This window comes from Lynx rufus, unplaced genomic scaffold (genome assembly GCF_022079265.1).
Source record: "Lynx rufus isolate CCGP_SWC_20201006 ecotype Redwood Valley unplaced genomic scaffold, mLynRuf1.p SCAF_4, whole genome shotgun sequence".
NCBI lineage: Eukaryota > Metazoa > Chordata > Mammalia > Carnivora > Felidae > Lynx > Lynx rufus.
The window spans coordinates 122,452,016-122,596,194 of NW_025814856.1; the positions used below are offsets into that span (position 1 = coordinate 122,452,016).

General features: G+C 44.3%; 2 protein-coding genes, 1 long non-coding RNA gene and 1 other non-coding gene across 6 annotated transcripts; 2 read left to right on the top strand and 2 right to left on the bottom strand.

Moving 5' to 3' along the window:
* Positions 1-26,347: 26,347 nt before the first annotated feature.
* On the top strand, positions 26,348-26,416 carry LOC124525268 (small nucleolar RNA SNORD2). Its single transcript, XR_006965475.1, has one exon. It is a non-coding gene; the product is annotated as a small nucleolar RNA SNORD2 (small nucleolar RNA).
* A 4,415-nt stretch (positions 26,417-30,831) lies between these two features.
* LOC124523935 (uncharacterized) lies at positions 30,832-37,883 on the top strand. Of its 3 annotated transcripts, none has more exons than XR_006965137.1 (6): positions 30,832-32,485; positions 33,605-33,968; positions 34,611-34,736; positions 35,835-36,627; positions 36,888-37,067; positions 37,620-37,883. It is a non-coding gene; the product is annotated as an uncharacterized LOC124523935 (long non-coding RNA). The 3 variants fall into 3 exon arrangements; XR_006965138.1 differs by having other exon boundaries at positions 33,605-33,729; positions 33,803-33,968; positions 35,835-37,067; XR_006965136.1 differs by having other exon boundaries at positions 35,835-37,067.
* On the bottom strand, positions 36,406-113,249 carry NOD1 (nucleotide binding oligomerization domain containing 1). The gene is made up of 13 exons (XM_047095876.1): positions 113,035-113,249; positions 77,605-77,701; positions 75,462-75,773; positions 74,383-74,557; positions 68,964-70,788; positions 66,180-66,263; positions 64,935-65,018; positions 64,041-64,124; positions 59,885-59,968; positions 58,901-58,984; positions 56,458-56,541; positions 48,525-48,608; positions 36,406-36,494 (listed from the first exon to the last, which is right to left on the bottom strand). Exons 3-13 carry the CDS (start codon positions 75,660-75,662, stop codon positions 36,422-36,424), a joined length of 2,862 nt encoding a protein of 953 aa, XP_046951832.1. The 5' UTR covers positions 75,663-75,773; positions 77,605-77,701; positions 113,035-113,249; the 3' UTR covers positions 36,406-36,421.
* A 17,852-nt stretch (positions 113,250-131,101) lies between these two features.
* GGCT (gamma-glutamylcyclotransferase) lies at positions 131,102-141,618 on the bottom strand. Its single transcript, XM_047097407.1, has 4 exons — positions 141,402-141,618; positions 137,093-137,238; positions 135,561-135,696; positions 131,102-133,004 (listed from the first exon to the last, which is right to left on the bottom strand). The coding sequence occupies exons 1-4, from the start codon at positions 141,540-141,542 to the stop codon at positions 132,861-132,863; spliced, it is 567 nt and encodes a 188-aa protein (XP_046953363.1). The 5' UTR covers positions 141,543-141,618; the 3' UTR covers positions 131,102-132,860.
* Positions 141,619-144,179: the final 2,561 nt, after the last annotated feature.

The following is a 144,179-nucleotide window of genomic DNA, read 5'->3' on the forward strand; positions in this document are numbered from 1 at the left end:
TGGACATCAAAATTGAGCCTTGATGTCTTTGTCTTATGCTTATCGTCTCTCCCTACTGAAGCAGCAGCTCCCAGTGATTCACTAAGTTGCCATAAACAGCCAGAAATGCAAGGCATGAAAAATGTGGCAGTTAACAGTTCAGAAATCACGTTCTGCTGCGCTGCCATCGATCACTAGAGAGCGCCTGTAGGTCACTGCATGTGAGCATGTGAGTAGCTGTAGTCTGATTTTCGTTCTTAGAGTTCTGTTGATAATCTTGAAGTCTTCTCGGCCTGAAGAATACGCGGGGTGAGTGAAGTGTTGGTTCATTCATTTAGCCTTTGTTTTTTGAACACTTGATAGATGCAAGATACTGTGTGAGACACTGCATGTACATTGACGGGGAAAAGCGAGTTTCTGCCCTTAGGGAGCTTATGGTTCCGTAGTTTTAGCAAAAGCTGGTGATCAGGCGTGACATAGCAAGTATGTAAATAACACAGCTGTGTGAAACCTCGTTCTTGAATAAGCATTTATTGTCCTATCTCTCAAGGAGTACGATTATTAAAGTCACTGGAAAATACTTTATCTGTGCATCTGTTAACAGTTTTACGCTTGTGCCAGACCCTGGTCCGTGTCAGTGCTGCTAAAACAGGTGAAAACAGATGAAAGTACTAAACACACTAGGATTGCAGTGGAGACAGCCAGACAGATGAGTTTGCGCATTTCTGTTTTTTTAGAGGCCTGTTTTCTCAGTAAGAGTGGGGATCTATTTATTCCTAATCAGATTTTTTTTCTTCACGGCGTTTTAAAAGCAACTCCAGGGGCGCCTGGGTGGCGCAGTCGGTTAAGCGTCCGACTTCAGCCAGGTCACGATCTCGCGGTCCCTGAGTTCGAGCCCCGCGTCAGGCTCTGGGCTGATGGCTCAGAGCCTGGAGCCTGCTTCCGATTCTGTGTCTCCCTCTCTCTCTGCCCCTCCCCCGTTCATGCTCTGTCTCTCTCTGTCCCAAAAATAAATAAACGTTGAAAAAAAAAAATTTAAAAAAAAAAAAAAAAGCAACTCCAGTAAGTGATAATTTACGTACAACAAAACACTCTTTGTAAGTGTCCAGTCTGATGGGCTTGGACACATACATACACCTGTGCTGTCACCATAGCCAGGATAGAGAACATTTCCATCACCCCTCAGAAGGTACCATAGGCCCCTTTACACCTTGTTCCCACCCATCCACCCTCAGCCCCTAGGCAGCCATTGATCCGCTGTGTCGCCGTAGAGCAGATGAAAACATTATTTGTGTAAGGCTTGCGTTGCTCAGTGTATCTGTGAAAGGCATCAGCGTTACTGCTTGAGTTGGTTCCTTTTTATTGCTGAGTATTGTATGAATATACTACATTCATTGTATGAATATACTCCAGTTTGTCAACCACCAACCCATGGGTGGACACCTCGGCTATTTCTAGTTTGGGCTGTTATGAATGAAGGGACTGTGAACATTGATCTATAAATCTTGATGGGAACATGTGATTTCATTTATCTTGAATAAATAGGAATGGAATAGCGGAGTCACAAGGTAAATATTTGTTTCCGTTTCTAAGATAACTGCCAAACTGTTTTCCAAAGTGGCTGTACCATTTTACATTCTCACGAGTACCGTATGTGGTTTCCCCTACATTATTGCCAACATTTGATATTGTCAGTGTTTTGAATTTTGGCCATTCTAGTGGATACATAGTGGTATCTCACAATTTAATTTGAATTTACGTAACCACTAATAATATTCCCAGCTTAACACCTGTTGCTCCTGTGTATTTTCTTTGGCGAAAGGTCTAATCAGATCTTTATCCCATTACTTTTAACAGTTTGGTTGAGGTATAATTTACATACCACAGAATCCAATCATTTAATGTGTTCTCAGGTTCATCCGTGTCTAGCGTGTGTTAGTAATTTTAAGTTTTTATTTAAATTCTAGTTAGTTAACATACAGTATAACATTAGGTTCAGGTGTACAATGTAGTGATTCAACACTTGCATATATCCCTGCTGCACATCACATCAGATGCTCTCCTTAATCCTCCTCGCCTGTTTCACCCATCTGCCCACCTACCTCCCCTCTGGTAACCATCAGTTCTCAACAGTTAAGAGTCTGTTTCTTGGTTTGCCTCTCTCTTTTTCTCTTCCCGACTCCCCCCCCCCCCCCGCCTCCCCGCTTTTCCCCTTTGCTTTTTGTGTTGTTGTTTCTTGAATTCCACATATGAGTGAAATCCCATGGTATTTGTCTTTCTCTGACCAACTTACTTCACTTAGCATTATACCCTCCAGCTCTGTCCATGTCGTTGCAAATGACGTGTTAGTAATTCTTATTTTTGCTGAACAGTATTCTGTTGTATGGATATACCACTTTGGTTCATTCACCAGCTGATGGAAATTTGGATTGTTTCCACTTTTTTGGCTATTATGAATGATGCCACTATGAACATTCACCTTCAAGTCTTTGTGTGGACATGTTTTTCATTTGTCTTGGGTAAGTACCTAGAAGGAGTATTGCTAGGTTATATGCATGCATCCGTACATACCTTCCCATCCTGGGATATGGTGGAGGCTTACTCACTCTTATCCCCAGATCACTGTGTTAAATTTCCACGGTTCTGCTTATCTGTTGCTTGCTGCCATCAGTATCTTAACCTCAGGCTAGCTACCATGTTGGCCTTCCCTGACTGCCACTAGCATTGATGTTTCCAGCAATACCTCTGACCGTGAGTTTTTCCCACATTTTGCTCCAAAAGCAGTTGAGCCCCCGCTCCAGCAAGGAGGCTGCAGGTTCTCACAGCCTGCCCCTCTCCAGTGGAACTATAACGCCCCAGAACTTGGGAGGCTGTGGGGGGATTATGTGTGGGGCAGAAGGGCGGGGAAACTGCTCTGGGCTAAAATGCCAGATTCACACTGTTTTTACTAAGGATCGGTAGCTCTTTTGGAGTAAACGTTTCTGTTTGTTGCGTGCCTTTGGTCATTTTCCAAAGTTCTAAAATCATTGTTTGAACAGTTTTCTCAATGTTTTTCACTACTTTCTGGGGAGAAAATGTGCCATACTCGTTTCCCAGTTATTCCCAAAGTCTCATGGGGCTCCTTATTTTTAAATTGGGTTGTAAGAGTTCTTTATATGCTCTGCATGCAAATATTTTTATCAGACGTATGATTTGCAAATACCTTCGGTCTATGGCTTGCCTTTTCAATTTCTTAACAGTGGTTTTGAAAGAGCAAAAGTTTTAAATTTTGCTGAAGTCTAGTTTAATAGTTTTTTGTTTTCCTTTTTATGCTTTTAGTCCTGTTTGAGAAATTTTTGCTAAATACAAAGTCAGAGATTTTCTCTGTCACTCTTACATTTGGATCTGTGATACAACTCAAGTTAATTTTTGTGTATATTGTGTGAAGGTATATACTGATGTTCATGGTTATCCATATGACTCTCCAGTTTGTTCCAGATTGTTTGTTCTAATGACCATTGAATTAACTTGGTATCTTTGTTGAAAATCAAAAAGCTTTATATGTGTGGGTCCGTTTCTGGGCTCATTTTTGTTCCATCGACCTATATATATTACATTATCTTGATTACTGTGTATTTATAAAAGTTTTGAAAGCATTGTTTTCAGTTTTAAAACAAACTTTCTCTGGGCCTAGAATTCTAGATCATCATTTTTTTTTGTTGTTTTTATTGTCTTTTAGTACTTTAAAGATGCTCTCCCATTATCTTCTATCATACAGTAGCTTCAGGCAAGAAGTTTGCCATCATTCTTTGTAAAAAAATTTTTATGTTTTATGTGTTTGTTTTGTTTTCGGTTTTTTGGTTTTTTTTTTTTTTGAGAGAGAGCATGAGCAGGGGAGGAGCAGAGGAAGAGGGAGAGAGAGAATCTTAAGCAGGCTTTTCAGTGAACATGGTGCTTCATGCGGGGCTCCATCTTACAACCCTGGGATCATGACCTGAGCCGAAATTAAGAGTTGGGCACTTAACCAACTGAGCCACCCAGGTGCCCTTATAAGATTTTTTTTCTTTTCTTTTTTTTTTTTTTTTGAAAGTTTATTTTGAGAGAGTGGGGGAGGGGCAGGGTGAGAGGGAGAGAGAGAATCCCAAACAGGTTCCATGCTGTCACCATGGAGCCCATTGTGGGGCTCAGACCCACAAACCATGAGATCATGACCTGAGCTGAAATCAAGAGTCAGACGCTTAACCAACTGAGCCACCCAGGAGCCCTCCCCGCCCCATGTAAAAACTTTATAGTTGAGACTGTTTACATACTATAAAATCCACCATTTTGAAAGGTACAATTCAGTGCTTTTAGAATATTCACAAGGTCACCACTGTTTAATTTGAGAACATATACAGCAGTCCAAAAAGAAATCCCTGCCCATCAGTAGTCATGCTCCATTCTTCCCTTCCTTCCCATCGCCTTTCTCTTGGTAATCGCTATTCTACTTGTCTCTCTTTAAATCTGCGTATTCTGGATACTTCATTAAATGGAATCATACAATACGTGTCCTATTGTGTCTGGTTTCTTTCCCTTAGTGCAATATTCTCAAGGTTTACCCATGCTGTAATAGGTATCAGTGCTTAATTTTTTTAGATACCTAAATAGTATTGTATGGATACATCACATTTTCTTGATGGATATTTGGGTGGTTTCCACTTTTTGGCTATCCTGAATACTGCTGCTATGAGCCTTTATTTGAGCACACATCTTTTTGTGAACATGTCTTCAGTTACCGTGGGCATAAACCCACTAGTAGAATTGTTGGGTCATATGTATGGCAGCTTTGTGTTTAACTTTGTGAAAACTGCCAAACTTTTTCCAAAGTGGTTTCATCATTTTACATTCCCACCACAAATATGTAAATGTTTAAATTTCTCCCCATCCTCACTGACACTGGTATTTGCCCATCTTTTTTAACATAGCTAACCTAGTGGCTATGAAGTGATATCTCGTGGCTTTGATTTGCATTTCCATGACTAATTATGTTCGGTGTCTTTTCATTTGCTTATTGGCCATTTGTGGATCTTTGGAGAAACGCCTGTTCAGATTCTTTCCCCACTTTAAAATTATTTGTCTTTTTATTACTGCGTTTTAAGAATTTTTTTAATATGTTCTTGATTCTAGACCTTTGTCAGATATGATTTGCAAATATTTTCTCCCATTCTGTGCATTGTCTTTCACTTTTTTTTGGTAGTGACCTTTGCAAGCACAAAAGTTTTTAATTTTGATGAAGTCCAGTTTATCTCAATTTTTGTCTTTGGCTGCTCATGTTTTAGGTGGCATCTAAGAAACCATTGCCTAATCCAAAGTTACAAAGATTTACGCTAATATAAAAGTTTTCTTCTAAGAGTTTCATAATTTTAGCCCTTACATTAGGTCTTTGATCCATTTGGAATTAATTTTGTGTATAATATGAGGTGTAACTGTCCAACTTCATTCTTTTACATGTGGATGTCGTTGTTCCAACACCATTTGTTGAAAAGACCATTATTCTTCACCCCATTGAACTATCTTGCCTCCCTTGTGGAAATTCAATTGAAGATAAATGTATGGGTTTGTTTCACAACTCTTAATTTTATTCCATTGATCTATGTCTGTCCTTATGCCAGTACCAAACTATAATCTTGATAACTGTATTTTTGTAGTATGTTTTAGAACGGGGAAGTGTTTTTGGCTTGGAAGTGGAAGTTTTCCTTGTCACCTGAACTAAAGATTAGGTAATGCCAGTTTGTAAAATATTAGGCAGCTTTAGCATTTTTGCATACAAGGAAATGATGCCATCATACAAATGATAGGAAAGCTCTCGACTGGGCATTTTTCCCTTATTAGAGTTGACCATAATGGGCTTGGGAGATCTTTACACCCACTCCCCTTTCCTTTGTGTGGCAGGGTGAAAACTCAAAAAGCATATTGATGATTGCTGGGAAATATGTGAATTGTTAGCTAACTGTCCAGTTAGTATAGCTTTCTACAATTCCTTCTTTGGGACAGCTCCAAAAGTAAATATGTAAGTACTTACACAAAGAAAAAGTAATATTACTTCAAATCCCATTGTGCATAATCACCATTAGTCTTCGGTGACTATACCCCCACTTACCAATCTGTATAAACCTAATTTAACATATGTAATGTCACACCACACATGCTCTCTTTCGGGCACGTTCAACAGTATATCATAAATACTTTTGTCATTAAGTACAAATCTTCACAATATTGATGATATAGTACTATTAGGATATTTATGATTTCCTTTACACTTTTATTATTAAAATTTAAGCTGTTTCTATGTTACACTCTTGACATGGGAGTTCAAGTTTCTCTGTACTTTGAGCAAAACTGAATTTTATTGCTGTGTTTCCACCTCTGCTATTCTGATAAGCACAAACTCAGTTTTTGTTGCATTTCTTTCATTATGACTGTAGTTAAACATCTTTTCATTAGCGTACTGGCCATTTGTGTTTCCTTGCAAATTATTTGTTTATGACTATTGCTGGTTGTTTTGGGTTTTTTTCCTTAGTGGTTTAAGATATTTTTAAGTGTTAAGACTATTAGTTTTTTAATATACATTACAAATGTGTTTATTAGCTTTTCATTTCACTTTGAATCTAATTTATGGTAGTATTTTTTCTTAGGGTTGTTTTGCTTTCCTTCTGTTCAACATTTTTAAAATAGTCACATTTATTAATTTTGGCCTTTGTTTATTTTGTTGTTGTTTATTTACTTATTTTGAGAAAGAGAGTAGGGGAGGGGCAGAGAGAGAGGGAGAGAGAGAGAGAATCCCAAGCAGGCTCCACACTGTTGGTGCAGAGCCTGATGCGGGACTTGAGCCCACAAACCATGAGATGGTGACCTGAGCCAAAGTCTGACATTTAACCAACAGAGCCACCCGGTGCCCCCTTTTATGTTTTTGACTTTCATGGTCATGTTTAAAAGGATTTTACTCATCCACCCTCCCCAGCTCGTGCTCTGTCTCTCTCTCAAAAATAAACATTAAATTTTTTTTTTAAAAAAAGGGGGCGCCTGGGTTTCTCGGTTAAGCATCCAACTTCGGCCTAGGTTGTGATCCTTGCAGTTCATGAGTCGGAACCCCAAATTGGGCTCTGTGCTGACAGCTCAGAGCCTGGAACCTGCTTCAGATTCTCTGTCTGTCTGTCTGTCTGTCTCTCTCTCTCTCTGCCCCTCCCCCACTCATGCTGTGTGTCTCTCCTCTCAAAAATAAACATTAAAATTTTGTTTTAAATAAAGGGATTTTACCCATCTTAAGTTTATATAAGTATTTGCTTGTATTTTCTCCTGGTGCTTTTATATATAATTTCCTTTCTAAATATATTTAAATATTTAATCCATCTCTTAAAATGCATCTTTAAAAAATTATAGAGCTTTTTGTTTGGCACAGTATGTTTGAGTAATAAGTGTCTTAGTAGGTGGATTTTTGCATTATTTTTTGCAGAAGCATCTACTTAAGCTTTTAAAGTCTCATTGTGCCAGTCGATGCTGGAATACAAAATAATGGTGAGATAACAGTTTTTTATATATAATATTTACGCTCTTCTCAATGTTCTGATCTTTGCATAAACGTCACTTCCTCAGATAGGCTGTCTCTGACTACCCTGTCTTCATAAAGTATAATCCGTGATCACTCCATCTCATGAAGAACACACTCCTCTTAATTTTCTTCATAGCACTTAGTACTATGTGATCTCATCGTGTTTGTTTGCTCATTATCTCTCCCATTGGAATGCGGATTCCATAAAAGCAGGGATCTCTTCTGTTTTGTTCATTGCTATATCCCCAGAACCTAGAGCTGATTCTGGTGCATAGTAGCCACTCCATAAATATTTGACAGTGACCGTGACTTAAAGTATATCCTTGTGGTAATTTTTGGATGTGTCAACTTTTGTTGAAATATATGAAAGAGGGGTGCCTGGGTGGTTCAGTCGGTTAAGCGTCTGACTTCAGCTCAGGTCATGATCTCACAGTTTGTGGGTTCCAGCCATTGGGGCTCTGTGCTGACAGCTCAGAGCCTGGAGCCTGCTTCAGATTCTGTGTCTCCCTCTCTCTCTGCTCCTCCCCCTGCTTGTGCTCTGTAGCTCAAAAATAAATAAACGGGGTGCCTGGGTAGCTCAGTCAGTTAAGCTTCAGACTTTCTCAGGACATGATCTCATGGTTCCTGGGGTTGAGCCCCATGTCGGACTCTGTGCTGACAGTTCAGAGCCTGGAGCCTGCTTCGGATTGTGTGTCTTCTTCTCTCTCTGCCCCTCCCTCGCTCATGCTCTGTCTCAAAAGTAAACATTAAAAAAATAAAAATAAAAAACACTAAAAAACATGTGAAAGTTATCCACCAGTATCTCTGAAATTAGAAATCACGAGGCAATAGAAGAATAGAATTCAATATAAAATAAAACTGCAGTCATCTAATGCTGGGGCATAGTGACCACACCTAATAATGATAAAAATAAAACTAAGCTGTTCACATAGGCCTTTTGATTGTTCTTTTTTCAGGGTTTTGTGTTGTGTCATTGTGCTAATAAAAATGATAAGTCATATTTCGGTGCATTCACTGAGTGCCAGCCATTGTGCTCAGCACAATTATCTCAATCCTTACAACAGCCCTATCAGGAAGGTATTTTCATCCTCATTCATAGATGAGGAAACTTGAGGTTAAGTGATTTGCCCAAGAGCAAACCAGTGGTAGGTGACTGAACTTGAAATTGCAAATATGACTATCAGGATTCCTGGCTCCAGAAGTTTGTAGAGAAGTTAGAAAGGCCAAGCTCACTGATCTGCCCTTGCCCCCGTATTCCCTATTTTCCTTACCCTGCTTTTTATTCTTTTTCTAGAATACCCGTCCGACAGATTTTGTGTTTGTTTATTGTCGCTCTTTGTCCTTTTAGAATTGAAGTGCTGTGAAGTCAGATTAGTCCATGAGTTTTGTTCACTATCGCATGTATGGGTCTACAACACCACCTGGCATGTAGTGGGCTCTCAGAAGGCTAAATAATAAGACTAACATACTGGACGTGTGACAAGGAGGCAAATCTAGTGTAAGGGCTATTATCTTTTTACACCGGAGTTTATAAACCAAGAAGCAGAGAGAGAAGGATCTTCATTGGAGAGTTGGAGGTTGTGACTATCAGAAGAACTAAAACCAGACTCAAACCCAGAGTATTAGGACTTCTAAGGAGTAGGTTTGGGTGGGACTAGCGTCAGGTGCGTGGGGCCAGTGAGGAGGCTTTTTTCTTGTACGCTTCTGTAAGATTTGAATTTTTACCATATACACCCGTTACTTAATAAAAACAGTTTTGGACTTCAGTTTCTGGTGATGACTGACTAAACATAGTAATAAAATGTTGGATTTAAGAAAGAAGGAAGAAAGGAAACAATAGGAACTGCCAGGTCAGTTTTTGGATGAAAGTCTGTAACAAAGGAGGAAAATGGAACATTAGAACAACGACAAAGCTACAGCGTTGTGAGTTGTCAAGAGGACTGTCTTGCTGCTCTTGGAGCAGGTGAGGAAAAGAAATAGAAAAAGCAATTTCCCTGGGCGGTTTGGGCAGATGCGCTTTCCCGAAGTTCAGCTCTTCAAGTACGCATAGCTGGATGGACCAGGATTCTCCGAATCTGAACTTAACAGCAGCACAAGATCTCTGGAAGAAGACTCATCCCAAGCCATTGCTTTTTCAAGGTTAATATCCAGCAAGCAATAAAGATTATTGCAAGCTACGCAAACAACCTGATGGTGAACGAGAATCAACTTTGGAAAACACAGAGTGCATGGACCAGTTATTGTAATGGTCATATTGTAATGGTCATTTTTTTTTTAAGGTTAATGAGATAATTTACATAAAGTCAAGTTCACCCTTTTCAGTGTGCAGTTGTATGAATTTTGACAAATGGATGTTCTCACGTACCCATCCACACAAGGTATAAAACCGTTCCATTACCCCAAAAAGTACCCTGTGCTCCCCAAGCCCCTGGCAACTGCTGGTCTGGTTTCTTCCCTAGGGATGTGTTTTAAACAATGGCCTATAACTGAAATCACCTATGATATGTAGGTTTTGAGCCCACTTCTTTCACTTAGCATAATCATTTGAGATTTCTCCATGTTGTTGTATGTATCCGTAGTTTGATCCTTTTAATTGGTGAGTAGTAATCCATTGTATGAATGTATCACGTTTTGTTCATCCATTTACTAGGTGAAGGAGATTTGAGTTGTTTCCGATTTTTACTGATGACAAATAAAGCTGCTGTTAACTTCCACCAAAAGGTTTTTGTGTGTGAACAGATTTCATTTCTCTTGGGCGTATTTCTAGGAGTAGGATTGCTGGGTTGTATGATAATCATATGTTCACTTTATAAGAAACCGCCAAACAGTTTTTCAAAGTGGCAGTTTTCATCCCTACCGCAATGTACAGGCATTCCAGGTGGTTCACAGCCTCACCAGAACTCAGTGTTGTTAGGGGGGTTGATTGTTGATATGTTTTTGCTTTGCCTTTTTGTTTTGTTTTTGTTTTTGTTGTTACTGGGTGTATGGTGTGTATCCTTGTTTTCTTTATTTCCATTTCCCTAATGATAAATGATGTTGAGCATTTTCATATTCTTGTTTGCTGTCTATATAGCATCTTCAAAAATGAAGTGGGAAACTCCTACATTTTTAAAAGACTGGTGTTTTTTTTTTTTAATTAGTGAATCTTGAGAATTATTTTTTCAATATTTATTTTTGAGACACACACACACACACACACACACACACACACACACACACACACACTGGGAGCGGGGGAGGGGTAGAGAGAGAGGGAGACACAGAATCTGAAACAGGCTCCAGGCTCTGACCTGTCAACATAGAGCCCAACGCATGGCTCGAACCCATGAACCATGAGATCACGACCTGAGCCAAAGTCAGATGCTTACCCGACTGGGCCACCCAGGCATGAACCATGAGATCACGACCTGAGCCAAAGTCGGATGCTTAACCAACTGCCACTCAGGCACCCCTCTATAGAAATTTTAAAATCAGCCTGTCAGTTACTTACTGGGATTTTCACTGGGATTCCATTGAATCTATAAGTCAGTTGTTACAGTCTTAATAGTATTGACTCTTCTAGCGAATGAACACAGTATCTCCATTTAGTTTAGTTTTTTAAGATGTCTTCAGTAATTTATACTTTTCCACATATAAATCTTGCATATAATTTGATAGATTTTTACCTATGTATTTCATGGTTCTTAGTGTTACTAAAAATGTTACTGTTCTCCGGTTTACTGCTATTAAATAAAAATTAATTTTTGTGCATCGACTTTGCATCCTGTGATCTTAAACTCACTGGTAGCTTTTTTGTAGATTCTTTATCGTTTTCTGTATACCCAATCATACTGTCCACAAATAGAAATTACTTCTTCCTTTCTAAACTGTGTTTTATTTACTTCCTGTTTTCTTTATTGTTTGCTCCTCCCTCCCTTCCTCCTCCCTTCTTTCCTTTTCTCTTATTACATTGCCCAGAGTCTCCAGTACGATTTGAATAGAAGCCCAAAAAGCTGAGAACCTTGCTTGTTCTTGAACTTAAAGGGAAAGCATTCAGCCTTTCACTATTAGGTTTGTTGTGGATGCCCTTTGTAATATTGAGGAAGTTGCCTTCTGTTCCTCTTTCCCAAAAAGATTTATCACAAATGGATATTGAATTTTATCAAATGCTTCTTATCTACTGAAATGATCATGTAGGTTTTTTTAATCTGATATAATGAATTTCATGGATTTTTTAATGTTGGGCTACACTTTTATATCTGGGTTCAATTTGCTAATACTTCATTAAGGGTTTGTTTGCATCTATGTCCATGAGAGATATTAGTCTGTAGTTTTCTTGCAGTATCTTTGGTTTTGGTACCAGAGTAATGGAGAGCTCATTAAAAGAGTTGGGAAGTATTTCCTCCTCTTTTATTTTCTGAAAGAGTTTGTATAAAAGGCTATAAATATTCCTCTCTGCCCTGCTATAGCTGTATCCAACAAACTGATAACACTGGCTGAAAAGAATGGTGAAAATGAGATTGGTTTAAAACAAAGATGAGGATAGACTATACTGGGAGTGTAAATAAAATTGACCACATTACATAAATAAGATTTATCATGTTAGGGGCAACTGCGTGTCCCTTGAGGCAGGCAGATTCTTGCAAATCAAGCTGGAGAGTCTCTGAGGAGAACACACTGAGCATCGCCACAAGGATAGCCCCAGAATTCGTTCCCACTTCAAATGAGCTTATAAGGCCTGTACTATAATGAGTTCTGCAGAAGTATTTTTTTGAAGTCGTGTTCCCGTTTTTCAAGGACTGGAAGTTGGGGTTAATAAATACGAGGACACTTCAAATATCAGAAGGAACCTGAGGTATATAAAAAGTCAAGTGTTCAATTTTTTTGTCACTGAGTTCAGGTCAGGGATGAAAATAATCTGGAAGTCCGTTAGATTTAGAGCAGTAGCTATGGACAGAAGTACACAAGAGTGTTGCCTTTTCTTAGGTCACAAGGAAGATGGGGAGAATGAAAGTACAACAGTGAGAATGTATGAAAGCATTCTGTGAAACCATTAGGTGACTGCTAGAGGGCACCCAAGGACAGTAGTAAGTATGACTTGAAGGAAAGCAAAAAAAAAAAAAAACAAAACAAAAGTTGAGCCATGAAAATCCATTTTGTTCTGCCATGCTGGGTGGAAGTTGCCTGCTTTGTGTCGTCATGTCTTGGATCGGAAGGTCTTGAGGTAGCAGACCTCATCTGAAGATCATCTGCTCCTAGCGGATTTTTAGCATTCAAGAGCTCAAGATCTCCTGGGAGGGCTTATTTCATCAAAATTTGAAGGTACTTTTTCTCTGATGTTACATCACTTGAAAAAATTTCTCTTAGGATTTTTCAGGTTTTGTTCTTCTAGCCTATGTCTGGAAAACTAAAAAGAGCTCTCCTAATAGTTCCAAATGAGTTAAAATCTGAAGCACCAAACAAATCCAGTTCATTCTAGTATTCTTCCTTCTAAAGATGAAGAAGCAAATCACTGGTTACCTTGTAGCAATCCCAGGATATCCAAAGAACATGTAGTTTTAAAAGACACATGGGCAGTTTTATTCTCAAATTGGGGAAGGCAAAAAGTTGACCAGGAGACAAAACATAAACCTAATTTAGGAAGTACCTAAATGCAGGAATTTTTTTTTTCTTACAAGTTTTTATTTAAATTCCAGCTAGTTAACATACAGTGTAATGTTGGTTTCAGGTGTAGAATTCAGTGATTCACCACTTAGGTCCAACACCAGTGTTCATCATAAGTGCACTCCTTAGTCCCCGTCACCCATTTCACCCATCCCCTTGCCCCCCTCCCCTCCAGTGACCATCAGTTTGTTGTCTGTAGTTAAAAGTTTGTTTCTTGGTTTGCATCTTTTCCCCCACTGTGTTCATTTGTTTCTTAAATTCCACATAGGAGTGAAATATGGCATTTTTCTCTCACTGACTTATTTTGCTTAGAATAATACTCTGTAGGTCCATCCACATCATTGCAAATGGCGAGATTTCATTCTTTTTGATGGCTGAGTAATATTCCATCACACACACACACACACACACACACACACACACACACACACACACACACACATCTTTATCCACTCATCAGTTGATGGGCACTTGGTCTCTTTCCGCAGTTTAGCTGTTGTTAATGTTGCTATGAACATTGGGGTGCATGTCTCCCATTGAATTACCTTTTAGTATCTTTTGGGTACATACCTAAATAGTGCAATTGCTGGATTGTAAGGTAGTTCTATTTTTAACATTTTGGGGAACCGCCATCCTGTTTTCCACCAGTGGCTGCATCAGTTTAAATGCAGGACATTTTAATAAGTTGCTAATGTAAGAGCAGCAATAAGTGATGATAATTACAAGAAGTTTCATTTTTTCAAAAATAAGGTACTTTGTGTTAAAACAATTTATGAGTATGCCACAAGTATAGATATCTCACAGTGTGTTTAAATTTCTTTTTAATGTTTGCCTATGGGGGGAGGGGTAGAGAGAGACTAATGGGGGAGGGGTAGGCAGAGAGAGAGGGAGACACAGAATCCGAAGCAGGCTCCAGGCTCTGAGCTTCAGCACAGAGCCTGACATGGGGCTTGAACCCATAAGCTGTGAGATCATGACCTGAACCAAAGTCGGATGCTTAACTGATAGCCATCTGGGCGCCCCTGTATGCCTTTCATTAATGCACCTTTCTCAAGCCCTCCCAGATATTTGTTTAGATGCATGTAAACATGTTTTACAGTTTTAATTCAGCTCTAAAATAGTTACCTTGATGAGCATGTTAAATGAACATGTAATATATTGAATTTACCATTCTCATAAAATTGGCAGTTCCCCTAACAAGTAGATAAGCCAAAACAATTATCCCATATGTATAAGATATGTCACTTTATAACTGTGCTATAGTATAGTCTCAAACATTTTATTAGTTACTACCTTAACCAAAATAACACATTTTGTTTCCTCCAAACACAGAACTAGAAAACCTATAACCAAAGGCTTAATTTCTTTTTACTCCATAGCTATATATACATTTTGCATCTTTTATTGATTTTCTGATATACAATGAACCTCTGTATTCATAAGCCAAAAATTTACATCATGTCAAAAGTTTTAACTTTCCTGCTTTGTGGGTCTGATAACCTAATAACCAAGGTCATTATTCAAACAGCTTTTTCTTCTGTATTGGTTTTAGCAAGAAAATTTGAAGAACCAATATGTGTAAAGCTTGAGACTTAAAAAAAAAATTGGGGGGGGGGGGCGTGGGGAGTACCAGGGTGGCTCGGTTGGTTAAGCATCTGGCTCTTGGTTTTAGCTCAGGTCATGATCTCACGGTCATGAGATCAAGGCCTGTGTCTGGCTCCAGCATGGAGTCTGTTTGGGATTCTCTCCCTCTCTCTCTCTGTCTCTCTCTCTCTCTCTCTCTCTCTCTCTCAAATAAACAAAAAAAAAATACTTAAAAATTTTTATTTGAATCTTATCTGGACTGCATGAATATGTGAATAACAACAGAATATTTTTGATCCATTTTTAACTTTTTTATTCCTAAAGTCTTTCCAAGGAGACGGGAAGGTGGAGAGGAAATGAGAGAGGGCCAGCCCAGGCAGATAAGACAAGGACAAAGTTAGCCTACCACTGATAATTTTATAACTCTGAAAAATATGCTTTTATAATTATAGAAGCAGTTGTAGGATGTATAGTATAACCTGTGCCCCCTTGAAAGGTTTCTTTCTATGCTTCCATCAGAAATAATTCACCTTAGGGGCATCTGGATGGCTCAGTCAGTTAAGGGTCCGACTTCAGCTCAGGTCATGATCTCATGGTTTGTGAGTTCGAGCCCTGCATCCGGCTCCGTGCTGACAGCTCAGAGCCTGCTTCGGATCCTCTGTGTCCCTCTCTCTCTGCCCCTCCCCCACTCATATGGTCTCATTCTCTCCCTCTCCCTCCCTCCCTCTCTCTCTCTCTGAAAAATAAACATTAAAAAAAATAACAATTCACCTTAGGGCTCCTGGCTGGTTCAATCATTACAGCATGGGACTTTTTTCTTTTTTCAATATATGAAATTTATTGTCAAATTGGTTTCCATACAACACCCAGTGCTCATCCCAAAAGGTGCCCTCCTCAATACCCATCACCCACCCTCCCCTCCCTCCCACCCCCCATCAACCCTCAGTTCTCAGTTTTTAAGAGTCTCTTATGCTTTGGCTCTCTCCCACTCTAACCTTTTTTTTTTTTTCCTTCCCTTCCCCCATGGTCTTCTGTTAAGTTTCTCAGGATCCACATAAGAGAGAAACCATATGGTATCTGTCTTTCTCTGTATGACTTACTTCACTTAGCATAACATTCTCCAGTTCCATCCACGTTGCTACAAAGGGCCATATTTCATTCTCATTGCCACATAGTACTCCATTGTGTATATAAACCACAATTTCTTTATCCATTCGTCAGTTGATGGACATTAAGGTTCTTTCCATAATTTGGCTATTGTTGAGAGTGCTGCTATAAACATTGGGGTACAGGTGCCCCTATGCATCAGCACTCCTGTATCCCTTGGGTAAATTCCTAGCAGTGCTGCTGCTGGGTCATAGGGTAGGTCTATTTTTAATTTTTTGAGGAACCTCCACGCTGTTTTCCAGAGTGGCTGCACCCAGGAATTTGCATTCCCACCAACAGTGCAAGAGGGTTCCCATTTCTCCACATCCTCTCCAGCATCTATAGTCTCCTGATTTGTTCATTTTGGCCACTCTGACTGGCGTGAGGTGATATCTGAGTGTGGTTTTGATTTGTATTTCCCTGATGAGGAGAGACGTTGAGCATCTTTTCCATGTGCCTGTTGGCCATCCGGATGTCTTCTTTAGAGAAGTGTCTATTCATGTTTTCTGCCCATTTCTTCACTGGGTTATTTGTTTTTCGGGTGTGGAGTTTGGTGAGCTCTTTATAGATTTTGGATACTAGCGCTTTGTCCGATATGTCGTTTGCAAATATCTTTTCCCATTCCGTTGGTTGTCTTTTAGTTTTGTTGGTTGTTTCCTTTGCTGTGCAGAAGCTTTTTATCTTCATAAGGTCCCAGTAGTTCATTTTTGCTTTTAATTCCCTACAGCATGGGACATTTAATCTCAGGATTGTGTGTTCAAGCCTCATGTTGGGTGTGGAGTCTACTTAAAAAAATTTTTTTCCCCCTTGTTAGGCGAAGGGAACCTTTAGGATTTGGATGCTACAGTTTCTCTTGGATCTCCTTTGTAATCACTCAAAAGTTTCTGGTTCTTGGCTAGAAGGGGACAATTTTCCAGAGAACTTTTTGTTTACATTATCAAGTTTCTGCATCTCCTGGCTCCACCAAAAGAAGGACAGCTTGATAGTGGTCAAGAAGGTTTGGAGTATATGGACCAAGACAGGGTTTGGGAAGTCCTTAACAATGGCACAAGGATCAGAAGTTGACATGAGGAAATATCAGAGACCTCTTCATCTGGAGGTTGTAATTTTAAGGGACTTCGAGTATGGATAGTTCTGAAGATGGAAGAGGAGGGAAGAGAAAGGAAAGATAAATAGGAAAGTGTGGAACGGAGTTTTAGATGGACGCACAAAACTGAGGCAGATTAAAAATTTTTCACATCTCATTGGTCTAGGCAAAGAGTTTTAGGGAACCTTAAGAATCTGGATTATATCTCTCTCAGTTTCTTAGCCATATTTTAAATTTAAACTCACAAGGAATTACAAAAAATAAAACCAAGCATTCCTGTGTCCTTCATGCAACTTTCCTGAGGTGCCTCAGTGGTGATATCTTGTATAAGCATATTTCGTTATCAAAACCAAGAGATTGACATTAGTACAATACTTTTAACGACAGACCTTATTTGAATTTTTGTATAGTTTTATGAAATTTTATCACATAGGTACTTTTTTAAAGTGTTTTTTTTTTAATGTTTTTAGTTTTTTTGAGAGAGAGAGTGCAAGCAGGGGAGGGGCAGAGAGAGGGAGACACAGAAGCCGAAGCAGGCTCCAGGCTCTGAGCTGTCAGCACAGAGCCTGATGTGGGGTTCAAGCCCACGAACGCGAGATCATGACCTGAGCTGAAGCCATACGCTCAACCGACTGAGCCCATAAAGATTTTTTTTTTAACGTTTGTTTAGAAAGAGAGAGTGCAAGCATACGCAAGTTGGGAAGGGGCAGAGAAAGAGGGAGAGAGAGAATCCCAAGCAGGCTCTGTGCTGTCAGGGTGAAGCCTGACCTCAATTCAACAAACTCTGAGACCATGACCTAAGCTGAAATCAAGAGTCGGACATTTAACCGACTGAACCACCCTGGCATCCTGTAAGATTTTTATTTTTGAGTAATTTCTGTACCCAGTGTCGGGCTCCTACTCACAACCCTGAGATCAAGAGTCCCACACTTCATTGACTGAGCCAGCCAGGTGCCCCCATTCACATATGTAGATTCTGCTAACTACAATCATCAGGGTACAGAACTTTTCTATCTTCACAAAGAAACTCTTATGCTAACCTTTCTATAACATTCTCCGTATTTCTAACCACTGGCAACCACTGGGGCAACCACTGACCTATTCTTCATCTGTATAATTCTGTCATTTCAAGAATGTTATAGAAGTGGAGTTATAAAGTATACAACCTTTCGAAATTGGCTTTTTTTACTCAGCATAATGGCCGCGAGATCCCTTCATGCATCCACAGTTTGTTGCATGTATTGTGTTGTTCCTTTTCATTGTTGAGTAGTAGTCCATAGTATGGGTGCGCCACAGTATATCCATTCACTTTTCATAGGACATTTGGATTGTTTCCACTTGTCAGCTATACAAATAGAGCTACTACTATAAACATTCATGTACGGATTTCTGATGTGGATGTGTGTTTTCATTTCTCTAGGATAAATACCCAGGAGTATCATTGCCAAGTCTTAAGGTAAGTCTGTGTTTAACTTAATAAGGAACTGCCAAACTTCTCTTCAGAATAGCTGTACCATTTTATATTCCTACCAACGATGTATGAGAGATCTAATTGCTCTATATCCTTGCCAGTGGTTGGTATTGTGGAATTTTTTTTTTTTTGCCATTTTAATAGAGGTATAGTGGTGTATCATCGTGCTTTGATTTGTATTTTTCCAGTGGGTAATGATGTTGAATATCTTTTCATATGCTTATATATGCCATTAAATACTATTTGCCATTCAAATATCTTCTGTAGGGAAATGTGTAAGTCTTTTGCACATTTTCTAATTGAATTTTGTGTTTTTACTGTTGCATTTAGAGCATTCTTTATATATTCTGAATGCAGATCTCTTACCAGAACTGTGCATTGCAAATATTTCTCCCAGTCTGTATCTTTCTCTTAACAGGGTCTTGCTCAGAGCAAAAGGATTTGGTTTTGATAAAGTCCAATTTATTGGTATTTTCTTTTATGGATCATGATTTTAGAGTCATGTCTAAGAATTCTGCATAACTCAGAAGATTCCCTCCTATGTTGTCTTCTAAAAGATTTATGGTTTCACGTTACATGTGGATTTATGATCCATTTGGGGTTAATTTTTATATCAGGTGTGAGGTCTAAGTCAAGGTTCATATTTATGCCTAGGGATGTACAGTTATTCTAACACCATTTGTTGGAAAAAAAAAAAAACATCCTTTTTCCTTTGAATTGCTTTTGCCTTTTTGTCCATATCCGTTGACTGTGTTGTGTGGGTTATTACTGGCACTTGTTTCCATCGATCTGTGGAATCCACGTGGCCACATTGTCATGATGACTGTGGCTGTATAACTGTTTGAAAATGAGGATAGTGTGAGTCTAGCAACTTTTCTTTTTTTTTCCTTTTCGTTTCATTTTCTGTTCGTGTATTTCCCTATAAATTGAGAAACTGTTTCTCTAGATCTACAAAAAATTTTTTTTCATAAATTTCATAACATTTCAATAAACATATAATTCAGTTTGGGGAAAACTGATATCTTTAGTATGTTGAATCAGTTTTTCAGTCCATAAACCTAGTAAGTTTGTCTATTTAGGTCTTTTAAAAACGTTTGTATCAAAAACAAAAGTTTTTATCAGAGTTTTGTAGTGTTTGCATACAGATCCCCTATGTTTTGTTAGGTTTAGACTGCAGTATTTTTCTTTTGAGGAGAAATTATAAGTGGTATTGTGTTTTTAATTTCAGTTTTGACATGTTCGTTGCTGATAGAAGAAACACAGTTGATTTTTGTATATGACTCTTGTACTTGTGACCCTGCAAAATTCAATTATAAGTGTTTCCTTTTCTTCTGTTTCCTGGAAGAAATGGTGTAAATTCCTGTTATTTGTTCTTTTAATATTTGGTACAATTCAGCAGTGAAATCATCTGGCCTACACACAGCTTTATCAAAAAGTTCTAAAATGTTGATTCAATTCCTTTAGTAGTTACGAGACTATTCAGTGTATCTATTTTATTTGGGTAAGTTTTGATAGTTTGTTGCTTTTGGGGAATTGGTCAGTTTCATCTAAGTTGTTGAATGTATGTGCATAGAGTTGTTTGTAGTAAGTATTATCCTTTTACTGTCTGCTGGGTCTGTAATGTCTGCTGACATCTCCTTTTTCATTCCGGATGTTGGTAATTTCTCTTATCTCTTTCTGGTAGACATGAAAATGCTTTGTTATCCATTGTGCCCATCTCTTTTAATTCATGTATATAAACTGTTTACATTTAATGTAATTATTGGTATGTTAGGATTTAAGTCTGCTATTTTATTTTTCTGTTTCTTTCTTCTGTTCTTCATTGATCTTTGCTGTCTTTCTGTGAGTCACCTGAAGACTTTTTAGTATTCCAATTAGATTGATGTATACTGTTGATAAGTCTATTTCTTTGTATAATTTTGTTAGCAGTTACTCTACATTTGCATATGTAACTTATCACAGTCCAGCAATATCAACCTTACGCCACTTCAGATGAAATGTAGAAGCATACCACTGGATAGCTGGGATTTTTGTTTCCTTTTTGTGGTAAGGTACCTGTCAAATGAGCAATTTGCCCATGTCAGATTTCCCCAAAGTGACCACTGCTATAATACCTAATTGTCCTTGATGCAATTGTGCAACTTAGGAAGTTGTATGCAGGATTTAGCAGTATAACAGTATATCATGAAGGAAAAATTATTTGGTCTGACATTGAATGCAGACTTAGACTAAAAAGACCTCATGAGCATCATTGCACTGATAATATGTTGTGCAGGTACATAACCTCCAAGAATCTGGCCAAGGACCAGCTGTAGCCAACTGAGAACTCATTTAAAAACAAAACAAGAACAGTTCTAGGAAGATGAAACTAAAAGGAGTAATTCTTTTTTTTTTTTTAATTTTTAAATTTAAGTTTTAGTCAACATACAGTGCAATGGTGGTTTGGTTTTAGGAGTACAATTCAGTGATTCATCACTTACATACAACACCCAGAGCTCATCACAACAAGTAGTGTCCTTAGTATCTATCACCCATCTAGCCCATCCCCCACCCACCTCCCTCCATCAACCCTCAGTTTGTTCTCTATGGTTAAGAGTCTCTTGTGGTTTGTTTCCCTCTCTCCTCTTCCCCCACCCCATATGTTCCTCTGTTTTTGTTCCTTAAATTCCACATATGATTGAAATCATATGGTATTTGTCTTTCTCTGATTGACTTATTTCACTTAGCCTAATACATTCTAGCTCCGTCCATGTCGCAAATGGCAAGATTTATTTATTTGTTTGTTTGTTTATTGACAAGTTAGCTAACATATAGTGTATATGGTATGCTCTCGGCTTCAGGAGTAGATTCCCATGATTCATTCTTCTTGATGGCTGAGTAATATCCCATTGTGTATATATACACCACATCTTCTGTATCCATTCATCAGTCAACGGACATTTGGGCTCTCTCCATAGTTTGGCTATTGTTGACAATGCTGTTGTCAACATTGGGATGCGTGTACCCTTCCGAATCTGTGTTTTTGTATCCTTTGGGTAAAAACCTAATAGTGCAATTGCTGGATCGTAGGGTAGTTCTATTTTTAATTTTTTGAGGAACCTCCATACTGTTCTCCAGAGTGGCTGCACCAATTTGCATTCCCACCAACAGTGCAAGAGGTTTCCCCATTTTCCACATCCTCATCAACACCTGTTGTCTTATGTTGTTAATTTTAGCTATTCTGACGGATGTGAGGTGGTATCTCATCATGGTTTTTATTTGCATTTCCCTGGTGATTAGTGATGTTGAGCATCTTTTCATGTATCTGTTAGCCATCTGGATGTCTTCTTTGGAAAAGTATCTATTCATGTCTTCTGCCCATTTCTTAACTGGGTAATTTGTATTTTGGATGTTGACTGTGATAAGCTCTGTATAGGTTTTGGATACTAACCCTTTATCAGATATGTTTGCAGGTGTCTTCTCCCATTATGTAGGCTGCCTTTTAGTTTGGTTTTTGCTTTGCTGTGGAGAAGCTTTTTATCTTGATGAGATCCCAGTAGTTCATGTTGGCTTCTGTTTCCCTTGCCTTCGGCAATGTGTTTAGTAAGAAGTTGCTGCGGCTGAGGTCAAAGAGGTTGCTGCCTATGTTCTCCTCTAGGATTTTGATGGTTTCCTGTCTCACATTTAGGTCTTTCACCCATTTGGAGTTTATTTTTGTGTATGGCGTAAGAAAGTGGTCCAGGTTTATTCTTCTGCTTGTCACCATCCAGTTTTCCCAACACCATTTGTTGAAGAGACTTTTTTCCATTGGATATTCTTTCCTGCTTTGTTGGATATTCATTTCTGGGTTTTCTGTTCTCTTTCATTGATCTGTGTCTGTTTTTGTGCCAGTACCATACTGTTTTGATGACTACAGCTTTGTAATGTAACTTGAAATCTGGAATCATGATGCCTCCAGTTTTGCTTCTCTTTTTCGGGATTGTTTTTGCTATTAAGGGTCTTTTGTAGTTGCATACAAATTTTATGATTGTTTGTTCTAGCTCTATGAAAAATGCTGGTGGTATCTTGATAGGGATTGCATTCAATGTGTAGATTGCTTTGGGTAGTATAGACATTTTAACAATGTTTGTTCTTCCACGGACATGGAATACTTTTCATTTCCTTCTGTCCTCTTCAGTTTCTTTCATGAGTGTTCTATAGTTTTCAGAGTGTTAGATCTTTTACCTAGGTTAATTCCTAGGTATCTTACTGGTGTTGGTGCAATCGCAGATGGAATCAATTCCTTCATTTCTTTTTCTGCCGCTTCATCATTGGTGTATAGAAATCCAACAGATTTCTGCATGTTGATTTTATATGCTGCAACTTTGCTGAATTCATGTATCAGTTTACACTTTTGTGGTGGAGTCTTTTGGGTTTTCTACATAGAGTACCAGGTCATCTGCAAATAGTGACAGTTTGACATCTTCCTTGCTGATTCAGATGCCTTTTATTTCATTTTGTTGTCTGATTGCTGAGGCTAAAACTTTCAGTACTATGTTAAATAGTAAGGGCGAGAGTGGACATCCTTGTCTCGATCCTAACTGTAAGGGAAAGGCTCTCAGTTTTTCCCCATTGAGGGTGATATTAGCAATGGGTCTTTCATATATGACCTTTATGATGTTGAGGTATGTTCCATCCATCCCTACTTTGTTGAGGGTTTTTATCAAGAATGGATGCGTCTATTGAGAGGATGGTATGGTTCTTATCCTTTCTTTTATTAATGTGGTGTATCATGTTGATTGATTTGCGAATATTGAACCAGCCCTCTAGCCCAGGAATAAATCCCATTTGATCATGGTGAATAATTTTTTTTTAATTTTTTTTCAACGTTTATTTATTTTTGGGACAGAGAGAGACAGAGCATGAATGGGGGAGGGGCGGAGAGAGAGGGAGACACAGAATCGGAAACAGGCTCCAGGCTCTGAGCCATCAGCCCAGAGTCCGACGCGGGGCTCGAACTCACGGACCGCGAGATCGTGACCTGGCTGAAGTCGGACGCTTAACCGACTGCGCCACCCAGGCGCCCCTGAATAATTTTTTTAATATAATAAAGAGTAATTTTTAAAATACCTTGAAAGGTGATTGTTGTGGGTTGAATTGTTTTTCCAAAATGTTATGTTGAAGTCCAAACCCCAGGTACCTGTGAACGTCACATTATTTGGAAATAGGGTCAAGTTAAGATGAGGTCATATTGGATCGTGGTGGGCCCTAAATCCAATGACTGGTGTCTTTATTAGGAGAAGGAGGTTTGGAGATGCAGAGACCACAAAGAGGGAAGTAGGCCATGTAATGACAGCAGCAGAGATTGGAGCACTTGCTGGTACAAGCCAAGGAGCACCAAGGATTAAAGCAACTACCAGAAGCTGGGAAGGATTTTCCCTTACAGCCTCCAAAGTGGGTATGGCCCTGTTGCCACCTTAATTTGAGACTTCTTGACTTCAGAATTACGAGAGAATCAGAATCTATGGTATTAAGCGACCTAGTTTGTGGTAATTTGTTGTGGCAACCCTAGCAAACTAAGAGCGACCCAAGGCAAAGTCTACTGTGAAGATGCAGGGCTGATGAGATGTCCTGAGCACCTTGGCCATCAGGACCGGCCTCACTGACAGTTTATCTGGCCTGTATCCCTCACTATAGGCGTTTCTCTTACAGACGAGTGACAGTTAGGACAACAGACAACCAGACAGATAATAGGAATGCTGAGTTAAATGCTTAGAAGCAAAATTTCACCAAAGAACAGTGCAAACTGATCAGAATTCAAAAGCCCTAGGAACGAAATAGAGACCAAACAGTGAAGGGCTCAACAGATTATTTGGAGTTCATACTCAGCTGCTGTCAAACAAGGTGAGGTTTCTTGGGCTAGCTGAGGAACCAAGGGGGCGTCCCTGTAAGAAAATTGGACAGGCCTGCAGGTTTGGACTCGTCCTAGGTGATCCAAAGAAGGGTTAACGGGAGTGGAGACCAGTCGTGATTTGGGGCTATTTGATTGTGTACCTTGGTAATTTTATCTCAGAGGCCGTACCTTTAAAGCCCAGCTAGAATCCTCACTGGCAAAAAACTGTGTTAGAAGAGTGGGGGGTATAATTACATTTGGAGCGGCAGTTCCGTTGGTTCAGATGTGCTCACAGAGTGGTTGTGCTCTATCTTGGTTCATTAGAGCCGGGTGGAAATGTTACAGTCTTCCTATTAGCTGCCAAGGCCATTTTTCACTTTCTGAGGGCCCGGCCTGGAGAGAGCCCATAGCACTTTCGCCTACAGTCCCTTAGTTAAAATGCAGTCGTGTGGCCACATTAAATGCACAAGAGGCTGGAAAGTAGACTTTGGCTGTGTGCTCAGAAAGAAATGTGAATCAAGTTTTACAATTACATAACCATACTCTTCGTTTTGGGTTTTTCATGGTGGTTGTCCCTTTTAAATTATGTTTTGCCTTTGTCCCCATTCCCACTCCCGCAGACCTACACCCTCGTGTATTTAACATATGCCCTTCTGATTGACCTTCTGTATATTAATTTGAAGTTATGAATCTCTGAAAAATATATGATTGCTTTGAATACGTTTCTAATGTATATAAATGTTTGTTGTCTGTATGTCATTCTGATTATTCATTTTTTCACTATATGTTTTTGAGATCTATCCACGCTGACACCTGTAAACCGAATTCTTCCCTCCTGATTGCTTCAAAATACTCCATTTATTCATATTATTTCAACATTTTATTCTGCCATGTACAAAAGACAAAAATGTTTTAGTAACTTAATAATGTCATATTTACTTTTTTTTATTGTTTTTAAAATTTTTAAATTTTTTTTTTTTTTTTGAGAGAGGGAGACAGAGTGCGAGCAGGGGAGGGGCAGAGCGAGAGGGAGACACAGAATCCGAAGAGGCTCCAGGCTCTGAGCTGTCAGCACAGAGCCTGACATGGGACACGGACTGATGAACTGCAAGATCATGACCTGAGCCGAAGTCGGACGCTTAACCGGCTGAGCTACCCAGGCGCCCCTAATAATGTCATATTTATTCTTTACTTTATTCTCAAATGCACAATTTGGGCTGGGATTGCAGGGGCAGCTCATCTCTGCTCCATGCATTATCAGCTGGAGCTGGCAATGACTCAATGGGTTGGGGTCAGAATTAGCTGAAGGCTCGCTCTCTCACACGTAGTGGTCAGTGTTGGCTATTGGTTGGGACCTCAGCTGGGGTTGTTTGGTGGCACACCTATACATGACATGTCCGTGTAGCTGCACGGCTTCCCCGTAGTGCAGTGGCTCAGTTCCAAGAACTGTTGTCCCAAGAGGGCAATGCAGAAGTGCGTGAGTTTCTTGCGACCTTGTCTTGAAGTCACGTGGAGTCACTTCCATTGTACCCTGTTGGTTAAGGGGGACACAGGGTCTTCCCAGGTTCACAGGGAGAAGACATAAAGCCGACCCCCCAATGGAAGGAATGTCAGTGTTACGTGGTTAAAAAAAACCCAAACAAACATGTGGGAATGTGGGATGGAGTATGTTGTGGCATCTATCTTTGGATAGGACAGTCTGCCACATTTGTGAAAATAAAAAATCTGATTTGGATATGACGACATGATTTGGATACCAAGGCTGGTTAGCAAAGCTTTTTAATTATAAAAGTTATATTCCAGTATGCTCTTTCTTTTTGGACAGAGTATTAGACTGTAGTCAATAATTGCTTGCTTCCTGTATTCTTAGACTTTTGTTCTAAGATTATCAATACCTTTCCCCTCAGTCCTTGTTTTTTATGTGATCGATATAATGAGATCAACCAGTTCATAGGACATGATGATGAAGAATGTAATACAGAGAAATTGATTTTTGTTTTCTTTAAAAAATACATCCTATAGTGAAATGATGGCAATCATCTTTCAGGACTGACCTGCGATGAAGAGAGTACCCATTGCCCACCACTTGGTTTATTTGGGGGGAAAAAACTTAGAAGAAAGAGTAATAGCTAGTTCTCAACCTCTTTTTTTTTTTTTTTTTTTTTTTCCTGGAGCTGCCCAGAGAATCTCTTAGGTACTGGATATTCTGATTAGATACCCTTAATGCACATGTGACTATTCTGAGCTGATGGTCTCCATCACTAGAAAGTAGGTCTGTAATTTTTGTAGTTCTCATGCTTGCTTTCTCCGATCTGTTCTCTCCTGAGACTCTGTTAAATATGATGATGCTTAAGGACAACACTGCCAAGATCGCTCTACCTTTCTTAAAGAGATACAATGTGAGAAGAGTGGGGAAGCGTTCTCGCAATCAGCAAGGCCAAGAAAAGGTTGTAGTTGAAATCATCCAACCCTGTGCTGATGTCTGTGTATCACTTTAGCCATTTCTCTCAATCCAGAAAAACCATGGCCAATCAGATGGCAGTGGTGATCATGGCAGCATTTCCCTTTGGGTACATAGAGTTTTCACCAAGGCAGAAAGTCACTGCTTAAAAAATGTGACGTATGGTGGGCCAGTCAAGTCTGTCCCTCCTCCTCCTTGATTCTCTAGGTCAAGATGAGATTGATTCTCCTCCTCCTGATTGTCCCTCCTCCTCCTTGATTCTCTAGGTCAAGTCTTGGGCTTTTGTTTTATTTTGTTTGTTTGTTTGGTGGAAATTTCCAAATGTATACAAAAGTAGAGAGAACAGTATAGAGAACTCCCATGTACCCATCCCCTAACTTCAGCAGTTACCAACTCAAGGCCACTAGGACACGCTTTAAAAATATAACCATAATATCCTACATTTGAAAGTTAGCGATTTTTGAGGCTGTTGAAACATGCAAAGGTGTGCCATTGGAGAGAATGAAGCAAAGATACAGATAAGTGGCATATAGCATGACAAAGGAAAAGAGCTCCAATCGCTAAAGTCTTGGAGAAGGCTCCAGTTTGGCAGGTCTCCCCTTGATGTGAAGAGCTATGCCCCGTTATTCTATCCTAATAAATCCCCTCCTCCTTTTTTTTTTTTTATAACATTGGTTTGAGTTAGACTTTCGTGACTAATGTTACTGCTATCTAGATAGCTTAGTGTTACTCCTCTCCGTGTTCTTTGATTTTTCGCACCACTCAACTTAGTTTAGCAATGGTAATGCTAACAGCTACCATTTATTGAATGCCTACCGTGTGCCAGACCCTCTTACCAAGTACTTAACCTTCATTCCTTATAAGGACCCAGCGAAAACAATTATTTCCCTGTGTTGTTGATGAAGAAAAGAAGATTTACATGGCTTAGGTAGTCTGTGCTCAGGTTACACAGTTAGTAAGCACGGAACCAAAATCCTGCTCAGATCTTTCTAACCCTCAACCTCTGTTCTCACTGTGCCATGCTGCACGTGACGGACATGATTTTTATTTTCTAAAAAGCTAACCTAAGTCTGTAGCATTAAACCATCAGGTCGGCAGACCGTTGCCTCGCCTTTCTAGGCACACAACTAGACTCCTTTGCATTTAGGGTTGGCCTTGTGGTTGGGCTCTACCTTTGAAATGTGAATAGAAGAGACGTGCCCTGTTTCATGACTGGGCCCATAAAGCTTCCCATTGGCTGCCCTCTGTGCTCTTCCTGCTTCTGCTATCTGGTTTACACTGCCGAGGGTGACCTTGGCAACCACATGTTGAAGATGGCAAAAGCTGACAGCCTGGGTCCCTGAGTGACTATGCAACAGAGCTTTCTACCACCAATCTGAAACCTTCTGGAACGGTTTATATGAATCATAAAGTCCTACTGTATTTAAGCCATTGTACATGTAGGGGTCATCTCTTAACAACAGCTAGCCTTCCTTAATTTTTATGTACTGTTTCGGTTATTCAGTATTTACCTGTGAGAGAGGGAGGGAGAAATGGATGGATGGATGGATGGATGGATGGATGGATGGATGGATGGGATTTCTCAGCTCTGCTTAAGACATTGCAGAGGTCAGGCCCTTTCAAAAGAGCCAAATATCTTCTGGAATTACTCTGGGGTCGTGAAGGAGATAAACGAGCAGGATAATGATGGGGGAGGTAGGCACCCTGGGGTGAGCAGAGGCTTGATTCTGTTTCAAAAGGGGAATTGTGGACATGGGTGGGTCCCTTGGAAGCGTTGTGAGGGTGGGGGAATTAGGAAGTGAGAAAGGGAAGTGGGACAACAGCAAGGGCGAAGTTGGCCAGCCCCAGGCTCTGCCCAAAGGCCTGGTAATGGTCACAGAAGTGACCTTCAGAGCTCTGAAGCTGCTGGCGCCAGAATGCTCCAGATAGGAATGACCCCTGTTAGGACAGACTGTTCTCCTTTTACCATTAGCGGTTTTTAAAGCAAACGCAAGCAATGTTTTTGCACAATGATTAAAATTGTTATAGGACAGATTAAAAAAGTGACGAGAAAGAATGAGCATGTTAGAGTTGTAACTACTAAAGTGTATTGTACTGGAAGATAAATAATGTGTAAAAAGGCAACTCGTAGTTAGGGTGGTGGTGGGGTTCTTGGAGATGGCAAGGATAAAAAGAATCATCTAGGGTTTGACTGGATCCAGCATTCTCACCCAGGAGGATATCGCCCCTAAGAGGGTGAAAAGTGGTTCATGGGGGAGCAAAAAGAACTTGGATATTCAGTGGTTTGTGGCCCTCCAGGGGTCCACAAAGAGAAATATATCTGTGGTGGTAGAATTTCATGGTGGGAAGGGGGAATTAGGAAAAAATGTCTAAATATCTCCTTAAAGGGGTGATGATGGAAAAAAAGGTTGAGGCACACTGGACTAGATGATTCCAATGGAGGAATTTTGTTGACCATCCATGGGTCCTCCTGGGAAAATGAATTAGAAGTAAGTGCATTATCTTGACGGAAGGAAAAAGACCTTACCCATGGCCTAGGAATGTGGGAAATATAAAATGCACTGGGAAATATAAAAGCAGCAGTGGGCAGCTGGGCCACCCCCACAGCTGCTCAGTAGTTGATCAACTGCTCCCTCCGTAAATGTCAGTGTCCAGGACGCTGGGCTGAGGGCCTGTGACACGCGGGGCCATTTCCCAGACAAGGCGATAGGAGGGGACAAGGCAGGGTGCAAGTCAGGATTCAGGAATTAACCCGCCCACCTCCCACCCTCCCGATCTGTTTTGTTTTATTCCCTTGTCTTCTGCCTCCTTCCCTGTTCTCTCAAGACGCCCATCATTCATTTCTTCTACAGGCTGGGGAATCAGTAGCAATGTTAATGAGTGAAAGAAAAGAATGCTAGAAACAGCCGCGGGCTGACATCAAAGAAATGAACTTCAGCCCTGTGATTGTCGTGTGGAAGGCCTGGAAATACACGCGAACATCTGTGAAATCAAATCAAAACGCAGACAGGCTTTTGGCCTCCCTACTCCATGTTTCCAGATATGATTTGGATGCGCAGTTCCTTAACAAAATAAAAATGAAGGACCATGTCAAGTATGGGGAATGGTTCTCATCCCACGGGTGTTCAGCCATGGAAATGGCTTCTGGCTCTAGGCTGCTTGAAAGTCTAGAGTTTGCTATCAGTCTGAAAATAGCGATGTTGTTTCAGAGGGGCTCTGAAGGATGGAAAGGAGGGCCCAGCACAGGCCACTCTTTTCTCTTGCCTTCTCCCTGGTGCTCATTAAGGAAAAGGTTCTGATCAAACAGTAAGAGTTACTACTTCTGAAGCCCTTAAGACAGGTCAGGTAGTTTTAAGTGCTTTACATATATTAATTTACTCCTTTAACCAAACAGCCCTGTGAGGGGAGTACTATTATCACAATGGGAAACTCAAGCTCCGAAAAGCTAAGTTGCTTATCCAAGGTCACACAACTACTGGTGGCACTGAGAATTGAGGCGATAGGAGCCCTGGGGCCAACTCTCTACTTGCCAATGATGTCTTTGAGCACAAGAGTGAATGGGCTTACACTGAAATTGCTTTTGACATTACATCCTTGGTATGGAGTCTTATTTAATATTTTTAAATCTACATTCAGATTAGCATATAGTGCAACAAGGATTTCAGGAGTAGATTCCTTCATGCCCCTTACCCATTTAGCGCACCCCCCCCCCACAACCCCTCCAGGAACCCTCTGTTTGTTCTCCATATTTAAATGGACTCTTAAAAACTGAGAATAAACTGAGGGTTGACGAGGGGTGGGAGGGAGAGGAAAGTGGGTGATGGGCATTGAGAAGGGCACCTGTTGGGATGAGCACTGGGTGTTGTAGGGAAACCAATTTGATGATAAATTTCATATTAAAAAAAAAAAGTCTCATATGTTTTGTCACCCTCCCTGTTTTTATATTATTTTTGCTTCCCTTCCCTTATGATCATCTGTTCTGTGTCTTGAAGTCCTCATATGAGTGAAGTCATATGATATTTGTCTTTCTCTAATTTCGCTTAGCATAATACCCTCCAGTTCCATCCGTGTAGTTGCAAATGACATAGAGTCTTCTTTAAAGAACAATGTGTCAATCAGCAGGCCTCTGGCGCAGTTGAATCCTTGGGGGGCACTGACAGGATGGACTAATTGCTTACTGGACACATCTGCCCTCTTGTGATGAAAATTATTCAAATAGGATCTTCTCCAGGTCTCTGGAATGCACCTACTTAGTCCTTGGGTCTAGTTCCATGGTTGAAGGATGGAGGATGGGTAGCCAATGAGGAAGCTGACTCTGTAGAGTCAGACTTATGCATCTCCCAACCTTCTCCAAGATGTTCCTAGCTTTGTGACTCTCAGACAGTGAGGCTTATAAATGTGACTCCAGAGTCCTGTAACTTTTAGCACCAGGGATAAGGGGGAAACAGATTAGGCTTCCTGAAGAGTCCCAGGGACACTAATGAGACCCCATCTGCATCCGTAGGGAAGGAGTTTATTTTGTTTAAGTGGCCCTAGTGGATTAGGACCAGATGTACAAGACTTGGCAGAAAGATGGTCAATTGAAGAATGAACTGAAGGTCACAAACTATCAGAACAGAGAGGAAACAGAAGCAGACAGGCCCGTGTTCTAGTCCGTGCTCTACCGGTGACATGCTGTGTGACCTTGGGCAAGTTGCTTTTGTTTGGCACCAGTTTCCTGAGCGGTAGAGTGACAGAACTGAACTACATGCGCTCAAAATCTCAGGTGTCGCCAGGTGCGTCTTTCAACGTTCACCAAAATCCCTTTTCTGATGGGCTCCCCATCACACACACATTTTTATGCACATTATGATTAGTAAGACAAGATCCACACCCATCGTCATGGGTTTTCCTCATTCATGAAGTAACTCCTACTTCTCTGGGTTGTTGGGAAGTCGTCATCTCCATTTGATGCAGTGTTAGGGGGTCCCGTCAGACTAGGTTTGTTTGGGCGAAGCAAGGACACGTATGCACAGCTATATATTTTTTTAAGTAAGGAAAACTGATTTTGAAGATACTGATGCCTATGCTGATGAATTATTATGCTGCACAGTGCCAGCTTCAAACAGAGGCTGATTTAGGGATTATTCATTCTCCCTGAAATTGTGGTGATTACTGGTGCCAGCCTGTAGCTCTAATCTGTAGGGTGGGGTCCAGGGTCAAAGGAGACCTTACTGGCTTCACTTTACCTTACAGATTATGTTCTGTAACTTCCATCTGCTTCCAGACCATTTAGTTTACCCCTAGACTTCATGGGCTGACATAGGTTAAAAAAGAAAGAAAACTTCATAGCAAAAATCTTTGATTGATAATCCTACTCCAAAGAAACAACCCTAAAGAATGTTCTACATCCACAGAAACATCATGTGAAATAATCACCACCACAACCAGTCTGGAAGACTGGATCTCTAACATTTGGAACATAATTAAGCAAATTCTCTAACCAACAGAATTCAAACGATAATGATGAAGCCTATGTAACAATGTGGGAACATGTCTGATTGAAAGAAACCACAAACGTCCACTGTGATCATAACCATGTAATTTTCCAGAAGGAAATCCTGACGCATGGCTACAGCATGGATGAACCTGAGGACATCATGCTAAGCGAAGTGAGCCAGTTACGCAAAAATGCTGTGTGATTCTACTTATGTGAGGTACTTAAAATAGTTAGAATCCTAGAGATAGAAAGGGTGGCTGCCAAGGGCTGGGAAGAGGGGAGAGTAGGGAGTTCTCTCATGGGTCTAGAGTTTCAGTGTTCTAAGAAGAGAATTCTAGAGATGGATGGTGGTGATTATTGTGCAACATGACAAATATATTTAATGCCACTGAACCGTTCACTTAAAAATAGTTAAGATGGTGGGGCGCCTGGGTGGCTCGGTTGAGCGTCCAACTTTGGCTCAGGTCATGATCTCACAGCTTGTGGGTTCGAGCCCCGTGTTGGGCTCTGTGCTGACGGCTCAGAGCCTGGAGCCTGCTTCGGATTCTGTGTCTCCCTCTCTCTCTGCCCCTCCCCCCCCTTGCTCTGTCTCAAAAATAAACATTAAAAAAATTAAAAATGAAAATAGTTAAGATGGTAAATTTTATGTATATTTTACCACAATAAAAACAATTGGGAAAAAATGTCACGAAGTAGGTAAAACGGGAAGATGGCACGCAAAAATGAACTGTTACTATTGTGTTCTGTATACGCATTGTCTTTAAAATTTCCTTTAATATAGCAACACTACTGCTTTCATAACAGAAAGCACTGACAGAAAAAAAAATCAGGGAAAAAAATTTTGAGATCTTTGGGTAGTTGTTATTTGCCCCAGGAAGTACCCAGGTAGTCATGGGAAAAACTTGTTTAACATCCTCGCACTTTATAATTTGCTATTGTTTTAAAATTTTTTTTTACTACAGATCATTGGGGGCCCATAACCTTTCCAGTTTTAGGTTTTAGTTTAGGTTTACGTTTTAGGCCGGTCTTGGGTGTAGTCCATTCAATTTTCAGGCTGAGGGACTTGTGCCGGGATGGCCCCCGGGGCCCCGCAGCTCTTCGAGAAGCGCATCTGTGTGGTCACAGGAGCCCCGGCCTCCTCACCAGCTTATTCCATTTGCACGAAAACTCCTCCCCATGGACCTGGGAGAGTGATCCTGGTTTTGCCTTTCAACTCCAGGGCTAGGGTGGTTTTTTTTTGCTTTTTTTTTTCTGTAAGTAATCAATTAATCACTAGAAATAGACATGTGGCACACCTGGAAGTGGACCAAAATATCCATGAGCCAAATGCTTCCAGTCCGGCAGCAGAAGGGGATGCCTGGCGAAGGCTTGTGGGCCCAGCTTGGTGTGGAGCAGGAGACAGGAGCTCCTGCTCCCATCTCGACTGTGTGAGGAAGACCTGGATGTGCCTCCCGCTGTTCGGTGAGTGACACTTAAATGGTAGCGCTGTTTGGGGATAACGACGAAAACTAACGGCTATGCTTTTCACTGACAGAGCTAGACTGTTCCAAGAAGCTTGAGGTGGACTATTTTTGGACTTGACTTTGAGAACTTCCAGGCCCATATTTGACCTTGTTGGGAAGTTCCCTAAGCCCAAGCGTTGAGAAGAGAACCACCTGGGCGGTCCATCGTGAGCTGAAATGAACAACGTCGATTTCATGGTAACTGGCCTATATTGAGCAGGGACCCTGCGCCGGATGTTGCTGTGCTGCTTACCATGCATCAGCACGTCTGGTCCTCACAACCACTCTGTGAGCAGTACTCTAGGATTCCCATTTTTCAAAAAGCAAATTAAGATTCCTATAGTCTTAGGTGCTGGCCCAAAGCCACCTAGTGACTTGACCTGGCTTTTTTTTAGAAGTTCCAAATCAGCACAGACATGCCATAAATGCAGGTCTGAAATATGGGAACTTTCATTTCTTTCCCTAAACCAACCAAAATGTCCTGTGGGAGGAAACAGTCCTAAGTCTGTGGCTTTTTTTTTTTTTTTCCAATTTTCAATGGATTTCTTCTTCTTGATTAGGAAAGGTCTCTTCTTGTGCAGAAACTCACCAGTGAGTAATGGAGAACCTTTCCAGCAAATTAGGAGACTTGAGAAATAGAAAATCCTTCATTTACCGTTGGAAGACCAGAGCATTTCCAAATAGACTTTAAGCCAACACTACATAAATTCGAATTTCCTTAGAGGCAGCAGTTTTAATGTTGATAATCTCTAAGAGCAGTACTATTGGGTGGTTTCTGAGTAGACTTTAGACTCTCAAAAGTTTAGTTTTAGTGGTTTAATAAAACCTGAATCTGTATAGTTCTTTTAGCCAGGAAGTCTGAGGTCGAAGCACCCCTGGCCATCAGCTCACCACGCTCATTCCACATCGGTTGCCCAGAATCTCTGGTAGAGATAATCACCCCGTGAAGCAGCCACTCTTACTTAGGTGAGTAGTCGGGTCTGGGGTGAGGGCAGAGGTGGGGGGGAGCTACCAAAGCAGTCCCTTAGGGGGACGGCCACCACGTGGCTGAATGGCTGGATAGGATTTTCAGAGTTAACTTCCTAAATTGTACTGGGGCTGCTGTACAAAGCCAGACTGGGCCTCCGAGAACTCAAAGGTACTGTCGGTAGGCACCCCCCTGCTTCCCCTCTCCTGTTGGATCTTTATCTTGCCACAGTCGATGAAAGGTCCGCCTGGATCTTCCCCGCAGCAGTGAACAGCCCCAGAAAGGAGTCCGTGTGGAACATGGCCCGCCAGGGCCCACTAGAGCGCGGGGCGAGGGCCCAGGGGCCATATCCTAACCCCAGCCACCCCTGACCAAGTCTGTTCCTCTAAGAAGCCAGCTGTGTGGATTCACAGGTCAGATGGAGGGAAAGGCCTCAGTTACTTCCTCGGCTTTTCTTGGTCCCTGGGTAGGTGGAGAGGCCTGCGAAGGACCATACCGATGACTGCTCTGGCCTCCCTCCCCAGCCTCTTCACAGCACCGCACCCCAGGGCCCCACCCAACGCAGTGGGTGTCTTTGAAGGGAGTCAGGCATGCAGTGCAGAGATCCCAGCACACCTACCAGGCTGAATCCCTTTTAAAAACCCCAGACTCGGGCAATTAGAAGGAGTGTTTTCAATATTTTATTAACAAATAAATTGGTAGAAGAACAATTTCTCTGGTAATCTCACCGCCCCCCCCCCCCACTCCCATTTAATGTCCAGCATGTGGCTGCCATGATGGTCGGTGTCTAACTTGCTCTGCTAGCTGGGTTCTCAGCAGCCCCCTCGGCCTAGTTCAGTCATCTTCCCAAGGACTTTGGGGCAAGGAGAAAACTCCCCTCCTCAAGAGGGCGAGAGAGAGACAGAAGTTTCTGCTTGGAGGCCAGGGCCACAAAGGCAAGCCAGGCCTTATTCCTTTTGGAGGAGGGGCACAGGTTCTTCTTCCTAGGGCAGAGCACTTGTGCCCGCCCCCATCCGCCTTCCGGAGGAGGTGAGCCCAGCGTGAGAAAGCCCTGAGCGGAAACTCAACGTTACGAGGACACCACTCTTTTCTCTTAGACCTGCTAAGAGGGCACCCGGCGATCTCTGTCAGCAGAGTGAGACTCTAGGACTAAAACAAAAGCCTAGGAGGAGCCCTTGTCTTGGCAAAACCTTGGGTGGATCAAATCGCAACACTGCACAGACCTAGTAACTACAGCGGTGAGGTGAGCAGACCGTCAACCTGTCGGGGAGTACGGAGGAGGAAGAGACTATTCCAGGTAAAACACTTGGTCGTCGAGCACCTTTTCTCCAAGAAGTTTGGCACTAACTCTATACCATGTCCTCAATTCTTCCACGAAGATAGCATGACCAACTCACCTCCGGGGTCCTCAGGGCAGGCGTTTGAGCTCAGTCTTCTTCCTCTAATGTCCGATAAAAATAACCCTACACGTGCATTACGTCTCTTCATAGTGTATTTACAGTAAGTAAAACGGCCCGCCAGGCACACTCACGCCCTGCAAAATTGTAACAGCTGCTCAGGGACGCTCGTGCCCGTCACCAAGGCAGCAGGGTCCCCTGAGACTCCGAGAGGGGCGAATGCACGGGGCGGCTGGCTCTGCTAGCGGGCCGCCCGGGGCCCACACTCCATGCACAGCAGCGGCCTCTCAGAAGCAGACGATCCGCTTCTCGTCTTGGAAGACTTTGGCCTCCTCTGGCTTTATCAAGTTTCCATTTAGGCTGTCAGGGAGAAACAAAGAACACAAAACATTAGCAGTTTGTAGGAGCCTTCCCGGGATGTGTTCCCGACACCCTCCTGTTCTTCACGTGGCCCAAGAAGTTCCGGAACGTGCTCCATTCAGACACTTGCTTGGTAAGATTACTCCCTTCCAGCTGTCGTCGCTCTATGAACTGGGTCTCACTAAGGTCACCAGTAGCCTCTAGGAGCCTGAACTTCATGACCTTGTCTCAGGCCTTGTCTGTCCCGTCCTTCACGGGCGTTTGGCTGTTCTCTCCCCTGCCTCCTTGAACCACCACATTTGCTCGGCTTGATTTCTTGCTCTCTGGTTTTCTCCTGTGTCTGCCACTCCACCTCCGTCTCCTCTCCCATGGTCTCCCGCACGTGGCCTCTAGATACTGGATTCCTCTAGACTGGGGGCTTGGCCCTTTTCCCCAGCTGACCTCATCCCTTCGTGAGTGGACCTGTGGCCCAGACCTCTCCCGTGTGGCTCCACTTACTTGACATCTTCACTTGGACGCCGCCCAGGGACCCTGGCTCAGTGCACGGGACCACTCTTTATCCACCTGTGCAAGGTAGCGACCTGGGGGTCGGCCTTGACCCCCTCATCTTCGTAGTCTATCTATCACAAAGTTCTATCTTATTCCCTAAACATCCCCAGAGTGCCTCCCTGGGACCTTTCCACGTCCTCACCACCACCATGGTGGTCTGAGCGCCATTGTCTCTTCTCTGGAGCACTGCAGTGCCCTCCTGCCTGGTCCCTTTACATGTACTCTTCTGGCCTCTTCAAATCCATTTTCCTGGAGGAGCCAGAATGGTCTTTGTAATGCAAATCTGATCATATCCCTCTTTGCTTCACACCCCTCCACGACTTGCCATTGCTTTTAGGATATAGACCCGAATACGTGGCACGACCCACAGATCTCTTATGGTCTAGTCTACCCCCTCTCCTCTGCCCCCTGTTGCCCCTTCTCCTGCACCATCTGAACCCCAGGGCCCACGGACATCTTGCCGTTTTTCAAGGGCACCAGGCCCCTTCCTGCCTCCGAGCCTTGACATTATGCTATTCCCTCTACCAGTCAGCCAATCAGACCTTCACATTTACTCAGCTGAATTTTGTCTAACAGACTTGGTGGCAGCGTTGGGATCTGAAGCGAACTTCCTCCGGGGCCAAGAAGACCCACAGGCAGGGTGCCCTGCCAGCGCGCTTCTGAGTTCAAGGTCAGCCTCGCCCGTTTCCCCATGTTTCCGGGGTGCCACCGGGGAGTCCCTCTCCATTCGTACTCACCTCCTTGCACCGGAGCTCCCGCCCTAACAGGCTTGCCAGTCTACGGTTAACAGGTCAGCACAGACCGATGGGGGTGGGATGGGGGGCGGTTCTCATGGAGCGCCAGCCCTTACCCTTGGGTCAGCCTGCCAGTTCACGTTGGAATTCCTCCTCAGCTCCCATCCGCAGTCCCCATTTCCAGTCTGCAGTCTCCGTAGTGGAGACCACTGGGCGGGTCCGTGCTGGGAACGGCCGGTGGTGGGCACAGCCTTCTCTCCGCCAGCCCAGTCCGCGGTTAACAGGTTTTGGTTACCGCTGGCGTGTGAAGGTTTGGGTTGTTTGGTGTAAACAAAGGCTCAGCTAAGACATGCCACCTTCCAGCCCACCTGCCCATTTTATGTCTGATCACGATGGTGCCAGGACCTGTGAATACCTACTGAAATGGCAAAACGTTACCAAAAACCACCTAGAAGTACAACGGCCACTATGGGGAACGTTCCCATTAGGCGTGAGGGCATTTAGAAGTGCATCTGAGAGCACGGGTTCCCCAAGTAAAACGCATTGGGATACCTGCATAAATTGCTGCGTAAAGCAGCAGCTCTGAAAGGTTTTACGATTCCAAAAACAGTTTCATTAAAAGGTTAAATAAAAGATTTAGCAAGAGACTAAACATGACACCACAAATATTAGTAATGTAGGGTCTTTGCACCTGCGTGTTTGTACGTTATAAACACGACATATTGTCCCGCCTCTGGATGGTACTGCTGACGTTAATTTGTAAAAGAGCTCTAGTTAGTTGGTTTTGTAGGGGCCAAGGACAGGCTGCTCCAAAATGTGCTGCGCTGGCATCCTGAAAACATTTGTTGTAATGTTTTTCTTTCTTTTTGAGAGAGAGAAAGCACAAGCAGGGAAGGAGCAGAGAGAGAGGGAGATACAGAATCCGAAGCAGGCTCTGAGCTGTCAGCACAGAGCCCCACAGGGGGCTCGAACTCGTGAACCGTGAGATCATGACCTGAGCCAAAGTCGGATGCCCAACCAACTGAGCCACCCAGACGGCCCCATGGCATACTGATTATTTTAAATAAAACTTATTTAAGAAACAGCCTGTGCAAGAAGGGCATTCGGACCCTCCTCTGTCCCCTGGAAGCAGGAAGTAAATCTCCCATCTGAAAGATTACCCTCCCTTTACCAGGGAGATAAAGAGACCTTGTTACCAGATAGGAAATTTAGAGGCAAGAAAGCTGTATAAACACCCCTTGTTAATTTTTACTAATATATATCACACCCCAAATTCTGTCGACAATTCCTTACTAATTGGAACTCCTGAAGTTAATTGAGTTTTCTTTGTCCTGCGGATTTTTTTTATGTTTATTTATTTATTTTTTACAGAGACAGGAGGAGACACAGAATCAGAAGCAGGCTCCAAGCTGTCAGCACAGAGCCCGACGCGGTGCTTGAACCCATGAACCGTGAGATCATGCCCTGAGCCCAAGTCGGTCACTTAACCTACTGAGCCACCCAGGTGCCCTGACCTGTCAATTCTTCATGGATTCATTTATTGTCTCTTTGTCTACAAAGTAGAAAAACTGCCTGCCTTGGCCATTTGGGCCCACTGTGCACTCATAATAAAACTCTGTGGTTTTCTCCCCTGGTTAATCTGTTTTATGCAAATTTAACTCTTAGCCCCGCTGGAAGACCTTGAAGGGTAGAGGACGAATTTCTCCTTCCCTTTGGTTGGCATTATCGGCAGGATACTAACTCACGGGACAGGTGCTTGCCTGGTATTGCTGCAGCTGAGATCCTGGGACATCTGACGTGCAGCCAGCAGAAGGTGAGATTTCTGACCACGTCGGCCTCCAGCCACCTCTGTCTGCGGGGTCTGGTGGAACGAGTGTGGTAAGAATCCTTCTGTCTCCAGATTTAGTTAGCAGGAGAAAATACTGTAGAACCAGTTCCTTGGGTGTAGCCACTTCTGGTAAAAACGTGGTAGAATACTCCTTGGCTACTGATCATTTCCTCCCGGAGACGGTCACTGTTTTGTCTGTATCTTCTGTGTTGAGTGTCACGGAGAGGAATTATCGTAGGACAGAACACAGGTATGGGCCCTGTAAACCCGCCGCTGGGGCCCGCCTCACAGACTAGCGAGGTCCCAGTCGCATCGGACCCGTGGCCATTTACACAAACCTTGCTGTGGTTAACGCACACATGGGGTACAGGCTGTTGCTAGGAAACATCTTGGAAGCCAAAGCCACGAGTGGTCACAAGTCAGGCACCTAAAAGCTGTTCGAGTGCTTGTCATCTAACTCAAAGAACCCCCAGTAGGAGAAATTGGTCATGGAACGGGGTAGATTAAGCAAACATCTGGGGGGCAAGGTACACTGTGAAACACCGAAGGCACATCTCTCCTACGGATTAGTTTGGCCCCAGAGACCCAAGGCGTAGGCAGGGCTGTTAATATGAATATGAGAGAATTTTGCTTTTATCTTGTTCTGTGTCCTAAGAGCTTGGCTTTGTGACCTTTCTCTGGTTTCTGTCACGTGGAGGGCGCACCTACCAGGGTGCACCATGGTGGCCAGTCCAACAGACCGGGGACCCAGAAACACAGTTATAAGCAGCATGCTCTGTCGGGGCCGTGCCGCCTCCCAGGAAAGTGTCAGGAGAGGTCCGAGCCCATAAGGGCCTCTGTTGCCTCAACCGCTTGCTTGTCAAGTGCTGGGAAATGCCACTCCACTAGCGTCTGCCTGTCCCAGATGAGCCCGGAGGTGTCTCACATTCTGGGAAGACCGGAGACACGGCACATGTGACCTCATTCTTCCGGCCGGCACAGTGAAGCTGTCTGCTTTCTCAGCCTGGTCCTGGAAGTAAACTTTTGGGTCACGGGGGCTGTCTCTGCCCCTCTGGGACACACCTCTTCGGAGTTTTCGGTTAAGCCGCTTATGGCTTTGAGTCGCTACTGAAATTAGTAACATCCTATTTGTCAATGGCCAGGTACCAGAGCGTTTAAATTGGCTATTGGAAAAAAAAAAATTCTTTATAAAAAGCTCTCAGTTATCTTAGAACGGCTAGCCTTAGGGATTCCCTTGACAACATAAAAGAACAAAAATTAGACTTAAGACAGATAAGTGTCCACCTCCGATGAAAACTCCCCTCTTAACATCCAGCCTGACCTCTAGGCTCAAAGTATAAAGGCTACTCTTTATATTTACTCTTTCAGTAAATGCTGAAAGCCAGAAAGTGACTTTAACAGAAGCACCAAGCACCTAGGACGACACAGGAGGGCTTGGTTTACCGTGATCAACCTCTGTCGGCCTTAGACTTCTTTGGACAATTGCCTTTGCAGATGTCTCCTGCCCCAATGCATGCCCCCCAAACGGCAGGAAATCTTCTCTAAAGCCCTTTTTCCTCCACTTTCAGAAGATCCTACCAAATTTAGAGAAACATTAAAAAGATTTGACTATTCGCCCACCTCCCCTTCACAGAGGAAAGAGATGACCAATAACATTTCTGCTTGGCCTTCTGACAAATGATCAGAGGAAGGTTGGTGTTCAGAGGCTAATAGAAGCCAAGGTTGACGTGTGTAACCGTGAAGAAGGCTTTTTGTTAAAATGCTTTGTACCATTCTGTTCATTCCCATTAATCCCCCTGATATATAGAAGCAAATTTAGGGGCACCGGGGTGGCTCAGTCAGTTAAGCCTCTGACTCTTGGTTTCAGCTCAGGTCATGATCTCACAGTTTGTGAGTTCAAGCCCCACATCGGACTCTGTGCTTACAGCACAGAGCCTGCTTGGGATTCTCTCTCTCCCTACCCCTTCCTGGTTCTCTGTCTCCCTCCCTCTCCCTCAAAAAATATATAAAAATAATTTTTAAAAAAAGAAGCAAATTTAGTTAAAAAGGTGGGCCTGTCTCTTGACATGAATTCAGGCTGGAATCTGGTTGTCTTACAAATCTCTACAAAACCAGACGTGCAACTCCGCAAACAAATCAAAACCCACCTATCTTTACCAATCTCCAAACCTCTCTGGTTCCTCTCAAAATTTTTGTGGACATCATCAACGGTCAGGATATTGGGACAAAATTGCCATGTACTTAAGGAAAAAAGAGTACATTTTTTTCCCAGATGAATCAAGCATTTTATTTACTTATAACCAAGTACTCATGTATTCTCTCTTTAAATGCTGCGTGTAGGCAGAAATAATATTCAGGCCCATATTGAAAATACTGCCCTACCAGTTTCCAGAACATTATTCACTATTCAGGACCCAAGCTGTTGAGACTTAAAGTCACACTGGGCAGTGTACCACAGGATGCTAAATAAACAAGACTTCACCCATATCACTTTGAATTTCTTGATATCTTGCCCTGTGTTCTATCACCCAACAGAACAATTAATTCGGCTTCCTAGAAACATTTGAATAATAGGGGCGCCTAGGTGGCTTAATAGGTTAAGCGACTGACTCTGGATTTCGGCTCAGGTCATCATCTCACTGTTCATGGGATTGAGGCCGGAGTCGGGATCCTTGCTGACAGGGTGGAGAGACTGCTTGGGACTCTCTGTCCCTCCCTCCCTCTCTCTCTGCCCCTCCCCTGCTCACTTTCTTCCTTTCTCAAAATAAAGCAGACATTTTTTAAAAATTAAAAAAGAAACATTTGAATAATAGTTAGATATATGCCCAATAACCCCTCCATGTTTTCAAAAGTGAAGAATGTTACTAGCGCAAAAAAAAAGGTAGAAAAAAAGAAGTCTTTGCATTCTTTCTCTGTCCCTTAATAGGTCTTTGAAGTGTAAACACAGAGGTCTTCTTTTTTTTAAAAAAATTTTTTTTTTTCAACGTTTATTTATTTTTGGGACAGAGAGAGACAGAGCATGAACGGGGGAGGGGCAGAGAGAGAGGGAGACACAGAATCGGAAACAGGCTCCAGGCTCTGAGCCATCAGCTCAGAGCCTGACACGGGGCTCGAACTCCCGGACCGCGAGATCGTGACCTGGCTGAAGTCGGACGCTTAACCGACTGCGCCACCCAGGCGCCCCCAGAGGTCTTCTTAAAATACAAACTGCTGGGGCACCTGGGTGGCTCAGTCTGTCAAGCGTCTGACTTCGGCTCAGGTCATGATCTCACAGTTTGTGGGTCTGAGCCCCGCATAGGGCTCTGTGCTGACAGCTCAGAGCCTGGACCCTGCTTTGGATTCTGTGTCTCCCTCTCTCTCCACTCCTCCCCAACTCATGCTCTGTCTCTCTCTCTCAAAAATAAACAAACATAAAAAATAAAGTAACATACAAACTGCTAACAGGGATCTTGTGCCCAGACTCCAGCACCTCTGGTAACAGGCAGATAATGCTCCAAATCACCTCGGACAAAACTTAGATACGTTCTCTATAAATTTTCTACCCCCACCTTCTCTAGCACCTAAGAGCCCTTCTTTGAAATGCAAACTTTAGAGGGAAGTTGTTCATCAAAAAGAGAGGGACGTACTTGGAAATTGGGCCCATCATCTGTCTAGAAACATTAGTAAATCTGAAAGCCGTAAGAATTTGTTTGCATCTGTTCTGTGTATTTGTATGTGTGTCCGTGTATGTTGTAAATGTGTGATATTTTCTCTACCTCTGGATGGTATGGTTTGAAGGGAAGCGCCAGTAAGGATGGGGCATTCTAAAACTCAGAAAGCTAGACAGTAACCCAAATGTTTTTTAAGTGAGCTGGGAAAAATATTTGGTGTTAAAGCTAATTTCAGGTTATTGGTTTAATTAAAATAGACCTGTCTTTAGAGTTACCAGCATTTAAAAAAGTTTTTTTTTCTAATGTTTATCTTTTTTTTCTAATGTTTGTTTCTTTTTGAGAGAGAGAGACAGAGCTGAAGCAGGGAAGGGGCAGAGAGAGAGGGAGACACAGAATCCGAAGCAGGCTCCAGGCTCTGAGCTGTCAGCACAGAGCCTAACATGGGGCCTGAACCCACAAACTGCGAGATCATGACCTGAGCTAAAGTTGGCCACTTAACCAACTGAGCCACCCAGGTGCCCCTGGAGCATTAAATATGAAACTTTTATTCTGCTTTTGTTTACTGAAAGATTAGTTTCATGATATCTCTGTTGCAAAATCTGTCAGAAAAAAAAAACAAACAGAATAATGGTTGAGTTTGCCTATGAAGTTTTATGGGTACTCCACATATAATTGTTAAGAACAAGTAAATTAAATAGATGTAAATAAGATTAAATAGATGTAAATAAGATGTAAATAAGATAAATAAGATGTAAAAAAAAAATAAAATTAAGATGTAAATAAGATAAATAGCTTCCAAATTCTTTTTTGGTGGTAACCCAAAATGTTAAAGTTTTGCTAAGTTACATGGTAAGGTAAATTCACTGAAAATCTAGATCACTTCCAAATAAGAAAACACTAAGTATTAACATAGGTTTATCCACTTTTCTCTTTAGTTTCTCTGTGTGCAACAGATTTGCACGTGTTAGCAAAACCTGTTTTGTGCTCTTGTACCATGAAAAAACACATTTCTAACTATGAAACGTATTCATAAATTCACCAATCTAGGGGCGCCTGGCTGGCTCAATCAATAGACCATGTGACTCTTGATCTCAGGGCTGTTAAGTTCAAGCCCCAGGTTGGGCATGGAGGTTAAAAAATTAAAATATAGGGGCACCTGGGTGGATCAGTCAGTTAAGCGTCTGACTTCGGCTCAGGTCACAATCTCGCGATTTGTGGGTTCGAGCCCTGTGTCAGGCTCTGTGCTGACAGCTCGGCACCTGCTTCGAATTCTGGGTCTCTCTCTCTCTCTCTCAAAAATAAACAAACATTAAAAAAAAAAAAAAGGCATCTGGGATCCCAATTAAAAGGGTCCTGTTGGTCACAGTCTAGAGCCTGGTGGTGATTAGGTACTTTGGAAACATCACCAGAGAAAAACAGCTCTTGAGCCCCATTGGAAAGGACCTTACAAAGCACTCCTGACCATGGACGGTGCTGCACAATCAGAAGGCACTGAGCCTGGGGTACATATGACATGGCTCAAGCGGGCTCCACCTGAGCCCTGGTCCCATACAGACGCTGGAGACCCACAAATCAAACTGACAAGGAAAAGAAACAGCCGCCCCCAAGGTAGACGGCTTCTGCTCAAGACACCTGATCAAGGCTTCATACATGAACTGAACATGACACACTTTCTCCTCTTTCCTTCACTCTGGCATCGGCTAGGAAAGGTAATGCCCTTATCTTTATTTCCCAGGCCACTGGGACACCCTCTGGACTTTGGAGCAACCTTTTATTTCAGGCCGGGAGAAAATCTAACTTTTATCGTTGGTCAACTCCTGTGAATTTACACCATGAGTTGGAAAGGACCTCCCAGGAGGCTTTCATGATTCAGGACTCTGTTTGGCAGACCCCTACTTCTCTGTTTAGGGATAAATACAAACGAAGCTATGAACAGGAACTTCTCCTTAATTCTTGAAATTCTTGCAACAACTGCCCAACAATGATCCCTAGACTCTCTGGCCAGTGTTGTTCTTGAGAATAGAATAGCCCTTGATTATCGTTTAGCTGAGCAAGGAGGTGCCACCTGGATTACACTCCTGGGAAAGTTGAAACTCGATTACATCATATCCCAAAACAAGGTGCTTGCCTTAAGAAGATGACTCCTTCCACAGGGTCTTTCTTTGATTTATCTGATTTTGATGGCATTGGGTCTTGGAGACCAGGGCTTCAAAGTACCCTGCAAACATTGGGGAGGACCCTGCTTATCATAATCATAAGAATCTCCCTGGTGCGTTATATTTTCTTAAATGCTTTAAATGCATGTTTGAGGCCACCAACCGCTAAGCAAATGGTCTCCCTCAGACTGGACCGTCCAAAAAGGTACAAAGAGGACAAAGTGACTTAACAGAATGTAAACCTGAGCTCGTAACCTGTGACTGTCACAGAGACAAAGCGAAAACATCAGGACCTGAGAATGCCACGCACAGGATCAACAAAGGCTTCGAGAACTACAGAGCAGTAGCTGAGAGGGGCACTAATGCCCTAAAGTTTGATCACAGCTCTCAGCGAAGCGGAGAGGTCGGTCCGAAAGGGGACCACTGTTTTGTTTTTTGTAAATTTTTTTTAATGTTTATTTATTTTTGAGACAGAGAGAGAGGGAGACACAGAATCTGAAGCAGGCTCCAGGCTCCCAGCTGTCAGCACAGAGCCTGACCCAGGGCTTGAACTCATGAACCGCGAGATCGTGACCTGAGCCGAAGTCAGACGCTTAACCGACTGAGCCACCCAGGCACCCCGGGGACCACTGTCACACATGCACACAGGCCCAAAATAGCATCGCTTAGGTCAAGGCCCCAGATCGGTAAACCAGTTAATACCTAACCTAAGTCCAACCTAATTTTAACACCCCAGGAATGAATGTAGCCTTTAATCAGTCAGCATAGAATTTCCTGGTCAACACTAGGAAATTTACTGTCAGACCTTCCTGCTCCCCCTAGGAGGGCAACCTTGCTTACAACGATGTACTCCCTGCTAATAAATTCTTCCTTGTTGATGTCCTCTGCCTTTAAGAACCTTTCTCCTCTTTGGCTCAGCAGAGCTCCCCTCCACTTTCTGGAAGGAATGCCGCCCAACTCAGGAACTGCTTGCTAAAGCCCATCAGACCTTCACCTTTACTCACTTGACTTTTTTTTTTTAAACACCATGACCCAGGCTCCACCCTCAAAGAGCTCACAGTCTGGAGCAGACAGCCTCCCAGGAAGCTACTCCAGCGGTATGATAGATGCCGCGCAATGTCAGGGCATTGTTCACCCTGCCTCCTGTCTCTGAAGCAGAACTCGGGGCATCAGACCGCAAGTTTTCATGGGACAGGGATGAGGTAGGAATCAATGTCAGCACGAACAACGAGTCCCTGTGCCCCTGGTGACTGCAGACAGAGCTGCTCCCTCATCCCCACAGCCCTGGACAGGGCCGACGCGACAGGACGTCACTAAGCCTGGTTCCATGACATCACTCACACACACACGCCTCTAGGCCCTGGGTAGCACACCTTCAAGCTAAAGACATCTGGCCCTGCACACGTAGTTCCTTGTATAGGAACAGTGGTCCTTCCAAGGCAACAAATGCACATTTTTCAAGCCGGACAGAGTTAAAGCAGCTACGTGTTCTTACAACTGTCCTAATCAGCCTCCGAGAAAAGTAGAGGCCAACTGTTGTCCGCAAACTTCTGCAGCCTGGCCTGCCCCCTCCTCCCCCTCTGCCTGCTGTTCTCGAACCACAGAGTCAGCAAGAATTGACGTGCTTCTAGGGAAGGGACCACGGGCAGGAGGGGGCCTGGCGGTTAATGCAAACCAGAGTTCCAACAGCTCCCACATGCCTTGCGGACTCAGGAGCAGGCACAGGGTCACACGCACCCAAGCCCCAGCGTCCTCCGTCAGCCTTGCTGGAGCTGGGCTCTCCCCTCTAGGACAGCGTCTTCCAAATGTTTTTTCAAGCACGACCCAAACGAGAATTACATTTTACGTCTTGAACCAGCATCCACGCAGGCACACATACCCACATCTGACCCAAAATTATAAAATAATACTTCGTGCTGTGCACGGTGACTTTTGGTGTTCTGCTCGACCTCATTTTCCAAATAATATGCTGGTTGCAACCCGCCCAACTGCTTTTATGATGCACTAACAAGTTCCAAAGCAAAGTTTAAAAAATGCTGTGCTGGGAGCCCAGGTCAAGGAGCTGTACCTCGATGTACTTTTTTTTGGCTGGGAAATTCTCCCCCGGCAGGACGAAATGAGGTAGTTGATGAGTAACTACCCCCTGAGCTGAGGGTTTGAGTTCACGGGGAGGCTGCTCCTTGGACCTCAGGGAAGCCACGGGGAGAGCGTGAACCCCTCCTGTGGCCCGTGTCCTCAAGGGAAATGTGGCTGTGCCCCCCACCCCGCTAGGTGCCCCACATGGTCACGCTGCAGGGCTGTGTCAGGCTGAGGCTCGCGGCACACTCCAGAGCGCCGGGGAGCCCGCTCAGGGCCCCCTGTCCGCAGCCCCGGTGAGCCAGTGCTCTCAAGCCATCAGGACCCTTTCTGTCCGCCTAACCGCCACATCCCCAGCACCCAGGCCGTTGCCGCACCTGTCACTGATGGGAACACTCCCTACCCTGCCCACACAGTCCACAGGCCGGGACCCGCTTAGGGGGGTATGATGTATGGGTCTTATGAGGCAATAACGACGTGGAGTGGGGCTCAGTGTTGTAGAAGCAAAACGATCCAGCTCTCTCCCACTAGCATAACAACGCCTCCAAGCAGAAATAGGAAGAAAGAGCACAAGTCGGAGCAAATCCAGCAGGGAAGTGTCTCCTCAAGCCCGGCAAAGCCCAGAAAAGGAGAAGAAGGGGCCCCAAACGCCAGCTACCCCATCCACATCTCAGCCTCCTGAGTCCCCGAGTGATTCACTCTCAACAGGATCCCTTTCCTGGGCCATCTGCCCCATGCATAGCGGGGAGGTAGAGGAGGGCAGGGCACCTACGAGGGGAGCCCCGGGCCACAGAGTCAGGCAGCCTGGACCAGATTCCAGCTTCTCCTCTTAGGTGGCACCTTGGGCAAGTATTCCCTCACTGCTCTGGGGCTCAGTTTCTGCCTCTGTGAAGTGGAAATACTACCAGCCTGCTTTCCTGGACTACTGGAAACATGAGGAATAAGTGGCACATGCTCTAAATTGTGCCTGGCGCCCAGTCAGGGTGCTGAGTAGACAGTCACTGTTCTCATTACTACGACTGGCGCATGTGTCTTACCAAATCTCCATTATGCCAGTGTTCCTCTGTAATGCGTCTGCCAGCTGGGCAATCCCCTTGGCCGTGATCTGGTTCTGGATAAGCCTGAAAGGAGAACATATCTTGTATCAGATACATGATACTGGATTAAATCTGCCCCCTCCATTAAGGAGTGGTAAGGGCATGGTGGGCATGAGACGGGGTCCGGGGAAGCGCTGTGTCCACGTGATGTTTAATCTGGCTGAGGCTGTCCAGATCAGATCTACAGGGCATCTTTTAAGACGTTTAATTTTTTGGTACATTTCTAGAGTGAGCCTGATAGATCTGTGCACTCACACGTAGATAATTTAATACATGAACCCAGATATGTATGTGTCGGCATTTTTCCCATTTTTTCCTGCAGGGAGGGAAGAGGACGATTCTCCTGCTTCCACTCGTGGGTCCTGGGAAAGCATCAATAATGGGGCCTCTGAGGGTGCACCCCATTATGTCTAGTTGCAGTGATCCAAATGAAACCAAGGTTTCCAATAGAGCTGGGGAGCCCGGGCGATCTCTGAAGTGCGTCCTGAGCAGCTATGCTTCCGACCCAAGAAATACACCCAAGAAATTCACCCAAGGCACTGAGGTGTCTCTGCTTCATCACAGGCCCACTCCTCACTCCTGGCTATTGGTAGAATAAAAGCCTACTGCTCAACTTGACCCTAAGAAATCCTGGCCACTGACCCAAGAACGCAGCCCCACCAGGAAGACAGGGTTGCCCCGTCATGATTGATGAGATTATAGAAATTAGGCGAGAAGGGGCCAACCCCATGAAGAGGCAGTCAGTGCAGTGGTTCAAAGCTCCCCTCCTACACACACACCCTCCACCCCCTACTTCTCAGCCACAGATCCTTGAAGAAATAAGCTTACACTATCTATGCCTCGGTTGCCTGATCTGTAAAATGGGAGTAACCAAGGTTTCAGTGGGAGGATGTATATGTAGGAAGTAGTCCTCACGGTCTCTGCCACAGCACCCGATGGCAGGGAGCACCTGTCACCATTACTGCCCGAGCACACGGGACTGTGGCTGTGCTGTGGAGGGGCCCCAATCTCCCAGCCACATGCCCCAAAGGGGGGCGCCTGGGCTCAGTGGCAGAGGTGATGACTCCCTGGTAAGAACGACCACAATGTAACTCGGACATTTTTGCAAGAGGAGCAAAGACAGAACCTAGAAGTGAGCAGAGAATCGTGCATTCAGCCAAACTCTGCTGCTTCCTAATCCCCTCCTTCACGATTGCCACCACCACCACCACCTACACTTTGCTGGGTGAGCTGCTTCCAGCCAAGACCTGGCAAGAGGCCGGGCAGGAAGGGAGCCAATGAGTATGGCAGTGCTCAGGCGCACCTGTCCCCTGGGGCCACCTTTGAAGACAAGGGCCAGTGTGATCTGTGCACCACCCAACAGCCAAGACTCGCTCTCGAGCCCTGTTCTAGCTCTGTTCTCCCTCCAGGCCGGGCCCCAAGGGAAAGAGATAAAAGAAAGTCTACAGGCCAGGAAAACAACAGCAAAACAGACATAAAAGCACAGTCTGGCTGTTTTACAGAAATTAACAAGGTTATCTAAAACTCATACAGAGGGGCGCCTGGGTGGCTCAGTCGGTTAAGCGTCCGACTTCAGTTCAGGTCACGATCTCGCGGTCCGTGAGTTCGAGCCCCGCGTCGGGCTCTGGGCTGATGGCTCAGAGCCTGGAGCCTGTTTCCGATTCTGTGTCTCCCTCTCTCTCTGCCCCTCCCCCATTCATGCTCTGTCTCTCTCTGTCTCAAAAATAAATAAAACCTAAAAAAAAATTTTAATAAAAAAATAAAATAAAAATAAAAATAAAACTCATACACAAGCACAAGGGACCCAGAATAGCCCAAACAACCTTGAGAAAGGAGGACAGAGTTGGGAGACTCACCCTTCCTGATTTCAAAACTTACTGCACAGTTAGAACAATCAGGACAGTGTGATCCTGGCATAAAGACAAACAAACGGATCAATGAACTAGAATAGAATGTCCAGAAATACACCCATACATTTATGGTCAATTGAGTTTTGGCAAAAGCGTCAGGGCCATTTAACAGGGAAAGACACTCTCTTCAACAAGCGGTGCTGGAACAGTGGGACATGCCAAAGAAGGAGTTTGGACCCTTTGCCTCATATCACACACAACAATTAACTCCAGAAATTAGCGTTTAGGATCAAAGACCTCAATGCAAGAGCAAAACTATAACACTTAAAGGAAATCTTAGGTGTCAATCTTTGTGACCTTGGATTACACAACAGTTTCTCAGTAAAGTATCTAAAGCACAAACAACCAAAGAAAAAATAAATTGGACTTCCATCAAAATGAACAGTGTTTGTGCTTTAAAGGTCACTAACAAGAAAGTGGAAAACCCCACAGAGGAAATTCATGCAAATCATGTATCTAGTAAATGTCTAGTATGCAGGATGTATAAAGAGCTCCAATAATTCAGCAATAAAAAGGCAGATAACCCAGGGTGGTCGGTTGGTTAAGCGTCTGACTCTTGATTTTGGCTCAGGTCATGATCTCAAGGTTTGTGGGTTCGAGCCCTGTTTCGGGCTCTGCGCTGACAGTGCCTGCTTAGGATTCTCTGCCCTTCCTCTGCTCGCACGCGTGCACCTGCTCTCTTCCCGCCCTCCCTCTCTAAACTTTTTTTAAAAAAAAAAAAAGGCAAACAAAATTAAAAATGGGCAAAGGATGTGGAGACATTTCTCCCAGAGAGACACACAAAAAGATGCCCAATGTTAGTGGGCATGAAAATCAAAATTAGTTAGTGGAAATGAAAATCAAAACCACAATAAGACACCACTCCACACCCACTAGGATGGCAAGATTCGAAAAGATGGACACTCACGAGTGCTGGTAAGGATGTGGAGAAATGGGAGCCTTCCTACGTGACTGGCGGGAACCTAAAGTAGAGCAGCCACTCTGGAAAACACTTCGGCAGTTCCTCAAAAAGTTCAGAACAGAGTGGCCATTTGCCCCGGCAATTCTATACCCAAGAGAAATGAAGACGTATGTCCACACGCGGACATGCACACGAATGTCAAAGGCATCATTATTCACAACAATCGAAAAGGCAACGTTATTCACAACAACCAAAAAGTAGAAACAACCCAAATGTCTGCCAGCTGATGAACAGCTGGAATATCCATAACAGAGTATCAGCCCTACAGCGCAATGAAGTTCTGACACGTTCTAGGATGTAGATGGGCCTTGAAAACCCACGTAAGTGAAAGAACACAGACAACGAGTCACACATTGTAGGATTCCATTTCTAGGAAATGCCTAGAACAGGCAAATCCACAGAGACAAAAAGTAGATTAAGGACTGGGGGAGAAGGATGGGGAGGCTTAATGCACACTGGTATATTCCAGTGGGGGCGGTGGGGAGGCAAAACTGTCCTACAACTAGATTGTGGTGATGGTTGCACAACTTTGTGAATACGCTAAAAACCACTGACCTATACATTTTATTGTCTTTTAAAGATTTTATTTTTTAAAGTAATCTCTACACCCAGCGTGGGACCGGAACTTCCAAACCTGGAGATTGAGAGTCATACACTCCACTGACCAAGCCAGCCAGGGGCCCCTGACCTGTACATTTTTAAAGGGTGAATTTTATGCACGTCCATTTTATCTTACAAAGTATCTTTTCTTGGGGCATGTGGATGGCTCAGTTGGTTAAGCATCTGACTTTGGCTCAGGTCATGATCTTATGGTTCGTGAGTTTGAGCCCCGCGTTGGGCTCTCTCTTAGCACAGAGTCCACTTCAGATCTTCTGTCCCTGTCACTTTCTGCCCCTCCCCCACTCTCACTCACACGTTCTCTCTCAAAAATAAGTAGACTTTAAAATATACTAAAGAGAGAGGGGCGCCTGGGTGGCGCAGTCGGTTAAGCGTCCGACTTCAGCCAGGTCACGATCTCACGGTCCGTGGGTTCGAGCCCCGCATCGGGCTCTGGGCTGATGGCTCAGAGCCTGGAGCCTGTTTCCGATTCTGTGTCTCCCTCTCTCTCTGCCCCTCCCCCATTCATGCTCTGTCTCGCTCTGTCCCAAAAATAAATAAAAAACGTTGAAAAAAAAATTAAAAAATAAATAAATAAAATATACTAAAGAGAGAGAAATATATTACTGAGACAGCACATGCGTGCACATATGCAAGCATGAGCTAGGGAGGGGCAGAGAGAGAGGGAGAGAACCCAAGCAGGCTCCATGTGACAGCACAGAGCCCAACATGGGGCTCGATCTCACAAAAATTGGGAGATCATGACCGGAGCTGAAATCAAGAGTCGGGTGCTCAACCGACTGAGCCACCCAGGCACCCCTCAAAAAATATTTTTGCATTTAAGATTTCATTTTTTAATTTTTAAAAAATATTTATTTTTGAGAGAGAGAGAGAGAGAGAGAGAGAGGATAAGCAGGGGAGGGGCAGAGAGAGACACACAGAATCCGAAGGCAGGCTCCAAGCTCCGAGCTGTCAGTACAGAGCCCGACGTGGGGCTCAAAGCCACGAACTGTGAGATCATGACCTGAACCAGAGTCAGTTGCTTACCTGACTGAGCCACCCAGGTGCCCCTTAAGATTTTCTTTTTAAATAATCTCTATACCTAACACAGGGCTCACACTTACAAAGCCAAGATCAAGAGTCGCATGCTCTATCCACAGTGCCAGCCAGGCACCCCATCTCAAAAAATATTTTTCAGGGGCGCCTGGGTGGCGCAGTCGGTTAAGCGGCCGACTTCAGCTCAGGTCACGATCTCGCGGTCCGTGAGTTCGAGCCCCGCGTCAGGCTCTGGGCTGATGGCTCAGAGCCTGGAGCCTGTTTCCGATTCTGTGTCTCCCTCTCTCTCTGCCCCTCCCCCCTTCATGCTCTGTCTCTCTCTGTCTCAAAAATAAATAAACATTAAAAAAAAATTTTTTTTTAAATAGAAAAAAATAAAAAAAAAATATTTTTCAAAAGTAGAACAGGAGAATTACAGGCCAAAATCCCTCATGAAACTAGATGCAAAAATTCTCAATAAGATACTAGCAAATCAAATTCAACAGTACATTAAAAGAATTATTCACCATGATCAAGTGGGATTCATTCCTGGGCTGCAGGGCTGGTTCAGTACTTGCAAGTCAATCAATGTGATACACCACGTTAATAAAAGAGAGGATAAGAACCCTATGATCCTGTCAATAGATGGAGAAAAGCATTTGACAAAATACAGCACCCTTCCTTGATAAAAACCCTCAAGCAAGTTGAGATAGAAGGAACATACATTAACATCATAAAAGCCATATATGAAAGGCCCACAGCTAATATCATTCTCAATGGGGAAAAAGAGCTTTCCCCCTGAGATCAGGAACATGACAGGGGTGTCCACTCTCACTACTGTTGTTCAACATAGTGTTGGAAGTCCTAGTCTCAGCAATCAGCCAAAATGAAATAAAAGGCATCCAAATTGGCAAAGAAGTCAAACGTTCACTCTTTGCAGACGACATGATACTTTACCTGGAAAATCCAAAAGACTCCACCAAAAAACTGCTAGAGCTGATACAGGAATTCAGCAAAGTCACAGGATATAAAATCAATGTACAGAAATCGGCTGCATTTCTATACACCAATAATGAAGCAACAGAAAGAGGAAGCAAGGAATGGATCCCATTTACAACTGCACTAAAAACCATAAGTACCTAGGAATAAACCTGACCAAAGAGGTAAAAGATCTGCATACTGAAAACTATCGAAAGCTTATGAAAGAAAGTGAAGAAGACACAAAGAAATGGAAAAACATTCCATGCTCATGGACTGGAAGAACAAATATTGTTAAAATGTCAATACCACCCAAACCGATCTACACATTCAATGCAATCTCTATCAAAATAGCACCAGCATTCTTCACAGAACTAGAACAAACAATCCTATCATTTGTGTGGAACCACACAAGACCTCGAATAGCCGAAGTAATGTTGAAAAAAGAAAACCAAAGCTGAGGCATCACAAACACAGACTTTAACTTTTACTACAAAGGTGTCATCATCAAGACAGTATGGTATTGGCATAAAAACAGACCACAGATCAATGGAATAGAATAGAGAACCCAGAAATGGACTGACAAATATATGGCCAACTAATCTTTGACAATCAGGGAAGAACATCCAATGGAAAAAAGATAGTCTCCTTAGCAAATGGTGCTGGGAGAACTGGACAGCAACATGCAGAAGAATGAAGCTAGACCACTTTCTTACACCATTCACAAAAATAAACTCAAAATGGATAAAGGACCTGAATGTGAGACAGGAAACCATCAGAATCCTACAGGAGAAAACAGGCAGCAACCTCTTTGAGCTTGGCTGCAGGAACTTCTTACTTAACATGTCTCTGGAGGCAAGGAAATTGAAAGCAAAAATGAACTATTAGGACCTCATTAAGATAAAAACCTTCTCCACAGCAAAGGAAAGAATCAGCAAAACTAAAAGGCAACCAATAGAAGATATTTGCAAATGACATATCAGATAAAGGGTTAGTATCCAAACTCTATAAAGAACTTATCAAACTCAACACATGAAAAACAAATAATCCAGTGAAGAAATGGGCAAAAGACATGAACAGACACTTTTTCAAAGACATCCGGAGGGCTCACAGACACATGAAAAGATGCTCAACATCACTCATCATCAGGGAAATACAAGTCAAAACCACAATGAGATCTTATCTCACACCGGTCAGAGTGGCTAAAATGAACAACTCAGAAAACAACAGAGGTTGGAGAAAGTGGAACACTTTTGCACTGCTGGTGGGAATGCAAACTGCTACAGCCACTCTGGAAAACAGTGTGAAGATTCCTCAAAAAATAAAAAATAGAACTACTCTACAACACAGCAATTGCATTACTAGGAATTTACCCAAAGGCTACAAAAATGCTGATTCAAAGGGGCACACGCACCCCAATGTTTATAGCAATGCTATCAACAATAGCCAAATTATGGAAAGAACCCAAATGTCCATTGACTGATGAATGCATAAAGAAGATGTACAAACATAAAATGGAATACTACTCGGCAATGAAAAAGAATGAATCTTGACATTTATAACAATGTGGATGGAACTGGAGGGTATTATGCTAAGCAAAATCAGTCAGTCAGAGAAAGACATATACGATTTCAGTCATATGTGGAATTTAAGAAACACACCAGATGAACATAGGGGAAGGGAAGGAAAAAATAAGATAAAAACAGAGAGGAAGGCAAACCATAAGAGACCCTTAAATACAGAGAACAAATTGAGGATTGCTGGAAGGGGTGGAGTTGGGAGGTGGATTAAATGGGTGACAGGCATTGAGGAGGGCACTTGCTGGGATGAGCACTGGGTGTCATATACAAGAGATGAATCACTGGGTTCTACTCCTGAAGCCAAGACTATACTGTATGTTAACTAACTTGAAGATGGATGGATGGATGGATGGATGGAAGGAAGGAAGGAAGAAGGAAGGAAGGAAGGAAGGAAGAAGGAAGGAAGGAAGAAGGAAGGAAGAAAGAAAGAAAGAAAGAAAGAGGAAGAAAGAAAGGAAGGAAGGAAGAAAGAAAAGGACTCAAAAAGAAAAAAAAAGGAAACAAAACAGATGAACATATGGGAGGGGGGAAAAGAAAGAGGTAAGTAAAACAGAAGAGACTCTTCAGCATAGAGAACAAACTGAGGGTTGATGGAGGGAGGTGGGTGGGAGATGGGCCACGTGGGTGATGGGCATTAAGGAGGGCACTTATTGCAATGAGCACTGGGTGTTGTATGTGATGAATCACTGAATTCTACTCCTGAAACCAATATTGCACTGTATGCTAACTAGAGTAAAAATTTTAAAAAAACTTGAAAAGTAAATAATAAATAAAAGTAGCACAGCCTGAAATTCTGAGGTTCTCTGAGTTACCATAAATGTTTCAACGTCTGGTTGACTTTCAGCATCTCTGCCAAGCTCTCTGCCACTTCATCATCGAGTTCATTTTTGGTGAGCCTAGAAAAGAAAGCAAGTGTTTACTCAGGAGAGCCCTACCTGGCACACATTTTTAAATGAGTTCTCAGAAGTGGGATCCCAGCCCAGATCTCTCCAGCTCATGCTGCTAATCGCTTGCTGAACTGAGCAAACAGCCAGGCCCCAATCCCAGCCTCTGAGCCCCATAGACAATAAATAAGGCTCATTTCTAGTGCAAATCCTGTCCCCAAGCTCCTACTCCTTAGTCCTGCTGCCACAGAGGAGCCCACGTTCCCTGCCCATCTTTGCTGCACCCTCCGTTCTCACAGAAGCTAGGGGCTACGGCCCACTTCCCCCAAGTCTCCCTGAACACCCCTGACAGCACGTTACCAAAAAGTCTGTCATATGAAGACCTAGAAAAGCCTGCCAACTGCACGTTAAAATGTGCTCAACACTTTGCTCTGAGGCCAGTTGCGAAGGACCCAAGTTCAGTGAGTCAAGGTTCAGGAAGCCTCTTAGTTGTTCCTAAAAGCAGCAGTGGTCTGGATAAAGCACTCAGGACTAGAAGCTCCCAGCTGTAAATAGTATTGGACCCTGTCATGCCAGTGGATGAAAGAATAAATAAGGAAAAAGAACGACACAAAACATTAAACAATCGTTCCTCAAAGGGCAATTTGGTAGCGTCTAGCTGAATTTTAAATGTGTTATACTTTGAGTCAACGATCACACTTCTGTGTGCAAAGATGTACACACAAGGATCTACACATGCAGTACCGATCGCCGCGTTACACGGTTATACTGTGAAATGTGAACACATGTAAGCATCGGCAGAGGCTTCTGGGAAACTAAACTGCAAACACCCATTCAATGGGACGCTGTGCAGCCCTTCGAGGGAACGAGGGTTAGAGAGAATGAGGCAGAAGATGACGCTATTTAAGAGTGCTCCGGAGCCAGACGTGCCGGGCGTGTGTCGCCTACTGGCACGACAACCTCAGGCGGGCGGCTTAACTTCTCTGGGCCTGGGTTTTCTCACCAGAGAAATAAGGGTGAACAGTCACGGTACAGACATTAGGGGGTGGCTGTGAGTCAACACGTATAAAAGGCAGAGAATAATGCATGCTGTACCATCAGCCCTCGAGAAATGCTGGGTATTGGCATTCTTACTATCTGTGTCGAGTAGTGGTTCTCAGCTGGGTGCTTTCCCCTTCAGGGGACATTTGTCAACATCTGGAGACATTTTTGATCATCACAATTGTCGGGGGGGAACGTACTGCTAATGGGTAGATGCCTGGGATTCTGCGAAACATCCTATACTGAACAGGACAGCCTGTTACAAGAAAGATGATTTGGACCAAAATGTCAATAGTGTCGAGACGGAGAAACCCTGACATAAGAGGACATGTAAAATGCGGACACTACACGGTTGAGATGTTTTTTAAAGTCATTTGCTAAATGCTATTCCATGTTGTAAGAAAAGCGATATACATACAAGCATGCATTCAAGTGCTAGGAGGCTAGAGGAGAAAGGTTCTATCTGGGAAACACAAGGGAGGAAGTACTTTCCCTTCCGACTATTCGAGTTTCTTACAGGTTTGTTTGTTTTTTTTTTTTTGATATTTCTTTTAAAAACATTTTTAAGGATTTTGTTTAGAGGAAAACCATTGAAAATGCATCTAATGGCCAGCAGGCCTAGTATCAGAACTCTCAAGATGATGACACTGTCGTGCTTAACCAACTTCGCTGATAGCTCATGTGCACTGAGCCCAAACACAAATCCCTCCCTTGGAAGGCAAGTAGAGAAAGTACAAAGAAATAAAATTGAAATAGAGCAAATGAGAAAAAGGAAACCAAAACAAAAAAAAAAAAAAAAAGAGCACTGTCAGAAGGCAGCATACACTAAATGAGTACGAAGAGGGGTGAGGAACATGGGCTTCTGGGGAGAGGTGACAGGTGGGCTGGGACCTGAAGGCCAAATCGTGATGTGGCTACTGGGGAAGGAGGAAGCAGCATGAAGAAGGCAGTTTAAGAGGAGGTAGGGAGAAAAGTTTGAGCCAAGTGCATGAAGGTTGGACTCTGCAAGGCGTATCTGAGGGTCTCCTAAGCATCATCCTGACAGAATGGCCAGCCTTCGGGTTTTCCTGAGGCTGAGGCTGAGGCTGGCAAAGGCGGCTAAGGTGGAACCCATGCTCCTGGGGTCCCCGTCCCCCTTCTGTACACCTGTCTGTGCTTCTAGGAATGGCTGCTTTCTATTCTAGGAAGAAATTAAAACTATCAACCCAACCCTGAGGAAAGGCCTAGAGCCTTTTCAATTAAAAGGCGGCTTTTCAGTTAGGATTCCAGGCTGTGCAGTCTCTGGAAGAGTCCCTGAGACCCAGCCTCTCAAAATGGCTTTGCTTATTACCAGAATATTCTCAGAGAGGTGTTCCACTGCAGGGCCTGGGCGAGGCTCTTTCCACCCTCCGTAGAGATGCCGTTGAATGCAAGACTAGGAAGGAAAACACTTGGGGTCAATTATCAGAGACACGTCTACACTTGGCTTTGGCTTCAGTGACCGAAACACCTGGAAGATGCTGCTGGGAGGTGGCTCCTGACTCGAGGCAGGAGGCAGAAGTGCTCAGCCTTGCCTGCTGTTGTCCCAGAGCATACTCCCCGAGCATCAGGACAGGCACAGACGTGTCAAGGAGAGTTCAGACAGGACATGGAACACCAGTGAGACCTGGTCACAGGCAGACGGGGGGGGGGGGGGGGGTTGGGAGGGCTCTGCTTCAGGTGGCTGACGTTTTCCAGGTGCCCATCGATGAGACCCGGAGAAGTTTCCTCTGTTCTCATAAAGAAGAAAGTCTGCTACTGCCCCCACTATGTTGGACTCTCTTTCAGTGTTAGGAAGGACCCGAGCAACACGGAGATGCCCAGGGCTCTGAGGTTTGGCCCTAGGCCTCCAGGAAGGCCAGGGAGGAGGATGTCTTTACCGAGATGAAGGGTCCCCCTCTGTCTCAGCACCGTCCTGTGAATGCGGAACGGATGGCATCCCTTCTGGTTTTGTCTGGACTTAAGAATTCCTCCCCACTTCCAACTCCCAAGGGACTTGGGCAGACTGCTGAGAGGTCTCTTCCCCGCCGTGGCAACGGCCTAGGTCTTAATCCGGGTGGTGGTTACGCTGGTGTGTACATTCGTCAAGTCACCAAGCTGAACGACGAACAGTAATGCCTCTTACGTGACAATAAAGATGTTCTTTAAAAAATCCCACACACGCACACGCAAATACCTCCTCTCTTAGGAAAGCCAACCACCAGCGTCCCTTCGGCTCCTCCCTGGCAACCACGAGGTACAACCGAGTGACCAGGTTGGACCCTGGGGACAGCGGGTCTTGGAAGGCAGCGCTTACCTCAGGTTGGTCAGGCTGGGGTGGTTCCTCAGAGCCTCTGCAAAGGCCTTTGCTCCTTCATCACCGATTCTGTTGCCCCACATCCTGAGGGCAGAAGCAAGACGGTGAACGTTAGCCTGCGCTCACCACTCACTTTCTGCTGGTGGCTGAGCCCACGGGACACTCACCGGCAGATGTCTGTCCTCTGTCCCTGGAGCCGTGGCCTGGAGCAGATTCCCACACCAGCCCCTTAGTGAGCTGCTCTCGGTTTCCAATTCAAAGGGAAATGTAAGGGTAAGAGCAGCAGAAGCCTCAGGAACAGAAGCCCATCAGGTAGTTGCACAATTAGAGACTAAGTTCACGCCGCTGGGCTTTCCGAGAGGCGTTGGGGGGGGGGGGAGGTGTCTGAGCACAAGGCAGTCCCAGATGCCCCTCGAGGAGGAGACAGGTTTGCAGAAGCCTAAACAGGAGGCCTGTGGAATTGCCAACTCCAGCATCCATTTGGCTCGGCGCCGGGGCGCGAGACATTGGTGAAGACACAGTCAGTCTTCCAGGAAGCAAAGATCAGGAAGCACCCTTGGAAACCTCACCAGCAACGCTGCTTTTCCGGAAGAGGACCCTACTACAGCGTGCTGGCGGGCCGATGTGGTCTAGGGGGGAGCTGCAATAATGAAGCCTCGCCCCCTCCTTCCCCACAGCGGATAACCTGCGAGGGTCTGCGCGGCAGGATGCTGGGCTCTAGAGCCACACTGCTGGCCTCCCGTTTTAACTGGATTTTTATCTGGATTTAAGGTTCACTTGGGTGAATGATATAAGCTCTTGGATCTTTGTCTCCTCATCTGTAAAATGGGGCTAATAAGAAAATTCCCCCTAGAGTTGTGAGGATTAAGTTAGTTAACATATGCAAAGCCCTTAGAACAGCACCTGGCCTATGGCAGGCGACAGCTATTGTTATTAGGCTGAGGGCACTGCCTACCCAGCCCATGCACAGCGGACCTGGGGCTGCCTGGGCACCATGCCCTGTGCCCTGCCACCATCCCTCCTGGGGACGCTAAAGCCCTGGAATGAATTCTCAGTGTTTTGTACAGAAAGTGTGTGTATAGGAGGAGGTGGAGAAAAGGGGAACCTCTTAACGCTGCTGGTGGGAATGCCAACTGGTGCAGCCACTGTGGAAAACAGTATGGAGGTTCCTCAAAAAGGTAAAAATAGAATTATCCTATAATCCAGCAATTGCACTACTAGGTATTTACCCAAAGAGTACAAAAATACAGATTTGAGAGGGCACAGGCACCCCCATGTTTATAGCAGCACTATCAACAATAGCCAAAGCACGGAAAGAGTCCCAGTGTCCATCGACGGATGAATGGATAAAGAAAATGTGGTAGATACATACAACGGAATATTACTCGGCCATTCAAAAGACGAAATCTTGCCACTTCCACCAATGTGGACGGAGTTAGAGTGTATTATGCTGAGCGAACTAAGTCAGAGGGAGTCAGAGGTGGCTCAGACGGTTAAGCGTTCAACTCTTGGTTTCAGCTCAGGTCATGATCTCACAGTTTGTGGGTTCCAGCCCCACGCCGGGCTCTGCCGCTTACAGTACAGAGCCTGCTCGGGATTCTGTCTCTCCCTCTCTCTGCCCCTCCCCGCCTCGCTCCCTCAAAATTAAATTTAATAAACATAAAATAGGCACTGGCTGTAATGAGCACTGGGTGTTATATGTAAGCAATGACTCACTAAATTCTACTCCTGAAACTAATATTATACTATATGTTAACTGGAATTTAAATAAAAACTTGAAACTACAAAAAAAAAAAGTATGTGTACTATACAATTGAACGATATCAAATTTTTAATGAAGGGGAAAACTACTCATGAGATTAAGTGAAAAGGAATAAAATTCTGTACATATGGCCTGACCTCTACTAGAATTTAAAAAAAAATTTTTTTTAACGTTTATTTATTTTTGAGACAGAGAGAGACAGAGCGTGAACGGGGGAGGGTCAGAGAGAGAGGGAGACACAGAATCTGAAACAGGCTCCAGGCTCCGAGCTGTCAGCACAGAGCCTGACGCGGGGCTCGAACTCACGGACCGTGAGATTATGACCTGAGCTGAAGTCGGCCACCCAACTGACTGAGCCACCCAGGCGCCCCTCTACTAGATTTAAAAAAAAACAGTGGCGAGCACACGCTGCATGAGAGAACACGAAAGCTTAACCGACCTCAGGTGTTGACAGTATTTCCGAGATGATTTTTATTATCTTTTTCGTATTCGTCACAGTTTCCAGATAAAGTTATCGGTGTTTCTTTTGTAATCAGGTAAAAATTATAACGCTATAAAAAGCTTTTTTAAAAAGCCTCTGGAGTCCAAACCATAATGAGATACCACCTCGTCCCTGTTAGGGTGGTTACCATCAAAAAGAGCAGAAAATGACAAGTGATGGGGAGGGGAGGGCACGGAAAACCTGGATGCACTGCTGGTAAGAAACAGTGTGGTGGGCCCTCACAAAATTAAAGACAGAATCGCCAGGGGCACCTGGGTGGCTCAGTCAGTTAAGCATCCAGCTTCAGCTCAGGTCATGATCCCGTGGTCCGTGAGTTCAAGCCCCGCATCGGGCTCTGTGCTGACAGCTCAGAGCCTAGAGCCTGCTTCCGATTCTGCGTCTCCCTCTCTCTCTGCCCCTCCCCCACTCGTGCTCATGCACTCCCTATCTTAAAAATAAACATTAAAAAAAATTATTTTAAAATGAAATGACCAGGGGCACCTGGGTGGCTCAGTCGGTTAAGTGTCCGACTTCGGCTCAGGTCATGATCTCATGGTCCATGAGTTCGAGCCCCGCGTCGGGCTCTGTGCTGACAGCTCAGAGCCTAGAGCCTGCTTCCGATTCTGTGTCTCCCTCTCTCTCTGCCCCTCCCCCACTTGTGCTCACGCACTCCCTATCTTAAAAATAAACATTAAAAAAAATTATCTTAAAATAGAATGACCAGCCGATCCAACAATTCCACTTCTGGGGACACAGCCCCCAGAAATCGATGAGACATTTGAACGCCCACATTCATAGCAGCACTGTTCACGGTCGCTAAAATGTGGAAGCCACCCAAGTGCCCAGATGAATGGACAAGATATATCCAATGAACTGCTACTCAGCCTTAAAAAGGAAGGAAATTCCAACACATGCTACAACACAGATGAACCTCGAGGACCCTGGGCCGAGTGAAGGAAGCCAGTGACAAAGCGACACATGCTGTATGACTCCACTTAGGTGACATACTCACGGCAGTCAAATTCACAGGGACAGGTAGCAGAAGGGTGGTGGCCAGGGGCTGGGAGGAAGGGAGAAGGGGGAATTATCGTCTAACGGGTAGAGAGTCGCTTTTTTGCAAGATGGAAAGGGTTCTGGAGATGGATGGGGGTGATGGCCACACGACTACGCAATAAACAAAACAAAACAAAACAAGCCCCCGGGGGCACCTGGGTGTCTCAGTCGCTTAAGCGTCAGACTTCAGCTCGGGTCATGATCTCACGGTTCATGAGTTCAAGCCCCACATCGGGCTCCCTGCCATCCGCACAGAGCCTGCCTGGGATCCTCTGTCCTCCGCCCTCTCTGCCCCTCCTCCACTCCCACACATGCTCACTCGCTCTCTCTAAAATCATAAATCTTCAAGGGGCGCCTGGGTGGCGCAGTCGGTTAAGCGTCCGACTTCAGCCAGGTCACGATCTCGCGGTCCATGAGTTCGAGCCCCGCGTCAGGCTCTGGGCTGATGGCTCAGAGCCTGGAGCCTGTTTCCAATTCTGTGTCTCCCTCGCTCTCTGCCCCTCCCCCGTTCACGCTCTGTCTCTCTCTGTCCCAAAAATAAATAAACGTTGAAAAAAAAAATTAAAATCATAAATCTTCTTAAAACGCCTTCCCAAGATGAAGAACATCGGCCCGCAGAAGCTTACCACCTCGGGCTAGAACGGCACCCCCTCCGTTTGCTGGTGGCCATCACCGACTTGTGCAGCCATGAAATAAAAGTCTGCGCAGCTGAGGTTGCCGGCAATCCTGGGACTTCCCCAGACGGTTCCCGGTCCCCGTGCAGAAGCCAGAGGCGTGCCAGGGAGGATGCCCTCTGCGGCCTCCCCACAGCCGGCGCTCTCGCGCCCAGGACAGGCTCAGGTGCCTCTGCCTCTACTCACCCAACTTCAAAGATGGACTTGCTCTTCTTCACAGCCAGGGCGAGACACTTTCCTCCTTCACTCGTTATTTTGTTCTCCCCCAGTCTGCAGAGAGAGCCGTGCGCACGTCAGCTCCCAGCTGTGAGGGGACTCCACCGTCGGCACCCTCGTCCCCAGCGCGGGGCCCCTCTTGGGAGGTGTGGGCTTTGCCCTGGGACCCGCGGCACCCATGCCCTGGGCTTCCTCTCGAGGAAGGACCCAAAGCCCTAAGGAGAGCCACCGGATTCCTCTCCAGGAGGTGGTCGGGTGTCTGCCGAAACTTAGGGACCCGTAAATAACCGCCTTTAAACGTCACTCGTTTCCATCAGCAGGCCAGGGAGGCGCCCCGTTCAAGTGCAAGTGGCCAGCCTGTGTGTGTTCCCGGCCCCAGTGCCGTTCCAGGGGCTCCTCCGGGCCTGGCGCTCCGTCACCTTTGGCAGAGCATTTCTGTGACGGGACCGAGGATCAAGCCCCTGCTTGCAAGCAGATGGGTGCTATGTCTGAATGGCTGTGTTCCCCCCCAAATCCATATTCTCAAATCCTAACCCCTAAAGTGATGGGATTAGGAGGCAAGGCCCTTGGAGGTGATTCGGTCGTGAGAGTGGAGCCGTCACGAATGGGATCAGTGATTTATTAGAAGAGGCCCCACACAGCTCCCTTGCCAAGATTTCCCCCCAAGGTAGGTGGCCCTGCCTCACCCTCAGGGCACGATTCCTCCCTGCGGTCAGCTCTCCTCTCAATTTGACCCACGTGGCCTGGGGCAAGCGGAAGGCTTTAGGGCGAGTGCACCTTCTGGTGACTTATATTCTGTGTCTGAATGATGAAGGGGTGACCCACAGGGGCTCCCGAATAAGCCGCCACACCCAGCCCACTCACTTCAAGTGCGTGAGGCCCTTGCACTCGTCCAGGATTCTGGCGATGTACCGGGCTCCGACATCGGTGATCTGGTTGTTATACAGGCTTGGAGAGAGAGCACAGCGTGAGACTTTGGGACCCCCGGCGTCGGCTTTTTTGGGTTTTTTTTTCTTGGTACAGTTGACACAGTGTTGCATTACTTTCAGGTGTACAACATAGTGAATCCACAGGTCTACGAGTTATGCTATGTTCGCTACAAGCGTGGCCACCGTCGGTCACCAGACAATGCTCTCACAGTATCACCATGTTCCTTGCGCTGTCTGTCCCTTTTATTCTCGCGTCCCCACGGGACATTTTTAAGTGGGTATGTGCTGGCTGCCGATACCTGAAGTCTGGGCTGAAAGGAGAGAGGAAGGGCACACAGAGAGCAGTTTGGGGCTCGGGGGTCTCGAAGGCCGGGTGCAGAGCCAGCTCCGCCACTTTCCCAGCCTCTGCTTCTGCCTCTGCGATGACGAGGAAGAATCACCGTGCCCCCACGGGGTCATTAGGATGATTATGTGCGACCAGTCAAGCAGCAAGTGATGGGTATTTTTCGATTGAGGTCACAAGCAGCAGCTTGAGGGACAGTGAGTGTCGGAAGCTCCCGTCTCCCTGTTAGTCATTTTACCGCCTCGTACCAATTCAACAAGAAGGCAGAAAAAAGCAGAAAGTGATAAACAGACAGGTTTCAAGTGCTCAGCAGTTTGGCGACTGATGTGGAGCCTTTTGTGGGCTTTATCCCAACTGCTCTGAATATTCATACGTTTTGCTGCAGGTAGATTCAATTACTTGAAACCCGGGTAATGCCCTCGACCTCACTGGCCATATCACTTTTACACGGCACATACACTGACTCCGGATTTGTGTCTTTCGCTCAGGGCTCTGGATGAGGGATTGTGGATCCACAATCTAATACGTAGACAGCATCTGGCATTTATAAAAGGCAGCCCTAGCCACTCCCTCAGCAACCCCCAGTCACCGCTTGTAAAATACTGGCCTGGATTAGGATCTCAATGGACAAGTGAAAGACACTTCTGGGCTTGCTCAAAGAGTGGGCTGCTGGCCGAGCCAAGAGCAGAACCCAAGACTCCTGGCCCCCTGTCCAGGGCTCTTTCTCGTGGCTCGGCCATCATTCCAACCCTCCAGTGACTCGCACGAACGAGTCACTCGCACGCTCCTCTGTGTTGTCCCTACACAACTGATCTGGTGCCGTAGAGGAATACGTACCCTAAAAACGTCAGAATTTTGTATTTGGTCAGCTCTTCACATAACACCTTTACCCCGCTGTCAGTGATCTGGTTTACGCTGAGTCTGAAACAAAACAGCAAAGGAAGCTGAATCACGGCAGCTGCTCACTATGGAGGAGTATGAAGGCCACAAGATCCAGAAGCCTGCAGGTCCTGGAGTTTTCCCAGCTGTAAACGCTCCCCTGAGACAGTGGCCATGGCAGTCAGCCACAGAGCTCCTAAAGGACCTGGGCGTCGTGGGGCCAACAGACCCACGCGGAACTGGCCCGTCAGCAAGACCACAGCAGAGCCCTGACTCGACACGAGGGCTACGAGAGACACATAAAGGACACGTGAGGCCGGTCACCTCTGACAGCCTGCATTTGCGGGTGGCCTACGTGTCGGTCAGGTCTTCTCTGTGGCTCTCACAACACAGCAGGGGCTGTGGATTTGGAAACGTGTGGAGCGGCTTGTAGTGATGGCAAGGCTCGGGGAGGGAAGGCCCCGCCACCTGGCAAGGGGGGGCCAGAGCTACCAGGTGTCCTGCGAAAGGCTGGACAGTCCCCACAAGAACTGTCTCACCCGCAGCGCCAACAGCCTCCCCATCTGGAGGTCACATTTACAGATGGGGGCAGGAAAAGAGAGCCTTTGGGATGATGGATCTCTCCTGCACAAGGGCCGGCCATTCACGGGAACTGTTCTGCACAGTCCCTGTACTAACAGGATATTTTGATGTGGCTAATATGTGAATTTTTTTTTTTTTTTTTTTTTTTTACTACCATGTAATCTGTGTTACAAACTACCCTGATTTTCTCAATCCTTCACCCCGTCGTTTACACGAGGCTGAGGGACAGAGGGAGGGTCAGGGATGGAGGAGGGTGAGGGAGCAGGGGTCGGTGAGACAGTAATCCAAGGGTCAGCAAACTTTTTCTGTAAAAGGCCACAGAGCAAATATGTGAGGCTCTGAGGACCATGTGGTCTCTATTGCAATTATTTGGCTCCACAGTATGAAGCAACTGTGGGGCGCCTGGGTGGCTCAGTCGGTTAAGCGCCTGACTTCAGCTCAGGTCACGAACTCATGGTTTGTGAGTTCGAGCCCCGCATGGGGCTCTGTGCTGACAGCTCAGAGCCTGGAGCCTGCTTCCGATTCTGTGTCTCCCTCTCTCTCTCCCCCTCCCCCACTCCTGCTCGCGCGCTCTCTCTCAAAACTGAATAAATGGTAAAAAAAAAAAAATTTTTTTTATAGTGTGAAGCAGCTGATATGTAAACATATGGGTGTGGCTATGTTCCAATAAAACTTTATTTACAAACACAAACCCTGGGACAAACTGTGCCAGCAAGCTGACATCTCTAATAAGTGAAAGGCTGAACACGTTTGATTTTTAGGCCACGTCAAAATGATCAGGTCAGCTACTCAGGGCCCCTCCTCCCAAGGTGCCCACCTTGGTGCTGGGGCACACTGTGTACACACACTGCGTGGCCATCCCAGGGTGGCAGAGGCTGCTAGTCACTTCCAATATCTGTGCTTTCTTAGAAATAGGATCCCCCATTTTTTGAACTGGGCGCATGATTAAGTTTGCCCCTGTGAAATGTAAGCAGAAGTCTCATTAGCCATAGCTGACAAGTTCTCAAAAGAATGAGGTATGTCCTTCTTTGCTTGCCCCTTCTTCTTCCTGGAGGCTGGAACGTCAACAGAATGGCTGGAACTAAGCAGCCATATTGGGCCAAGAGGTGGAAATCAGGTAGTGAGGGCAGCAAGGCCACTGTAAGGCTGAAGACAGCCTGGGCTCCAAAGATAGCTACTTGGGGCAGGAGCGCCACCTTGGAGCACTCCATCTTAGGAGATGAGCACAGGGAGGCCACGGTGTGTGAGAGTGCCCCAGGCGGAGAGCACAGGCCTGGGCTCCTTGCATCTCACTGCCCCCACATAAAGTACACTCTAGCATTGGTGTAACAGGTACCCAGAACCAGTTCCAAATCCCCTCTCCCCATCAGAAATGCATGAGCCAAGTTATGGAGAACTGATACCGTCAGAGAGATTTACAAGCTGTCTTTTATACAGGAAATGCTAACAGGAGAAAGCAGACTGGCCTCCTTCCTCTAAACCATCAAACAGGAAACCACTCGAAAGTGAGCATTCTGTACTAAGATCCCTGGCAGCTCAGGGCAGCTGGCTTTGATCGTGGAAAGTAACAGAGGCCAGTGAGCACACAGTCTGCTTTTTATGCAATCCCAAAAGCACCCACGTGCCAGAAACCCCTCACTGGCTATCTTTGAGCCTCCCATGAATCTCACAAGATTCATTCTTTAGGATTCTGCCTCTACCATGGCCCTGCTGTGTGACCTTGAGAACATCTCTGTGCCTCCACACCCTCGTTTGCCAAAATGAAGGTAAGAGTCCCTACCACCTTAGAGGGTTGCTAAGAGGATTAAACCAGATAAAGTTTGTAATGCACTTCACCCTTTCTCAATAAACGCCGGTTGTTTTACTGTAATTGCTAGGATACCAGCGTCTCCTTCTTCCAGATGAGGGCTCAGAGAGGCTAAGCAACTCACTCGATGCCCAGCCGGGGCCGACCCAGCTCTGCCCGCTGCGGAGGCTTCTCTCCCAGCTGTCTGCCACCGTGAGATAGAATAGGCTCGGGTGCCCCCAACACCACCAGGAGTCACGAGTGCCAGGGTAATTCAGGAGCTCCTACCCCAGGAGGCTCCTCCTGGTGTTTCCCCGAGCTCGGCCTGCCCCGGCCTCCCCGCCCGGGCTGCTCCCTGTGCCTGGCGGCCTCACCTGATGACCGTGAGGCGGCTGAAGCAGGGCTGCAGCTCCCGCACGCCGTAGTCGTTGAGGTTGTTGTTGTCCAGGTCCAGGGCGAGCCGCTTGCGGAGGTGGTGCAGGACGAACGAGAGGGCGCTGCAGTCGGCCGAGCAGGCGTTGCAGTAGGTCAGCTTGAGGTAGTTGGCACAGATGCCCTTGGCCGCCAGCCGCCCCACCTTCTCGCTCTGCGTCTCGTAGATGCAGCGCAGCATCCAGATGAAGGTGGGCATGGCCTGCACCTGGTTGTAGCCCTGGTACTGGAGCCGGGGCAGGCTCTTCAGGTGGGCCCGCAGGCTGGCAAACAGGTGCGCCCACAGGGCCTTGCGCTTTCTCCGCAGGACCGCCGCGGGCACCAGGTGCCGCAGGAGTTTCTGCTTGGCCTTGGACAACAGCCCGCACAGGAAGAGGTTGGTGAACTGGAAGTGATCCTTGTTCTTGAAGAGGTCCTCCCCGGCCAGGCCGGGGCCCCTCAGACACCGCACAGGGAGAAAGGAGGGGTAGCAGGACTCCGCGGCCGCCTCGCCAGGAAGCCCACACTCCCGGAAGAACCTGAGCAGCTGCTGCGTGCCTACCTTGTCGTCCGCCACGAGAAAGAAGGCGGTAAAGAAGGCCTGGAGGGTGACGTGGAAAAACTCATAGGCCTGCTGGTCACCCCCGAGGCCCTGCTCTGGCACGGCCCGCAGGAAGCCCAGCTGCAGCTCTCCGTCCTGCACCTCGGCGGCCCGCACGTCCTCCTGGCCAAAGACAAAGAGGTTCTTCTCCATGCCCTGGTGGGCCACCCGCCCCAGCGAGCGCAAGGCGGCGCCGCCGGCGCGGAAGGTCTCCGTCCGGCTGCGCGTGTTCCGCTGGACCAGACTGGTGGGCTGCGTCCTGTTCAGGTGGACCTCGGTGATCAGCAGGAAGACGTCGGTCAGGGTCACCGTGCAGTCAGGCAGCTGCGTGGAGATGTCCGCAACACTGTGGAAGTGCTGGAAACAGCGGAAGACGATCCAGCAGAAGAGGGGCACGGCGCACAGGCTGCAGAGGTTGGGGTTGGCCTCCAGGTGGGCCAGCAGGCGGTCCCGCACGGCGGGCTCGGGGAACACCCTCTGGGTGTAGGCCCGCAGCTGGCTGGGCGAGAAGCCCCGCAGAAACACCTTCTTGCGGAGGAGCTGGCGCGGGATCTCGATGCCCGTGCGGGCCGTGAGCAGCTTGGCGGCGCCCTTGAGCAGCTTCCCGCTGAGCAGGTTGGCCAGCAGGGCCAGGGGGTGGGCGGGCTCCCAGGGGGAGGAGGTGTCAGGCACGCTGCTCAGGTCGAAGTCCGAGTGCAGCTCGTCCAGGCCGTCGAAGGTGAAGAGGGCCGTGTGGGGGAAGCGCAGCAGGAAGGCGAACACCTCATCCGGGTCCTGCTCCGGGTAGCAGTAATGCTTAAAGAGCAGGTCCTGCAGGCACAGCGCGTCGTCGTCCTTGAAGCAGCTGAACACGCGGCAGCGGAAGTGGAAGAAGAACTTGAACTCCGCGTCCAGCAGCCCCGCGGCCCACAGGCCCTGCAGCCGCTGAAGCAGCATGGACTTGCCCACGCCGGCGTCCCCGAAGATGAAGATGGTCTCGCCCTGCTCGCTGAGGACGCCGGTGGAGTGGTCCAGCAGTAAGGCCAGGCTGCCCAGCAGGCCCAGGCTCTCGTTCCTGAAGCCCACCAGCTCCACGATGGTGTCCGTGTACATCTCCTCCAGCAACAGCTCCTCCTTCTGGGCGTAGCACAGGATGAACTTGGAGTCGAGGCCCAGTTGCTGTCGCAGCTTCTGGGTGTACCTGCTCACTGGAGGGGGTGGGAGGGAAGACAGCCAGTTCCACTGAAACTCTTTAAGTAATCTCCACACCCAACATGAGTCTCGAACTCATAACCCCGAGATCAAGAGCCATATTTCCCCCTTGACTGGGCCAGCCAGGCATCCCCTGAAACTCCTATTGTTGAGGCAGAGATTGCCTTGACCATTCTTTTGCTTATCACTCTGCTCTGAAAACAACCGGTAGTCTTACAAAACTACATGCCAACACTTTTGGTGAGAAAATACATTTGACATTAATCCCGATTATAAATGAGCTGTGCCAAATCGCCAAAACGGAGTAAACTGAGATGAAAACTAGCCTTATTCAACCTGAGGGTCACTGACTTAGCGCCTGCCCACAGGGGAGCTGGCAGTAACATGCTCTCATGGGCGTGGACTTAAGCAAACCTGAGCTAGAGATGGGCCTTACACAGAGAGGGAGGTGGTCCTTCCCCAGACAAGAGGCTCTTCAATAAATGCCTTGCAGATACTTTGGTGGGTGGGGGGCTAGGTGGTTAGTGGGGTAAGCTTCCCAGTTGGGCTCAGGTCAAGATCTCCCGGTTCGTGAGTTCAAGCCCCGCACCGGGCCCCACGCTGGCGGCACAGAGCCTGCTTGGGATTCTTTCTCTGCCCCTCCCCCACTCATGCAGGAGAGCTCTTTCTCTCAAAATAAATAAACTTTAAAAATACTTCGGGATTTTAATTATAATTCAGGTACAAAAATGAGACATACATGCCCATTTCCAAATTCATCTATAACTTTTTCCCATCAACTTAGACCAGCTTGGCTGCCTGCTTAAAATTTGTGAGTTATATTTTTTATAGCTTTCGTAAGGCATAACTTACATACTATAAACTCACATATTTTACAATAGGCATTGTATACTACTCAACGATTTTTTACTCAATTTCCAAAGTTATGCAAACACCGCCACAATCCAGTTCTAAAATATCTCCATCATGAGCCCACTTCTAGCCAATCTCTGCCCCTGGCCCTAGGCAACTACCAGTCTTCTTTCTGTCTCTATTAGTTTGCCTTTTCTGGACATTTCATATAAACAGAATCACGCAATATATAGTCTTTCATGTCCGGCTTTGCAGAGTGACTCATACTTTAAAAGCAAGACCAAAGTAGCTGGTTAAAGGAACCAGTGGAGACATCTTTTGAAAGAATTATTCCTCACAGGCAGGAACATTTTTCTTTTCTCCTGTGGAAGGAAACAGAATGAAGCAGGAAGGAACATTAAGTGCTAACAATGGCCACAGGTATCTGCCAGAGCTTGGCCCTGACATTGCTGGTTGGCCTGGTTTCCCCTACACACACACCTGATTGTCTGGGACTTTGTCCTTTTTTGTGTGTTCAAGGTCAAACTAGGTTCTTTAAACATCAGAGTCTGGGAGCCTGGTGCGAGGATATTTTCAACAAGTGTCTCAAACTAGAGAGAGCACAGGCATGGAGAGAAGACTCCCTGGTTCCCAGACCAGATCATGGCCCCGATTATGTGGGCTCACTGCAGCTTGAACTGCTCTTGTCCTTATCACCATGCGCAAATACACATTTTTGTGATTACCATCGGGGCTCCTTCACTGGCCTCCGAGCTCCCTGAAAACAAGAACCACGTCTGATCTGCTCCACACGGAACCCGTGGCACCAACACAACACCTTTGCCCATTGTGGGTACATCATTAATACCTGTTGGACTAATGGATTAGCTAATGCAGTACCACTGTGCTTTGGAAATAAGGATTGGCAACTAGAGGTGATAGAAGAATAATTTGCCTAGAATAAATCCCCCCACGAGTAAGAATCCTGGGCCAGATGTCTTCCTACAGACCATGTGAAGATGAGTTAATACCTATTCTTCTCGAACTGTTCCAAAAAAATAGAAATAGAAGGAAAATTTCCAAACTCATTCTCCAAAGCCAGCATTGCCTTGATTCCAAAACTAGACAAAGACCCCAGTAAAAAGAAGTATAGGCCCATATCCCTGATGAACATGGATGCAAAAATTCTCGACAAGATACTAGCAAATCGAATTTGACAATACATTAAAAGAATTATTCACTGGGGCACCTGGGTGGCTCAGTCGGTTAAGGGTCTGACTCTTGATTTCAGCTCAGGTCATGATCTCACAGTTTATGAGTTTGAGCCCCGCATCAGGTTCTGCACTGACAGTGTGGAGCCTGCTTGAGATTCTCTCTCTCCTTCTTTTTTTTTTTTTTTAAATTTTTTTTTTTTTCAACGTTTATTTATTTTTGGGACAGAGAGAGACAGAGCATGAACGGGGGAGGGGCAGAGAGAGAGGGAGACACAGAATCGGAAACAGGCTCCAGGCTCTGAGCCATCAGCCCAGAGCCCGACGCGGGGCTCGAACTCCCGGACCGCGAGATCGTGACCTGGCTGAAGTCGGACGCTTAACCGACTGCGCCACCCAGGCGCCCCTCTCTCTCCTTCTTCATCTCTCTCTGCCCCTCCCCTGCTTGTGTGCTCTCTCTCTCAAATAAATAAACTTTAAGAAAAAAAAAAAAGAATTATTCACCATGATCAAGTGGGATTTATTCCTGGGCTGCAGGGCTGGTTCAATATTCACAAATCAATCAACGTGATACACCACATTAATAAAAGAAAGGTTAAGAACCATACGATCCTCTCGGTAGATGCAGAAGAAGTATCTGACAAAATACAGCATCCATTCTTGATAAAAACCCTCAACAAAGTAGGGACGGATGGAACATCCCTGAACATTAACTGTTGCCGTTAACTGTACCCCAAACGTAAAGGTCATATATGAAAGACCCATTGCTAATATCATCCTCAACGGGGAAAAACTGAGAGCCTTTCCCTTACGGTTAGGAACGAGACGAGGATGTCCACTCTCACCCTTACTATTTAACATAGTACTGAAAGTTTTAGCCTCAGCAATCAGACAACAAAAAGAAATAAAAGGCATCCAAATTGGCAAGGAAGAAGTCAGACTTTCACTATTTGCAGGCAACATGAAACTCTATGTAGCAAACGTGAAAGACTCACCAAAAAAATTGCTAGGATACATGAATTCAGCAAAGTCACAGAATATAAAAACCAACATGCAGAAATCTGTTGCGTTTCTATACACCAATAAGGAAGCAGCAGGAAAAAAAAATCAAGGAATTAATCTCACTTGCCATTAACTGTACCCCCAAACAATAAGATACCCAGGAATAAACCTAACTAACTAAAGAGGAGATCTTTGGGAAGATTTTAAAGAGGAAAAGAATTCATTCTTGAATTTGTGCAACCATTAAACTGTCTATATATGTCAGAACAGTAAGTAACCAAGAGGTCACGAGAGAGGCCGTTCCCACAATTGCACAGGCCTCTATACAGATCAGACCAGCTATGTGTGCTCGGTTCAGTCACAGTCCCCAGTCTGCCCTTGGACAACAGGGAACACAACACTGGGCCTACTGCCTGATGTAGAGGCCAGGGCTGACCGTGGTGGACCACGCTTTCATGCGCTGCTGGGCCCACACACCGCAGCATTTCCAAACCCCAGGGCCTGGCTTGCTTGGTGTCTGCAGTTCCCCATGGGGAGGACTCGTACCTGGGTCAGTGTTGACGACAACTCTGCTCCGAATGAGCTCGGAGGGGGAGAAGCCAGTCTCCAACAGCCAAGGCCTGAGATCCACGTAAGCATCTGCAAGTTGCTGGAGCACGTAGAGGAAGAACTCGGACACTTCCTCGCCCTTGCTCTGTACCAGATCCAGAATTTTGCGAACCTTGGTAAGAAATTAGACCACACGGCTCTGAGAAACCAGGCTTCCATGAACCCAAAAGTAAAAAGGTCAGACTGGCCCAAGAGGTGTGCCCACCCCCAGGATTCTTCCTGTGTCTCCTTGTCCCTCGTCACCTAACACTATTGCCGGCTAGGAGTGAGTGTTGCAGGGAGAAAGTTACCTCTTGGGCATAATGAGGTGGGTGCTGGGCCACAGAGCAAGGGGCTAACAGACCCCCATGGAAGTTACACCCTAAAAAAGGCTTTTTGTATTATTCAAAATGCACGAAAAAATCACGTAAGTCAGTTACTGGGCTTCCCCCAGAAACCCTCTGTCTCCTCAGAGCCTGGCAGGATCACGTGACAAACAAGTTCTGTCACTCCTTGACCCAAAGAGTGTTCAGTCTTGCAATTCTCTTTTTCAGGAGATGACACAAAGCTAAAATGAAACTAAGGGCTGTTAAGACCTCCTCCAGTGGCGTATGGAAAAGTCTTTACTGTGGACCCAGCCTGGGACACAGTTGTTCCCAAATCAGAGGCAAGGCCATTCTCAGAGCCTTACCCAGCAGTGAGCAGCTCTTTGGAGTCTAAAGGCACTGAATGAACATCACTGCTAAGGTGTGAGGTGGTCATTTTCTTTTTCTCTCCTCCTACTCGAAAGTGGATTGAAATCAACCAGTTTGGGAGGCAGTACACAGAGCGAGGAGAGCAGACACGTAAGAGGAGTCTGCCCTCAATGCGCACACAAAAAGCAAAATGTGCAATTGTGTAATCAGCTGATAACCCCAGCGTTTCTGTTTTATCAACGACCCCAGTGGGAAATTCCGCCAATGTACTAAACTCTCAGAGGTCCTCACTCAGATCAGCGGGAGAAGCCCCTTCTGGCTACCAGCCCCTGTCACCCGCACCTTGTCAGGCTGTGTGGGGCAGGCACACACGATCTCCGCATCTTCAGAGGAGAAGTAGTCATTCTTCAGCAAGTTGTCCACCAGACACTGGGTGTTGCGGATGTGAGTGACCAGAAGTTCCCGGTTGATTTTCAACAACTTAACGTGGGAGTGAGACTCTGATGGAATGATTCCCATCTCACCGTGGCCCTGCTTTTCCATGGCTAAAGGAGCAAGCAGCTACTCTGCCCAAATTCATCTTTGGCTACACGTATCTTCCTGGCAGAAGGGCAATCAGGATCCAGGGCTCCTGCCTCTCTCTCCGCGATGCCCCTAAAGAGACCAACGAAGTCACCAGTGAAACCAAAGCCATGGGAAAGATCCCTCCCTGCCCTTTGGTCCTGGAATTTCTCTACTTCAAGCAGGAGGAGTCCTGCTTAAGATGGTGATCCGAGATGTATTAAAGAAAAAAATCTTAATTGAATGGCTTCTGCTTGTGGGTTACATGCCTAGAGAGGGTGACCAGAAATATATAGCAAATATACAGCAAAACTTGTTTATTTCCTTTTGAATAAAACAAAAGTGTGCTTCAATCCTAGCCTGGAATAGGGATGGAAAGATGTATTATTTTCCATAAAAAGGTTAACCGGGACTGGAGGTTTCCACATACCCCAAGAGGGGAGCACCCAGAATTGGGAGCAAAGGAGCCACGGGATGGGAGGGGTTGTTGTGGGGGGCAGGGTCTGAGCGCAAAATGGCCTGAGGAGGGAGACAGGCAGCATGAAGTCTCCTGTGGTAGCGAAGCCTCCAGGAACCTGGGCACAGTGACGTCTCGGTCATTACTGCCCATTCTGGGTTGTGCCGTAGCCCTCCTGCATCCCTGCTCTAGCTATCCTCACACCTCCAGCAAAGTCTGCCATATACAAGCACCTCAGGCAATTAAGGAGGAGCAACGGCCATGTGTGGAATAAAATGGGGCAGGGGGAGGGCAAGAAGGAAGGTGACATGGACTTCAAGTGGCAGATGACCAGGAAGGGCCATCTCCCTGGAAACCCTTGAAACCCTTGTGCACCTGCTGAGCCTTCTGTCTGGGTAGAAATAGGGACCCAAGCCATTTTATGTGGGTATTAAAAACTAACTTGGGGGGCACCTGGGTGGCTCAGTCAGTTGAGCGTCCGACTTCGGCTCAGGTCATGATCTCACGGTTTGTGGGTTTGAGCCCCGTGTCGGGCTCTGTGCTGACAGTGTGGAGCCTGCTTGGGATTCTGTTTCCCTCTCTCTCTGCCCCTACCCTGCACATGCTCTCTCTCAAAAGAAAGACAAACAAACATTAAAAACTAAAAAAAAAAAACAAACACAACTAACTTGGGTTCACCTGAGCTAGATGAGATAAATAAACCTTCAAAAAAAATTTAAAAACCTAACTTTAAAACCTAATTTGAGCTACCCCAAATTGCGCTCATTATCTTTCTTGTTCCCTAAGATCCTGTGGCCATTTCTCCACTCATCCTTGTGTATATAAAATGGGTCATCATCTTAGAAGCAGAAAGGCCCCGACCTGGCCACTCAGTCCCTCATCTAGGTAGGAAAACTCATAGATTCAGACAGTGTTTAAACTTTTTGTTGTGCCCTGCCCGCCCTCCCCCCCCCCCCCCCGCCACAGCCACACATGACAGACCTGTAAACACAGCATCATTCATGTTTTACGAGCCCACGTCCGTTAACATTCAAGTCCAGCGGTTCTCAGCTTTTTCCCCCCAAGTCACACATGAGGCTCCTGGTCTTTGACACACTTCCAGTTTTCCTTATTTTACTTATCAATTTGCTCAACATTGCAAGCCTTCCAGAGATTTCCCAGGGGGACCCCACGCAATAACTTTCCTTTTATAACCTGAGTGACTGAGCAAGACAGACTACACTTGAACATTCTAAGCAGCAGGAGGCCAAGACATCTTTACCAAAAAAAACCCAAAACCTTTCAGGGATGGAAATGATTGGTTAGTTACTGTTGTGCTAGTAACACGCTCACCTCTTAGATGTTAATGCAGCCTTTCCCGCTGAGGTCAACTGTATGCCCCATTTTAGGATCCACAGCTTTGGAAAACTGGTTCCCTGAAGGGACACCAGGTGATAATATTAAATTTAAATTAGGGGTTAACGATACCTTTTCAAGTTTCTGGCCTTATTCTTTGAAGTAAGTCAGAATATTTTAGAACAACATTCTCTCCTTAAATCTTCGATTTCCAACTTCTTTCTGGAACCTGCAACATAAAAAAAAAAAAAGGTTTTCTTTGAAAATACTATTGCAATGAATGGCGAACAAACAAATGAAATTGACGACTAGATAGTTTCGAACCCAGAACTCAAGGATGCTGGGTACCACCTGGAGGGTCTTCCTCAGGGCAATGTTTTCTACATGTCATTCAGACAACACACTCACCTTTTTTTTTTTTTTTTGGCCATAATTGAGTCCTACCTGTACTTTATTTGCTTCACTTTGTGCTTTAAATTGACTGTTTTATTCTATTTTTTGTTTTACTTCTAGTATAGTTACTACACAGTGTAATAGTAGTTTCAGGGGTAGAATAGATTGATTCAGCACTTCCATACGTCACCTGTCACCCAGCGCTTATCACAGCAAGTGCACTCCTTAATCCCCATAAATAAACTATTTCGAAACCCAGATTAATTTTTTTTTTTTTTTTTAAGTAGGCTTCCCACCCAGCACAGAGCCCAACACGGGGCTTGAACTCATGACCCTGAGATCAAGACCTGAGCTGAGAACACTAAGCCACCCAGGAGCCCCAACACTCAGATTCATTTTATTTATTTTATTTTATTTTATTTTATTTATTTTATTTTATTTTATTTTATTTTATTTTATTTTATTTTATTTTATTTTATTTTATTTTTATTATATGAAATTTATTGTCAAATTAGTTTCCATAACAGATTCATTTTAAAGGAAATTTTATACTGCCATTGTAAGTGAAAACGATCACTTTCGATAAATAGAAAGTTACACAAAAATAAATCCGTCGGAAATAAAACCATGCTGTTGGATTCCAGCTCAACGGTGCTGCCTGGGGAGATCCGAGGTCTGAGGCCTGAGGCCTGTGTGCTCTTAGAAACATTTGAGGCCATTAAAGACACAGTAGGACAAACTGAGCCCTTTTTTCCCCTTTGGTGATAATCCTAAATCTGAGAGAACTGGAGAGAGAACTGCCCACTTCACGATGCTGTATTTTGCCGGCACCACTCCTGCCGAAGGCGGCTTGAGATAGGTGTTACCTCTCATCTGTTCAAACCTAATCTGCATCCATCTGCAATGAGGGTCCAGTTTTACTCATGGCTCTAGCCTCTTCTGAGCCTGCGATTCCCACAAAACCAATGATCTCTCCCCTCAGCCTGCCCCATAATAGCCCCACAGACATTTCTACTGCTTACCATCAAAGGCAGAAACTTCAGTCTCCTGATTTAGAGCCACTTAGGCAAAGCAACAAATTATGTGCCAGCCAGCTGGCAAGGGGGCTATTGTACTATAATTTCCAAAGCCCTGGTTTGAGATTTAATCAGATTTGCAGAATGAGCTCAATTCAGCAGGAACTTACAGTAAAGAAAGCTGAACCTGCCCAGGTATACAGAATCCAAGGGTAGACGGAATATATATCATAGGACACGATAGAGAAATTCAGTTCATAGGCATCTGGAATACCAAGCAGAGTCAGGGATCTCCTGGCCCTAACAGGGGATCCATTACTATCTTTGCCTGGTAAAAGGTGGGTCTGGCTAATGAGGCCAGTCTAGTTGTCACTTCCAGGCAAACAGAAGACCAAGGTTGGCCAGGGTCAGGTTTGGTGAGCTGGGCCTGCTCCGATGGGTGGGGCTCTCCCGGGCAGTGGTGCAGAGCCAAGAAGACAGAAGGTGGAGATCCTGGTGAGGCATGTCCAAGAAACAACCATAGAAAACATGAAGCCAATGGAGGTGGCCGGAAAAACTAGACAGACCCATGGCAGAATAAAAGAGGAAGATGAAGCACAGGAACGAAGCAGAAAAGGTCAGGGAAGGGCCAGTCTACCACCTGAAGCCATCTCTTGTGACAAAGGCAAGCGGGGGTAGAGCCTATTGGTGGGGAGGGAGCCTCTTGGGAGCTGAGGGGTTTAGATGGCACCCCCACCCACTCCTCTTCTTCCTGGCTTTCTGATCTGCCCTCAGAGAGGTTTAGTTCCCAGGTAACAGAATGCCAGGGTCCATCCACCACCTTAGGCTCCTTATGGAAATCTGTGCCCAGGTCCCATTTTGGAATTTGATCTTCTAAGCTAAATATAAAGTCTGCAGAGCCTCAAAATAAATGAATGAATGAATGAATGAATGAATGAATGAATGAATAAATAAATAAATAAATGGCTCAGGGAAGCTTCTCTGAAGAAAACAAAGCAAGTATTGGTGAAAGGCAGGCATTCAAAGGAAAAAAGAGGTAGAGACAGGAGAGAGACATTCTGTAAGACTATACAGCAAATGGTTGACTAGAAATGAAACGCAAGCCACATGTGCAATCTGAGATTTCCTAGTAGCCACATTAATGAATGTCAAAAGGAATCAATTTTAATGTTTTATTTAACCCAATGTATTAAATATATTATTGCAATATGTAATCAATATAGAATTAAGGAAATATCTTACATTCATTTTTTTTTTCCATACTAAGACTCTGAAACCCGGTGTGCATTTTATACTTAGACCACTTCTCGGTTTGGACCAGCCACACATCAAGTGTTCGCCAACTACATGTGGCCAGGGGCTGCTGTGTTGGCACAGCTGTAGAGGAAGCACTGGATGCTGGTGTAGGAAGACATCAGAGCTCCTCCCTGTCCCTGTTGCATTTTAAATACCAATGCCACGAATGACTGAATTGGCTTTTCAGCTTAGTTTCGCAGAAAGTCAGTGAGGCAGGTAGTTAAAAAAGTGAGGTCACTGATAGTTCTGCCAGCTCAGAAAGGAAGTAAGTACTGGTTTATAGACCTACTGGTTTATAGTCGGTGTACAATTCCTTTCAACTATCACATACAAATTTACAGCTTTTTATGCTTCCAAAGATTAAAACTAAGAACTATTTTTTATCAAAGCATTTTTGTGAGGGGCGCCTGGGTGGCTCAGTCGGTGAAGCGTCTAACTTTAGCTCAGGTTGTGATGTCCCAGTTTGTGAGTTTGAGCCCCGCGTCAGGCTCTGTGCCGACAGCTCAGAGCCTGGAGTCTGCTTCGGATTCTGTCTCCCTCTCTCGGCCCTTCCCCGCTCACACTCTCTCTCTCTCTCCCTCTCAAAAATAAATAAATATGAAAAAAATGTGTTTTCAAATGCTATAGATAGTATAATGAGACGTTCACACACCATGGGTAGGAATGTACCCTGGTGGAGACCATCTGGGAACCCATTTGACAGAACATATCAAGAGCCTGTGAAAAGTTTGTTTTAGTGATTTCCCATTCTAGAGACCTGTCTTCTGCAAATATTTCCTATTCTAGAAGTCTGCCTTCTGAAAAGATTCAGAGGCTCTGACAATTTTGTGGGTTTTTTTTTTTAAACAGTTTTCTTCTGCTTCTAGCTGTAATACAGTAGCTTATGACTCCCACAGAGGTCAACTGCAGGTGAAGTGATCAACAAATTGGGGTATAATCATACAGTACAGTGCTATTCGACAATAAATATGAATGATACAACACGAATATCACAGATATTATGCTAAGAGAAACCAGACTCAAAAGAATCTGAATGATTCCATTCATACGATTCCAAAAATCTGACCTAGAAATCAGAGCAGTGGTTCCCTGGGGTGGGGAGTGGGAAGACAGGAGAAACTGCCTGCATAGAGAAACACGAGAAATTTCTGGGGAGACAGAAATGTCCTTTATCTTTTTTTGATAAGTTTTTTTTAAATGTTTATTTATTTTTTGAGAGAGAGAGAGAGAGAGTGAGTTCTGCAGCTCTGTGGAGGGTAGGGAGCCATTTTGGCAGAGACAGGACAGAGAGAGAGGGAAAATGTGGCGCGTGAGATTGCACAAGAAGAGCACTTCCCCTGGAAAGGAGCTTGACAGAAAGAGGGCAAACACAGGGCGCTTGACAAGAAATCTGTCCCCCAAAACCATTGATGGGTAGAAAGGAGAGGGTTTCAGTTCCACCAGGATTCTATAAACAGTGGAGGGCAGAGTCTGAAGGTTCAGAGCTCATTAACTGGTGGCGCTCCAGTGATAGAGTAGGGCAAAACCCCAGGAGTGGGCAGCACAGTCTGAGGGTTCCCTGTGTCTTGTGGGGAGAAGCTGTTCCCCTGCTTGGAGTACATGTGGTAGAGGCCATATGGCCTCCTCACAGGCAAAGTTCTCAGTGGACCCCAGAGAGAAGCCATGTTTGCTGGCATTGGGACAAAGACTTTAGAGTGTGGCAAATTGGCACTGGGTAGGTGTTGTGATTTGCCATAGACTTTTTTTTTCCCTCTATTCTATCAAGCTTCTTTCAACAAGCAGACTGAAACACACCTAGGATCAAGCTTCCTTTTTTTGATTTTGTTTTGTTTTTAATTTTTACGTTTTTATTTTTTATTTAATTTTTTTCTTCCTCCAAAATGACAAGATGTAAGAATTCACCCCAAAAGAAAGAATAGGAATAAATGACAGCCAGGGATTTAATCAACACAGATATAAGTAAGATGTCTAAACTAGAACTTAAAACCATGATTTTAAGAATACTAGCTGGGGTTGAAAAAAGCATAGAAGACACCAGAGAATCCCTTTCAGCAGAGATAAAAGAACTAAAATTTAGTCAGGCCAAAATAAAAAATGTTGTAACTGAGATGCAATCTTGAATGAATGCCGCGATGGTAAGGATGGATGAAGTAGAGCAGTGAATCAGTGATATAGAGGATAAAATTATGGAAAATAATGAAGCAGAAAAAAAGAGGGAAACAAAGGCAAAAGCATGATATAAAACTTAGAGAACTCAGTGACTTATCAAAAATTAATAACATTTGAATCAGAGGAGTCCCAGAAGATGAAGAGAGAGGAAAAGGGACAAAAGGTTTATGCGAGCAAAATATAGTGGAAAACTTTCCTAATCTGGGGAAGGACACGGATATCAAAATCCAAGAAGCACAGAGAACTCCCATTAGATTCAACAAAAACCAACCATCACCCAAGGCATATCATAGTCAAATTCACAAAATATACAGAGAAGGAAAGAATTAGAAAGCAGAAAGGGGAAAAAAGTCCTTAACCTACAAGGGATGACAGATCAGGTTCGCAGCAGATCTGTCCACAGAAACCTGTCAGGACAGAAGGGAGTGGCAAGATATATTCAACGTGCTGACTCAGAAAAATATTCAGCCAAGAATTCTTTATCCGGCAAGGCTGTCATTCAAAATAGAAGGAGAGATAAAGACTTTCCCAGACAAATAAAAACTAAAGGAGTTTGTGACCATTAAACCAGCCCTACAAGAAATTTTAAGGGGACTTTTTGAGTGGAGAAGAAACTAAACAAAACAAAAAAGACCAAAAGCAACAAAGAAAGGACCAGAGAACATGACCAGAAACACCAATTCTACAAGCAACACAATGGCACTAAATTCATATCTTTCAGTACTCACTGTAAATGTAAATGGAATAAATACTCCAATCAAAAGACACAGGACATCAGAATGGATAAGAAAACAAGACCTATATATATGCTGCCTAAAGAGACTCATTTTAGACCTAAACACACCTGCAGATTGAAAGTAAGGTAATGGAGAATCATCTATCATGCTAATGGACATCAAAAGACAGCTGGAGTAGCCATACTTATATCAGACAAACTATATTTTAAAACAAAGGCTGTAACAAAAGATGAAGAAGGGCATTATATCATAATTAAGGGGTCTATCCACCAAGAAGGTCTAACAATTATAAATATGTATGCCCTCAGCTTGAAACAACCCAAATATATAAGTCAATCACAAACATAAAGAAACTCATTCATAATAATACCATAATAGTTAGGGACTTTACACCCCCATTTACATCTAAGCAGAAAAATCAACAAGGAAACAATGGCTTTGAATGACACACTGGACAAGATGGGCTTAATAGATATATTCAGAACATTTCATCCTAAAGCAGCAGAATACAGATTATTCTCAAGTGCACATGGAACATTCTCCAGAATAGATCACACACTGACCGGGTCACAAATCAGCCTTCAACAAGTACAAAAAAACTGATATCATACCATGCAGATTTTAAGACCACAGTGCTATGAAACTTGAAATCAACCACAAGAAAAAATTTGGAAAGACCATGAATACTTGGAGATTAAAGAACATCCTACTAAAGAATGAATGGGTTAACCAAGAAATTAAAGAGGAAATTAAAAGGTACATGGAAGCCAATGAAAATGAAAACACAACAGTCCAAAACCTCTGGGACGCAGCAAAGACAGTCATAAGAGGAAAGTATATAGCAATCCAGGCCTTCCTTAAGAAGGAATAAATGTCTCAAATACACAACCTAATCTCACACCTAAAGGAGCTGGAAAAAGAACGGCAAATAAAGCCCAAAACCAGCAGAAGAAGGGAAATAATAAAGATTAAAGCAAAAACCAATGATATCAAAATCAAAGAAACAGTAGAAGAGATCAAGAAAACCAGGAGCTGATTCTTTGAAAGAATTAACAAAATTAATAACCCCCTAGCCAGATTTATCAAAAAGAAAAAGGACCCAAATAAATAAAACCATGAATGAAAGAGGAGAGTTCACAACCAACAACAAAGAAATACAAACAATAATAAGAGAATATTATGAGCGATTATATGCCAACAAATTGAGCAATTTAGAAGAAATGGACAAATTCCTAGAAACACATAAACTACCAAAACTGAAACAAGAAGAAATTGAAAATGTGAACAGACCCATGCCCAGGAAAGAAATTGAATCAGTAATCAAAAATCTCCCGGGCGCCTGGGTGGCGCAGTCGGTTAAGCGTCCGACTTCAGCCAGGTCACGATCTCGCGGTCCGGGAGTTCGAGCCCCGCGTCAGGCTCTGGGCTGATGGCTCGGAGCCTGGAGCCTGTTTCCGATTCTGTGTCTCCCTCTCTCTCTGCCCCTCCCCCGTTCATGCTCTGTCTCTCTCTGTCCCAAAAATAAATAAACGTTGAAAAAAAAAAATTAAAAAAAAAAAAAATCTCCCAACAAACAAGAGTCCAGGGCCGGAAGGCTTTCCAAGGGAATTCTACCAAACATTTAAAGAAGTGTTGACACCTACTCTTTTGAAGGTGTTCCAAAAAATAGAAATAGAAGGAAAACTTTCAAACTCGTTCTACAAGGCCAGCATTACCTTGATCCCAAAACCAGACAAAGACCCCACTAAAAAGGAGAACTACAGACCAATTTCCTTGATGAACATGAAGGCAAAAATTCTCAACAGGATACTAGCAAACCAAATCCAATAATACATTAAAAGAATTATTTACCACGATCAAGTGGGATTTATTCCTAGGCTGCAGTGCTGGTTCAATATCCACAAATCAATCAACTTGATACATCACATTAATGAAAGAAAGGATAAGGACCACATAATCTTCTCAATAGATGCAGAAAAAGCATTTGACAAAATACAGCATCCTTTCTTGATAAAAACCCTCAACAAGGTAGGGATAGATATAACACACCACAACATCATGAAGGCCATATACCAAAGGCCCACAGCTAATATCATCCTCAACGGGGAAAAACCGAGTGCCTTCCCCCTAAGGTCAGGAACACAACAGGGATGTCCACTCTCGCCACTGTTGTTCAACATAGTGTGGGAAGTCCTCGCCTCAGCAATCAGACAACAAAAGAAATAAAAGGCATTCAAATTGGCAAGGAAGAAGTCAAACTTCCACTCTTTGCAAATGACATGATATTCTAGGTGGTAAACCCAAAAGACTCTGCCAAAAAATTGCTAGAACTGATATGTGGATTCAGCATAGTATCAGAATATAAAATCAACGTACAGAAATCTGTGGCATTTCTATATGCCAATAATGAAGCAGCAGAAAGAGAAATCAAGGGGCACCTGGGTGGCGCAGTCGGTTAAGCGTCCGACTTCAGCCAGGTCACGATCTCGCGGTCCGGGATTTCGAGCCCCGCGTCGGGCTCTGGGCTGATGGCTCAGAGCCTGGAGCTTGTTTCCGATTCTGTGTCTCCCTCTCTCTCTGCCCCTCCCCCGTTCATGCTCTGTCTCTCTCTGTCCCAAAAATAAATAAACGTTGAAAAAAAAAAATTAAAAAAAAAAAAAAGAAAGAGAAATCAAGGAGCCGATCCCACTTACAACTGCACCAAAAACCATATAATACCTTCAAATAAACTTAACCAAAGAGGTAAAAGTTATATATGCTGAAAACTATATAAAGCTTATGAAAGAAATTGAAGAAGACACAAAGAAATGGAAAAACATTCCACACTCATGGACTGGAAGAACAAATATTGTTAAAATGTCAATATTACCCAAACCAATGTACATATTCAATGCAATCCCTATCAACACCAGCATTCCTCACAGAGCTAGAACAAACAATCCTAAAATTTATATGGAACCAGAAAAGACCCCAGATAGCCAAAGTAATTAATTTCCCCCAAAAGGAAAAGAAAAATTAGGTATATCCTCACCAAAAAAGAGCTGGCATAGCTACATTAAAATTAAATAAGGGAAGAAATGTTACTAGAGGTAGAAAAACATTTCATAATGACAAAATGATCAATTTTAAAGGACAATACAAAGATTTTAATTTGTATGCACCTAGTAACATATTTTCAAAATAATAAAGCAAAAATTGGGGCACCTGGGTGGCTCAGTCAGCAGATAGATCCTCTGACTTCAGCTCAGGTCATGATCTCATGGTTTGTGAGTTCGAGCCCCACATCAGGCTCTCCGCTGTCAGTGCAGAGCCTGTTTCAGATCTTCTGTCCACACCCACCTCACTACCCTTCCCCCTGTTGCACTCTCTCTCAAAAATAAACACTTAAAATAATAATATAATAATAAGGCAAGAATTGGCAATCCTAAAAGGAGAAATAGACAAATCCAAAATCACAATGGAGTTTTTTTTAAGTTTATTTATTTATTATTGAGCGAGAGCGAGAGAGAGAGAGAGAGCACACAAGCTAGAGAGAGGTAGAGATTAGAGACAGAATCCAAAGCAGGCTCCAGGCTCTGAGCTGTCAGCACAGAGCCTGATGCGGGACTTGAACTCATGAATGGTGAGATCATGACCTAAGCTGAAGTCAGACACTTAACTGACTGAGCCACCTAGGTGCCCCACAATGGAGGACTTTAATACATGCTTCAGAGTAACTGAAAGAAAACACCACAAAAATTAACAGCCAGTAAGAACATGGAGAATCTGAACAGAATAACAAGTCTTCTAACTGACATCTATAAAACATGTACCCAACAGCAACAGAATGCCTCACATTAAACTGACATATCATAAAGCAAGTTCTTAACATATTTTTTTTTAAATGTTTTTATTTATTTTTGAAGGAGAGAGAGACCGAGCATGAGCAGGGGAGGAGCAGAGAGAGAGGGAGACACAGAATTTGAAGCAGGCTCCAGGCTCCGAGCTGTCAGCCCAGAGTCCGACGTGGGGCTCGAACTCATAAACTGGGAGATCACGACCTGAGCCGAAGTCGGACGCCTAGCTGACTGAGCCACCCAGGTGCCCCTTAACATATTTTTTAAAGTTTATTTATTTATTTTTTAGAGAGAGAGAGAATTCCAAACAGGCTCTACACTGCTCCAATGCAGAGCTCGAACCCAGAAACTGTGAGATCAGGATCTGAGACGAAGTTAAGAGCCAGATGCTTCACCGCCTGAGCCACCCAGGTGCCGCTTAGCACATTTTAAAGGACTGAAATCATTCAGAATATATTCTCTGACCGTAGTGGAATCAAGCTAGAAATCAAAAATAAAAAGACACCTAGAAAATCCCCAAATCAACTGGTCAGAGAATAGAAATCAGAAAATATTTTGAACTGCATGATAATGAAAATACAACATACCAAAAATACAACACGTGTGGGATACAATTAAAGAACTCATAGAAATGTATAGACTTACATGCATATATTAGAAAAGAAAAACAAAAATTCTATTTACAAAGTGGGTTTAGGGGGAACATATGTCAACCTAACAATGAAGGTCATATATGAAAAGCCCACAGTGACCATCATACTCCATGGTGCAAAACTGAGAGCTTTCCCTTTAAGGTCAGGAATTCATTTAGAACAACAAGCAGATGAGGACAAGCACATGGTCAATGCAGGTCTCTGCGTCCATTTCATTTGTTCATTTACACTCATCTTGCACAAAGGCAACTGGACCCAAGGGGGCTCACGGACAAGAGAAACAGCACAAACAGAAATCTAGCCGCTCACCAAATGCAAAGAAAACAAACTAATAGAAGAACGGAGGAAACAAAGCAAAGACTTCTGCCTTTTGTAAAGTTAGAACCCTAGAACGGAGTGAGGTCCGTGCTAGCCAAAAGTCTGCAAACGGCAAGCAAGGCCCGGGGTGCTTAGAAGAGCCCTGCGACCGACCTGCTGTCAGAAGGCATGTGATGAGGTCACAGGAACACATTGGACAAAGTATCACTTAGAAAGGAGCCCCACTTGGGGGTGCCTGTGTGGCTCAGTCCATTAAGCATCCCACTTCGGCTAAGGTCATGATCTCCCGGTCTTCTCCCCATCTGTGAGTTCGAGCCCCACGTGGGGCTCGGAGCTGACAGCTCGGAGCTTGGAGCCTGCTTTGGATTCTGTGTCTCCCTCTCTCTCTGCCCCTCCCCTGCTCACAGTGTTTCTTTCTCTCTCTCTCTAAAAATAAATGAACATTTTTTAAAAATTAAAAGAAAGAGAGAAAGAAAGAGAGAAAGAGAGAAAGGGAGAAAGAAAGAAAGAAAGAAAGAAAGAAAGAAAGAAAGAAAGAAAGAGAAAGAAAGAAAGTAAGTAAGTCCCACCTGGGGAAAGAACAACTGGGACTCACATGCAGAGACTGAGCGACTTCTGTTCCCCTTTCATCTCGGAATCACAGGGAGGCCCTTCCCCTACATTCAGTTTCACTTTCTAAAGAGGGATTTTGCCCAGTCCTGCAGCTTTCTTCCTTTTCTACTATCCCAAGGGATCCTGAAAGTAAATGCACACTCTTTGTAACTAAGATAAAAAACATTTTATAAAGATGCTCATCTCTATAGAGGTTTCTTTTTATGTTTGAATAACTTTCCCCCTAGTAGGAAACTGTGGAAACTTTGGGAAATGCAATAAATAAATAAATAAATAAGACAAAAAAAACCCAAATCACCTACACCACTGTTAACATTCTAGACTAACCTTCTACATTTTGGCATCACACTATATATATATATATATATATACATATATATATACACACACACACACATATACACATATATATATACATACATGTGTATATACACATATATATATACATACATGTGTATATACACATACATATATATGTATACATGTATACACACATACATATATACACACATACATATATACACATGCATGTGTGTATATACGCACATATATACATACATGTGTATATATACATACATGTGTATATACATGTACATATATATATGTACACAGACATAGGGACAGCATATAAATGTATATATACACATATATACACATATATATACATATATATGTGTATATATACATATGTATATATACACATATATATATGTACACAGACATAGGGACAGCATATATATGTGTATATATATACACATATATATGTATATATATGTGTGTGTGTGTGTGTATATATATATATATGCTGTCCCTTTACCATTATCTTGTGTTTCTGTGTAACCACCAAGGCCCTCTCTTGAGCTGCAGAAGCCAGTTTCTGAGAGATGCTTTACTTCCCCGGTTTTTATTTTATAAAGAAAAATAAGAGCCACCTGCCACTCTTTGATCTTTTAAAGCCCGTAACTGAGAAATTCCACATGCCAAACAAAGGATCAAACGTGATGCCGGCTGGTGACACCTCCGCTGGCCTGGCCCTGCCTGCCTGAACCCCCACAGCAAATCCAGAAGCCTCCATCCGTGGCCAATCACAAGACAACACAGTATCGTCAACAGGACCTGCAGACGGGCCGCCAGGGAACAGGCGAGGGAGGGGCACTGGAAAGACTCCAGGATGTCGGCCTCCCGTGTCCTTCTGCAGAGGTCGGGTGTCACGGGCTGCACTGCATGGTGGCTCCAGCAGGGCACAGAAGGACCATCACTAACACTGAGTAAGCACTTTACTAGGGGCCCGGCATCCAGCCAAGGCTTTCCAGTACCTGCGAGAGATACAGTAACACAGGGCTAGATGTGGTCTCTAGAGCCAGCCAGGCCGAGGGACTGAATTCAAACCCTGTTCCCTTACTCATTAGCAAGCTAGCCGCAGCTTCTCTGAGCCTCAGTTTCCTCACAGTGACAGCCCCTGCCTCAAAGTGTTGCTACAAGGACTGAGTCATTATTCAAAGTGTCTAGACTGGGCATCAAGTAAACATCCTCAGTGATTATCACCTAATTTAATCTTCTCTATTATCTCCCTCAATTCTTCGGACAACCCTAGGTGGCAGAGGCCATTGTTATGGCCGATTCACAAATGAGAAAGCTGAGGCACACAGAGGTTAACTATCTTCCCAGAGTCACCGAGTTTATAACCTGGCAGGGCAGACGGACAGAACACAAGATTTCGAGTGTGGGGAGCACACCGAGTGGGAAATGAACCAAGAGCGCCAGTGAGATGTGCAGCGGCCCGCGGGCCTTCCTTGGGCCCCACTGGAGCCCTCTGCAGCGGCAGGTGGCCGGGAGACGTGCTCAGAACCCCTGTCTCTTAGGAGCGTGAATGTGAGACACACTGAGTCCCAGGAAACCCCCAGCACATGAGGACTGGGTCAGGGCTGCCCACTGCTGAGGGACACGGTCTCCACAGCCACCCAGGGGTCATACTCCTTAAATCCCGTGTATCTTTATAATAAACCTCCATGCACAGAGAGGACCTCAGTGTTATCTCCGAGTGAGATCGTGAGTTACATGCAGCAGCTTTGCCCTGAGCAGAATCACCGAGCAGAGCCGGGGGGCAGAGGTCACCCTGCCCACGGCATAACTGTGCATGTCAGCTACCAAATTTGGCTTCTACCCCCACAGACAGGGCCTCAATCAACAACAGAAGCCTCAAGAAAATCTTTCCCCATAATCTACACTGATCCCATGATTTCACTCTTCGACACTCAGCTGCTGGGAATTCATCCTGGGCCTGGAATACTTGTATTTCAAGATAAATGACACAGCTTTCCATAAATTGGTGTTGCAATACCAGGCAAGATGAACAGATCTGAAGCCTAGTCCTTCCAACATTCTTCAACAATGTAGCAGATGCAAACTGCTACATTGTGTAGTCAAGCCATTCTACAGGCATTTCTGCTGCTGTCGCTTTCGGAGGCTGGGAACACATACTAACAGAAGCAAAACCAAAGCCAGCTTTGCTGGCATCCAGCTGCTATGGAATCTGGCCAGGGCTATGAGCGCCTGTACCTATGCTGACCCCAGCGCCACCTACATCCCTCACTGCCCTCCCCCCCACCCCCAGTTCAGTTCATTTCTCTGAGGTTTATTTTTGAGAGAAAGAGAGAGAGAGAGTGCGTGCACACGTGTGAGAGGGGCAGAAAGGAGGAGACAGAAGATCTGAAGCAGGCTCCACACTGTGAGCGCAAAGCCTGATGTGGGGCTTGAACTCACAACCATGAGATCATGACCTGAGTAGAAATCAAGGGCTGCTTTGGGGGTGGGAGGGAGGGGAGGGTGGGTGATGGGTATTGAGGAGGGCACCTTTTGGGATGAGCACTGGGTGTTGTATGGAAACCAATTTGACAATAAACTTCATATATTGAAAAAAAAAAAAGAAAGAAATCAAGGGCTGCTTAACCAACTGAGCCACCCAGGTGCCCCTGTTCATTTCTCTAAATGTGAGTTCCCAAACAGGCTGGTGCTCCTTGAAAAATAGACACAGTGATAGAAGTAGGTGGCTCATTAAATAGTTTGGATTCTTGGGGTGCTCGGCTGGCTCAGTCAGTAGAGCGTGCAACTTCTGATCTCAGGGTTGGGAGTTCGAGCCCCACATTGGGTACAGAGCATTACTTAAAAATAAAATATTTAAAACACATAAATAAGTAGTTTGGACCCTCTTCCTAGGTACCAGGGAGGGTTACAGTTCCCTACCCCCTTGAAGTCACTTGCTTTGAATCATGACCCACCAATAATGACAACAGGGACTGCCTCCTGCCACATTGGGACAGGCACGGTATGAGCAAGACACAAACCTGTTGTTTGAGCTGCTGAGATTTTGGAATTATCTGTAACCCAGCCCAGCCTGAGGGAGACCACGCTTTTGGACAAGAACAGCGTTCAGCACGGTGCGAAACTGAGGCCCAGAGTGGAGAAGTGGGTTGTCAAAGTCCAGACGGCTAGGCAGGGCTGGATGCACACCACGGCTCCCACCCTTCCTTCACAAGACGGCAGTTTCTGGAGGACAGAACCCCGGGACATTAAAGGACCACGCGTAGTAAAGAGAAGCCGCTACAATTTTTTTTTTTTTTAGATACCATAAAAACTGACTGTATTTATGGAGTTCAGGGTTAGATTAAAATAAAACACCATTCTCCGTCTCGCTCTGACTTACAGTCATCCATAAAAGAAGATACTAACGTATGAAGCAGAAAACAGGCACACGAGCAAGTCCTGCATATCCTTGATTGCTACCGCAGCGGCCGCATCTGCTTGTTGTGGTCCCACATCCTGTCGTTTCACCCAGCTACCTGCCCCGTGCCAGAACCGCTGCACCTCAGCCCAGTCCACCGTCACCACGTCAGGACTGTCACGTACGAACCATCGTCAGTGACGAAGACATACGTACTGGCACAGAAAGGTCTTCCAGACCTATCATCACTTGAGAAACACACACTGCTGGGGCACCTGGGTGATGATCTCGCGGTTCATGGGTTCGAGCCCTGCATCCCCATCAAATGAAGTGACAGGTCATGGAAACCAAGCAAACTCAGAGGAGATGCTACGACTCTTTCTGGGCACCTGTGAATAAAAGAAATGCTCTTTCTGGTTTGGTGAAATATCACAGTCAAGCTGACAGGTTTGTGGGCGGGAACAATTTTATTTTGTCTTCAATTTCGTAGGAGGCTGTCCACTCATGGTATTGCCACTTAACTCCGGTTTGAAATAAGGAATCAAAAGTGAAAATATCAATCCTCACGAAAAAAATTATAGAGCAAAAGAATCAACAAAACTGACTTGTAAGTAGATATTTTTCAATCTTCGGACCTCAAGCAATACCTTATTGAAGAAATGCTCCGTGATCACCAAATATTTCATCTCCTTTTGTATTTTCCCCTTCCTTTCATGGAACACAAGCCTCTCAACGGTTTAAAACAATATCGGCTCATTTGCCTTCTGTGGAACATCTTGCCCCTGAGTGATGTTTGCATTTTGGTGGAGGACTGCCGCAGGAAGCTCACATTTTCCCACCCGATATCCGCTCCCCACCCAAAAGGTACCGTTACCAGTGAAACCATTTGAGATTCTTTCCCCTCTCTGTTAAAAGCACATCCTATCATGAATGTCAAACCACCAAATACCATCTCAGCAAAGCCGCAAGCTGCCGCACGCACTATGGGTTTCCAAAACATTCTCACTCCCACAGCCCTGAACAACAGAAATCGATCATTGATATCAGATAATAGATAACTGGTGTTTATTTATTGAGTTCAGATTTAAGAGGAGCTCAAGAAAGCCACCATTCCCGGCCTGCTTCGGAGATATTCCCCAGATTATAAAACATCAATCAGAATGGACTCTGCCAACCTGAACATAGACCCCAGCGAAACCCATACACACCCCCATGAGGGTCGACGATTACACCTGCAGTCTCCTCAAGGAAATTTCTCCTCTCTTGAAGAAGATTCATTTTGGTGAATAGGACCCACAGCCTCCTCAGACCAGTCTTAAAATGACGATGATAATTATACTGTGTTTATTGACGTGGACTGGCTGGAGTGAGGATTTTTTTTATTTTTTATTTTATTATTATTTTTTTAACGTTTTATTTATTTTTGAGACAGAGGGAGACAGAGCATGAACGGGGGAGGGCCAGAGAGAGAGGGAGACACAGAATGTGAAGCAGGCTCCAGGCTCTGAGCCGTCAGCACAGAGCCCGACGCGGGGCTCGAACTCACGGACCGCGAGATCGTGACCTGAGCCGAAGTCGGCCGCTTAACCGACTGAGCCACCCAGGCGCCCCTGGAGTGAGGATTTGAAGAGCATGGCCCCACCGTTCTTCAAGGTGCCCATCCACGGGGTGGGTGGACTAACCCATCCCAACAGCAAGCTCACAGAAAGCGAGTGCCTAGCATATGTTTACACAGTATTGGCAGTGCTGGGCAGAGAACACGCACAATGGGGCGACTCAAACTGCCTCTACTTTCCCTGCTGCGTAATCCACAAAAACATTAGCTCAGTTATGCTCCCAGGCTTCTGACATTAGACAGATGCAAACTGCCATTCTTTAATGGGCCTACATAGAACTCTTTCCCTCGCTCTCATGGGCTGGTTGTTGTTGTTGTTCCTATTAATTTTTCTTACTTTGTTTTCAATTTCTTATCCTGGGACACAAGCCCACTCCTGTATGCCTCTGCCATGCCGGAAAACGACTGACAGTTTCCTCTGGAGAAAACGTAGCAGATGGGTGAGGCTACAGTTTATTATTTGAAGCTTTTAAACTCCATTAACACTCGTTCGCTTTAAGTATCTGAAAGCCCTTAATCCCTCAGAATTTCCAAGCAGATGCAGAAGTCGATCTCCCATCATCTCTCTTCTGTGCCACTGCCCCCCGCCCCCTCTCCTTCCATCTAGCTTCCTTTTCTTCTCTATCTTCCTTTCTTGGGCAAGTGCCACAGAACTCCAGATGCAGACGCAACCAGCCACCCTGCCTACAAAGGAAGGAATGCTGCCCCAGCTGATGTAAGCCCTTGGGAGGGGATGGAAGCTGACAGAATGCAGACCTCCTGTCGCGGGGCCTTCTGGGAAGTCCCACTTCTGACTCCACATGGCTCAGAGTCAAGCCTCCTGGTTGAGAAACACTGCATATAACGTATGCAGAACCAGCCCCTTGCTTCTCTGCTGGAACCCTGGGTTTTTGTTTTTTTTTTTTTTTATCATTTATTTTTGAGAGACAGAGAGAGACAGAGCATGAGTGGGGGAGGGGCAGAGAGAGAGGGAGACACAGAATCCGAAGCAGGCTCCAGGCTCCGAGCTGCCACCACAGAGCCCAACACGGGGCTCGAACCCACAAACCAGGAGATCATGACCTGAACTGGAGTCGGCACTTAACTGACTGAGCCACCCAGGCGCCCCTGGAACCCTGAACTTCTTGAGTGGAACAGAGTGTTGTCCAAGGCCCCCATTTTTGAGGTGAGGAAACCGAGGCCCTGGGCAGTATGGATCAACCAGAACTAGAAGCCAGGCCTCCTGGCCCTGAGGCAAAAGCTTCTTTTGCTTCCTTGTGATTAGAATAGCTGCCTGGGTGGGTGGAAGCATACACCCTCCCCCCAAGTAGCAATGGACAGACACCTTGTTCTTCCCCTCGGCCCCTCTCTCCCCGCTGGGAACTCCCGCTTCTCTCAGAGGACGAGGTACTTCACCTTCTCCCTTCTTAACTTCTCCCTTCGTGCTGATTGATGGTGGCTATCAAGGGCCCAGCAAGACTCTAACACCAGGTTACCCGATTCTAATCATAGCGGTGTGATTTGGACAAATGACACCACACCCCCCCTCTGTGCTTCAGTGTTCTTCCCTAGAAAACGCAGACAAGATTAGCGCCTACCTCCTAAGATCGCCACGAGGGTTCGATGAGTTCATACACACGCGGTGGTTAGGGCAGCGCGGGTCACGCAGCAGGCACAGACCATGATGGAGAAGGCAGACGAGCCCAGGACTTCTGCCCCGTTCATCCTTGAGGTCCAGCATTTGACTGCGAGCAAAGAGGCCTATCTGGTTAGTCACTGCACTCTAGAACACAGTGGATGCGAGATAAAAAAAAAAAAATTACTGGGGCGCCTGGGTGGCGCAGTCGGTTAAGCGTCCGACTTCAGCCAGGTCACAATCTCGTGGTCCGTGAGTTCGAGCCCCGCGTCGGGCTCTGGGCTGATGGCTCAGAGCCTGGAGCCTGTTTCCGATTCTGTGTCTCCCTCTCTCTCTGCCCCTCCCCCGTTCATGCTCTGTCTCTCTCTGTCCCAAAAATAAATAAACGTTGAAAAAAAAAATTAAAAAAAAAAATTACTGAGGGGTGCCTGGGTGGCTCAGCTGGTTGAGCGTCCGACTTCGGCTCAGGTCATGATCTCACCGTTTGTGAGTTCGAGCCCCGCGTCAGGCTCTGTGCTGACAGTGCGGAGTCTGCTTGGGATTCTCTCTCTCCCTCTCTCTCAAAAATAAACGCTTAAAAAAGTTGTGGAGTGAATGAATCTGGCACAACACACTGCTTAGGGCAGGGGCTTCCTTACTGTGCACTGAATGAATATGCGAATACTTAGGGGAAGTTGCTTGCTAAGGTGATTGGTGGATAAATTCAAATCTGAGGGCACGAGTATCTTCTATTGCTCTAAGGCATTTATATCAGCTGCTGCATTGAAAAGGCCAACCAGAGCCCAGCTCTCAACTTCTAGGACACTGTCTATCCATGCACCCAGGACAAAATCACTTGTGCTTTGTGACAGTGCCCCACCCCACCCCCTCTCCTGCCATGGTGCCTTATGGGGGCTGACATGCAATTATTGATTGACATTTTCCTGGTGTCATCCAGGCTTTGAAAAACGAAGTTTCAAAAGCACCCTGCCTGGGATCCACCTCTGAGGGGCCAGTAAATAAAAGTACCTCAATAAGGAAAGAAGACTGAAGACAAGAGACGATTGAATCAGAAACTCAGATCTGGAACTCTGTAAGCGGGTTTAAGCACTTAGGCGGAAGGAAGTGCTCCAGAAGCAACAGGTCTGGGACATCTGGGGGTGGCACTGAGAATCAACACAGAGAATGTCTGGGGCTGCTCAAAGGAAAGGCGTTCCACCAGAACAGAATAAGTTAGTCACTTCAGAGGCTTGAGTTGAAACTTGACCTTGAGTAAATAAACACTGCTGACTGCTGGCCAAAACACTTAGCTGGAGTGTTTTATTCACCCCACTTGAACATGATGCCACAGTCAGAACCACGTGGGACCCAAGTCTACCCAGGAGCTCGGCTGCAGGGTATCCGGGACGTGAGTAGGGTGACCCTGAGGGGTGCTGAGAGGTTGAGAAGATGCCAAGTTCCCCAGAGGCAGCACCACCCTGGGCCCTCCAGAGCCCTCAGCCAGTGTGGTCCTGTGGTAGGGAGCAGGCCTCCCACCAGCCAAAACACATCGCCTCCGACTCTGTCACCTCATGACAACATCACAGAAGTATGGAGAAAGAGGGCAGTGTAGACCCCCCAAAGCAAGCTGGCATGCCATGGTGAGGTCTCAGCCCCCTTACGGTTTGGAGGCTTTTCCTATGACGTGAAAGCTCCAAATAAAGAATTTGTTTTTTTTCCAAACCCTGTGCCTTTTAAAGGTATGCCATTCCCCCGGCTAACGAACAGGGCGGAGAAAGCACCTCTTTCAGGGCTTTTGGGCAATGCCAGACGAGAGCAGACTCGTATGAAAAACTATCCGATGTCCCTTCCCTTGGCCAGGGAGGCAGGGTTCCCAGGATTTGGTACCTGCAGATCCTGACAGTCTGACATCCACACTCCCACCCTGCCTCTGCTCATTAGGTCCTTTGGTTCCTGTTTCCAAGGAGCCAGAAAGGACTGATCCGCCCACCTCTATCCACCGAGGCTCCTGCTGAGGGATCCTGGCACCTAGGAGGCCCGCACACGTTTACACATCTGCCCCAGAGAACCACGGAGCCAGTGCTGTGGTTAGGTGGGTCAGGCTCCGATGTCTGATTCTGCCACCTTTTACTTTAGTATGGGCTTCAGCTGTTTCATTTAGAAACTGAAAACCGAAATTTCCGTCTCCAGAATTGTCTCACACATTAAGATGAGGTTTATAAAGCTTAATAAATAGGGGTTAACTATCTTTTTCTTGTTCATTACTAACAGAAAAAGCAGGGGTTGGGGTGGGGGGTAGGGATCTCCTGAAGCCCCACCCCACGGCCTTTTAGAATAAAATTCCAAATCCTTCCCAGCCCAGGAAGCTGGGCTTGGCCTGAGTTTGGTTCATTCTTTAGCTCTCTCGGCACATTCCCCAACACAGCCGGTGCCTTCCCGCCTCTGAGCCTTCAAACATGCTGTTCCCTGCGTTTGGCTGCTCCAACTCCTTCTCCTCCCAAGTTCTAGTTGAAAAGGCTCATTCTTGGAAAAGCATATCTCAGACTGCCTTAATCCTGGTGCGGCTCTGATGGTCTGTCTCATGGCATACCGTTGTTTTCACTTACGGCGCTTACCACAGTTTCAAACTATGTGTTTGTGTGTTACACCCCTTCCTCCTCCAGGATCCTGCAAACTCCATTTGGCCGGATGCTGGGTCCGGTTCATTCACTGCTGTATCCCAGTGATACAGATAGACTCCTGGCACTAGCAAGGCCTTCCGATAATATTTGTTGAATTAATGTGTTGAAGAATTGAATCTCCAGCGAGCCAGGAGGAACCAGGAGCTACAAACAGCTTTCTAACAGCCCTCAACACCAGACTGGGGAGCCAGCGAAGCACTCCACACTTTCTGTTTTCCCAGAAAAACAATCGCCACCTCATTATCTGAAAGGCTGAAGCATCCTCCATTCACTCAATGGAGAATGTGCATATCTGGGCCCGTGTCCCGCTGGCTCGGGTCTCCTGGAAGATTGCTAGATCTCCAAAAGAGGCAAAAGCTCCTGGGGTGTAAAGAAGAGGGACGGGGAGGAAGGAATTTGTGAAAAGGCAATCACCTTGGACCAGGCACTTCACTTTCGACGGCATGCTGTTTGAACACTGTGCCCAGCGCAGCCCCACCTGGAACTTCCAGGCCTGCTCTTTTCGCACACCTGTCTGGGTGAAGGTAGGTTTTGTTACACCCAGGCTAACTGTCTCAGTGCACTGAGATGACATTTCTCTCAAATAAACATCATAACCCACTCTAAAAACATCAGTCAATAGGAATATCGGGGCTCCCCCAGCCCCACCACACCCAGGGGATGTTAGATCAGCCAGTGGAAGCAATTGTTGAGGCTTAAAAGCTGCAAGTCTGGGGTTGAGGCAGGGGCGGGGAGGAAGCCCCCCTTTATAAGCAGGCGGTTCTTTGGCCGCTGGGGCCCCCGTGTCCAGAAATACGGGTCTTCAAAGAGCAGAGGCACGTCTGCTGGCCAATTACAGAAGGCAGGCATGGGGAAGCGGGGGAGGTGAGCAGAGGCAGGGGCACCCATAGAGTGCAGCTTCAGTGGTTGATAACAGGGTTCCGCTTCAAATCCTGGGTAAAGCCTTTACTATTTGTTCACTTTGGACGAGTTCTTTCATCTCACTGAGCTTCGGTTGTCTCATCCATAAAATGGGATAACCAGCACAGAGGGCTGTTGGGAAGATTAAATGCGCTAAAAAAAAAAAAAAAAAAAAAGGCACCACCACCACCACCAAATCCCCAAACCCTAAAGCCTTTAGACCAGGGCTACACACAGTTAAATCTATGTAAGTGTTTGCTATTATTTAGGGTCTTTCAGATCAGATGCATCATCATTTCATTCCATCAAGCCTCAAACCAATGCTTCCACATAAGGTAGAGTTATCCATCCCCATTTTGCAGATACAAAAACTGAGACTCATGACTGTTAAGTACGTTAGCCAAAGCCACATAGCTCAAGGGGTGGCAAGACCAGCACTCTGACCCCAGTAATCTGCGTAATCATTATCACAATAATTGGCATTTCCTGAAAGCCAGGTGGCTTATATCAATTACCTCATCAAATACGCAAAACCACTTGGTAAAGAAAGAATTCTTATAACTACTTGACAAAGGAGGACACAGGGTGAATTGGTTAAGTATCTTGGCAAGCTCACACAGTTAAAGAACAAAGTAGGAGCTTGAGTTCAATTCTGACCCCAAAACCAGTTTCTTTCATTTACATCCTGCCTGTCTGTATTTGTTACAGATCTCATGTGCCACTTGAAACCATGGATGTCCCTGAATTTATATTAAATGTAAAACACCTCCTTGTTAAACGGGGTCCATGAGTGGCTCCATCCCAATGAAGGAGCCCGCTGTCATGAACTGTAAGAAATAAGGATATCCCCAAAGAACAGCCTAGCTTTCCACCAAGTTCCTTCTAGAAGGTTTGGTTTGCGGGCATAGATAGCAATTGGGGAATGTGTTAAAACGGAGTATGGGAAGTTCTTAGCCATCTGGCTTTAATCTTTCGAGAATTAGAACACCACAGATATTTTCTCAAGTTAGTCATCACCTGCCATGGAAGGGTTTTCCCTAGCAACGCATGACTGTCCTACCCAGTTGCGTGTGCCTCTGAAAAACTCTATGTCCTCCCAACTCTTTTCTTCCCTTAGGTGAAGACACGTAAAGAGGCCAACCACCAACATCCTGAAACAAACAGAACAGTGGCGACTTTTCATGTTTTATTAAAATACCGACCTACTAAAACCTGGTGCTAATCTGGTGCTCACTTTGCAATTATCTGGGCCCTTATGTTGACCTATTTATTAATACTTGAAACTATAGTTTTGTGAAACAAATTCCAAAGTGGCAGTTTACTAGGCTACCTTCCGTTTTTAACAAAGTGCAGTACAAAACTGCCTTTCTGGCTTTAGAGCTGCCCCTTGTTAGGGCACTGTGCCCCAGCAGAGGGCCAGGACGCCCTCAGAGTGACTGCGCCCAGGCCTGCCTGACACAATGGCTCCAGAGGCTGGGGCGGGGGCAGGGGGATGACGAAGGTAGGGGTGGTGGTGAGCTTGGCTTGGCCAACTCTGCAAAGTGATCTCTGCCCACAGTTTGGTCTGCGGCAGTTCTAGATAAAACGCAGGGATAAAAATTCAAGCCAGGAAGTCTGGCTTCGACACACTTAACGGCACTGGGTAAAAAACCATAAATTAACTGAAATGGCAGGGACTACTCATTTCTTACTACAACAGGCAAGTGTGGAAAAAACACTTGCCCTCAATGAGCATTATCTGATGCACCAAAGACTTTTCCTCAAAACAAAGTTGAGACTTTGTGGATGGATGGAAAGAGGCCCTGCGGGTGGGACACAATTGACGTTGCCAGGCGGTAAAACAGGGCTTCTAGAAACGTGCAAAATATCTACAGCTTCTGCATGACAAAAATTCAGCACAAGTACAAATTTTAGCTTTTCTAATTTCATCTTGCCTAAAGTTGTCCCAAAAAAGAGAGCCGTAAAGTCAACTGGTAATGTAAACCTCAAATCCCAGGCTTATGTCTTAAGGGTTGGAAGAAATAGTGAACTCTCCGGCTAAAAAGAGACATGAATTCGATAGTCTCACATAAGCGAAAGTCAGCGATTGCACATATACGGCAAAAACACCTGATCCTAGTTTTCACATGACATCACTGTGCCGAATGCAATCGTCCAGTCTAAACAGTGCTATCGTCACTACAAGTGATCGTCAGGGGCACACACAGCGGGCCCCAGGGTGAGAGGTTCATCTGGGATGCAGCATCGACAGCTGTAGGATCTGGGTCCCCCTACCCCAAATTCCTGTTCTTGGTCACTGAAGAACGATGCGTTGTCCCTAAGCCAAGAGGCAGAACAGAAGCAGCCTGGGTATAGTCTGGGCATGCTGCCAGGAGGAGAGCCACGTGTGTGTGCCCACATCAATTCTGAGACCCTACAGACAGCACAGCTTTCTTAGGAGCCCATTTTTCATAGAGGTGGCAGCGGGGTGGAGAAGTCTTAGGATTAAGGGCTGGTTTTTTTTGTGTGTTTTTTTTTTTGTCAAGAAATTAATTCCTGTCACATGCAGTAAAGCTGTATTCCAGACCCATCAATAAACCCTGGGGGAAGGGGGTGGAGGGAACCAGTGGCTTGAAATTCCAGACCTCAAAGCACCCAGAGGCCCAAGAGGAAAGAAGCCTTTCCCTTAGCAGGGCCAGACAAGAGCAGGGGAATGGAGCGTGGAGGGAGACAGTTTCTACACAAACACCCCACCCCCCACTTCACGGCTGTGTCAAGTAAACAGCAGCGACAGGTGTGAGACACAAAGCACTGCCACTGTGCCTCATGACCACCACTCACAGAGCACCTGCCATACGTCACCTGCCCTGCCAGGCATTTGCTACGCACTATCTCGCTTAACTGTAAGAGTCCTCATACAGCTGTTATTTTTACTCCCAGTTTTCAGGTAACTTCCCTATGGTCACATATCATAGAAGCAACAGAAACTGAATTTGGGCCCAGGTTTGTTGGGAGTCCGAAACTCTGAACTTACTTCTCCATTCCACAAAAATTAAATGTACTCTTCTTAAAACCTTTGAAAGGCCCTTCTTCTACCTCTAGGCTGTTACTGTTTTCAACCCACCTCTTAAAGCCGCCCTGCACGTGGGGTAGAACCGTGCGTCTTGCCCAATGGCCCTGCTTCTGGGATTACAGCTACTTGCCACCAACATCGCCCCCACGGTGAGGAAGGGTCCATCCTGTGAAATCCACTCCTCTCAGAAATCCACAGGAGAGGCACCCCGCCCTGGACATGATAGCACCCAGACGGGGGCTTTTGGAAAGATGGACAAACCCAACCCTGTGGCACCACCCGGCCTCATCCTTAAATCACCCAGAAGTCGCGGAGGCCGCGGGTTTCCTGGTTTCCCCCAACTTCATTTCCAAGGCAACAATGGAGCAATTTCCCAGACGCAGAGTCAAGCGGGGATCGTAACCAGGCACGCCTTCTGTTTTTCACAATGTGCCCAAAGACTGACGAACATAAGAGGGTCTCTTCAACACGCTATTCGCCCTGCCAAGCATAGTCTCGTTCCCCTTTTGGTGGCTCACAAAGCCTGAGGGAAGCCCGCCGCCAGGCCCCCAGGACCACACAGGACACTGGGTGCTGAGGGATCCGTCTGCAGCTGGACTCCATCAAGGCCTCTGTGTGCCTTCCCACCTTCCTCAGCAGCCACGCTTTCTTCCGTCATTGGCTCCCAACCCTGGCTGCACATTGGAATCACCTGGGGAGTTGAAACGCTATCGAGGACTGGGTCCCAGCCCCAGGGATTCTGATGTAATGGGTCTGGGATGGGGCCAGGGCAGCTGCATTTTAAAAGTGCCCAGGCGATTCTAAGGTGCAGGCAGGATTGAGACACCCTAAGGAGGGAATGAGTGATTCTGCAGATGCTCAAGTTCGTCCCTCTGAACTTTCTCTGCATTCCTCAAACTGTCTGCACTTTTCCGACTCATTTCACCTGTAGCTCCTCTGTTACGGAACCAGGCTGGAACGCTGGCGGAGAAACCAAGCAGCACTCGGAGATCTTGGTGGATTGGAGATTTATTTAGCACCGGCGGGCCCCGAGGAGACCGTTTCTCCAAAGATCTGAGCCCCAAATGGAAGTGGGAAGGGCAATTTATAGCTGTCAGCTTCCGTATTCGTGGCGGGTTTTCGAGCGCGTGCGCGGCAAACAGGGCAAGAAGAACCCGGAAGAGGGGTCTCTAAGCCAGAGACCAGAGCTTGTTTTAGCCCCATCGGCCATCTTTGGCGTACTTTATTCACTTCTCCAACATTTCCCCCCGCTTTGATGCCTTTTAAAAAAACTTTTAGTAGTCATCACCTTTCAGTTTTACAGGTTGGTACTCTCGGAAGGCTAAGATACGTGTAGTAGTTTGGCAAGCAACAGTGTTTTCAATAAAATGTACCACGGCATTCAGTATACAGGGCCTGATGGACACAAGTAAAATTATGGAGAGGAGGGGCCCCTCCAGGGCAGGAAGCCAGGATGCCCAATCTGTGAGATTCCATCCTTCTTATTGATTGATACTTTCCTGTTGTCTACGTTGATTTTTTTTTTTTTTTTGAGTTCCTTAACCTTAGTTGTAACTGTTCCTGATTGGTTTACGAAATAGCAACATTCCTCCCCCAGAAAGATGCAGATCCCTCTTTTTTTCTGAAGTGACGAGGTGGAGGGACTTGCCGATTTTGGAGGGTCACTGCCGCCCGAGAGTTTATTTGGCTTTGTAAGGTTACCAGAGAATCTGCCACCCGTCCCATGTCTTCATTTATCTCTTGAGATAGTCTATGGTATAGTCCTACGGATGAACCTATGCCCCCAATTCTGGTTCCTATTCCTGTCGCAATTCCTGCTCCTATCAGAATGGGTAGCAGGATTGCCTGTTTAGCCAGGGACTTGGGGCTAAAGGCTGTTAGGAACTGATCTTCAGTGTATACAGATACCTCTGCGGTTAGGAAGACAGAATAACATATCTGAGTCCAGTTGGCCTCTAAGCATTGGTAGACCGAATTAGAACACAGATAGAACACCCCAGGGGTTGAACATAGGGTTCAAATATAACCTTCTTCTTTAAGGTTATATTTTTTGCACATAGAGAGGTACCATTCATACCTTCAGGGACTGTACAGGTTAGATTGTCGGTATTTGTGAGACGGACCCCAGTGGCCAGGGGTCCAATTAAGACAGAGGTGTTGGTTTTGAGATTTTCAGGAGCTTCCCAGGTCAAAGGGATGGGAGTGGCTAAGTGAGCCCTCCGGCTGAGGGGCAAGCACATCCAACAGGTTTGGGTGTGATTATGTATTTTATGGAGGACTTGTAGTGTTGGCCCAATGCTGGAGTGGGGAATTGGTAAGCATCTGATTGAGGGCTGAAAGGTCCAAACCCTGGTAGGCTGCCCAGGGAGCGGTTGCCTTTACGGCTTGTATTACCCCATCCTGGCTATCCTTTATAACTTTTTGAAGGGCCCTGTCTTGCACCCCTCCCCCGTCCGAGATCCCCCACTGAGGAAGGTAACTGTGGCAAGCTCGCTTCCCTCTCTGGAGGCCCTTGTTGTGACATGGGTTCCTGATATTTTGGGTTATCTCTACGGTCCGATACTTAGCCCTTGGGGCACTGGGTGACCGACAGAGAGTGGGTGTTTCTCCCTGGTAGCAATCTTTGTGGAGGGAGGTGAAGGTGCTGAATGCCCTTGACCCCCTTATTGTCATATAACAATCCTGGGGGCAAAGTGGGTAAGCGGCAGTTGTGAGGGTGAGAGACGTTATCATAATATACAGGCAATACTTAATAATCTTCCCATCCAGAGGAGGTATGTGAGACCCAGCATGCATCTTTGGTCCCATGTCTAGCTTGTTGATGCAGTCTCTATCAGCCCAACAGTAAGAAGTAAGATCACGGCTATGACACCAGTAAGGGGCAAGGGCTGGCAGAGTTGCATCTGAACCCCTGGGCTTGGTCCATGGGTTGATTTCTCAAGCTTCTGCCATGTACAGGCCAGCCAGCTTCCGGGCTGTCCCTAAGGAAGTTGGGGCCCTCTCTATGGTGTATCTCTATAACTTGTTTAGGACTGCCCCCGAGGTCGGGAGCTGTTCTCTTATTCCCTTGTCTTCAATCTGGTGTAGGTCTCCTGGGAGTTTTTTTTAAACATGGGGTGGGGGTCGCCCATATAATAACTCGAAAGGGGAGAATCCTAGTGCCCCAGGCGTGCATCGGGCACACAAGAGGGCCAGTGGTAGAAAATCTGGCCATGGGAGATTAGTCTCTGGGTGGAACTTAGCCAGGGTTTCCTTGGAGGGTGCGATTCATCTGCTCTACTTTCCCTGAGCTCTGGGGTCAGTAAGCAGGTGTGCAGTTTCCAGGTAATGTTGAGGGACTTTGTCAGGGTTTGTATAATGTCTGCCACAAATGCACGTCCCTTATCACTGTGTATGGTTAAGGGTAGGCCAAACCGAGGCACAATCTCCCGTAGAAGAGCTTTGGCCACCTCGCGACTCCGTTCCATTCTGGTCGGGAATGCTTCGACCCATCCCGAATATGTGCAGATTATTACAAGCAGGTACCTGAACCCTTTATTTGGTTGTATGTCAGTAAAGTCCACCTCTAAGTCTTTGAAAGGGGCGGCCCCCATCCTTTGTGGGCCAGGCGGGGGCCGAGGGGCAGACCGAGCATTGTTTTTGGCACACGTTACGCATTGTTCGCGGACAGCTCGGCATAATGCCGGCAGCTGGCTGATACAGTAGGTCTTTTTGAGGAGGGCCTCTAGAGCAGTTTTTCCTTGGTGCCTGAGTTGGTGATATTCTTTCACTAAGTGTCTTCCCATAGATGACGGGAAAAGATGTGCCCATTTGGCATGACCCACCATCCCTCTTTGTTTAGTGTGCCTCCTTCTGTCGAGGCCCAACTTTTCTTCTCGTTTGTATACAGGGGTGGGGAGACTTCCCTCTGGGGCGCGAGAGTCATAGTGTAGGTAGGAGCTTCGCCTGGGTCACCACAGGCGGCCACGCTCGCTGTTTTGTCAGCCAGGTGATTTCCTTGAGTTCTGGGGTTGTCTCCTTTCTGATGTCCCTTACAGTGTAGGATAGCTACCTTGTCTGGCAGCCATACAGCCTCAAGAAGCTTTAGTATTTAGTATTTTTGATAGTTTTCCCTGCATCAGTAAGGAGGCCTTTTTCTTTATAGATGGCCCCATGTACATGCACAGTAGCGAAGGCATACCGGGAATCAGTGTAGATGGTAACTCGTTTACCTTTGCTAAGGATGAGGGCTCAGGTTAAGGCTTACAGTTCAGCTAGTTGTGCCGACTATCCTTCCGGCAAGGCCTTGGCTTCCAGAACTTCGGTGGTTGTGGTTACTGCATATCCTGCTCTATGGCTGCCCTCTTATAAATAGCTGCTCCCATCACTGAACAGGGTGATCTCTGGGCTTGTTATAGCCTGGTCTTGGAGGTCCAGGCAGCTGGCGTAGACTTCATCCACTACTTGGGAACAGTCATGGTCGGGTTCTCCCTCCTCCGTGGGAAGGAAGGTGGCTGGGTTTGGTGTTCTTACTGTTTCAAGAGTGACCCTTGGGTTTTCATAGAGAAGGCCTTGATATTGTGCCAGCCGAGAACTGGAGAGAAAACTAGATCACCGGGTGCTCATGAGGGACATGACCGCGTGTGGGACGTTAACATTAAGTGTTTGTCCCAGTGTGAGTTTGTCCGCCTCCTTGATGAACAGGACTGTGGCTGCCAGCACTCTGAGGCACGGTGGCCGTCCTGCAGCCACAGGACCAAGTTTTTTTGACAGGTAGGCTACCGGCCTCTCTCCAAGTTTGGAGAGAAGATCCCAGCCCAGGAGAGGAATCAGGCAGCCAGGTAAGTAGAAGAACTCATGTCGGACCTTGTGACCCCCAAGTTCACATTGTCAAGCTTGACAGAAGGGCTATTGTATTGCCTGTGTCCTACTAGCCCCAAGCATGGTTGCTGTTTTTTGGCTGAAAGGGGCCACCAGGGAAGTGACAACCAAGTGTTCAGCCACAGTGTCAACCATGAAAGTTATTGTTCGGCCCCCTACTTTTTTTTTTTTAATTTTTTAAATTTACATCCAAATTAGTTAGCATTTGTTGCAACAGTGATTTCAGGAGTAGATTCCTTAAGCCCCTTACCCATTTAGCCCATCCCCCCTCCCACAACCCCTCCAGTAACCCCCTGTTTGTTCTCCACATTTAAGAGTCCCTTATGTTTTGTCTCCCTCCCTGTTTTTATATTATTTTTGTTTCCCTTCCCTTATGTTCATCTGTTTTCTCTCTTAAAGTCCTCATATGAATGAAGTTACATGATATTTGTCTTTCTCTAATTTCGCTTAGCATAATACCCTCCAGTTCCATCCATGTAGTTGCAAATGGCAAGATTTCATTCTTTTTGATTGCCGAGAAATACTCCATTGTATATATCTATACCACATCTTATTTATCTATTCATCCATCGATGGACAGTTGGGCTCTTTCCATACTTTGGCTATTGTTGATAGTGCTGCTATAAACATGGGGGTGCATGTGTCCCTTTGAAACAGCACACTTGTATCCCTTGGATAAATACGTAGTAGTGCAATTGCTGGGTCATAGGGTAGTTCTATTTTTAATTTTTTGAGGAACCTCCATACTGTTTTCAAGAGTCGCTGCACCAGCTTGCATTCCCACCAACAATGCAAAAGAGATCCTCTTTCTCCACATCCTCACCAACATCTGTTGTTGCCTGAGTTGTTAATGTTAGCCATTCTGACAGGTATAAGGTGGTATCTCATTGTGGTTTTGATTTGTATTTCCCTGATGATGAGTGATGTTGAGCATCTTTTCATGTGTCGGTTGGCCATCTGGATGTCTTCTTCGGAGGAATGTGTATTCATGTCTTTTGCCCATTTCTTCACTGGATTATTTATTTTTTGGGTGTTGAGTTTGATAAGTTCTTTATAGATTTTGGATACTAATCCTTTACCTGATATGTCATTTGCAAATATCTTCTCCCATTCTGTTGGTTGCCTTTTAGTTTTTCTGATTGTTTCCTTTACTGTGCAGAAACTTTTTATTTTGATGAGATCCCAATAGTTCATTTTTGCTTTTGTTTCCCTTGCCTCCAGATACGTGTTGAGTAAGAAGTTGCTGCGGCCAAGATCGAAGAGGTTTTTGCCTGCTTTCTCCTCAAGGATTTTGATGGCTTCCTGTCTTACATTTAGGTCTTTCATCCATTTTGAGTTTATTTTTGTGTATGGTGGAAGAAAGTGGTCCAGGTTCATTCTTCTGCATGTCGCTGTCCAGTTTTCCCAGCACCACTTGCTGAAGAGACCGTCTTTATTCCATTGGATATTCTTTCCTGCATTGTCAGAGATTAGTTGGCCATATGTTTGTGGGTCCATTTCTGGGTTCTCTATTCTGTTCCACTGGTCTGAGTGTCTGTTTTTGTGCCAGTACCATACTGTCTTGAGGATTACAGCTTTGTGGTACAGCTTGAAGTCTGGGATTGTGATGCCTCCTGCTTTGGTTTTCTTTTTCAAGATTGCTTTGGCTATTTGGGGTTTTTTCTGGTTCCATACAAATTTTAGGATTGTTTGTTCTAGCTCTGTGAAGAATGCTGGTGTTAGTCTGATAGAGATTGCACTGAATATGTAGATTGCTTTGGGTAGTATTGACATTTTAACAACATTTGTTCTTCCTATCAGGAGCATGGAATCTTTTTTCCATTTTTTTTGTGTCTTCTTCCATTTCTTTCATAAGCTTTCTATAGTTTTCAGTGTATACATTTTTCACCTCTTTGGTTAGATTTATTCCTAGGTGTTTTATGGTTTTTGGTGCAATTGTAAATGGGACTGATTCCTTGATTTCTCTTTCTGTTGCTTCATTGTTGGTGAATAGGAATGCAACCGATTTCTGTGCATTGATTTTATATACCGCAACTTTGCTGAATTCATAAATCGGTTCTAGCAGTTTTTGGCAGGATCTTTTGGGTTTTCCATATAGAGTCTCCTCCTGGATGGTCTGGATGACTTTTATTTCTTTGTGTTGTCTGATTGCAGAGGCTAAGACTTCCAATACTATGTTGAATAACGGTGGTGAGAGTGTACATCCCTGTCTTGTTCCTGACCTTAGGGGGAAAGATCTGATATTCCCCATTGAGGATGATATTAGCATTGGGTCGTTCATATGTATGTGGCTTTTATGATCTCGAGGTATGATCCTTCTATCCCTACTTTCTTGAGGGTTTTTATCAAGAAAGGATGCTGTATTTTGTCAAATGCTTTCTCTGCATCTATTGAGAGGATCATACAGTTCTTGTCCTTTATTTTATTGACATGATGAATCACGTTAATTGTTTTGAGGATATTGAACCAGCCCTCCATCCCAGGTATAAATTCCACTTGGTCATGGTGAATAATTGTTTTAATGTATTGTTGGATCTGGTTGGCTAATATCTTGTTGAGGATTTTTGCATCCATGTTCATCAGGGAAATTGGTCTATAGTTCTCCTTTTTAGTGGGGTCTCTGGTTTTGGAATCAAGGTAATGCTGGCCTCATAGAAAGAGTTTGGAAGTTTTCCTTCCATTTCTATTTTTTGAAACAGCTTCAAGAAAATAGGTGTTAACTAAATGTTTGGTAGAATTCCCTGGAAAGCCATCTAGCCCTGGACTGTTGTTTTTTTGGGAGATTTTTGATTAGTAATTCTATTTGTTTACTGGTTATGGGTCTGTTTCTATTTCTTCCTATTTCAGTTTTGCTAGTGTATATGTTTCTAGGAATTTGTCCATTTCTTCCAGATTGCCCATTTTATTGGCATATAATTGCTCACAATATTCTCTTATTGTTTTTATTTCTGCTGTGTTGGTTGTGATCTCTCCTCTTTCATTCTTGACTTTATTTATTTAGGTCCTTTCCTTTTTCTTTATGATCAAACTGGCTCATGGTTTATCAATTTTGTTAATTCTTTCAAAGAACCAGCTTCTGGTTTCATTGATCTGTTTTGTTTTGGTTTTGGTTTTGATAGCATTAATTTCTGCTCTAATCTTTATTATTTTCTGTCTTCTGCTGGTTTGGGTTTTTATTTGCTGTTCTTTTTCCAGCTCTTTAAGGTGTAAAGTTAGGTTGTGTATCTAAGATCTTTCTTCCTTCTTTAGAAGACCTGGATTGCTATATATTTTCCTTTTATGACCGCCTTTGCTGCATCCCAGAGGTTTGGGGTTGTGGTGTTATCATTTTCATTGGCTTCCATGTACTTTTTAATGTCCTCTTTAACTTCTTAGTTGTCAGCCCTCTACTTTCATTTTGACTGTGGGCTCATGCAGCCCAGAGAGAAAAAGCCCGGTCCCCCTCAGTCCGATTCTATCCTGGCCAGACTAATGAGGTTCTCTCCTTGAGGTTCTTCCCGATATTGGCTGGGTTTTGAGGGCCCCTTCCAATCTGGACATTCATTCTTCCACTGTCCCTTCTCTTTGCAGTATACACATTGGTCCTTTGCTAAGGGGGCTCTGGGCTTCCCCTCTTTTGATGGTTGGGGTCTTCCCATCTTTGCAGTGTCTGTTTTAGTGTTGCTGCGAAAAGAGTGGCCTTCTCTTTTAGTCTCTCTGCTTCTCTTTCGGCTGCGACTTCTCTGTTTACGAAAACTTTATTGGCGACCTCTATCAGCTGAGTGATATTCATCCCAGCAAAGCCCTCTAACTTCTGGAGTTTTCTTCTGATATCTGGGGCAGCATGTGCCACAAAGGAGGTATTTACCATTTGTTGACTTTCTGGTGCCCCATGTTCAAACGGGATGTATGCATGGTATGCCTACATAGTTTTTTACAGTAGTCTCTGGGAGACTCCTCAGGCTGCTGTGTGACTGACGATATTTTAGTCACGTTCATGGGCTTTTTCATTCCAGCTCGGATTCCCCAAAGGAGGGTTTCCTGATATCACCAGATATGGCCTTGTCCTTCTTCTGTCGTGAAATCCCATGTTGGGCGTTCTTCAGGCACAGCAGCTTGAGCCCAGACAGCAGGGTCATTGATCCCTGGAGGTGTGTGATTTTTTAGATACTGTCGTGTTTCTATTCTTCTTCTTTTTTCTGTATTAAACAGAGTATGGAGTAACTGTTGACAATCTTCCCAAGTCGGTTGGTGGGTCTGGAAGAGGGACTCCATCAAGTCGACTGTTGCTTGTGGCTTTTCAGAGTATGATGGAGTGTTGTGTTTCCCATTGAGGAGGTTGGTTGTAGAGGAAGGTTGATAATACATCATGGAACGGCTGGCTGGACTGTTCCATCCTCATTCTGTCTTTCAGCTCTCTCATCTCCCTTACAGGCATTTGGAGAGTGTCAGGTCTGGGTCTGGGGCACAGTCTGGCTGCTGGCCCTGGTTGGGGAGGGTTCTCCGGGTCTGGGAGTAGAGGAGAGATGGGCGGCACGTCCATCCGTCCGGTGGAGGAGAGACAGACAGAGGAGGAGTTTCAAGCTTAGGGTCAGCGGGGAGGGAGCCCGGTGAGTCATAAGGTGGTGGAAAGACGGGATCTTCCTCCAGGTCTCCTGAAAACACTAGGGAAGCAGTAGGTTGCTTCTTTGGTTTCCTGGGTGAGTCTCTTGATAAGGCAGCTAAAACCTTTGCCTGACTCTGCTTGCTATGGATGAATCGCACCCAAGGCGGAGGATTGGGCAATTTCAAGGCAGAAGTCAATGTATGGAAATTGATCAGGGTGACCTGGGTTCCCAGTGACCATCAGCCAAACCCACCGCGCCACTGGAGCATCTAATGTCCCTTCCGGGGGCCATCCTACATTAAACATGGGCCATTCTAATTCACAAAAGGTCCTTAACTTCCTGGGTGTCATTTTCACCCCATAATTGCCTGAAAATCCCTTTGAAAAATGTTTTCAGCATGACCTCTAAAATCACAGGCTTATTCTGTTTTGATCCCATTATTAATTCCTTTCTTGTGTTCAGTGTGGAGGAGACAGACAAAGGGAGGGTATCCGGTCAAATGAGAGGACCAATCAGATACTCCACTGGTCATATTCAGGAGGGAAACTTTAGGTGAGGCGTGGCCGAAGTGGACTCAGCTTTGTGACTTGCGATGGGAGTCTAATCCAATGCCACCCTGGACCGTATGCCTTTCACCGCCACACAGGTGAGCCCACTCAGACTCCATAGACTTTTGGGGACCTTACGGGTGCCCGTCAGTGGAGCTACAAACTCGAACTCAACTGGCAAGTCTGGCCGAGCCACACATTCACACACATACACACCAGAGGCTATTACATTCCCTCCCACAAATTTTTCTACCTGTGAGACCACTAAAGTCTCTGGGGAGTGATCAGGTCCCCCTTCCATCCTTTTGGGTGGGCCTGACTACTTTGGGGCCCTGGCCTTACCGGTTCCAACATCCTGTCCAGGTCCTCACCTACCAGGTCTCTTTGAGTCCCACGAGAATGAGGGAGCAGGCCGGCGGGAGGCGACCAAACAGGAGACTGCCGAAATCCAGGCAGGACGCCCATTCTCCTTTGCGATCCCTCGTTCCATCACCGCCTAGCCGTTTTCCCAAACCAGTGGCAACAATGGGCCAGAGCATTCTCAGTCAGGGAACCAAATATGTTACAGAACCAGGCTGGAACACTGGCAGAAAAACCAAGCGGCACTTGGAGATCTTGGTGGATCAGAGATTTATTTAACACCAGCGGGCTCAGAGGAGATCGTTTCTCCAAACAGCTGAGCCCCCAGTGCAAGTGGGAAGGGTGATTTATAGTTGTCAGCTTCTGTATTCCTGGCAGGTTTTCGCGCGTGCGGCAAGAAGAACCCAGAAGAGAGGTCTCTAAGCTAGAGACCAGAGCTCGGTTTAGTCCCGGTGGGCCATCTTTGGCGCGGTACTTTATTTCTCCAACACTTCCAGGGGAGCTTTGCATACTGCCCACAAACAGTACCCCTTCTCTCTGAGCCTCCTCGCTCAAGGCGCGCAAGATCCCCAGGCAACTTCCCTGAGCGAAGCACCCCCAGCCGCGGGAACTTACTTGGGTTCCACGTGTAGAGACTTCACAACAGCTGGGAACCGGGGCGAGAGCCAGGTGCTCAGGGGAGCGCCGAGGCCCGGGAGCCACCAGCCAGGAGAGCTCGGAAACCCGGGAGCGGCGAGCCGGAGGAGCGCGGAGACCAGGAAGCCGCGAGCCGGGGAAGCGCGGAGACCCGGGAGCGGCGAGCCCGGGGACCGGAGGGGCGGAGACCCGGGAGCGCTGGGGAGCTCACAGCACCAGCAGCTGCGGGAAGCGCTGGGCGGGTGCAGCCTTGCGCCCCGGCCCGGAACGGGAACTGGACGGGAGGGCACTTGCGGCCGCGCCCGCCTGCCTCGCCTGGCAGAGCAGAGGGGCGGAGGCGGTGCCGGCCGGACGGGGCGGGGTCGGCGCTGGGGCAGCTGGCTCGCGGGAAGTCTGGAGACGCGGCGCACAGAAAAGTGGCCGCGGGCAGCCCCAAGGCGCGCTCCGCGCTGGCCGAGAGCTGCCAGCCGCGGGCAGGGCCGAGTGGGCAGGCGGGAGAGTTGGCCCGGGGGTGACACTCTTGGGAACTCCTTGCGCCACGGTGGCCGCGAGTCCAGACCCTCCCCTTAGTAGTATCAACCCAGATCCTGCAACCAGAGGCAAATCCTGGGCAAGACGGTGAAACTCTCGTTAAAATGGGACACGTGCGCCTGGATGAAAACTAGCTTGGAGGAATCAAACTTTTTACGACAGAGCATATACGTAGATTTATACTTTAAAAATTTTTTATTTATTTATGTATTTAATGTTTTCTTTATTTTTGAGCGAGGCGGAGCATGAACTGAGTAGGGGCAGAGAGAGGGGAACAGAGGATCCGAAGCAGGCAACGTGCTGACAGCAATGAGCCCCATGCGGGCTGGACCTCGGGAGTGAGATCATGACCTCAGCGAGGCCTGGCCCTCAAATAAACGAGCCACCCAAGCGCCTCTAGATTTATACTTTTTAAAATCTAAGTCTTTCTTTCCGTTCTTAAATGTTTTCTTGACGGTGTACATTTTATACTGTATACATTAATCAGTGATGACTCATAAAGGAGTTTTTAAACACGCTAATAAGTTTCCAATAAAATATTTTTAAACGTTTTAAATGGAGAACGTCTACATAAAGCATACCTATAAAAAGTGGTCATTCACATTAAAATACATTCGGCCACGTGACCACAAATATGCATGAATATTTAAGTTCCTATCAAAAGGCTGCCTTCTGAGAGAAGTATGTTCATAACTCAAAAGTAAAACTTCGCAGGGTCGCCTGGGTGACTCAGTTGGTGGGGCCTCCTACATGAGCTGAGATCGTGATTTCCCAGTGGGTGAGCTGGGCCCCCAGACTGGCTCTGTGCTGAGAGCTCAGAGCCTGGAGCCCTGTTTCAGATTCTGTGTCTCCCTCTCTCTCTGCCCCTCCCCTGTTCACGCTCTGTCTCTCTCTGTCTCAAAAATAAATAAACGTTAAAAAAAATTTAAAAAAAAAAGTAAAACTTTGCAAAAATAAAATTGATGGGATACAAAGTACAACTTGTAAGGACCAACATGAAGACAACATACTAATCTTTTCAGTTTACCCTTGTTTTAACCTCTGGTAGAAAATTTTTAAAAATTCTCTGTTCTTCTCCGATTCTGATATGTATCTTCCATGACTTTTAAACTCTCATATTTCCCATATACTGCTTCTGTGGCTGCATTCTGAGTAACTTCATTTCTGTCTTACCATTCCCCAATTATTTTGCAGATATTTTGTAGAGGTGTGCAGACCTCGCAACAGCTGGGAACCCATCTGCTCTTTAACCCATCTGTGGTAAGCAGAATGGTGCACATCCCTCCCACCCCCCCCACCGCCCCCATAATGTTCATGTCCTACACCTGGAAACTCTGAATATGAAAAGCAGAATTAAGGTAGCAGATGGAATTTAGGGTGCTAATCAGCTAACGTTGAGCTGGGAAAATTATGGTAGATTATCCAGGTGAGCCTTACGTAGTCATAGGGGTCCATAAAAATGAAGTGGGAGACAGAAAAAGGAGAATCAGAGAGATGGTAACCAGAGAAGGATTTGGCCTGATGTTGCTGGCTTTGAAGATGGAGGAATAGGGTTCTGAGCCAAGGACCATGGTGGTTTCTAGAAGCTGTAAAGGCAACAAAATAGATTCTTCCATTGAGCCTCAAAAGGAACAGTCTTGCTGACACTTTGATTTTGGCACAATGAGACTCATTTCAGACTTCTGACCTCCAGAACTGTAAAAAAATTAATTTGTGTTGTTCTAAGCCACTAAATCTATGGTAACTTGTTACAGCAGCAATAGAAAACCAATACACCATCACTTAAGTTCTTACTGTTAACAATATCTTTACTTTCTCAACATCATGGTTCTATTTCTAGTACTCTTGGTCATTTTTAAAACTTTTTTAACGTTTATTTTTTTGAGAGACAGAGAGAGACAGAGTCTGAGCAGGGGCAGAGAGAGAAGGAGACACAGAATCTGAAGCAGGCTCCAGGCTCCAAGATGTCTGCACAGAGCCCAATTACAGGGCTTGAACCTATGAACTGTGAGATCATGACCTGAGCAGAAGTCAGACGCTCAACAGACTGGGCCGTCCAGGTGCCCCTCTAGTTTTCCAATAGTCTCCTGTTCTTTGCTAATTCCATCACTTGTTCTTTCTTTTCTTTCCTTCCTCCCTTCCTCCCTTCCTCTCTCTCTCTCTCCCTCCCTCCCTCTCTCTCTTTCTCTCTCCTTTCTCTCTCTCCTTCTCTCTCTCTCTCTCTCCCTCTCTTTCTCTCTTTCTCTCTTCCTTTGTTTTCTTTCTCTCTCTCTCCTTCCTTCCTTCCTCCCTCCCTCCCTCCCTCCCTCCCTCCCTCCCTTCCTTCCTTCCTTAGTGGTGGGTTGGGCAGAGGGAGAGAAAGAATCCCAAACAGGCTCCATGCCCAGCACAGAGCCCGATGTGGCTCTCCAGCCCACAACTGTGAGGTCATGACCTGGGTGGAAATCAGAAGTTGGGTGCTTAACTGACTGGGCCACCCAGGTGCCCCAAATGCCATCACTTTAAAAAATACATAGTTATTTTTTGTTTTGTTTTTCATTAAAATCTTTATTTTGAGATAATTACAAATTCACGTGCAGCTGGAAGAAATAATGTAGAGAGATCCATTTACCCTTAACCCAATTTCTCCCAATGGTAGTATATTCCAGAATTACAGTGCAAGATCACAACCAGGGCATTGGCACTGATATGGTCAAGATACAAAACATTTCCATCATTACAAAGATGCCTCATGTTGCATTAAATCACCATTAAATCACCTTTGCACCTTTGTGTGGGTCTGGTTCTGGGTTCTGTTCCATTGGTCTATGTGTTTATCCCTTTGCCAGTACCATATAGTCTTGAAATGATTCTTCTCATTTTATTCTTCTTTTTCAAAATTGCTTTACCTACTCTAATTCTTTGACTTTCTACATAATTTTTTTTGTTTAATTTTTAATTTTTTTATTTTAGACAGGGGGAGGGGCAGAGGGAGAGAGAATCTCAAGCAGACTCCATGCCCATCACAGAGCCCAATACAGGTCTGGATCGCATGACCATGAGATCATGACCTGAGACAAAATCCAGAGTCAGACACTTAACTGACTGAGCCACCCAGGTGCGTCATAATAAATTTTGGAAAATAATCTGGCTGGGACTTTTATGGGAATTGTTTTAAACCTGTACCAGAGAGAATTGACATCTTTACTGTGTTGAACCTTCCAATCCATGAACATGGTATGTCGCTCCATTTATTTAGATCTTTGATTTCTTTCATCAGTGTTTTTTCATCTTCAGCATATGAGGCTTACATATATATGCTTTGTAAGATTTACACTTAAGTATGTCATTTTTTATTTTTAAATTTTTTTTTTTAACATTTATTTATTTTTGGGACAGAGAGAGACAGAGCATGAACGGGGGAGGGGCAGAGAGAGAGGGAGACACAGAATCGGAAACAGGCTCCAGGCTCTGAGCCATCAGCCCAGAGCCCGACGCGGGGCTCGAACTCACGGATCGCGAGATCGTGACCTGGCTGAAGTCGGACGCTTAACCGACTGCGCCACCCAGGCGCCCCATGTCATTTTTTAAAAAAATCAATTGTATATGTCGCAGGTAAGAATGTAAAACAGTTCAGCCAATGTGGGAAATAGTTTGATGGTTCCTCAAAAGGTTAAACAGAATTACCATATGATCCAGCAATTCCACTCCCAGGAATAAACCCCCGCAAAACTGAAAAAAAGATACTCAAGTTCTTGGAAAATAGTGGACTAAGTGAGATCCTAAGCTTACCTTGTCCCATGGGCACACCTAGATAACAGCCACGTCAGTGCATCCAATCCAGAAAATGACCTGAAGACTGAGAGAACAGACATTCCACAGTTAATTGTAGAGATGATACATCAAAAAAGATAGGAGGGGCAGAGACGGGCTTGAGAACCAAAGTCCCAAGGAAACTAACCATAAATAGGAGGGATACCACAAGCATGGAGAACAGAAAGAAGCAGACCCTACCTTAGGTACTCTAGATATGGGGGACCTGCACTTAGAAGATGAGTCCCCATAACATTTGGCTTTGAAAACCAGTGGTGCTTAACTTCATGAGTCTTTATAACCAGAGGGGCTTAACTCCAAGTACTTTAAAAATCAACAGGCTGGAGGGTGATAGGAAACAGTACTCACTCTTAAAGAGACAGCATAACAAGAAGCCCCAATGAGACACAGCATAGAGACAGCAATTTGAAAAGCACCTGGGGTGTGCCCGAAGGAGGTTGATTTACTCATTCCAGAAGGTGTGCTGGAGGGGCAGGGATCTTTAGACTTCTCTAAGAATCAAAGAGCTGGCAGGAACCATTTCTCTCCACCTTCCCTTCAGTCTAGATAGCCAGACACCAGCAGGAAATAGCACCAACACTCTCCATCTACCTTGTTCATACCACATGACCCACCCCTACATTCTCCTGCAGATCTGCCCCATCCAACCTGCCCCATTAGGTAGGAGTCTCTCCAAAGAAGCTCCTGCTACATCTCATCCTGAAAGGAGCCCCTGCAAGACCATCGTCACTCCAAAGTGACTCCTGCCCAGAGAGAAGGGAAGATAACAACACACACCAGGACACTCACAATCCCAGAAGCCCAACATTATAACTGGCAGTGTAGAGAGAGTGCCCTGCTGATCAGTGCATCTGCAGCCCCTGCAGGCATCTGGCTTGATGTCTGGCCAACCCACCAACAAAAGCCTCTCATGGGATGAGGAAAGAAACGCACCTTGCAGTTTGGTGCTACTGCAGCCCCAGAAAATGGGCTGAGGACAGGCATCTGGTCTGATTGCTGCCACCACCCCACTACAAGCCCATGACAGTCTCAGACTGACCCCTTAACAGCACAGTGATCAAACCTGGCCCACAACAGACAAAGCGACAACTGGACTGTAGGCAAACAAGGATCTGCCACAATGGTAGAGCACACAAAACTCACACAGGAGACACCCTGAAGTGCTTGGTTCTGGTGAGGAGGAGACATTGTGCTATAGGGTACTACAGGAACTCTTCTTCATAAGGTCACTCCTTTCAAGTTCAGGAGATATAACTGACTTTCCTAATACATAAAAACAAACATGAGAGTTAGACAAAATGAAGAGACAGAGGAATATGTCCCAAAGGAAAGAAAAGGACAAAACCACAGCAAAAAAGCTAAATGAAATGGAGATAAGCAGTATGCCTGTTTAAAGATTCAAAGTAATGGTCATAAAGATACTAGACTTGAGGATCCTGGGTGGCTCAGTTGGTTAAGCATCCAACTTTTTTCAGGTCATGATCTCGGTTCATGGGTTCGAGCCCCACGTTGGGCTCTTTGCTGACAGCTCAGAGACTGGAGCCTGCTTCAGATTTTGTCTCTCTCTCTCTGCCCCTCCCCCCCCCCACACTCTGTCTCACTCTGTCTCTCAAAAATAAATAAATATATTTTTTAAAAAAGATACTTATTGGACTTGAGAAAAGAGTGGAGGACCTCAGTGAGACCCTTTACAAAGAGATAAAAATATAAAAAAGAACCAACTGGAGATGAAGAACTCAATAACTGAAATTAAAAATATACAAGATGGAAACAATAGTAGAGTAGAAAAAGCAGAAGAATGGATCAACAACCTGGAGGACAGAGTAATGGAAAATAATCAAGCTGTACAGCAAAAACAAAAAAGAATAATAAAAAATGACAATAGGTTAGGGGGATTCAGAGACACCATCAAGTGTAATAACATTCACATTATAGGGGTCCCAGAAGGAGAAGAGAGAGAAAATGGGGCAGAAAATTTATTTTTAAGAAATAATAGCTAAAAATTTCCCAACAAAATCAACCCAAGGAGATCCACACCAAGACAGGTAATAATGAAAATGGCAAAAAGCAGTGATTATGAGAAAAATTTTAAAGCAGGAAGAAAAAAGAAAACAGTTACATACAAGAGGAATCTCATAAGGCTATCAGCCGATTTTTCAGCAGAAATTTTGCAGGACAGAAGGGAGTGGCATGACATATTCAAAGTGCCTAGAATTGATAGCAAGCTTATCATTCAGAATAGAAGGAGAGATAAAGAGTTTCCCAGACAAATAAAAGTTAAAGGAATTCATCACCACTAAGCCAATCTTACAAGAAAAATTAAACAGAATTCTTTTATTTATTTTGAGAGAGAGAGTGAGAGCAGGGGAGGGGCAGAGAGAGAGAGAGAGAGACCACAGAGCCTAACGTGGGGCTCAAACTCACAAACCATGACATCATGATCTAAGCCAAAACCAAGAGTAGATGCTTAACTGGCTGAGCCACCCAGGCACCCCTAAATGGAATTTTTTAAAAAAAATTCCTTAAGTAATCACTATACTCAACATGGGGCTCTAACTCACTACCCTGAGATCAAGAGTTGCATGCCACCAGGCACCCGTAGATGGATTCTTTGAGTGGAAAGAAAAGGCCATAATGAGGAATAAGAAAATTATGAAATGAAAACATTTCACAGGAAACTACATACATAATAAAAGTAGTAGATCAATCACATATAAAACCACTACAGAGGTAAAAGGACAAAAACAGTAAAATCAATTATATCTATAAAAATTAGTCAAGGGATTCACAAAATAAAAGGATGTAAAGTGTGGTATCATACACATAAAATAGGTGAGGGGAGTAAAAATACAGTGCTTTTAGAATATGTTCAAATTTAAGTGACCATCAACTTAATATAGACTGCTATATACATAAGATGTTATATATGATCCTAATGATAACCACAAATCAAAGAAATAAAGAGAAAGAAATCCAAGCACATCACTAAAGAAAGTCATCAAACCACAAGTGAAGAGAGCAAGAGAAGAAAGGAACAGAGAAGAACTGCAAAAATGACCACAAGACAAGTAATAAAATGGCAACAAGTACATATCTATTAATAACTACTTTGAATATAAATGGACTAACTGCTCCAATCAAAAGACATAGGGTGATAGAATGGATAAAAAAGCAAGGCTTATCTATATCTTGCCTATAAGAGACTTGCTTCACACCTAAAAAGACATGCAGATTGAAAGTGAGGGGATGGTGGGGTGCCTGGGTGGCTCAGTCAGTTGGGCGTCCGACTTCGGCTCAGGTCATGATCTTGCGGTCCGTGAGTTTGAGCCCCGCGTCAGGCTCTGTGCTGACAGCTCAGAGCCTGAAGCCTGTTTCAGATTCTGTGTCTCCCTCTCTCTCTGACCCTCCCCCGTTCATGCTCTGTCTCTCTCTGTCTCAAAAATAAATAAACGTTAAAAAAAAATTTTTTTTTTAAAAAAAGAAAGTGAGGGGATGGAGAGGTGCCTGGGTGGCTCAGTCGGTTAAGCATCCAACTTTGGCTCAGGTCATCATCTCACAATTGGTGGGTTTGAGCCCCATGTCAAGCTCTGCACTGGCAGAGCCTGCTTGGGATTCTCTCTCCCTCTCTCTCTGCCCCTCCCTGCTCTCTCTCAATCTCTCTCTCTCTCCCTCCCCCTCTCCCTCTCTACCCAAAATAAATAAATAAACATTTAGAAAAAAAAAAAGAAAGTGAAGGAATGGCAAAATATTTACCATGCAGATGGAAGTGAAAAGAAAGCTGGGTTAATAATGCTTACATTGGACAAAACAAAAACTGTAACAAGAGACAAAGAAGGAGTGATGAAGGGAACAATCCAACAAAAGAATATAACAATTGTAAATATTTATGCACTCAATATGAAAGCACCTAAGTACATAAAGCAACTATTAGCAGACATAAAGGAAGCAGACATAAAGGAAGAAATTGACAGTAATCCAATAATAGTCAGGGACTTTAACACCCCACTTACAGCAAGAGATAGGTCATCCAGATAGAGAATTAACAAGGAAACAGTGACTTTGAATGACATTTTGGACCACATGGACCTAACAGATACATTCAGAACGTTCCATCCCAATACAGCAGAATACACATTCTTTTCAAGTGCACATGAAACATTCTTCAGAATAGATCACTTTTTAGGCCACAAAACAAATCTCAATAAATTTAAAAAGATTGAAATCATATCATGCATCTTTTCTGACCACAGTGATATTTAACTAGAAATCAATCACAAGAGGGGCACCTGAGTGGCTCATCTGGTTAAGCACCTGACTCTTGATCATAGCTCAGATCTTGATCTCAGGATCATGAGCGAACTCTGTGTTAGGCTCCACAGTGCACATGGAGCCTACTTAAAAAAAAAAAAGCAGGGGCGCCTGGGTGGCTCAGTCGGTTGAGCGTCCGACTTCGCTCAGGTCACGATCTCACGGTCCGTGAGTTCGAGCCCCGCATCAGGCTCTGTGCTGATGCTCAGAGCCTGGAGCCTGCTTCAGATTCTGTGTCTCCCTCTCTCTCTGGCCCTCCCCCCGTTCATGCTCTGTCTCTCTCTGTCTCAAAAATAAATAAATGTTAAAAAAAAATTAAAAAAAAAAAGCAATCCAAGAAAAAATCTGGAAAGAGCACAAATACATGAAGACTAAATAACATGCTACTAAACAGTGAATGGGTCAATCAAGAAATCAAAGAGGAAATCAAGTCATGGAGACAAATGAAAGTAAAACCACAATTGTCCAAAATCTTTGAGATGCAGCAAAAGCTAAGAGGGAAGATTATAGCAATACAGGTGTACCTCAAGAAGTAAGGAAAATCTCAAATAAACAACCTAACCATATACCTAAAGGAGCTAGAAGAATAAGAATAAACAAAGTCCAAGGCCATTAAAATGAAGGATATAATAAAGATGAGAGCAGAAATAAATGAAATAAAGATTAAAAAAATAGAACAGACAAATGAAACCAGGAGCTGGTTCTTTGTTTGTTCATTTTTAAGTAAGCTCTAGGCCCAATGTGGGGTTTGAACACATGACCTTGAGATCAAGAGTCACATGCTCTACTGACTGAGCCAGCTAGGCATCCCAGGAACTGGTTCTTTAAAAGATCAACAGAATTGATAAACCTTTAGCCAGACTCATCAAAAAGAAGAAAGAGGACTCAAATAAATAAAATCACAAATAAAGGAGGAGAAATAACAACCAACACCACAGAATTATATTTATTATTTATAATACTCTCATACAAAGGATTATAAGAGAATATTATAAAAATTATATGCCAATAAATTGGACAACCTAGAAGAAATGGATAAATTCCTAGAAACATATAACCTCCCAAAACTGATTCAAGAGGAAATAGAAGATTTGAACAGATCAATTACTAGTATTGAAATTGAATCAGTAATAAAAAAAAACTCCCAAAACACAAAAGTCCAGGACCAGGTGGCTTCTCAGTTGAATTCTACCAAATATTTGAAGAAGAGTTAATACCAATTATTCTCAAACTGTTCCAAAACATAGAGGAGGAAGGAAAGCTCCCATATTCATTTTATAAGGTCAGCATTACCCCCAATCACAAAACCACATAAAGATATTGCAAAAAAAGAAAACTACAGACCAATACCTCTAATGAACACAGGTGCAAAAATCCTCAACAAAATATTAGCAAATGGAATCCAAGAGTACATTTAAAAAATCATTTGCCATGATCAAGTAGGATTTCTTCCAGGGATGTAGGGCTAGCTTGATATTCACAAATTAATAGATGTGATACATCACATTAACAAGAGAAAGGATAAAAAAATATGATCATCTCAGTAGATGCAGAAAAAGCATTTGGCACAGTAAAACATCCATTCGTGATGAAAACTCTCAACAAAGTAGGGTTAGAGGGAATGTATCTCAACCTAATAAAGGCCATATATGAAAATCCCACTGCTAACATCACATTCAAAGGTGAAAAACTGAGAATTTTTCTCTAACATCAGGAACAAGACAAGGATGTCCAGTCTCACCGCTTTTATTAAGCTTAGAAATGGAAATCCAAGCCACAGCAATCAGACAAGAAAAAGAAATAAAAAGGCATCCAAATTCATGAGGAAGAAGTAAAACTTTCACTATCTACAAATGACATGATACCATATATACAGAAAACCCCAAAGACTCCACTAAAAAACTACTCAAATTAATAAATGGAGTCAGCAAAGTTGCGGGACACAAAATATATGCAGACATTGGCTGCATTTCTATACCCTGATAATGATGCAGCAGAAGTGAAATTAAGAAAGTATTCCCAATTACAAATGCACCAAAATGACGAGAAGAATAAACCTAACCAAAGAGGTGAAAGAACTATACTCTGAAAACTATAAAACATCGATGAAAGAAAGTGAAGATGACACTTCAACAAATGGTATTGGGAAAACTGGACAGCTTTCCAGTTGAAACTGGATGATTCTCTCATCATACACAAAAATAAAGTCAAATGGATTAAAGACCTGAATGTGAGACCTGAAGCCATAAAAATCCTAGAAGACAGCACAGGTAGTAATCTCTCTGACATCAGCCATAACAACATTTTTTTAGATATGTCTCCTGAGGGGCGCCTGGGTGGCGCAGTCGGTTAAGCGTCCGACTTCAGCCAGGTCACGATCTCGCGGTCCGTGAGTTCGAGCCCCGCGTCAGGCTCTGGGCTGATGGCTCAGAGCCTGGAGCCTGTTTCCAATTCTGTGTCTCCCTCTCTCTCTGCCCCTCCCCTGTTCATGCTCTGTCTCTCTCTGTCCCAAAAATAAATAAACGTTGAAAAAAAAAAATTTAAAAAAGATAGGTCTCCTGAGGCAAGGGAAATAAAAGCAAAATTAAACTATTGGGACTACATCAAAATAAAAAGTTTCTGCACAGTGAGGGAAACAATCAACAAAACTTAAAGGCAACCTATTGAATGGGAGAAGAAAGACAAATCCAATAATGTGTTAGTATCCAAAATATATAAAGAACTGATACAACTCAACACCCCCCAAACTCAAATAATCCAATTTAAAAAATGGACGGAAGGTATGAACAGACATTTCTCTGAAGAAGACATACAGACACATGAAAAGATGCTCAACATCGCTCATCATCAGGGAAATGCAAATCAAAACCACAATGAGATATTACCTCACACCTGTCAGAATGGCTAAAATCAACAACATCAGAAACAACAGGTGCTGGTGAGAATGTGGAGAAAAAGGAACCCTACTACACTGTTGGTGGGAATACAAACTGGAGCAGCCATTGTGGAAAACAGTATGAAGATTCCTCAAAAAGTTAAAAATAGACCGACCCTATGATCCAGCAATCACACTACTGGGTAGGTACCCAAAGAATACAAACACATTAATTCAAAGGGTTACATGCAAACCCTGTGTTTATTAAGCATTATTTATAATAGCCAAGATATGGAAGTAGCCCAAGTGTCCATCGATGGATGAATGGATAAAGAAGATGTGGTACATGTATACAATGAATATTATTCAGCCATAAAAAAGAATGAAACTTTGCCATTTGCAACAACGTGGATGTTGTTAAGCGAAATAAATCAGAAAGACAAATACCATATGATTTCACTCATATGTGAAATTTATGAAACAAAGCAAATGAGCAAGAGGAAAAGAGAGAGAGAGCTAAACCAAGAAACAGACCCTTAACTATAGAGAACAAACTGATGGTTATTAGAGGGGAAGTTGGAGGAGGGGAGATGGATTAAATAGGTGATGGGGATTAAGAAGTGCACATGTGATGAGCACCAGGTGATGTATGACATTTTTGAATCATTATATTGTACACCTGAAACTAATATAACACTGTATATTAACTAACTGGAATTAAAATATAAGCTTCGGGGTGGCTGGGTGGTTCAGTTGGTTAAGTGTCTGACTTTGGCTCAGGTCATGATCTCATGATTCATGAGTTCAAGTCCTGTGATGCAGCATGGAGCCTGCTTCGGATTCTCTGTCTCCTTCTCTGTCTGTCCCTCCCCTTTTCATACATTCTCTCTGAAAAATAAATAAATACACATTAAAAAATAAACAAAAGCTAAAAAAAAAAAGAAAACAATCAAGGTCACCTGGGTGGCTCAGTCAGTTAAGCATCTGACTCTTGATTTTGGCTCAGGTCATGATCTCATGGTTTGTGAGATCAATCTCCACATCAGGCTCTGTGCTGATAGTATGGAGCCTGCTTGGGATTCTCTCTGCCCCTCCCTGCTCTCTCTTTCTCTCTTAAAATAAATAAACATTAAAAAGAAAAGAAAAGAAAACAATCCCATTTCCAATTGCACCCAAAGGAATGAAATACCATAGAAAAAACATAACCCAAGGAGGTGAAATATTTTACTGCAAAAACTATAAAACACTGATGAAAGAAATTGAAGATGACCCAAACAAATGGAAATATATTCCATGCTCATGGACTGAAAGAATAAACATCATTAAAGTGTCCATCCTACCCAAAGCAATCTACAGACTTAATGCATTCCCTACCAAAGTACCAACAGCATTTTTCACAGAAGTAGAATAAATAATTCTAAAATTTGTATGGAACCACAAAAGATCATGAATAGCCAAAGCAATCTTGAAAAGGAGGAACAAAACTGAAGGTATCATGATCCCAGATTTCAAAATATACTACAAAGTTGTAGTAGTCAAAACAGTATGGTATGGCACAAAAATAGACACATGGATCCATGGAACAGAATAGAAAACCCAGAAATAAACCCACATTTCTATCATCAATTCCTCTCTAGAGTGGGAATACAATAGGAAAGATATTATCTTCAACAAATGGTGTTGGGGAAACTGGACAGCTATATGCAAAAGAATGAAACTGGACCACTCTCTTACACCATATGCAAAAATAAACTCAAAATGGATTAAAGACCTAGATATAAGACCCAACACCATAAAATTCCTAGAAGATAACATAGGCAGTCATTCCTTCGTCACTGGCTATTGAAACATTTTTCTAAATATTTCTCCTCAGGCAAATGAAACGAAAACAAAATTATACTGGGACTAAACCAAAATAAAAAGCTTTTGCACAGTAAAAAGCAAGACAAAAAGCAACCTACTGAATGGTAGAAGATATTTGCAAATGATCTACCTAATAAAGAGTTAATTTTCAAAACATATAAAGAACTGATACAACCCTGGGTGGCTCAGTCGGTTAAGCATCCAACTTTGGCTCAGGTCATGATCTCACAGTTCGTGAATTAGAGCCCTGTGTTGGGCTCTGTGCTGACCTCTCAGGGCCTGGAGCCTGCTTCAGATTCTGTGTTTCCCTCTCTCTCTCTCTGCTCCTCTCCTACTTGCACTCTCTCTCTCTCTCTCTCAAAAGTAAATAAATGTTAAAAATTTTTAAAAAAATAAATGCAATCATCTATACATTTAAAAAAGAAAGAACTGATACCACTCAACACTAAAGAAATAAATAATCTGATTAAAAAATAAGCAAAGGACATCAAGAGACATTTTTCCAAAGAAGACAATGGCCGGGGCGCCTGGGTGGCGCAGTCGGTTAAGCGTCCGACTTCAGCCAGGTCACGATCTCGCGGTCCGTGAGTTCGAGCCCCGCGTCGGGCTCTGGGCTGATGGCTCAGAGCCTGGAGCCTGTTTCCGATTCTGTGTCTCCCTCTCTCTCTGCCCCTCCCCCGTTCATGCTCTGTCTCTCTCTGTCCCAAAAAATAAATAAACGTTGGAAAAAAAAAAAGAAGACAATGGCCAAGAGACACATCAAAAGATGCTCAACATCACTAATCATTAGGGAAATAGAAATCAAAACCACAATGAGATAAAACTTCACAACTGTCAGAATGGCTAGAATCACAAAGATGAGAATAAGTGTTGGCGAGGATGTGGAGAAAAGGGAACCTTTGTGCACTGTTGGTGAGAACACAAATTGGTGCAGCCACTGTGGAAAACAGTATGGAGGTTCCTCAAAAAATTAACAACAGAATTCTCATATGACCTAGTAATTCCACTACCTGGTATTTATGCAAAGGAAACAAAAATACTAATTCAAAAAGGTATATGCACCTTTAGCATTACTTACGATAGCCAAGATAGACACCAATATAATATATATATATATATGTATATATATATATGTATATGTGTGTGTGTGTGTGTGTGTGTGTGTGTGTGTAATACAATGGAATATTATTCTTTGGTTTTAGTACCAGGGTAATACTAGTTTCAGAAAATGAATTGGTAAGGGTTACTATAATGCCCCCTGTCTCTGATAATTTTCTTTGCTTCAAAATCTACTTTATCTGATATTAATATAGCCACTCATTCTTTCTTTTTATTAACGTTTGGAGCATATATATCTTTCCATCCCTTTACTTTCAAACTGCTTATATTGTTAGTGAAGTGAGTTTCTTGTAGACAGCATAAGGCTGGGTCATATTTTTAATCCACTCTGCCAATTTATGTGTTTTAAATGGTGTATTGAGATTTATTGAATTTAATTATTGATATGTTAGGGTTTAAGTGTGCCATCTTATTTTTTTTTCTATTTGTCTGGTTTTCATTTCTGTTTTCTCTTCTATGACTTTCTGTAGGTTGCTTGAACATTTTTTTTGAATTCCATTAAAATTTTTTTTTAATGTCTATTTATTTTGAGAGAGAGAGAGAGTGCGTGTGTGTGTGTATATGCTCACAAGCAGGGAAGGGTCAGAGAGGAGAGACAGAATCCCAAGCAGGCTCCATGTCATCCACACAGAGCTTGATGTGGGGCTTGAACTCCCAAACCATGAGATCATGACCTGAGCCAAGATCAAGTCAGACACTTAACCGACTGTGCCACCCAGGAACCCCATTGTATTCCATTCTTATTTATCTATAGTGGTTTTTCTTTTTATTTTTTTTAACATTTATTTATTTTTGAGACAGAGAGAGACAGAGCATGAACGGGGGAGGGGCAGAGAGAGAGGGAGACACAGAATCCGAAACAGGCTCCAGGCTCTGAGCCATTAGCCCAGAGCCCGAAGCAGGGCTGGAACTCACGGACCGTGAGATCGTGACCTGAGCTGAAGTCGGACCCTTAACCGACTGAGCCACCCAGGCGCCCCTATAGTGTTTTTAAGTGTATCAGTTTGTATAACTTGTTTTAGCTATTTCTCTAGCTATTACTATATATATATATATATATATATATATATATATATATATATATAAATTTTTCAGTCTACTAGTGTCATTTTACCAGTTCAAATGAAGTATAGAAACCTTACTTCCCTTTACTTTCCTCCTATTTTAAATATTACTTCTACATATATTTGGAACATTATAATTTTTGCTTCAACCACTATTTCAGAAACTCAAGTCTATTGTTTTTACTCATATTTTCGCTTACCATATTACTTTTTCCCTTTCTGATGTTTCAGTTCCTTTTTAAAATGTCTTCCTTTCTGCTTAGAAAACTTTCTTCAGCTATTGTTTTAGGGTAGGTCTGCTAGCAACAAATGTTTCTAGTTTTCCTTCATCTGAGAATGTCTTAATTTTCTCTTAACATCTCCTTAATTTTCTCTTAATAACTCTCACAAGCTATTTTCACTGTATTCTGATTTGACAGTTTTCTTTCAGCACTTGCAAAATGTGCTACTTCCTTTTGGCTTTCACGGTTTCTGATGAGAAATCTGGTGTCATTTGAATGGTTTCTTCTGCCAGTGAGGTTTCCTCTCTCATTCGCTGCCCTCAAGAATTTTTGTAGTTAGTTTTTACAAGTTTGACTATAAAGTGTCTGGTGTGGATTTCTTTGGGCTTGTTGGGGTTCATTCAGTTCCTTCTTCACCTCCTTCTAATGTTAACTACTGCTTACTAAGCAACGGCTGTATATCAGACATTGTGCTGGACATTTTATGTACACTCTTGCTAATTCCACCCACAAACTTGGGAGTTAGGTGTGTTAGATTAAACCACATGAAACTGTCATGGCTTCACTCAGCTTCTCGAATCTATAGGTTTATGTCTTTCGCCAAATTTAGTACATTTAAGATGTTATTTCTGTGGGTACTTTTTCAGCCTCCCCTTTCTCCTGTCCTTTTTTTTTTTCTCCTCTCCTTCTGAGAGTCCCATGACATGAATGTTAAATCATCTATTATAGCCCCATAGGTCCTTGAGGCTGTTAATTTTTTTCTCAGTTAGATAGTACAGTTTCTATTGTTCTCTCTTCCAGTTCGCTGCTTCTTTCCTCTAACATAATTGTTTTGACATCTACCAATGATCTTTCCTCAGTTTAAGATCTTCCTGGCTCTTGGAATTGATTTTCAATTAAAACCTGGACATTCTGGAAATTATAAGGCTCTGCATCTTATTAGGATCTACTTTAGTTAGTTTAACCTGAAACCACTCCAGTAGAAGGCAAGGGTCATTGCCTTGATATTGCTAAATGGAGGCTGAAGTTCAGGTTCCCACTTAGCTACTGTTGTCACCCAAGGGTGTATCTTGTTACTGCTGAGTGCAAGTGGAAGTTCCAACTCCCCAGTAAGCCTCCACTGGTCCTTCCCCAGCTCCTAGGAGTGAGAATGTCTTATTACATGGCCTTCACTAACATAACAGGGAAGGGTGGCGTTTTTACCACTGGGTGGTGATGAAAGTCCTGACCTACCACTTGGCCTCTGACACCACCCCAGCAGAGAGGGAGGCACCTTGTTACTGCCAGATGGGCAGTTGGAAGTCCAGGATCCCTGCATGGTCTCTACTAACACTATGGTGAGTGGGGGAAGAGGGAAGGCCTGTTATGGCTGGGTAGCTTCCTACTCAGCCTTTTCTGACACCACCCTGGTAGTTGTGGTAGGGGACAATGTTAGGGTGCCCCATTACAGCCTGGTGAGGGTGTTAAGTCTAGGCTCCCCTCCTGACTTTTCCTGGCATGTGTAGAGATGGGGGGGACCCACAATTTTTCTTTGTGGTATTTGGCTAGAGAGCATTTTTATTCTCTGAAAGTTTCATTTTGCTAGATTGTCTATTTCCTATTCCTTTGACTACAGAGTAGGTTTTTCTTGTTTTGCTTGTCTGAACTCATTGGTACTTTGATTGCTGGCTTCTTCGGCTACAAGCCTGAGACAACCCAGTACCATGTTGTCTTGGGTCCTGAGGTCCCTGGCTAGTCTTCCTCTCCCTCTTTTAGAGTCTTGTTTATTAGTTGTACTTAACTAAAGGAGTAAGAAAGAGTATGTCTACTCCATCTTTTCAGAAGTCAGTCTATATACTTACACTGTTTTTGATCAGTATCTCAAAACCTTAGGGATCTAGATGATTTTTCTGTTCTCACTTATATCATTTTCCTTATCTTAAAATTGTTTAGGTGGAGATTCTGAGCACCTAAATTAGAATTGCCTTCTTCAGAGAGAATTTGCATTTGCCTCTGCTGGAAGCCACGAATCTTATTAATTTAGGGATTTTAGTTGTCTTGAAGCATCCTAGTTTCAACGTTTATTTATTTATTTATTTATTTATTTTGGGACAGAGAGAGACAGAGCATGAACGGGGGAGGGGCAGAGAGAGAGGGAGACACAGAATCGGAAACAGGCTCCAGGCTCCGAGCCGTCAGCCCAGAGCCCGACGCGGGGCTCAAACTCACGGACCGCGAGATCGTGACCTGGCTGAAGTCGGACGCTTAATCGACTGCGCCACCCAGGCGCCCCAAAGCATCCTAGTTTCATACAGAATTCTCAGGTTGCTTTCCTGTCCTGCAGCAGGATTGCTCAAGGGTTAGTAGTCAAATTCCAGGGCTATAATTGGCATTTGTATGCAAAGATGTCAGGTACAGTGCTAGAAAACAGTTTATCTTCTTTCTTTTTGTGGGAAAGGGATTGGTATGCCTTGAAGATTTTCCTTATTTTCTTGCAAGCCCAGAAATGCTTTTCAAAAACTGTTATAGTTTATCCAGGAGATGGTTGTATTGTAGATGGAGGGCCAAAATCACTGACAGAAATGCAAATCCCTTGTTTATGACATTTGGTAGTACTTCTTTGAAAATGACTGGAAAAGCAATATTCCTCATGATTATCAGATTTCTGTCAAAAGGCCAGACATGAAGGTTTTATTGAGGTTCAAATTCCTTAATGAAAATTGTCATTTTAGGTGGGTGAAATAGATTACTAGAATAATCTATTTTTATATCAAAACTGAGCCTTGCTCACTATATTACCATAACTGAGTTCCAGGTACTGACAAACTTGGTCTTCCTGGGAGGAGTTAAGAACTGGAGAAAACTAGAATATTGGAGGGTATACTTGAAAACAGTGAGGTGTAACAGCTATAAAACATGATCTAACCTGAAGTCTATGGTTCAGTTCCACTACAGCAGCTGTAGCTGAAAAGTTATTTTTCCTAAGAGAACAAACCAAATCTTGATGTTCCTGCACCTAGCTCACTTCATTCCAATAACCTGTTTCAAAAGTCCAGCTCGCTGCATTCCAGAGATCTGATTTTTTAATAACCAGTGCTGTTTTATTCATGACTCTTCTTTCCTCCATTTGTTCAGTAAATAAATTTAAGAAGCCAAGAGTCAAATTGGGAGCTTCCATAAAACGTGTTCCCTCATCATCTTGACTCTTCTACTTTAAAATACTGTTCCAAGGATGGCTCTGTATAAACTTAATTCTTTAATAAGAACATTAGTGATTTCTAACACTTATTATGCGTCAGCCTCTGTTCGAAGCTCATTACATATATTTACTTCTCAAAACAATCCTAAGACATAGGTGTTTCACCTGCCCTCACTCTATAGATGAGGAAACTGAGGCACAAAGTAAAAAAACCCAGTCTCCCAGCTAGAACGTGGTGGAACTGATAACTGATCCTAGGCTGTGTGGTTCTAGAGTCTATGCAATAATCCTCTAGTACGGACTGTGTAGAGCCAACGCCAGACCCAGTATGTGTGATGATGAGTCTCTTAAAGTGAAATCTAGTACTTTAGTAGGGAATACAGGTTCAACCACAAATACATTTATTTCTCTAAGAACAGTATGCCACTTTTAAATTAAAAAAAAAAAAAATTATCATCAGCTGTCTCAGCAGTATGCTCGCTCTTTATTAAGCTGATAAAAAAAATCCCAGAGCAGAGCAATTCACCAGCACGATCATTAAATTGCAAATCTCTCCTTTGTCACAGAGCAAGGATACACTCAAATGCAGAAAATAACTTTGTTCATAGGAGTACCTGCATCCATTTGTCATGCATTCCAGTGCCTCCCGGCCCCCTTTTCAATCATCTAATTCCTAACCTAGTTTCTTTTTATAGTCTGAAAACAAGGAATCACCTTAGTAAGATATCCTTTCAGAGCACTGTTGAACACAGAGATACCTCAGATTCCTGTTCTAAACGTTAAAAATATATTAGCACATACAGAAAATATCTGTAGATCTATTCTGTTATGTTCTAGTGAGTTTTTGTTTCTCCCTTTTTGATAATGTCTTCAATTTCTTCTGAGACTTCTCCTTTGTAGTCATTTGGTTCTATTGCATTTAACTTCTTTTGATACTCCAGTGGCAAACCATTTTCTTTTGCACCTAGGCAAATGACCTAGACATGATTAAACAAACAAACAAAAAACCTTTTAGTTAGGAACATAATTTAATATACCACAGCTTCATGTGCTGTATCAAGTGTGAAATATTAGCTTTCAGATAACTCTAGAATAAATAATTATAGGACAAAATACAGACACAGAGTCATTCCCCTCAAAGTAAGCATGAATGTGCTGGGAGTTTTCAAAGTCACATGACACATCCTCATTGAATTTCAATTTTACTCAGTAACATGATTTAAAATGTTTTTAAAAGCTGAAGTATAATTAACATACAATGTTGTATTAGTTTCAGATACTCAATAATGATTCAACAGTTCTTTACATTACTTGGTGTTCATCATGATAAGTGTGCTCTTAATTCCCTTCACCTATTTCACCCATCACCTCATCCACCTCCATTCTGGCAAGCACCAGTTTGTTCTCTGTGTTTAAGAGTCTGGGTATTTTTTGTTTGTTCATTTGTTTTATTTCACAAATTCCACATATGAATGAAATCATGTGGTATTTGTCTTTCTGTCTGACTTATTTCACTTAGCATTATACCTTCTAGGTCCATCCATGCTGTTACAAATAGCAAGATCTTTTTTGCGGCCGAGTAATATTCCATTGTATATATATTGTGTACACATACATGCACACACACACACACACACACACACATCTTATTTATCCATATTATTGACTATTGATGGACACCTGGGTAGCATCCATAATTTGGCTATTGTAAATAAATGCTGTGATAAACATACGGGTGCATATATCTTTTTAAATTAATGTTTTCGTTTTCTCTGGGTAAAAACCCAGTAGTGGAATTCCTGGATCATATGATAGTTCTATTTAATTTTTTGAGGAACCTCCACACTGGTTTCCACAGTGGCTGCACCAATTTGCATTCCTGCAAGCAGTGCATCAGGGTTTCTTTTTCTCCACACCCTCACTAACATTTGTTATTTCTTATGTTTTTGATTCTAGTCATTCCAACGAATTTAAAATATTTTTATATTAAGACAAAAAATTATTGTATGAAGTTGGCATGATCTATTAAGAAAAAACACGATTCTTCAAAAAAAGTTATAGTTTGGGGCGCCTGGGTGGCTCAGTTGGTTGAATGTCTGACTTCAGCTCAGGTCATGATCCCATGGTTTGTGAGTTCGAGCCCCGCATCGGGCTCTGTGCAGACAGCTTGGAACCTGAAACCTGCTTTGGATTCTGTGTCTCCCTCTCTCTCTGCCCCTCCCCTGCTCGTGCTCTGTTTTTCTCTCTCTCTCTCTCAAAAATAAACATTAAAAAAAATTTTTTTTTTAATTTATGGCTTATAGGGAGCAGTTTTAGTTTAATCCTGGAGCCTACTCTACCTCTAAATTACACACAAGGGAATAAATAGCAACTATGTTCAGTTGTACTTCCCAGATCCATACCAGGCTAATTCTAGACAATTCCAGATTAGGCCCAGGAACTGGGTCATCCACTCCAGGTGCTATGTCCTGATTAGGCCTTCCAATAGTGCCTAAGTTTGGGTTTCTAAAAAGGGATGGTGGGGTTTCTATCCCACATTCTTTTTCTATGCTTGTGGGAGTGGTTTCTCTGATTTTGAAAGACAGTGTGACTTTTTTCCCTCCATCCAAGGATGGAAACATTTCAGTAGTAGGAAATATATTTTTTTCTCCATAAAAATAAATCTTGGTGCTATGAAATACTGGTTTGTGGAAGAAAAAAAAATGATTACAAAAGCCTATGTATAGAATAAATGTACCAAAAATTTACATATATGTGTTATTTTCTACTTTAGGAAAGAAAATACATGTCTAGAATTATGGCTCATGTATATTTCTAAAAGTTTTTTATTTTATTTATTTATTATTTTTTTTAACGTTTTTATTTATTTTTGAGACAGAGAGAGACAGAGCATGAACGGGGGAGGGTCAGAGAGAGAGGGAGACACAGAATCTGAAACAGGCTCCAGGCTCTGAGCGCTCAGCACAGAGCCCGACGCGGGGCTCAAACTCACGGACCGCGAGATCGTGACCTGAGCCAAAGTCGGCTGCTTAACCGACTGAGCCACCCAGGCGCCCCCTAAAAGTTTTTTAAAATAAATACATGTTAGGAACATGGCTCTATCGTTACAAATAAATCTGAACACTTCCGATTTGCATTTGCATGTTAGGTAAATATCATATTTGCATTAAAAACATTTTGATTAAAATGAAGTGTTGGGGCGCCTGGGTGGCGCAGTCGGTTAAGCGTCCGACTTCAGCCAGGTCACGATCTCGCGGTCCGTGAGTTCGAGCCCTGCGTCAGGCTCTGGGCTGATGGCTCAGAGCCTGGAGCCTGTTTCCGATTCTGTGTCTCCTTCTCTCTCTGCCCCTCCCCCGTTCATGCTCTGTCTCTCTCTGTCCCAAAAATAAATAAACGTTGAAAAAAAAATTTTTTAAAATGAAGTGTTGATGTAGAATTTAACATACACAAAGTCTTATTAAAACAAGATATTTTTTAGCTTAGCTCAGTGAAAATTAAAGAGCAATCGCCAAAAGTCTTTGTAAGTAGCTTACCTTTTTATACTGGGGAGATGGGGGAGCACTCTCATAATTTTTCATCTGATAACTTCGACAAGTTATTTCTTTTCCTTCTTGAGTATAAACATTAACTTCTATTGGGACATATGTTCCACTTTTAACTCCTTCTTGCCTGAAACCAGAACAGCCAAATTTTAACATACATGACTTAGCCAAGTTAGTTTACTGAATTAAAAATTTAACTGTATATGGATATATGTCCTCCCTATGTATTTGGGGATATAGTAGAACATATTATAAAATTACCACATCAAAAGTAAACTTAGCATTCCAAGTAGAAAGCCTCAGCCTTACTATTACTTGGTATACTTCTAACAGATCTCTATATTTATTCTATTGGAAAACATGCTTGAATGTGGTTATTTCAATCTTTGTACCCCTAAACATTGTTCTCTAGGCTACTAAGCAAGAGAATATCCACCCAGAGAAAAGTAGAGAGAATGGTTCACTCTCATTCACCAGTGACAAAGTATGAAGCATGTCAGATAATCTGTTCTTATCAAGTCCTACTCTATTCTGCCAACTTTCTTTGTATACATGCTCTACCATACAACTCTTGAGTCCTAGTTATAAAAAGTATCAAAGCATTTCTGATATGTTATCAAAGTTTTTCCAAATTATTATTACTTTTTTACTGATTCAACTGCTACCTTAAAGAATTGTTTTTTAAAAACTGACTCTAATAAAAATTGAACTGCTTTGAAACCAATTAAGAAAATGCAATAATTACAAACATCTTTGTGACTTTTCACAATACGAAACTGCAAAGAGATTTTTTTATAAAAGATAAAAAGAACAAAAATAAGGGCTTCCATTTTTTGCAGAAGAGATTATAAACATCCTCCCCAAATCTTAATCAGAACGTGTGACCTCTGGGTGCCTGGATGGCTCAGTTGGTTAAGTGTTCAACTCTTGTTGATCTCAGCTCAGGTCTTGATCTCAGGGTTGTGAGTTCAAGCCCCCCATTGGGCTCTATGCTGGGCATGAACCCTACTTAAAAAGAAAAGAGTAGGGGCGCCTGGGTGGCTCAGTCGGTTAAGTGTCTGACTTTGGCTCAGGTCATGATCTCACGGTCTGTGGGTTTGAGCCCCGCATCCGACTCTGCTGACAGCTCAGAGCCTGGAGCCTGTTTCAGATTCTGTGTCTCCCTCTCTCTCTGACCCTCCCCTGTTCATGCTCTCTGTCTCAAAAATAAATACACGTTAAAAAAAAAAAAAAAAGAGTGACCCTTCTAGGCCTTTTTTTTTTTCTTTTTAATGTAAGCTCTATGCCCAACATGGGGCTTTAACTCACAATACTGAGATCAAGAATTGCATGCTCTATGGGCTGAGCCAGCCAGGCACCCCTAGCTTTTCTTTTTAGGAAATGCATAATATACCTTTATATTAACCCTAAAGTATAAAGAATATAGTATATGGTTTGAAAAACCAATACACATATACACATCTTTGCATATGATCCACTTTCTGAATTAGTTATTATTTAACTTATAATTAGAAGCCACCTACTCATCCAGAGAACTTAAATTGCTTTTGTTCATTTTCCATACTACTCCCCATACTTCATCGCCAGGACTTTGAAAAATGGTGGCTATACCTCCATGCCAAGTTTCACTTGTTTTGCCTTGGGAATTGCCAAAGTCAAGCTTAAAATCCTACAAAGGAAACCAAAAAGACAGGATCAATATCCACTGGAACCAAAATTTCCCTCCTCAAAATAAAAAAAAAAATTTACCTTGAACTCCATGCAATTAAAACATAAACTTTGAGTTCCTTCTCTGCATAAGAAACTGTAAAAAATACAAAGATAAACAAGGACCCAGATCTCGACTTTATTTTTTCATATTCTTCTTTAAAAATGAAATATACGCTAAATATATTAGATGTATACATATCTTACCATAAACAGGTTTGAAGGTTTAAAAAAAAAACATAATCCCAATGCCTTAACACAACTATTTTCATTTTTGAAAATTACTTCCCAGTCTACCTACATACTCATAGATTTTAATTTAGAGGCAACCATAGTACACATATTTATTGAAGATGAGTAGCTGTGTAGGGGTTATAACCTTTTCTCTACTTTTATGTATGTACAGAGTATCCTAACAGCATATATCACTACGTCCTCAAGGAGCTGGCATTTTGAGGGTGATTTGGATACTTATTCATCTAACATTCATGAATTATGAATTTAATCATAAGAGCAGCTAGCACTAGAACTTTACTAGGTTATATACACTGTGCTATGAGCTTTACATGGACTCTCATTTTTATCCTGCCAACAACTTTATTTTACTCATTCAACAGCAAAAAAAAACTGTAGTTTATAAAGATCAAGTAACTTGTCCAAGATCTCACAACTAATAAGTAACAGAGCCAGGTTGCTAGTTTTGTTTATTCCCTGTTAGGGATGGGTAATCAGAGGAGATAATCCTGAGGAAGATTAAAAACCCTTCTTTGGTTGTTTGGTGTAGGAAAATTTCTTTCCATCTTTCCAGAACTTAGTTTCCTTAATAATAAAATTAAAAAGGTTGGACTAGATATTAAATCTAAGGTTAATAATTAATCTTTATCACCTTATTTTCTTAAAAATGTCAGACATTCAGGAAAAAGGCTGCTTTGAGTGACCAGTACCTTTAGTTGGTATACTGGATATTCTAGAACCAAGTAGCCCTGGCAGGACATCAGGAGAGCTGTTAACAAGTTACAACCACACTAGGTACTGGCTGTCTATTACTAAATCCAAGTTCCACTTTGCTGCTGCTTTTGACATAGTTAACCATCCTGTCTTGATCAGCCTCTTCCTGACTTTCAAACTGTTTCCTGCTCTCAATTCCCTTTGCTAATTCCTCCTCCATACCAGGTCTTTAAATGTTAGAGTTTCTAGGGCTCAGTTTAGGCCCCTTTCTCTGTTCATCAGCAATTTGCTCAAGATGATCTATCCCCTCCAATGACTTCAAATACCATCCAGTATTCCAATTCTCTTTTATTTTATTTTTTTAACGTTTATTTATTTTTGAGATAGAGAGAGACAGAGCATGAACAGGGGAGGGGCAGAGAGAGAGAGACACACACACAGAATCTGAAACAGGCTCCAGGCTCTGAGCTGTCAGCACAGAGCCCGACATGGGGCTCGAACTCACGGACCGCGAGATCATGACCTGAGCCGAAGTCGGACGCTTAACCGACCAAGCCATCCAGGCGCCCCTCGCTTTCCAATTCTCTTTTAATCCAGCCCAGATCTCTCTTCTAAACTTCAAGAGTGCTTAGAACAGGGCCTCCCAGACAGTGAATACTTAATCAATGATCACTCATATTTTTCTGCTCATTTGGATGTATAACCAGCATCTCAAACTCAGTATGTTCAAACTGAGCTTAACTTTCCCGCCAAAACTGATGCTCCTCTTCTCTTTACAAGCATCACCATCATCCACGCTATTGCAGCAAAAACCTTAGTCACCCGTTGCCTCCTCCTCCCTTCACAATCAGTCACCAAGGCTTAACACTGTTATCTCCTAAATATCTCCCAAACCCATCTACCCTCGAATGCTACCACTCCAGTTCAAGGTGCCATTATCTTTAGCATGAATTGCTTCAGAGTCTTTCTAACTGGGCTTCCCACGTTCACTGTTGTCTCCCTCTTCCAATCCATTTCCCACTGCAACCAGAAAGGGCTTTCAAAGTTGTGAATCTGATCTCTCATTTGCTGAAATTCTGCAATAGGGCTTTTCATTGCTCTCAAGATAAAAACCAAAGTCTTCTGTGGTCCTATAACATGCGGCCCTTTTCCTACCTCTCTAGTCATCATTCTTTATCCTCCTCACACACTGAACTCCAGCCATAGTAGCTGGATGATCTAGCTTCTTCTTTCCTGAGGACATTTGTACATGCTGTCCCTTCTATTTTCTTTGCCTCCCCCTGCCCAATCATTCAGGTCTCAGCTTAAAAGTCGTATTTTCAGGAAGAGCTTTACTGAGCTCTTAGGTCGGGACTCAAAGTCATACATACACTTCCATGGCACCTAGTACATCCACCCTCCCCCACCCTTTTTTTAAAGCCTTCATTTTTTCTTTTTTTTTAGGGGCGCCTGGGTGGCTCAGTCGGTTAAGCGTCTGACTTCGGCTCAGGTCATGATCTCGCGGTTCGTGAGTTCAAGCCCCGCGTCGGGCTCTGTGCTGATGGCTCAGAGCCTGGAGCCTGTTTCAGATTCTGTGTCTCCCTCTCTCTGACCCTCCCCCGTTCATGCTCTGTCTCTCTCTGTCTCAAAAATAAATAAACGTTAAAAAAAAAAGATTGGTTTTAGGAAGGTAAAACTGAGAGGAAGGTACAACATGTCTCCTTTTTAAACTCACCATATCTGTAAATGAAAAATCATTTGCTTGATAGCTCCTCCATCGGTCCCAACTATAAGCATCTGAACTTCTTTTCCACATTTCGGCAATTCCCTACCTTCTGAGTCTGGGAGATGGGTAGAAAGTTCTATAGCCCACCTCCCATTTTTGAAGCTTCGGATGCCAACAGTTGGTTCTCCCAGCTTTGCTGGTAGTCAGGGCATGGGCACTAGCCAAGAGTTAGCCGGTCAGGACACACATGTGGGGCTTTGAATCAGAAGCTGGTGCTAGTGCCCAAGGACGGCAGAAACTACACCCTGGCGGTGGTGGCCACATTTAGGTTTCAGGAACTGCAGGGGTGTAGTGGCGGCAGCCCAGGCAAGGTCCAGAGCAGGTGGTGTCAGTGAAGCACATTGCAGCGTCCATGTTTACCAAGGTCAGCAGTGCTGCACCAGCGGCCTCCTGGGCTGGTTCTGTCTGTGATACTGACTGTGTTATGGTGGCTGTGGTTTCCTTTATGCCTGCCTCTGTGTGTGTGTGTGTGTGTGTGTGTTTCTAAGTAGGCTCCACAACCCAAAGTGGGGCTTGAACTCACCACCCTGGGATCAAGAGTTGCATGCTCCACCTACCAGCCAGGCACCCCTATGCCTGCTTGTTTTCTCAGCTCTGTAGTCCTACCTTCCTGGTCATTCATGAGCCCTCCAACAGCCTTTCAACACATTCTTTTTTCTGCTTAAATCAGCCACTTTCTGTTGTTTGCAAATAAGAACCCCAACAACAATAGCAGAGACCATGCCTAATTCAACAATGTCAAAAGGTTTTGCACAATTTTCCTTCTTTCGTTTCTTTTCTTTCTTTTTTGCGTGTTACCTCCTATAGACCTAGAGGTCCTCAAAGTAGCCAACTTTACTCAATCACTTTTGTATCTGCAGGGAAGAACATCTACCAAATGAAGGAATGGACTGTAGTGAAGAGCAATGATTTTTACCAAGGTGGGTTATGGTTCATCCAGACACTGGACTTAGCTGAGCTCAGCACTCACTACGGATAAGACTCCCTCCCAGCTTTCAGGGCCTCTCCAATCAGAAGCAAAAGGCGGGTGAATGGAGTTTTACAACAGGTGACAAGTCCTGCAGCGAAGGTGTGGGAGGGAACAGAAAGGAACCGATTCCCTGCCCTGGGGTCGGAGAAGGCGTCTCAGGCACCAAGCGAATGGATCCTGTGAGCGTGCCCATTCAGCGGGTGGGCACGAGAGGGGTGGCCGGACCTGGGCAGAACGAGCAGCCTAGGGAAAGTTAGGAGGGGACTCTAGGAGACCCAGACGGGCTTGCTCAGGAGGGCAGAACCCAGACGGCGAAGAGAGCCCCGACGTACTCTCATCAGCGAGAGGTGGATTCCTGGCCCTGAGGAAGCGACTTCTGGAAATCCTGCTCCCTCGTCCGAGGGGTGGGCACGACGCTGCAAGGGCCGCGGGCAGCACTGACCTGCAGGCGGGCCACGCAGCAGAACACGGCTGACGGGTTTCGGAGGTGGATCCGCTCGGTCAGCAGATTGCTACCGTAGGCGAAGTACAGAAAACTCTCCCCCTCCTGGCCCCGGAGGTCCTCACAGCCCGAATTCGCCATGCTCCACCCAGACACCTGCACCTCAGCGGTGTCGGCGGCAAGACCGTGAGGAGAGGACTGAGAGCGTCCCAACTTCAGTGGCAAACCGGCCAGCGACTCTAGGGTTAGGGGAAACGCGGGAAGCGTGGGCGCGGCGAGTCAGATGCGACCGCCCTTGCGATTGGCTGCCGGTCACAAATGTTGAGTCACCCCATCTGATTGGCCAAGCCCATCACCTCCTCTCAATTCTCCAGTAAGGATTCTGAAACACTCAGACCTGGGGCGACCGGGAGCCGACTCCTCATTGGACATGATCCTCTTGTTGTCCCGCCCCGGTGTTCAAGACTCCCTCTGATTGGTGAGTGGGCCGGCACTACGCGAAGGTGGGTCAGGTCTGGAGGGTTCGGTTTAGGGGGCCGCTCCGCGAGCGTCCCAGCCTTGTATTTTCAGCTTCAGGTGGCGCAAGCGTGCTTCCCTGGCTGTGGGTGCATTTTAGGTAGCTCTGGGCACCCCTGAAGCGAAACAGCTGCCCTGGCCGCGCCCCCGACGGTTCCCTCACCTGGCAGCTCACTCCCGTACCGCCCTCCCGGTTTGGAGCAGCCGGTCACTACGGGTCTCTTCCCCCCACAGGCTGGTTCCGGCTTCCCCAGCCCTGATCATCTGCGTGAAGCCCCTCCGAATGTCTGGGATTCCCTTCCCCGACGGAAGTAGCGAGTCGGGTTCAAATCCCGATGATGCCATTTACTGGCCACGTACGCTTGGGCAGCTCTCATCTGTTTCCTCCTTTTAAAATAGAGATTTTAATATAAATTATGATCACAGTTACATAACTTATGATCCCTTATCTCACAGGGTTGGTTTAAGTACTTACAGAATAGTTTTGTTAATGTGATTAGGAGCAAAAACTCCAGTGTAAAATAAGATATAAAAGCCTAAGAACAATGAAATAAAACCTTGTATCCTTAAACTTTGAAATGAAAGTATTAATTTAAACTCAGGGGAATGGCTGGCTATCCTTGGTACCCAGATTTTGATTTCTAAATACCACTCTCCACCAAAAGGTATGAGGGATCGTCGGAGAAATTGTTTATGCCAGGTCAAAAGCTAGGAATGAGTAGGAGCGGTGGGAACATCTTGTGACAGAAAGTCTGGAAGTATCCAAGAAAAATGAGGTCCTTTCAGAAGGACATGGGAGCCAGCTTGAAGGAATGCCCACTGGCCAAAAGTAGAACAATTTGAGTACCAAAAATAATGACTGCAATTGATTGAAAATGTCAGACAGAAAAGTCCCACCAAAAGAGTAAACCAAATATAAAAAGCAATTTTTAAAAACCTAATTTGCCATGGTGACTATTACAGCAACTCTTTACTCTGAAAAGTGGTAATTTAAGAAAATTTAAACATTTATCCTGCCCTTCTACTTGCGGCTGTATTTCAGGGGTAACCAAATAGTCTCAGTTAATGAGGAAGCAGTTCTCTTTACAAAAGTGTGCCAGCTAAATAATGCAAAATGAATGATACAATGAGAAAATCACCATTTTGTAGCCCCTAATGAAATAATTGATTTATGCCAGGATCATCAATGAAACCATTTGGTGAAAGGGTGATGGGGAACAGAATACTCGCATAGGGCCAAATTATCCCCCAAGGATTACTCGCTGTAGTCAGAAGGAAAACATAATGACAATGAAGAAATCTGTTCCCTCCCACCGTAACCTAGATCAAACTTATAATCACGAAAAATGTACCAACCTGACATTACGTCTCTCCTGATGTGATACAATGGGAGGCACCAGTATGGTCTATGAAGTATTGTTTCCCAAACTCTTTCACTTCTATACAATCAAGCATAAGCAGGAACTACAAGGATAGAAGAATAGAAATGACACCAAGAGGAAACAATCAGAAAAATCCTGAACAAATGGTGGGGCATCCTGCAGAATAAATGAACAAATGGCTGTCTCTTAAATTAAGTCAGTGTAATTAAAAAAAAAAAAAAAAAAGGCAGGACTGAGCACAGGCTGTTCTAGGTTAAAAGAAACTAAGAGACATGATAACTGCATGCAATGGCTTGTCCTTGGTTGTAGTTCAATAAACCAGATATAAAAGATATTTTGGAGACAATTAAATCTGAATACAAAGTAGGGGATGAGATGATATTAAAAACTGCTTTCTTTATTAGGTATGATAATAGCATTGTGTTATGTGGAAAGATATCTCTATTTTTAGATATACATATTAATGTATTTAGGGGTAAAATGTTTGCTATCTATATTTACTTTAAAATAATTCAGAAAAATTGAAATATGGAAAGTGTTAAATGTTCAATCAACTGATGTGGATATGGATGTTCATTTTATTATTCTAGCTATTCTTTTCTATATAGTTGAACATTTTCACGTTAAAAAGTCAAAAAGGGAAAATGGTGATATTTGTAAAGCACTGGGCAGACAGTGAGCACTCAGTAAGCAGTAACACTGTTGTTAGATAATCGGAAAATAGGAAGGTCAGTCCCCTCCCCCTCCCCCAAACATCAAGGTGGAACTTGAAATGCAGACTTGGGAACTTGCTGGCAAGATAGTGCTCTATTGCATCAGAATTCTCAAGGCCTCTGCTTCGGAGCATCCCCACTTAAAATGTCCTTCTGCATTTTAAATT

Coding starts and splice junctions, on each gene's coding strand:
- NOD1 (XM_047095876.1), bottom strand. CDS start 75,662: ATGGAAAAGCAGGGCCACGGTGAGATGGGAATCATTCCATCAGAGTCT. Junction 65,019..66,179: donor AAAATTCTGACGTTTTTAGG/GTACGTATTCCT, acceptor TCTCTCTCCAAG/CCTGTATAACAACCAGATCA. Junction 36,495..48,524: donor ACTGGCATAATGGAGATTTG/GTAAGACACATG, acceptor TCTCCCTGACAG/CCTAAATGGAAACTTGATAA.
- GGCT (XM_047097407.1), bottom strand. CDS start 141,542: ATGGCGAATTCGGGCTGTGAGGACCTCCGGGGCCAGGAGGGGGAGAGT. Junction 137,239..141,401: donor GCTGCGTGGCCCGCCTGCAG/GTCAGTGCTGCC, acceptor TTTCCTTTGTAG/GATTTTAAGCTTGACTTTGG. Junction 133,005..135,560: donor CATCTCCCCAGTATAAAAAG/GTAAGCTACTTA, acceptor AATCATGTCTAG/GTCATTTGCCTAGGTGCAAA.